General features: G+C 36.9%; 1 protein-coding gene across 1 annotated transcript; it reads right to left on the reverse strand.

Annotated features, from left to right (window-relative positions):
• Positions 1-15,763: 15,763 nt before the first annotated feature.
• On the reverse strand, positions 15,764-56,594 carry LOC131030159 (uncharacterized). The gene is made up of 2 exons (XM_057960864.2): positions 56,450-56,594; positions 15,764-16,274 (listed from the first exon to the last, which is right to left on the reverse strand). The coding sequence occupies exon 2, from the start codon at positions 16,235-16,237 to the stop codon at positions 15,944-15,946; it is 294 nt and encodes a 97-aa protein (XP_057816847.1). The 5' UTR covers positions 16,238-16,274; positions 56,450-56,594; the 3' UTR covers positions 15,764-15,943.
• Between the last annotated feature and the right edge of the window lie 87,585 nt (positions 56,595-144,179).

Genomic DNA, 144,179 nt, shown 5'->3' on the forward strand with positions numbered 1-144,179 from the left:
ACAATCAAAAGTTAAAATTGGACAAACTTTGAGGGGTAATGAAGCATCGAATATGAAACAAGACAACCTATTAGATAAAATCTATTTTATAAACACATAAAAGTGTTTTTCAAACCATTAAGGTGAGAACATGAAATCCACACACAAAAACAATGAAAGAGAGATCTAAAACATATCATCATCACAAATCAAATCAAAAAGAGATTTTGTTCTAAACAAATTAATCTAAAGATCAATATTTCTTATTACTTGAATTTAAAATTGACGTGTAACTAAAATTAATCTTTCTAATATAAATAAATTTTCTCACCAACTCAAGGGAAGGATTGACAATATCTATCACCAAATTAACAAGAATTGTTGAGAAAGCAAATAATGAGTAAAAGATAGGAAAGGTATATAATTTCATAGATCAAAATTTTAAATAAGTTTCTTAGGGATCAATGTAATAGACTAAGGAACCTCAAATTCATTTTACAATTAAATATAAAATCATCTATATGCTAAACAAAACCAAATCAAGAAATGTTTCTCAATTTCTTTATAAATTTTTTATTTTTCACGCATCTTAAATTTATATTTTTTTTTCTTTTATTAATTATAGTGAATTTTAAATTTTTATTTGAAGAAAAAAATGGAAGTAAAATATGTTAGGGGCTATAATTTATAGATTAGTTATAAAGAAATGCATAACATTGAATTTTTAATCTTTTTATCAAGACAACCTAATGTATGTTTTGAAGTTTGTTAAATTGTATGTCACTTACTTTTACCTATAATATAAGGTTGGTAATCACATGTTACACCTATCATTTCACATGGAATACTTGCAAGATAGATGGAATTAAATGGGGAATATGAAGACACAGAGAAGTTCATAGGAATTAACTTCTCACTAGGTTAGTTTGTGAATGTTTGAAGACTTTTTAGTGAATATTTAATCAAAGTTGATCAAATATTCTTATGTATTAGAGGAAGGAGTCAAAACATAAACTAGGAAACAAGTTTAGATTTTCATTTTTCTTTGACATAGTTGACTGTTATCTTTAAATTCAAGTCTTTTAAACTTTCAAGTTGAATTTTAGTGGCATGGGAATATTATGGAGTCTTCTATTATGCCCAAGCAACTTGAAAGATGGGAGACACGAGGCTTTCATATCGTGGAAGGTATATTTTCAAATCAATTTTGATTTATTTCATTAATATTTATTTTTTTTAACTTTTGGGTGGGGTTTGATTCACAAGTGAGATAAATTTTGTTAAGAAAAAATACTGAAAATCTCACAAAGTCCTTGAATTTAAGATACATGACAAATTATGTTTAATTTGATTGAATATTGTTGGCAATATATTGGAAATCTTTGGTAGGATTCTACAAGATGAGGCATTAATATTAAACTAAGTGTTAGGGACACTATATAATATTTAGCAAGATTTTACAACAATGAAATCTTTAAAAAGAGTCACTCAAGTTACATTGAATGCTTTAATCTCATTAATTCTACTTATATACTATTGGTGGCTCATGATGCAAGAAACTATTAGGCTTCATAAATGATCAAACTTAGTAGATTCATCTAAATGTGTGCATCTATGACAATACCAATTGCAACCACAACACCGCCCTTTTGTTTTCCTAACCTTGAGCTAGATCACCAAGAACACTTCCATTTGTCCAAGACCATATGATGACTGAAAACCTAAATTTATGGCAAATATTTATAGTCAAGTGATACTTGACACAAATAGAAAGCAACAAAAATCTCAAAAAAGAAAAATAATGAACTGAAAAATACAATTCCCTTAGGTGCAATACCTAAGAAAAAACTAAAACTCAACATCTACAATAATGTGGTGCAAAGAAAGAGCAAAAAGGATCCATAAACTCTAAATAAATGAAATTAAAACAATGAATATAATGCTTAAACCTAAATCTATGTTAAACATTTGCATATAAGTGATGTGGAGTAAGAACCAAAAGCGAGGGAAAAACTCTAAACAAGAAAAAACTTAAAGAAAATTATGTAAAACGTTAGACCAAATGCCTGAAACCTAAAGTGCACCTATCCCCCTCTTGATAGATACTTAAGAATATGCCAAATGTCTATTCAAGATGAATTAGAAAGGGATTTGTGCCAAAGAAGAAAAAAAACTCTACCAAAAATAAATGGAACTAAGGTGTATTTGAATAGATCTTGGATAGTAGGAGTTTAGCAATGGGATGTTGTATTCAAGAGTTGTGTACAAGAATTTATAAATAAAATAATATTTACACCATAATCCTTTTAGAAATATGTTTTTTACACATTTGATATTATTATTTCTAGAAAAAAATAATTATTAGTTTAGATTTTTATGTTCAATTGTGATAGCAAATTTGTTTCCTTCAGCAAATCACTTTGAATATGAAATTCAGCCATAACCTCACCTAATAATAGAATTTAGGCATGCAATGTTCTTGTTATCATTATACCTACGTTTAGTAAAGAAAATTTTTGTTTAGCACATTTAAACATGGAAAATTCTTGGCCTCATTACATGTAAGGTGCATATTTATTCAAATATTTTGAAGTGAGCTATAAAGAGCTTGGGGTGCTTGTAAACCTTTCCATAAAAATAAATAATTGATTGAAAAAAATTAAAATTCAAACTTTTGGTTAGACAATAGCAACTTTATGGCATTGTGCAACTTTTCAACATTAGACAATTTCTTGAATGAAAGCTATAAAAAATATAGCCTATCAACAAACTAGCTTTCATAGTGTTGGCATGAATAGGGTAATTTCCCTAATTAATTATATTGTTGGATCATTTTCACACCTAATCAATTAAGTTCACTTAGGACACTTTTAAGGCATTTTCACTTTGTGTCTTATATCATAAGATTAAGACACTTGCCATAATCTTGTTTTTTCTCTATCTCACCCTAGCCTATATAACCAAGGGTTTCTCATTCATGTATACAAATATTATTTATATTCTATTTGCATTCTTTGATAGGAATACATTTTATTCTTGTCATACTGATCTTCTAAGTTCTTTGTGCTTTCTATTGACTTCTAGATATTGGGATGATATCTCAATAAATAAATCTCACATGGTATAAAACCATGTTTTTGATTAAAAAAGAAGCGTTAACAAGGGCACTGACCCAATACAAAGCCAATGGCCATCAAAATTAAAAGACCAAGCAGGGGTGCAAACCCCAAAAGGACAAAGTCGGACAGGCCAAACCAACCTGTCAAACCATCAACAACCCAACCCAAATCAAGAGGGGGGAGAAAACCCCGAATCTTGACAAGGGGGGGCTTGGGAAAGGTGGTTAGATTTTCCTTTCCACCTACAACAAACAACCATCCAAGCCACACTATCATTAGGAACTTTCAAAGAAGAAACAAGCGGGGAAGACCCTACAAGGTCATTGCCAAACTATTGTAGCAGAGCAGCAACAGGCTGTTGCAGCGGAACAACAACAAGAGAAGAATCGCCAGGAGCAGAGTGAAGGTGAGAAGCAGGAGCAACAAGAGACGGAACCAAGGGGGTGGAAGGGGCCGCAACAACAGTAACACCAACCAAGGCTTCATCAGCAGTAAGGGGCACCTCATCTTGAGATGAATCAACTGAAACAGAATCTGAAGCATTAATCGTCAAGTGGTCTTCTGTAGCATCCTTCCACCAAGTAGCTGCACCTTTGCGGTGATACATTCAGAAGCAAGGTGGCCCATTGAGAAACACCTTCGACAACGAAACAGGAGGCCCTCATAATTCAGCGGTTGAATCCAAAGCCTGTCCCTAACCATAAGAACCACATCCCTAGGGAGGGCCAGTGATATGTCAACATCAATTAATAGGCGAGCAAAGGTAGAACGTGGCATCATCAACCTTCAAGAAGTTGCCAATGGAGTTACTGATGGCCTCAAAACAAGAAGGTTCCCAGAAATGGAGGGGGAGATTGGGGAGGCGGACCCAAACCAGACGAACATAGAGATATTCTGTAAGGGGGTTGAAGGAAGGAGTCTAGGGCATAAGGGAGAGAGAGTGATCCTCCCAAGACCATAGCTTACCCAAAATCAAATCCCGATCATGAATAGAGGAAAAGGAAGCAACAAAAAACCCCTTAGCACAAGGGAAAAGCTAATGCCAAAAGAAATATGAGGCTTCCAAAAATCACTCACCCAGCGATGGAGGTTCGGGAGGGAAGGCCAAAACCCAGTAAATTTGCAAACCAGAGCATTGCATTGATAGAAGTCAACATTCTCCATAACCTCATGGCCACAGACCACAACAGGGGAGGTATAAAACCATGTTGAGTACCTTTGGTTAGTCTTTTGGAAGATATTAGAGTGAATATCTTACAGTTTTTTCTCGAAGCATTGATTATGTTATTCTCTTGCATCCTCAAATGATCTAAAAAATCAAAACGGTGGCATTCAAATACCAAACTAGGGGGATTTATTAGAGCTTTATATTACAAGTGCATTTCGAAGATTGGTAGAGAAAACCTAATTTCACTATTGTGTTTAGAGTATTCGACAGAGTTATATTTTCTTTTTGTTACATCTCACTTGGATATTGGAAGCTAAATCTATAAGGGTTTGAAGTTGGGAGGTAATTGCTAGATCTAGATAGATGGTAGCATAATTTAAGAACATTTTGGGTCAAATATAAGCTTGCCATCACATCTAGTAGGTCCAAGAACCTAAAAATCAATTATTAATTCATTGATTTTGGAACACTTTTTTTTTTTTGGCAAAAGTGGCAAGCCACCATAATATATTATTATTAATTATAAAATATTTACAAAACTGGTTTAGAAGAGCATACCGGTAGGAAAGAACTAGCAAGAAAGCCTCTGATTATAGCTCAGAGAATATACAAATAATTAACCCGATCATATCATTGATGGTTATAAGGATCCATCATGAGTTACATATGCTTGATTTTTCAGTTACAAGATAAACATTTGAGTATTGAAACTTCTTCGTGACAAAATCCAAAAAATTGGACATATCTTCACTGCAAAATTTGGTTTCAACATATTACTCTGCTTCTATTCACTTTCCTCATCTGTCAAACCATTTGTGCTTTCCTCCGATAATGCTAACTCGAAAGGTAAAGGAAAGGATAAGGGCTATACATGCAAGTCAATTTCAACATGCTCAAGGAGTTCTGAAATGGCATCAAATTTTGCTAGGGATAGTGAATATAAAGATTCACCAATGAGTTGCCTATTGGACTAGATCCATGATCTAAATGGTGAAGAAGATTGAAACCTTATGCCATTAATGAGAGAATTCCAAAGTGATATTTGAATTGAATCCTCAAAAAGAAAATTTATGTCAAACAATCCTCCAATCCACTATGTTCCCACAAAATATTGTATGTTTCAGATAACAGAATGTTCCATGTGTACAATAGTGGATGGACAAAAGAACCAACTAGAAGTTTGGTTATTTCAGTTGACCAAGATAAATATGTTATAACAGAAGCAAACCAAGATGCTAATTCACTTGGTAAAGAAAAACAGTTTGCTTGGATCCATTCTTCACCAAGTATAGTTAAGAATGTATTATGAACCTTGTAACACAAAATGGCAAAACCCAAATTCAAGGATGTCTATTGATCAGAAGGAGAGACTTCGAAGAATTGTCCAAATAATGATATCCTATAAGCCATATTCAGAAAAAAAATCAAGTGTCAATGAAAAAGAGTAAAGGCTTGTTGAAACCTCCAATGATGGAACGAAACGGTTGCTAACAATAGTAAAAGATGCCCCCAAGAAACTCTTGGCACTGTGAGGTGAAGATAAAAAACCCACTTCCAAACCGAATGAACCTTGAGACTGCCTGTGAAAAAACTCCAATTTCTGGGAAGAAAACACGATTGTGATCAAGAAAACAAACTTGGTACCCATAGAATGTAAGATCACACATGCAAGAGATTCCAATCCCACAGTTCCTAGGGAAAAAGCAAGAGATTAGAATTAGCACATACGAAAATGCAAAACAGAGGACCCTTGCAGAGAGAAGTACCACTAAGAAAGAGCAAAATTTGAACACTTGTATATTCTCACATATGATATTGCAGAAAAAACTTAAATGGCAAACCAGAGGACCCTGACAAAGACTAGTACCACTTAGAATAATCAAAATTCGGACACCTGTATAGTCGCACATATGTATTTGCAGAAAATCTGAAGGAGTTGTCGCCAATGTTTAGTTATCGAGGTACTCAATTCATGCCATAACATTGTGTGAGTGTGTTACTTAGCTGGAAAAGTTTGCACATGTCAGTGAATGAGCACACAGGGTACAAAGTAAGTGTATTGATTGTGGAAAGTCGTTAGCATCACACAAATGACTTATCACATCAGTTTCAAACATGCTAAATGTCCATGTGCAAAAAAATCATATCATTATTATCATTAACACGTTTGTTTTCTTTCAACTTTCCATATGCGGAGTGGGAAGATCATTTTGGAACTTAGACATAAGTAAAGGATCGTCATGAACATCCTCTTTAAAAATAAATGTTTCCCCATGAGACAGATTACAGCCTTGATTGGCTAAATAATCTATTACAACATTAGCTTCCCTATAACAATGAGTTATAGAATATTGTTCCAATTTTGAAATGATAGTTTTAATCTCCTACATGATGTATTAAATCCTCCAATTTGACACTTTTGAATTCCTGCAAGCTAAGACCATGTCATGGAATCCCCTTCTATTTCAACTTTCTTCAAATGTAAAGAAATTGCCACTCGAAGACCTAATAAGAGAGCTTTCCCTTCAACAATGTTGTTTGTTCCATTAGGGATTCTTGCAAAGCCCCCTTTAATGAAATTCCCCATGTGATCTCTGATTACAAAACCAATTCCAAATACCCCTGGATTCCCCTTTGCTACTCCATCAAAGTTTAACTTGAGAAAACCTTGTGATGGCACCTTCCATCTAATTTATTTCCTATGAATAGGATTAATCATGTTCAAAATTAAACTCCCCTTAAACGGAAGAGATAAGTTATTCCATTGTGCTAGAGCTAAATTATCCCATGATGTATAGGGGGAACTCAAATTTTTATATTTTGTGACATGAGCCTTTACCCCTTCTACTATTGATAGCTACATCTGTTTTTTTGTATTGATAATAGAGAGTAAATTGTGATACAATAGAGATATTAGAGTTCTACCGGTAGGTCATGGTATCCCTCAGTTAAGTAGATACATCAAAGCGAATGTACATAATAAGTCAAAATACCTCCCTATACTTGCTAAAACAAAATGCATCCTTACACAATATATAGGTCTATATAGCGATTGAGTCATGTACAAAAACTGTCTATCTACATAACTAATGAGGTAACTACAAGAACTGTCCATCTATGGAGGTAAATACAAAAATTGTACATCTAACTGCAATCACCATGATATAGGTCTGGGCTAAATCCAGACGATCCATCCTAAATGACCTTCCATCCAAATCAACCTTCGATCATCCAACATTATGGCAAACTAGACCATTTGTTGTTGAACCAAGTGGCCATTACCTCTGATTTATTCCATAAGAGCATCTAAGGCGTTGACAAATGGTGTTCGTTCAACATTCGTCCTTCCCCAGGTGTAGCCATGAGATAGTTCAAAGATGAAAATTCTTGTGTGGCCGTCTGAAAGAAATCTATGGAATTTCTCCTTATTCAACCTGATAACCATGGTAACCTACGAGCAAACAGAGTGAAGAGTGAGACTTCAAAAAGACTCAGTAAGGGCCCTTTCTTGCCCTTGAAACTTTTCTAAGTTCCTAATTTTCCATAAATACCGAAGGATTTCACCAGATAGCAGATTCCATAACAGGTTAATGTCTTTCTTAATGCCTTTAATACACCCAGTAACAACATCAAGTATGTATCTATGTAATGGAAGAGTGAAACCAAACATAAGCCATATTTCCTTAGCAATAATACAATCAAAAATGATGTGTCTACTGGATTCCTTGACTTTACATATAGTACACAGTTCCTCTTTAGTATAATCAAATCTAACAAAAAGCTTATCAAGGAGTAGTAACCATCTAAAAGTTTTTTTTTAGGAGCCAGCAGAGAACTCTAGAGCGCCTTAAGAATATTACTCAATTGAGCATGTGAGAGGTCAGAATACCAAATAGTATTGATGTGATTAAGAATATTGTCATTAGAAGAGAGAGTTTTATAGATAGAGATAGATTTCAAATTACCAAGCGAGCTGCCATCACTCCATGAAAAGGAAAGAAATCGGTTTTCATTCACATTACAAGTTTTAGGAAGCTGTAAGAGATTATAGGCATTGCACATAATGTTATAAGTCCTTTTATTAGATATAGGAAGCTGATATTTAATGGAGAGACCGTCCCACAAGATGAGAGTACCATTAGCTATAATGTCTTTGAGACAACAAATACCTTTGCTCGCCCATTTTTTGGCCTTTCATCCTTGAGTGAGGGCGAGAGGCTTACCATTGTGGGTTAAATTCCACCAGATTGACCTTTCCCCAAAGACTTGGTTATCTCGGCTGATCCAACTATTGCCAATACTAAATCTAATGGCTTCTCATTCTTTCCAAATAGTTTTAAAGACAACAAAGCTTGCGGTAGAGACTGAGAAAGATCCAGCTAATAGATCACTAATAGGGAGGAATTTCCAAGATTTAGCCTTTTTGGGGACACCCAATCTGATATTATTGCAAATGAGAACTTTCCAAGGTTCATTACCTTATAGTGCATGAAAAATCCATTTGGTAGCTAGTGCAATCCCTTGCACTTTCAGATCCTTAAGACCCAGACCTCCAATAGATTTATCCATACAACACCACTCCCATTTGACAGAGTGAGTTTTCCTGTGGCCTCTACCATCCGACCACAAAAAATCCCTAATGGTTTTTTGCAGCTCATTGATTTGGTAGTTATTTAACATCCATACAGATGCATAGTAGCAACTGTAGGAGAACAAAACCTTATGGCACACTTGCATTCTTCCTACTAGTGAGAGATAGTGCTTGTTCCATTTGGTAAGTTTGGAGTCTATCTTCCCCTTGATCCATGCCCACATATCCTTAAGGCAAGCAGAGATTGCAAAGGGAATCCCCAAATATCTGACAATTGTGTTTGGTCCTCCCCATTGATACCCATAGGTGGAGAGCCAATCTGGAGGTCGCTCAGTCCATCCAAGCATAGTAGACTTGGATTGTGAGATCTTAGCCCCTGAGGCGTCACAGAATAGAGTGAGCTTGGAGGACAAAGCATTCAAATTCTCCTTGGATAACTCAAAAAATAGAGCAGTGTCATCTGCAAATTGAATGTTAAGAAGCTCAAATTCATCTGGAAGGGAGATTCCTCTAACCTTAGGGGAGAGAGAGTTGTCCCTAAGCAGGTAAAATAGAGCGTCAGAGGCTATCACAAAGAGGGCAGGGGCTAGAGGGCACCCCTGCCGAATAGATCTACTAAGCTCGAAGGGTTGCGAGACTATCCCATTCACTTCCACCTGGGCATGAGCATCCCAAAGAAGAACCTGAACATAATGACAAAAGATCTCAGGGAACCCAAAGGCTTTGAGCATAGTGGAGATAAAGTCCCATTCAATCCTATCTTCAGTTGAGAAGGGTTTACTAAGAGTCATGTCTTCTTCAGGAGATAAAATTTTGGGTATAAGTGTCCGACATTTGTCCCTAGCAATCCTAGATGTAGGAGAGTCCTCTGAGGAGAACAACAACTTGTAGAAGTTGAGGAATTCACTCATGATTTCCTCATCAATAGAGATTTCCCTATCATCCACCCAAAGTTTGTCAATTCTTTCCTCACACTATTTTTGTTTCAGAAGGTTAAAGAAGAACATAGAACCTTTATCCCCTTGAGATAACCATAGCATCCTAGCTCTAGTTCAGGATCCCAATGCTCTATCATGTTGACGTTTTAAGAGTTTAACTCTAGCCACCGCCACCAAGTGGGTAAGTTGAGAGTTGCTAGGATCATTGTGAATGTCTTGCTCCACTTTATGCAGGGTAGAGGATAAGATAAGTTCTACCTGCCTGGCATCCTTGGCCTTCTTCTTGCCAATGGTACTAAGAATCTTCTACCAGCTATTAACCGAGGTATTCCACTTATGAATATAAGAAACACCTTGGGAGTTCCACTTATTAAACAACCTCACTATATGGATAGCAGCTAAAACAATCATGGTCTTTAAGAAGATTGTTGTTAAGAATGAATTTGCCACAACTCTTATTAAAGGGTTTGCTCGAGTTTCTAATGACAATCTCTGCAAAAATGGGGTGATAGTCAAAAAGGGAGGAGAGTCTAACAACCACCGGACAATCTTGGTGATCCAGGATAAAGGAAAAGACATCTTTGTTGGTGTAGAATCTATCTAGACTGGAAAAGATCATGCTGCCAGCTTTCTGATAGTTGCACCAAGTAAACCAAATGCCCTTATATACTTGTTTTAAGCCTTCCAATGGATCAAAAAGTCACTTAATGTTTTTCAGTCTATCCCAATGAAGCTTTTCCCCTCATTTCCATTCAATAGCGGCAATAGTTCCACTAAATGTTCCATACTAACACAACAAGGGCAATAGTTCATATGCATGCAAAGAATGAATCACATAATAGAGTGGGCCACGAATCGAACACTTTACTCCAAGTCCTTGTTAGGATTAAGGTGTCATCTACCTTGTAAATACCATGTAAAGGTTCCAACATCCTTGGAAAGTGTCCGAAGGCACTTAGGATGTATTGGGAAAATAATTTGAAGAGGCAATAGGTGTCTCTTGTTTTCTAGTCATTTATTGCATTTAATGTAATGTTTATCTTGCAAGTATAGGTGTACAAGCTAAACCGATGTCTTTTTGAGTTTCGTGGAGGCATTCCAAGGGTTGTGTTTGTGAGTAATGAAGAGGCTTCTTTGGGAACCTTTATTGGTGGTTATGGAGCTCTTGCCATTCTATAAATACAACCTTCTCGGTGTAGAATTAAACAAAACAATTGGGAATACTTGAATGTAGTTTTCTCTTCAGGAATGATGGATGGGTGGGAGGCATGAGGAGGTTGTTGACATGTCTATGATACCTATTGTATAATGTGGAATGTGGCCTACCACAAATCAGAATAAATTTTTTAATTTAAAAAACTTTCAAAAAACTTATGGACTCGCTAAATTTTGGTGGCACCTTTGGCGATTTTGCCAAATTTATAACCCCCATTAGATTTAGCAAGTTCACTAAATATAATGGTGGTTCAATTTTTAGCAAAGTTCTACATTTAACTGGCAAATCTCTTCAATTAACAGTCCCACCAAAATTAGCAAAGATTTCATGTTGATGACGACATGGGCTTTTCAAATTTATACCTCTTTCACCATTGCAATTTTTAATTTTGCAATTCAACTTTGAAGACTAATATCTTGGGCTCACAACCTCCCATTTTTTAATAATTTTACTTGATTTTCCATGTTTACATAGTGGTGTAAATAGTTTCAAACTTTGATTGTGAATTTTTGAGAATTTACAATTTGTTGCAAGTGTTCTTCAATAGTTCTCATTTTTAGTAATTTAGGGGCTCCATTTAGACTCCATATGGGCTCTTTTTTGGTATGTTTTTTTAAAAGTTCATATTTTTTTGTACACTTTACAATGGTGCTATCAATCTATATTCAATATGATAAAAGACTATAGTTTCAATATAATAGTCTTATTTTGGCAATCATAAAGCATTGAAATCAATGAGCACTTTGCAATTTTTAACAAGTGACAATGGTAATTGCATTGAGTTTAAAATGTCAAATCATATTTGCTTATGGTGTTCTATGATTGAGCGATTTTGGAGGGTGTTCCTCTAAGTTTTGTATTGTTTTGTTAGATTAGGTTGCTTTGAGAATAATAGCATGGGCATACCATATCATCCTTGAATTATTCAAGTAAAAAGAGAAAACTATAAAGATTGGAGAGACTATATAATGAAGCATATTCAATGGCCTAACCTCTTTCCTTGTCTCTATGAGCTAGTTGCTCAACCAAAATGAGATTTGTGGAAATAAGTGTGGTTCCTCTAGACGTGGCTTGTGGTTGGAACTAGTCACCACAAAATGTGCAGCCTAACAAAAGAATCTCATTGAGATGATTTTAGTCTTCATATATGTTAAGAGCCACTTAAAAATTACAAGAAATACATTTGCCATTTTTTAAAGCTTCAATTGTATAGTTAAACAAGTTTAAAAGAGAATAAGGTAAATTCAAATTGGAAACATTGTCAATGGGTCCCTGGTCTGTTGTGATGTTGAATGGTTCTTTATGAGCCCGCTAGGGATCAAGTCTTGCCGAGTGCAAGATTCCGTCATTGTAAGGGATGAGGCCAAGATTGTTCCCCGAGTGAATTTGGCAAAGTGGATACCCCTCAGTCTGTGGCTTTTAGCCAAAGAGATTTCAGCCTAAATACTTGTGCTCTCATATTGAATAGCTACACAACTTTATTCCCAAAGTTCACGGTTGCTCATAAAACTGAAAGGACAAGCCAATGATTGGCTTTATTTTTGTTCCTCTTATAAAACCCATAAGAAAACATTAAACCAATGTAACAATTACTACCTCATGATGGTGGACGTTGTTAAGGAATAGCGGGTAACTCTGCGTTAGCTTTTACTTCTGTTAAACAACGGAAGCGTGTCCTCAAGAACTATATTTCTTCTGAACTGTCCAACAACGTAGTCTCGTGAGTGTGTTTTGTTTGCAGCACTTCCAATATGTATGCGCATTGCTATCAAGGGATTACTATAAATTTGTATTGCCTTCATTCAACGATAATTCAGTAACATCGGTGAGATATTATCCCCGTACGTAAGGCATTGGAATACAATAAACCCTAATCCATCACTTCCATTTATTGTGATGTAAATCAAACGATGGCTATCCAGGTTATTCCTTGAATAATATATCTTTAAATTTCACAGACCACCTTTGTCCTCAACAACGAAATTTAATTTGTAAGAAATTAAAAATTGCACAGCAATCAAGCAAACAACTTTTACAAACACGCCCTTGTAAATATTAACCTCGGTTAAAGAGCTATCTTGAATCAAAACAACATGAATAACCAATGTGGCGAGGAGGAAGAGTAGTAATTAATTCGTAAAAACGGTGATTGCTGCGCACATTGGAAAACATAGTGATCACTTTGTCTATTAGGTGGTGAAAGTGGGATTTTGAAAGGGTTCAAACCCTTGCACAAAGATTACTACCGACCAAACATGGACCGACAAAAGAGACTACCAGCACCAAGGCTGTAAAAAAGCAATAAACCCTAAACTAACAGCAAACCAACATCAAGAGAATATCAATAAAACACAATGCTTGAGACTGATTTCTGTATTAATGGAACATACAGACCACTTATAATTCCACATGAAACCTTCAGTTACATTATTTGAGAAGCAGTTTGAAGCAAAAATCCTGCACAGAATGTTGACTTCCATCAGCAAAACCATTCGGTGTCTTCCTGAAACGGATCTCCTTCCTATTTGTTCTTACTCTTTTGACTCCTGCCCTTATATCAGCCGATTTCTTGAGTTTTTAGTAGACCTCATATACAGTTGATCTCTAGTTTGTTTCTTATCTGAGAGGGGGAACATCTTACACTCCTCAACTTAGATCAAAGAGCAAGGGATAAATTCATCTTCTTCCAGATCTTTGTACTTAATAGCTTTCCCTTCTTTGCTTACCTAATCTAAAGCCTGATTCTTCTATTTTTCTTTTTCTTTGCCTTTTGATGAAGATTTGAATGAAGGCAAAACCTTCCTAATAGGGTTGATACCACCTACATCCAGGTAAGGTTCCTCCAAATCACCTCCAGCATCTTCTCTCCCCTTCCTACTAACATCTCCCAAATCTGGAGACTACCTACCTCCTTGGGATTCTGTATCATGGATGGAATTGCTGCCTTTCTTTGGTTCTCTAGACTTGGCCATTTCTTCTTCTTTTGAAGGGTAATCCTTACCTTGATGAGGACTAGCAAGTCTTTAATTCCAATCTCCCTTTGAATATTACAATCCACTTCTTTATTTTTAAATTTCTAGATTATTACTTTAAGAACTTCAACTGGTCTAAGGTAATATGTATCCGACACTGTAGCCGTGTGTCTTTCTGTGCTGACATTAAAGGTTTTACTCGATGTGCACATTAATGATGTTCCTCAATGTGCATACCGTCTAACTTGCTATTATTGAGGTGGTTACTAGTTTCCTCTTTCCATAAATTTATGCAGCAATGTGTATTTTGGATGGGGAAGCACTCTGGTCTCCAGGGCATTTGTGGTAACGATGGTGTTATATGCAGCACGTATATATGCGCTAGTGGTACCAAGGTGTTTATGGTTAATGGTAATCATTTGCGTGGTGATATTTGGCATCATCCTCAGCCAGTTCTTATTGTTATTAAAGTTTTTGATGAAGCTATTCAAATTCATGTTAACTTGTATTTGCTAGTATAATATTTTATTTGATATATATAGTTGGTTTAGTTTTAAACCATTTGAATTTATATTATAAACCCTTGGTGCTCCCTTAAAATGAAAACTGTATTTTAATATTAAAACTACATATTTATATTTGGAATTTACAATGCATCGTTGGTTCAATTAATTCATTTGTTTAGTCATTTGCAGTTTAACTTTATATAAAAGTTTAACAGCAATTTCTTATACATTTTTTTATACCTATTTTTTCAAGTACTGGATTATATTGTGCCACTGTCCCCCTGCCAGCCCCAAAGTTTGGTCCATCGTCCCTGTCCCAAAAACCTCTTCCTGCACTCCTCCATTCCAAAACTTTTATATAACATATTCGTATGGTGTATATATAAAATCTATGATTTAAAAGAGGAGAATCAGCATAGAATACCAAATGACCACGAAACTCCAAACAACAAAATCAACTGACTTGACATATAATGATTTTAATCAGTAATTCAAAGTTCACATATCAAAAAGTGATCGACTTATGGAGAGTCAGATGAAATCATTCTGAAAGATTTTGTATTGCACAAGACAGATTGCGGCTGAATTTTTATTTGTCTTTGCCCCACATAAATCAAGCAATTCATTTACAAATGAAATTATATGGAAATTAGAACAATGAAAAACGCATTTAAACAATTGAGTATAACTTAGAATTCAATAAAACCAAACAAAAGAATTAAAAATTCTAGTGAACCCTCAGCATTCAGCATGCATAACTGGTCAGTGGTCAGCCTAATATATTTAGATACCTGGAAAATCCTTTGATTCTATAGTAACATAAATAGTGAACTATTTATGTCCAAGTAGCACATTGTCCATTAACAGTTCGATTTGCATACAGCTAGAAACCCTGGTTTCAGAACAAACCATCCACTTCTATTTTAACCACAAACATTTCCAAGCATCCAACGAGTTTGAAGAACAATGATGGCAAATATATTATAATGCACTTAAACTCAAAATCATTGGAATCTGTTAAGTTCAAAGCATTAAAGATTAGGAAGGTTCCAATTCTGAAAATAACTAATGCTAAATTTTATGGGAATCAATGCAAAGCTCCAATTCCAAAAGAATTAAAGCTCAATTCTGTATTAATATCAATGTTCCACGGGCGTTGGGGACGGGGGACAAAGGGCTTAAGTTTCAGGGATTGGTTTTGGGGATGGGGAAAATGGGCCTGGGGGAGGGGGAGACACATCCCCGTGGAACACTGATTAATATAGAACAATAAATTCACTTAAATAAATATCATCTTCCAAATTTTCTATTTATAATTTATATGAATTATATTTTCTGTTAAAGGACTGCGAACAACAAACATCAAACCCTAAAAAAAGCATTTACATCACGGTTTCAAAATTGCATTTCTGTCATCTTAGAATCTCAACTCTTGCATTTACACAAGATTTACACTACCCAGATTTATTAGGTTCAATCTCCATTATGCTCTTGACATTGGGAGCGTAAATAGAGTACACCATAGCCTGCCTTGATGCCACTTCCAGTTGTGATTTACCTTCCCTGAAAGCATAACCAATAGCATCTGGTTCAGAAAGATCCCGATTTTGTTTACACCCTTCAATAGTCCGCCTCTTGATGTATTCTCGAATATTGTAGTCTGGAAACCTGCGAGCAGTTCGCAGCAAAGAGCGAATCAAAGATCGAACCTCTGATGTTGATGGCAGATGCCCTAACATACTTGTCATTGATAGACCTTGTGTTTATGCAAGATTTCACTATGCCCTGGAAGTTCAAAACAAGTCCAAAAAATATTAACTTTGTAGCTTAGACCTAAGACTAAGGATTTTATTAAAAGGTAAATAAGGTATTTATGGAGGGAATATTATAATTAATCACAAGTTGAAATTGGCAAAACTGGACCTCTCCAACTTCTTCACTAACTATATTGGGAAAATTTAATATGTCTGTATGAAGTTAAAGGAATAAGAAGATGAAAACGATAACATAAATGATTCCCCTAAAACACTTCTTGTTAGTTATTTTCCATGTCAGATTGACAAAATATTCTCATCAGATACTTTTGGATAGGAACAAGCTCGACTTATAGCTTAGCAGCCTAGAATTTATGTTATACATGAAGCTTCCACTTCCACTGCAAGATATGGATTGCTACCATTAATAATGATCATTTCATTACACTTTTCCCAAAATCAACTTTGTTCAATTCATAATCAATTGTCAAAAGGTATGTCATACCAAAGGTTGGGACTTTGTTTTCTATATTATTTTGACTATCAATTGCACCCTACAATAGACTTCAAATCATAGCTAAACCGAAAAATCAAAGTTAAAATAGTATAAATAAGTTACAACCATTTTTATTTTTATTTTTTTGTATTGAGGAAGATTTGAACTTGGTACCATCTAGGTGCTTGCTACATGGACTTTGCCATTAAACCAAATGCCTTTTTGGCAATAACCATTTATTCTTAAGAGAAAGAAAACTTGCATAAGAATGGTACTACAAGAATTATCAATCAATCTTTCTATGATAAGTTCTATTGTGTCCAAAAAATGATGGATAATAATGTAAAAGGCATCTTTCATTTTAACATATTATTTAGGTTATCTCTTTTAACATGATTTTCTCTTAAACCCGCAAATATGAACCATGTAAGCCCTACAACAGGAATGCTTGGGCCATGAATAAAACATTATAGTATTAGAATAAAACACCATGGCATCAGAATGGAATGAGCTCAAAATCTTCTTGAATATTTCAACAAGCCCATCTTGTGTGTACCTAGCTATGATGGACCATTGTAGTCAATGATACCAGTTTAAGTTGAACTTTGAAGCAAAGACAAACATCAAAGGAACTGGCAAAGCAGGTAATGCTCTTCATACTGTCATCACTGTGTGTGCTTTGTACCCTTGGTAACAAACAAAATGCTCAATAATGTTGCAATCAGGAGACTGTCACCTAAGACGGATGTATACAAAAATAAGATACAGAGTTTCTCTACTAAAGGTCAAACGTCGGTTTTTAAAGCAGATCATCGTCCTGATATTATTATTTGTCAAAATGTCTATAACTAGGATGAAGGATGTGTGTGCCTGAAGCACAAGCACTTGCTAGTATACTGCTTGATCCAAGTTGTGCTGCCAGGGGTGCTTATAAAGGCACATTGCAGATATCACAATGTAGATGCCTTTAAGGCTTTTAATCAGTTTGCTTCCAAGGAACATGTTCCTGGTGCAGAGACATGCATGGTCCCAGTTGATGCTCTGAATGATGCATATAGAATAGAAGAGTTCCCGGTTATGTCATGGCAAAGTTCTGATTACAACTAAATTGAGAATCGGAATTTCATTACAAATAGAGGTTAAGTAAGAAGGTTACGTCTCCAAGTAAATTTAATTCAAAAAACGCTTTTATGTTAATGTTCAAATTATTGGGCCATTTTAGCAAATAGCACAAAATGTCTTTTAACACTTTTCAAAAGGGTTTCAATTCTCAAGTATACATCAATAGGGCTCCAAAACCAAATTCCTAAAGTATGTACTATGAACAAATGATAAGTGTTTTATACTTTAAAAACAAGTCTTAGGCGCCAAAAGGACAAAGACATCTCTAGAGAATTTCGAGGGTTTTGTTGAGCATTGGAAGAGGTTGGATTTCACCACATTGCAGGAGAAAACAGGATTTTTTTGGCATGTTGCAGGTTTTGAGGGGTCACCCACAGTTCTTGGCATGAGAAATGCACCTGGCTGTTTGGTTTATGATACATTCCAGAGATTCAGAGTGTTGTGGTTGCAAGGAGGTTAGAAGGTTTTTAGGATTTCATTCAAGTCAGCTGGTTGCAGGCCTTATATATCCTTGTCTTCACATTATATCACGCACACAAAAAAACCCTCAGAAGCACTATATTTCAGTATGTATCTTTGTTCAATCACATGCACTGTTTAGAGATGGAGGTTCACTGTCAAAGCAAAGAGGAAAAGGGGTTTTGAGTCTCAGAGTTATAGAGTGTGTAGATCAAACCAACAATAGATCTCCTTTGTCCATTTTATTAAACTCAAGCCATTGTTGAAAACTTGAGCCATGCAAGGACATTATTTGATGTAGTGTCTAGGAAAACTGGGCCTTAAAAAAGAAAAACTGAACCTTAGTGGAAAGGATGAAAAAGTTGTGAAAGCATGATAGGAGTGGACAGGATTGTAGATCAAAGGTCCATAATAGTTTGTGACAATGAAAGGTATCAAAATATTGCAACTGCAAGTTGAAGGCGTCTTAGTGAGCAAAGACAAATCACTAAGAGGCCATGAAAATGGATAGGGAACTGAGCTCAATTTATAAAAGAACTAGGTTAGAGATATTCTCTGTGATCATCAGAAAGTTGAGACGGGTCTAATAATGAATGTGTAGCAAAACAAGTCCCAATGAACAAAGAGGCATAGTGAACAAATCCAGACAGTATATTAAAGTAAATGGCATGATAGATGACTTCATTGCAGTAGCATAGCAAGGGCATAGAAGGTTGAAGATAACACAATAACAATGAGCTGTTTGTTTCAAGCATCAGCAAAGGACAAAAAATACAAAGATGGCATCATGCAAAGGCATATTGTTTACACTGTAGACCATTATTATGATATGTGACAAGATTACAGATTGATATTTCTTGTATAGGTGACCTGAAATATAAGAGATGTCAAGGTTTTTGTATAGAAATAATGAACATGCAATGTTCCTTATTTCATTGGAAAAGGTACAGTCCCTTTCTTAAATGTAATAGGAAACATAAGAGCAGCAAATGCAATAGACGCCACTATTGAGCTTTTGATCAAGCAGGTTCTTTGAGAAGATCCCCTTTGTTGGGAAAATGATTCATAAATGATTTGACTCCATCTTCAGAATCTATTGGCACCTTGTCTTGTAAGTACATGTAAATTTGCAGCATGATCTGAAGACATGAAAGGATGATTTTAGCACAGTTTAAATCCTTGCAATGATTGTGTTCAGAAGAATGACCTTGTGAAGCATTCCCAAAGAGTGATGACTCATCTTACTTTTGCTTTGTGATGTGGAAATCAAAAATTTTAAGAGCATTGATACCTTTATGTGGACAGTCATATCTAAGCGAGCAGCAGGGAGGGTAAGGACAGTGTCAAAAAAGGAGACTGTCTTAACACACTGAGATAAAGCATCTACAAATGGTAATTATATGCCTAGATGCTGCTAAGAAAGAAAAGAAGATCAAAGATGCTTACGACAGTCCTAGGGCAGTTTATAGGACTAAAATCATTCACCCAAATGCATGAAGACTGTGTTAACAGCTGGACAAGGGACAGTATGTTGACGACTGTTAGAAGAAGAGGTCGTTTTAACAAGAAGTTGCAGGCCAACAAGGCAAAAAGGCTATTCAAAGCAATAAAAGATGGAGACTAAGTGATATTGTAGATTTGCTAGGTTAAAATGGTAGGGGCAGTCCACACCATGAAAGCATAAGGATATCAAGATGTGACTGAATTAAAACTAAGGACAGTCATGAAGTAGCTGCAATTGTGGAGCTTCAGGTTATGTGTGTGACAGTGAACAGCGGTATCCTAGATTGGCGAGGATATGGACATGTCATGAGAAGGGACAAAGGTGAATAAAGCTTCCTAAAGCAGTATACCACGAACAGCTATTAAGGTACATGTGTAGGATGATGAGAAAAGCAAGAGATTGGCATTGATCTCCAAATTTAATTTAATCATGACAGTCTCGGATCATTTAAAAGACAGCCAACATGAGTTTTAAGATCGCTAAAAGAAAATAACAGTCTTCATGATACAAATGACAGTACCCTCCATAATTCTCTGCCCTACATTGACCTAAAGGTTAGAAGTATAAAGAAGAATTTGAGGCTCATAGTATTGTCCATGAAGGTAAGAAAGGGTAAGTTGAAGAACAATCACCTTATGACACTGATGTATGTGAAAGATAAGCCCTCGGACAGACATGAAATTGCTTCTAACGATATCACTGTATGTAGATCACAAAAGGGCAGTGCATAGTGGAGGGTTTATGAGTGCCTTGTCAAGGGGTAATGCATAGCTTGAGCATATACTCAATGCTGAAGGTGTAACAAGTCTCAGAGAGCTACAAGACTACAGTAATAAAAGAAAAAGAACAGTCAATGAAAGGGCGGTCCTCTTTGATAAAAGCTTGTTTAAATTCCAATGGAATTCATAACTTCATTGTTGGGTGTTTAGAAAAGACAATGGGCAAATAAATGGTAAAAGGACAGTGATAAGAAAGGGGTAGTAAACTGCCTAATTTGAAAGACAATTATAACTTTTAGGGGACACTGTTAAAACAATCGTCTCTTACACTGTCATAAAGGTAAAAGAGACCCTTTAATGTGACAATAGGTCCGAAAGGAGATAGGTACGGTCAATAAGGAGTACGGAGTATGGAGATTTGTATTCATGTCAAAGAGTTACGCTTGGTGATGAGGTATAGTAAATAAATAAAGGACAACAGTTAAGGAAAAAGCATAAATGAAAGAAGTCTCATGACAGTCTTCAAGATGTAGATTACAGAAATAAGATGGAAAAAATACAATGAAGAATAATAAGTGACAGTTGGCACAAAAGAAGAGCATAGTCACTTGGTAAGTGTGGTAATCATAAAAAAGGAGCAAGGCAGGCCTTGTGACAGTGAGGACAGCTGCGATGCAGTGGAAAGACAGTGGTAAAATGATCAAGAAAGAATTAACAAGGGATCATACAGCAGGAGACGAGAGTGAAGACCAGTTGCAAGCCTTAAAGATGTTGAATAGAAACCTTGTGACAAAACACCGAACTCACAGTCAAAAGCAAATTATGACAGCCTACAGGACAGTCATGTTCAAGCATGAAAGAGCAGTAATATGGAGTGACAGTCCCTTACACACTGATAGTATGATAGTCCACAAACAAGGGAAGATAGTCAAAAGATTTTTCCACAATGATAATGACAATGTCAAACAATGCAAGGGACTGTCATAGAATCCTAAAAGGTTGTTTAATCATAAAGATCTAAAACATACTAGGCATGACAAATATAATGACCTATGAAAGAAAGTTAAATTAAGGCTCTTAGGAAGAATGAACTGAGTAAAAGGCGGCATAGTCACAACAAGGACTCAATGGAGAGCAGCATCAAATGATGACAGGCTTTTTGAAAAGAGATCAAGGATGAAGCCTTTACGCTATTTCAAAAAAAAATGATAATGCAGAGTCCTCATGAAAGAAAATAGGTTATTAAGCTTATATGGCAAGTGAATGGCAAAGAATCGATGAAGTGGGCAGATGAAGTGACAGAGAATGTCAAGTAGTTGACAGGCTTTCCAAGAAAAGGACAGTTAATAATGGCAGGGAAGACAGTATTTGGGCCAACATCAATGATTGGTAGTGAAAATGAGTTAGCTGCTCTTTTCATCAAGCTAGAACACAGGTTTGGAACATTTCAAATGCATCTATGATCCACATTTTAAGATAGCCAATGAGGATTTGAGCATTAAAAGGTACCAAAGAAGATAGTCCAGAGAACTTGTGAGGACTGTCATGAACAGTTAGAAGGATAAAGGAAGACCTGAAATACAGTCTTGGACAGTCAAAGAAGAGAGAGTGGTATTGAAGTTGACAAAAATTAAATGCACAAATGACAAGGATGTGAAGATCTGAGAGCACTAGATGAATGGCACAAGTCAAATACCCAGCCTTGAAGATTTCATACACCCTCCTATGTCTTTTGCTCATTTCAAACTTTCTAGCACATGCCCTAAAAGTATGGAATTAGAAGTTGCAGCAGTCAAGGAGAAGTAAACGGCAGTTGTTGAACATTAAAGAGCATCTAGGAGGAGGTTGGTGAATTATTCAAGTGGTTGAGTAGAAGTAGGGGACAATCTGACCCAATTTGAGCTTGTTGAGGGCATCTAGGAGCTGATTCAATAGATGGGTCAAAGTAGGAGATTTTTCTTCATCTTTCCACCATTTTGAACACTTTTAAGGCCTTAAAAGTAGGGACACATCAGCTGGACGCCCAAGGACGTTTTGACAAAGAAAGTAATGCAGCACATGTCATTTCTTCTCTCAACATATGTTCCTTTCTTGTAGCAAGCTGTTACACACTATAAAGCACAGCTTTAGGGTTCTTTTTCAAATTAGTTCTTGCATTTTGGTGAAGGATTCTAACCTGAAACAAGATTCTTTCACATAGCATGGTAACTCATTGTAACTCAGTTTCAGACTTAGAAGAAACTTTTCATATTTGTACAAAGCTATTGTAACACATTTTATTAATAAAAATTAAGCTTTTTTACATTCTCAAAGCTCTTTCATTGTGCAAGTTTGTTCAAGATGATTGATGTAATCTTGTGGTGATGTTTTCTCCTCAATTTCTATCTCATCTTCATTGCCTCTATGCAGAAAGATGTTTATTTTGCAAGTTATGACTTGTGTTACCCAACTAAAGCTAGAGATTAAATTGTAACAACTTTTTCAGCTCCTTTTTAATGCTGTCCTTAGTACTTTCAACCTAGTTATGAAACACTTCTACAAAGTACATCTGAAATTCTAAGTTGTGTATGTTTTGGTTTGAGAAGTTGGTCATATTGTGAGTCAAAACCAGCAATATAGATTATGAAACTCATTTGGTGCATCACCCCAGTAGAAGTAGGTTCATTCCAAGCCATCATTTTTCCCTTTTCTCTGTCAAGTTAGCAGTTTAGTTTAGTTTTAGGTGATCTTCAAGCCCTCTCTGGAGTTTGGTCTCAACTATCAAAGTCCACACTCTGTGAGACCATCCCATGTTCCAACAAGTAGTTGAGTTGGTAAGTCAACAAGGGTGCATACTTTGTTGACAATAGTTAACTCAATGCAAAAATTATGATAAAACTGAGTATGTTTGCTGCTACAATATTACCAAAGTAGTACTAATTTACCATCTTTTGTTCATGTTAGCTTCTTACAAAAGAGAGTGCACAAGATTTTCCTGCAAGCGAAGAACATATAGATTGGCAGACATAATTTTAGGGTTGCAACTTAGAATCAGAAGGAATGATATTTTAATCAGATTTCTACAAATGCAACTGTGCATCCGGCAATAATGCTAGTATTCTGATTTTTCAAGCAGTCCAGATATTAACAGAGGGCATCTAAGTGCACCCATACTATCCCTACTTTGGGTAATGGTAAACATAATGATTGAAGTCACTTGAATGTTGGACAGCCAAAATCCACAAGGGATGTCCCATTAAACATCACATACAATACAATACTTGCCATGGAGGATGCCTCCATTCTTCATGATGATATTACACAGTGTCTTGCTTTTGAATAGATTTCCTCAGATTGATTGGGAGGTTTAAGAAACTCTTCATCCATAATTCTCTATGCTTAAGTCTCTTTTGTAAGATATATGTACTACTTAACTATCGATATCCAAAGCAAAGAAGGCAGGGACATAAGTTTTGTTGCAAGTCCTTTTATGGATAAACAGGAAAAGTTGCAAAGAAAAAGCTCATAAGATACAACTATCAACACTCATGAGACAGATGTCATGCACAAACTCTGAACAGCACCATAATAACATTTTCTGGCCTGGTAGGAAAGCTTCATAATGGATCCTTGGAACTTTGAAGCAATGGGTCATGATGTACTTCCCATAGTTAGGATACACAAATACAGTTAATGACTTTGCACTCAAGCGGAGCAGGAAAGAATTGAGAAAGAAGGTTGGAGAGCTGAGTAGCCAGCATGGAGTAAATGCTTGCAAGGCATGTTTTCGACCTCCACAAGATCAACAAACATTTCAAGACCATCCTGATGTCTGCCCCAATATGTACAGAATCTTTAGAAGACAATGAAAGATGGATGAGCCAGAGAAGCATCACAAGGAGAAGCTTGATAATTTGAGTTTCTTTGGTCAAAGCATAATGATGAGTTTGAATTGAAATAAACGAACGTAGAATGCTGAACTTGAGATAGACACAACATATCCCCATTGATATAGCTTCTGTGGTTATCCCATGTTAGAAGGTTCATGCATCTTTGGGGAGTTTTTGGGATAAAGGAGAAAAACATTAAAAAAGATAAGAAATTTACTATTGTCCAAGCCCTGGTCTGAATTGGACACAAGTTTTGCAATTCTGCTGTTGAAATATGTCAACATTGATATACCCAACAACCTCGAAAGACCAAAGAAAACAACAGCGACTAGACAATGCTCAACCTACAACTTAGAAGCAAACGACCACGATAACCTTCCCAAGATACCCTACTACTGACTTCATCCTGAAAATTGTTCGTACAACAGAAATTACATACATTTCTTCTAGACTGCATAGAACTGTAGAAAGAGCAAATGTGTACCACATACAGCTGTAAAAAGAGAGAGTACGGCCATTAAATGAAAGCATATGGTTAGAGAAAGAAATCTCAAGAGGGATAGGGTTCTTCCTGCAAAAGTTAACCATTTGTTCATCCAGTGTGCAAGTTCATTCTTCATTTTTTAAGTTTTCTTTTGATGATTTTCCATAGAGCTGTGGATTTTTAATGAATTGGAATACATAATTCACAGGTAAATGACCTTTAAATTAGAAAATCCAAAGCACTTCCAGTTTGCATGTCATGCTAATGTTGGAAAAAACAACCATGGATTTGATTTCATTTATTTGCTGTCTCAAGTTCAGTTGACATATCTGTAGGATGAGCTCTAGCTGTTTTATTTCATTTATCATTAAGGCTGAAAAAATTCTTTCGGAGTACATAGATGTCAAGTTAAAAACTTAAAATCTCTGCATAGAACAAATTTTCTGACAAAAGCATTAAATTTCTCATGTTGCTGCTGCTGGAAACAAACTCACAGATATGGAAGATATTGCTAGGCAGATATGAAGAAAACCAAATCCTTTAACTCATTACATAATGCTTTATAATCTCATCATGCCCATGCCTTCTCAGACAACGGGTCACATCCAACCACAGGGAGATCAAATCATAGAATATAGTTCCATTCACAGAGATGGAATATATTGCAAGCCCGACATTTATGGAACTGAATCTTCCTCCAACACCTTAAAAAATAAGGCTGTATAATCTAATGTGTCCATGTTCTCTCAGAGCCAATACAGTTTTGAGTATAAAAATGATTAATGTCTAGCTATATAAATTTATATTTATAATGATGGTGCTATAGGAAACTTTTTGAAATGTCAACCATTGGTTACTTTCAATCCCAATCCAATTATTTTTGCAGCTATGAAAATTTATCTACATACACCAAATTCTTGGGCTTTGGTTAACATCAAGACTAAGAAAAGATGGAACTAACTGCCATGGACAACATCCAGCACAATAGAATTTCATTCAGAATGCTCACCTAATGACAAGTAAAAGCTTCTGAACTATTTATTCTCCTTGTCCTCAACCTTGTCTGGAACTTTTGTGTTTCTTATTGGACTCTGCAGCAGCAATTACTTTATACGTTGATCAGTATACATAATCTTAATCACAAGTTAGGGAATTGATTTTGTTGACAATTGCCCTGGAATAGTTTCATCAAGATAGAAAGTGGACCATTCTGAATATTTTGGAGTTTGTCATCATACATAGGAAGCTTGTACTAAATTTGGAGTTTTCAAAGTTCAAACAGAATCTGCAGCCCAACTAACCCAGAATACAGTATGAAGTTTATATGGAGAAAGCCAGTCATTCAAGGAATATGATTGAGATAATCAACAGGAGGATCCAGGGTACTAGCAAGCAGTTGGACTTGAAAACTTACTTTCTTGTTTATCTTGTCAGCTGAACATCCTTCAAGATTGTGGGATTAAAACAGAGGGGAGTGTAATCAGAATTTTATTTTCAAAAGACTTTTATCTCTGCAATTTGTGAACAAACAGTTTGGGATGTCGGAAGTGGAATGATTAATGCCCCCTCATTAATTTAATATCAGGAATGGCCTATTTGCTTCCTGCAAATTGCTCTCTACAGTCTGTTGTGACGTATTCACACATCGCCCCATTGCAAATGAGGACCCCACTTTTTCGTTTTCTAGGTTAGTTGTCTTAGCGTAGCTGTTGGTAGTAGTAAGGTCTTTTACTATTAGCCTTTCATTTGAAGAAGTGCACTTCCTCAAGTGGCTAGGCAATGGTAGAGTCATTTCTCCCTCCTTAGGTTGGAAAGAGGTTGAGTGATGTCAATTTGAGCATAGTAGGTAAGGAAGGTCAGTTGCAGGTTGAAAGGGCAAAATTTGGCTAAGTACATGAAGATTTCCTTTGCTCCCTCTCAGGAGCAAATACGTCTTCCTTTGCTCATTCATAGGAGCGAATACGTCTTCCTTTGCTCATTCACTATTGGTCATCACAAATTGCAATGTGGAGCTTTGATCGAACAATGAGTTTGATCTTTTAGCCTAGCCTAATGCAAAATTTGGCTAAGTACATGAAAATTTCCTTTGCTCCCTCTCAGGAGTGAATACATCTTCCTTTGCTCATTCACAGGAGCGAATATGTCTTCCTTTGCTCCCTCTTAGGGGCGAAATGTGCTTCCATTGCTCCCTTCTAGGAGCGAATACGTCTTCCTTTGCTCCCTCTTAGGAGCGAAATCCTCTTCCATTGCCCTCATCTCGAAGCGATTTGAACTTCTTGAACATATTTGAGGATAAGAAGCAAGTTTAAGTACCTTCAACATCATTTTGATCATGGAAAGAAGCAAATGCATCATAATTTTGACTAAGGAATGGAAAGAAGATGGCAAATTTGAGACTACTTCCATTGCTCCCTTCTAGGAGCGAATATGTCTTCCTTTGCTCCCTGATTGGAGCGAATTATACTTCCATTGCTCCCTTCTAGGAGCAAATACGCCTCCCTTTGCTCTCTCATGAGAGGGAGCTTGATTCTAAAGCTTTCCTTGAGGTTAATTTGACACATTCGCATGCATGGATGGCAAGAATACCCAAACATGAGTTGATGGAACATAGCTAAGTGGCAGAATTAAGACTATTTCCATTGCCCTCACCTTGGAGCGAATTCCTCTCCCTGAGAAGCATTCATTGAGGGCTAGTTGATGATCTTTTGTGCATAGAGACTAAAACCTAAGACATGAGTTGGTGAAACCAAGCTAGAGGGCGAATTTGAGGTTACTTCCATTGCCTGAGTCTCGAAGCGAAAAACACTTCCTTTGCTCCCTCCCAGGAGCGAAATACGTCTTCCTTTGCTCTTTCATGAGAGCGAATTTGCTCCTAACACCTCACATGAAGGTAATTTGATGCATTTGAGTGGATGGAATGGAGAGAAAACAGAGGAAATCAAGCTAAGTGTCTAAATTGTAATGACTTCCATTGCTCATCATTTGAAGCAAATGTCACTTCCTTTGCATTCATGTTGGAGCAATTTCCATTGCCATCACATTGGAGCGAGTTTCTCTTCCATTGCTCCCTTCTAGGAGCGAAAGTTACTTCCATTGCTCCCCTGTAGGAGTGAACTTCCTCCATTTGCACTCAAAAAAGTCCGAAATTCTTCTTTTAGTGTGATTCAAAATGTCTTATTTTCCAGGTCTGATTGAGGAATCAAAGCAACACATTCAAGACTACACCAAGATGGAACACAACACAAGGCAAGCATGACATTCAAAAGAAGAAGGATGTCACCAGCAAGCACAATGATACCAAGAAAGGTGACTGTGCAAGGACTTCAAGATATTCAAAAGATTTCATAAAGAAGAGAGGTACAATCACCTCAAGGTGAGATGGGCAAGTGAGGGAAGAAGGTCAAACTTGATCATCATTACATCAAGCTTTGAGCAAGTGAATAATGTTGAGTATCAAGAGATATTGCTCAATTCTCATTCATGATGATGAATGAGGTTTACAGGTGCAAATTGAGGTGGCATCTCAGTCACTACTCCACTAATCAGAGGAAGTCCTACACCAGCATGTCTTGATTCAATGAACCAAGCTCACCCATGGGGGCACAAACTCCAATGTACCTACCCCCACTATCTATTGGTCAAACACTCCAAAGATGACATGTATCAAAATGTTGTAATTATTTCATTGGTTAGAATAAAGTTGGTTGTAACAAACCCTAATTAGGGTTTCATTGTACAATCTTGACCATCAATGGTGTTCAATCTTGGCCACTCATTGTAATGAGCTCTCTATATAAAGGCTCAAGCTCTTCATTTGTAAAAGTTAATAGTTAGTAGCAAAGAATTAGTGAATAGGAGAAAGATAGAAAATAGAAGATTAATAGAAGTTAGAAGTTAAATTAGAATAGGAGAAATTGTTGTTAAGACTTGTAAATGGAGATACTCTTTTCATTTTAGTCATGGTGAAATGTGTTATTTCAACAAATCATATGGTTTCTACTTCTCATTTGCTTTCATATTGTTAGATTGAAGGGAGAAATTTGTTGAATGCATTTTGTGGAATCCATTTAGTCCATAAAACTAGCCTCTTGTTGATTGTAAGTGTGCCTTGCGTGGTCAACTGGAATTATATGAGCTTAACTTCAATTGTTATATGTCTATTGTTTATACATTAACTTGAATGGTAACAATGTTTGATGATAATGATTTGAACATCTTTGAATTGCACCTTAGAAGATTGCACTGAGCTTGAGTCAAGCTGTTCGGTTTGATGGTAAGACCTTGCCCAGTAGGATTCCATCGAATCCATTCACTCTTCTTTTACATTCCTAGGAGTAGCATAGTCTTCCTAAGGCCTTCTCTTTTGCTCTTTTTTCTCCACGAGAGTAGATAGAATCAAAGTTCCAGCAATTCAAGCATTCATGTATAATGTAAGGCGGCCCCTCGAAGAAACAACAATCACAATGACCAACTGTGCTTATCCACACGTCGTGACCCAACATTGAAGAACCTTGGAGTTATCTCAAGTGATCCTTGTGCAAATCTTCAGCATTTGAGAGACTTTGTTCAAGAGAGGATAAGATATTTTTGGGTATTTTATTTTGTGTTCGCATGTGCCTAAAGCACACATCAACACAGATCACCACTTTGTCTATTACGGGAAAACAGGAGCCAATCAACATTCACTACATTTCATAAAAGAAAACAATTTCCTAGCAGGTTTGTGTGATTATTCAAAGAGCAACACCTGTTTAATAAATACTTAATATTAATTACATTTAGTTGCTAATAAAAGGCATGAGAGGAGTTGTGTCCCTTGGAGGTGAAGGGTATAAACTATAAAGAGTGTTCATGCAAGGAGAATTAAAGAAGAATATCGAATACAATTTTATATATCTGTTCTTATATCTGGTAGAGCATACGCTGTGTCTTAACAGGCTGAGGACAAAACCACTCTAGGCCTGAAAATTAAAGGACAAAAACCCTTTTTTTCCTTGCTAAGTTGGTGAATGAAAACCCCTGACTCGGGCAGATTTGAAGTCCTTTACCAAAGGCATCCAATTGCATTAAATTGCCACAGACTTCAAGAAAATCAACAATTCTACAAGAACGAATATCTGATATCCATCTGAGCAGATTTCTGGATTTTATTATATAAGGAAAATTAGGAAAAATCTAAAAGGTACATGACGTGATGAGTTGACTAGCACAACCCAAAAAAAGACTTCTCTGCTTGGAGTTTTGCTAATAAAGCATATATCTCACAGTTGGCTTATGAAGACACAAATGGAATTGGTAGCTCTACCTTACTCTCTGTGCCCATTTTAAAGTGAAGGTACAGATGTCATAGTCTGTGTGGATTCTATGATGTTGTTGTAAACGTTCTATGCAGTGGTATGTAGCTTCAAATCAGTTTTGCAAGGATTTGAAATAATCTGTGATTTGCAAGATGGTGGCTATGATCTGGTATAAGAATGCCACAGGGCAAAGCATCTTTGAGTCACCATACAAGCCACTAGAAGTTTAGATCAATTAATGTGTAATAATGACCTTCAGCCATTATACATTTGGAGAACATAGGTCTCCAAGAGATTTGATGTCAATGAGACGAAACTCCACATCTTCTAAAGTCTCGCCCCTGCCAAACTGATGTTGAGTAAAGTTGAAAAATCATCAAGATCATGGTTCCCATTTTCAATCTTCCAATTAGCATCATACATTAACTTCATGAAATTCATAATTTTCAGTGGATTTTGTGATGTAAAGGAATCTGATACAAGTCAAGAAAGCATCTGAAATGGAATGGGGCTTCTTCAGGAGCTCCAGAGACAAAATTGCAGACCTTAAATCCAACCAAAAAATTACTTTTGGTGAGTGTTGATGTGTTCACTAGGCACATGCAAACTCAGAATAAAATACCAAAGTATCTTACCCTCTCTTGAACAAAATCTTTTGGATGCTGAAGATTTGTTTAAGGATCACCCAAAAAGACTCCAAGGTTCCGAATGTAGGATCTCTACGTGTGGATAAGCCTAGTTGATCGTTGTAATTTCTGTTTCATCAAAGGGCATTTATGGTTCGAAAAGACTCAACAATTGATTAGCAGACGGTATGCGATGAGGCTTCTTTCTAAAACTACTAAATGATTCTCAATAAAAAGAAAAAAAGGTGAGGGTTCAAAGGGAATTCTAAGCTACTCTAGCATGAATGGATGAAGAATGAATACAAATGAAGCTCAACTAGTTATAGCATTGCCATACATGAACAACTTTGCTAGAACTAATGCAATCTTCTAAGGATGTTTTAAGGTTTTCAAATCATTGTTAACCATAAACACCATCAATTGAATGCATATCAAAGGTTGAACAATAATCAAACTTGAACACTTTTAAACGCTCCAATTGACCACGCAAGGCTCACTTACAATCAGCAAGGAAGCTAGTGGAATGGATAACAAGCTTCACTATATATCAAATACGACATTCCATCATGTAATCTAATGCTAAAACTATCATCAAAAGATTAGCTTAAGATAGAAGAACCATGCAATGAACTTCAAGGATTGAGTAAAAACATCATGACTTCAATGTTTCATTAATCCAATGGCCAAATAACAACAATTCTTCAAGTCTTACTCTTGCTACTATTGCTCTCTCACTATTCACTATTGTCTCTTGCTATTGATTATTAACCATTAACTATTAACCTTACAAATGAAAATGAGTGAAGCTTATATTGAGCTTCCAAATACAATGAAGGGCTGAGATCAAATGGAGATCAAGGGCCAAGATTTTGCCACCTAAACCCTAATTAGGGTTTGACACAAATGAAGTAATAAGAAGGCAACATATGTCGGCACGGAAATCAAGGAAGCATCCTCCAATAGGAACGTGAAATGCCACATGGGATCATAACAAACTGTCTTCTAGAATACGGTTCCCTTTCTCACGTTCATTTCTAGCATATTCAATGAATCTAGTCACCATTTCTTCTATCTCCTTCATCGGGAACTCTAGTAGAGACTTAAGTTGCTCTTCCATGTGCATCACTTCGTTGAAAGCTTTGACAATAGCATCCTCCCATTTGAGTTCGAATTCTTGAACCTTGCTTGTCAAAATCACAAATTCGAGCATATCATTCATTAACTCTTTGGTTACCATTCCATCTTCGTCGTAGAAGATAATCTTTATTCTTTCTTGTAATTCTTTGGATTCAATGACTGTTCCTCGATCAATCTTTCTCCTCAAGACATCCTACGCTAGTCCCACTATCTTATCATGAATTCCATGCATTTCATCTTGAACTTGGCCACATCCATTTCCAATTTCTTCAAAGATAATCTTCTTTGTGCGAAGCAAGCTACTCCATTGTAGAAGATTTGGCGTTGTTCCTTCTTTCCTTACAAATTCCCCAGATAAAATCTCTCTTGGTGTCTTCCTTATTACTTGAAGCACCAGGATGATAACATCTCTAGCATGAGTGAATGTTTCAATAGCCTCTATAAGCACATGAGTTCTTCCAAGGACTCTTATAACTATATGAAGTGTTTGCATGATATGTTTCATGAACTCACTCATTCTAGTATATGAATCTTCTATCCATGCATCCATCAATTGTGCTGAATTCCTCATTTTCTCCGTATGATCTACTGATTCTGCGAGAAGCAAAAGAGGTGGTGTAGCTGTTGGACTTTGTTGTGTCAAAGGCTGCTGAAATTGTTGAATGTAGTTCCTCCATGCATTTATCTCCTTTTCCAATTTTCTATTCTTTTCTATTTCAGCTCTCAAAATATCATTGACGGCCTTCACTAAATCAGTCGCATCGCCAATAGTTTGCTCAGACGTGAGTGGACCCAAGTCAATGGTCTCTATATCATACTCATCAGTCGTAATCTCTTCTTGATACTTTTCAAATCTTTGAGTAGCTATTTGTAATTTTCTTGATCCTGATTCATCTCTAATTACCTTCAACATCTTCGTAGCTTTCTTCTTCTCGGTGACTTCTCAAGTTTGACTTAGAAGGCTTGTTATGTCATATATTTGTTCTTCTTCTACCACTATCACTTCTTGAGCTAGCCTCTCTTTTAGCCATTCTGGAACAGAAGATCTTCCTTCTTCAATTTGTGCTCCTTCGATCATTTGTTCATCTCTAGGTGGTGAAGTAGCTTCATCATCTTCACCGCCATCTTCAATTTCTTGAATAAGACGAGTGAAGCCCTCTTGCTCTTGAGACGCATTCTCTTTGCCTTTTGTATTGTGAACTGTAGATTCAGCTGATTCATTGGCTCCTTGACTCAATTCTTTTTCCATCTTAGCTCTTCTGGTCGAGAAAGCGGATGGCCTACACTTGATTTGTGTTTCTTATTTACGGGTTCCTTTTCACCATGATCTTCCTTCCTCTTGGATCCTTTTGAATGAGATGGTTGAGGTGCGCTACCACTTGTACTAGCTTCATCTTCTTCCGTTCTTTCTCCTAAGTGGAATGTTGGTGTTATGTTTTGCTCCTTCAACTTTTGATGTTGCACATTGGTGCAGTGGCACTAGGACATGTGTCTACATCATTTTGATTCATGGTTATGTTAGGAATAGAATGTGCAATGTGTGTCTTTGAAGGCCTATTGATTAGGCCTAGGCAGTGTAATAAGCCTTAAGGCCCCAAGGTGTGTCAACTTGGTCAAAGGCCTTGTATGAGCATTTTATATGTATTTTTTGGTGTTTAGGGGTCTGCAACATGTGGTAGGCTCATTCTTGACCTTTGGTGTGAAGGCAAGACCGAATTGTAGGAAGCTGCAAAGTTGCATTATTGTCTTAAGCAACTTTTCTTGCAAGATTTTGAAATATGGTTATCCCAACGGTTAGTTGGTTGATTGTATGCATTGGAGGTAGTTGGAGGAGTTCCTTGGCGTGATATAAGCCTTGAGGAACGATGCCTACTGGTTAGAGATGATATTGAATGAATTTCTTGTCTTCAAAGCAAACGGTTATTGTGATTTCCTACATTCTTCTTGAGTTTTTTGTTCTTGCATAATTCCTTGTGAATGGTGGGCATGAATTAAACATTTGGCAAGTTGTAGCAAAAGTTCACCGTCCATTTGGAGTTGATTTGAGGTCTTGAAGCCTTCGGGTTTGGAAGATACTGAATTTTCTATCCCACTGGCCTGATAAAACCCTCAAAACCAGGGTTTGGATGCAAACAATGACACAAATCAACATCTCTCTATGGGATCAATCTGAAACCTGGGAGGATGTTGATTTGACATGTATACTAGATGTTCCTGGTGGTTTTGGAGACAGGAAGTGTCATTTGTCTTTCCTAAGATGATGCCCTAGGCTTGACATCGCTCATGTGGCAAGCCTGTGCAGTAGGAAAAGAGGGTGGAAACCTTGAACAGCAGATTGAAGGATGGTCAAACTTGGCATGAGAAGGACCCTTGAACAAGTGCAAACCCTTGGCAAGTGTTATCCCTTCATTCCTTTGTGACTGGTGAAGCTTTTGAGAGCTTGAACTCCAACGTCGGCTAGAAGAGACTAAATAGGGTCAGTAGGGTTTGACCATCCGTACTCAAAACCCAAATGCAAAAATTTGCAATCTTGTAGAATGTCAAAAAGGGTATTCAAATATCAAATTTATTCAGGGGGTTGTTCAGGTAGGTTGCGAGATAAAACAAGAAAAGTCCAAATGGAGGGCTAATTGCTTGTAGCCCTATTCCCTAGGTCCAAAAGGGGAAAAGATACAAAAGGCTAGTAAACACCCATCTAAGGGATCAAGATCAGTGCAAATACCATATAACACGTGTACACACTCACATAGGTTAGATTCTGCCTTTTGAGTAAAGATCCTGTTGCTTGGGGTTTGGGGTTGTTAGGTGTCCTTGGTTGAAGGGTTGGAACCTTAGGGGTACGTGACTCCTTATCAGTTGTGAGTTGTCTTGACAAGAGAGATCCTTGGGAAGGATCTAGGGCAAGCTCTAGAAACCTTGAGAAAGTTAAAGACATTGGTCCATTGGATGGTAGCAACTGAAGACCCTTTTTGAGTAAAAAACAAGAAAGTGATAAAACATCCCAAGCCCTCTACATCATATTGGTATTAGAGCTATACCAAGGGTGGAATAGTGTATGTCAGACTAAGAATTTGGAGAAGAGGCTGCTACAATGCCTCCTAAGGAAATGAACCAAGAGGCCATCAAGAAGATGGTAGAGGAGTTGCTTGAAGAGAAACTCAAAGAGACCGGACAGTCCAAGGGAAAGGACAAAACTTGTGATGATGAATCAGAAGAGGAGAGTGAGGACCAGGAAGCCATCCCTCAGAATATGGCACCTGATCAAAAGATGTTCTTGGATGCCTTGAAATCAATAAACAGGGATAATGTGGAAAGTCTACCTATTTATAGCGGAAGCCTGAGTGGAGAAGAGGTGCTTGAATGGATAGAAGCACTCAATAACCACTTTGAGTACAAAGAGGCCCCAGAGGAGAAAAGAGTGAGTTTGGCAAAGTCTAGACTCAAGGGGTCTGCCTTGTTGTGGTGGACAGTGTTGCAAGAAGAAAGGGTGAACATAGGGAAGAAGAAGATATCCTCTTGGGAGAGGATGAAGATCAAAAACAAAGACCAATTCCTACCAATAGATTATGAGGTTCAGATATATAAGAAGTTGCAAAATCTTCAATGCATATACCGAAGAATTTCACAAGCTAAGTCTTAGGTCCAAGAAGCATGACGAAGAGGCGGAGAAGGTGGCTAGATACCTAAATGGGTTAAGGCAAAATATCCAAGATGAGATCAGCATCATGGCTCCAGACATGCACAAATGCTTCCAATTGGCATTGAGGGTGGAAGATAAGATAAAGACGAGAGGAGAACAAAATAATAGAGGAAGAGGTGGCAGAAATTTCAGAGGTAGAGGAGGCTTTGGAGGAAGGAATACTCCTTTTAAAAATGGTGATTCTAACTAGCAAGAGTCCAATGGAGAGTTCAATAATAAGAATGGAGGCTTTAGAGGAGGAAGAAGACCTGTTAGTAGGGGTACGCAAGGAAACCAACGCAGAGGACCTGGTGTTTTCACTAGAAAATGTTACAATTGCAACCAAGTGGGTCACATTATGAGTAGATGCCCAGAGAAAGCTTCTAGCTCACATGGACTGGAAAGGACTCAACTTGTGCAAGAAGATGATGGACAAAGTGTCAATTCACCCATGGGGAATGCAGGTCCCACCTTGGATGGAGAAAGCCTTATGCTAAGGAGGGCGTTGTTGAAGGTACCTGTTGATGTGTTTTTATGCACATACGAACACAGAATAAAATACCTAAAGGTACCTTATCCTCTCTTGAATAAAGCTCCCAAATGCTGAAGATATCGCAGAAGGATCAATTAGAGAAACTTCAAGGTTCTGTTATGTGATTGGCTACGTAGTATATCTAAACTTCATAAGCATCATGGATAGAGCCTTGCTGCCAGCCAGACATCCATAGTCCCGACGAGGTCATCGCCGCAATCTCACGAACATTGCTCCATTGCCAGCCGGGCGTCCATAGCCCCGATGGAGTTACTCGTATGTTCCCATTAGCCAATTTTGATATTTCATTTCATTTCATTTTTTTCTTGATTTTCTCTTTCATTTTTATCATTTTTTTCTTTTGATATTGCTTTTTTATTCCGTCAATTCCTTTGGCTCGTAAGCAGTGAAGCTTACTAGGGTTTGAGGATTGCAGTGGAGCTGAAGTCAGATTTTAGATTTTTCACCAATCACAGCTTTGCCTGAAAACCATAATGACTTGGAGTCTATTAATGTGTGAAGATATAGTGGTCAACTGATGTCGGCATCAAGATACAGAAAATGATTCCCTTCCAAGTCAAATACAGGTCCTAATCAGATGACAAAGCTGGAGAGGAACAACTTCGGATTCTGAGCGCTTCATGAATAGATATCTAAGAAATGAGTCTAACATAAGACCCAGGATATTGCTAGCGTGTGAGCAACAACACAGACGCCCTTTTCACAAATGGAGGCTCCTACTCAAGACACCTAAACTAAACAGATGACCGACAGACCGAACCCAAAAGCAAACAAAGCTAAGACAAATCAAAAGCTAACTAAAGAAAGCAAACAACTAAACTACCTGAGCCACTCAAGATCATGAGTCAAATGACTCAAGGCAAATTAAGAACAAGGCTCAAAAACTTCTGAGCTAAGATACACGAAAGGAAAACCTACTCTAAAAGCTATATACAAGACTCCTAGACTCGACACGACTCAAGGAAGCGAAATATGTACATGACTTTACATGGTTTCTCAAGTTGTGCAACAAGAGCATGGCAAATGTGATGGTTTTCAACCTAGCAAATTCATCCTTAAATCCAGAAAAGCAAACTCTCACCATGCATCTCTCATACTCGGGCAAATTTTCAATCAAAATGATCAACTGGGGTAATTCGTTAGGACCATGATCAATCCAGATGTAAGTTGTTTTCCCAAAATCCCCATAATCAGAATTATAATAACTCTCAAGGTTGGGATTAAGGAAAGAGACAACCTGGCATATTTCAGGTTCAGATGGAACGGCATTGTTGAAAGCGAGGTCACCAACTGCTTCAGGAGGTCACCATTGATGATGAACTATTCCACGAGCATTCACAGTGTGTTGATCTTGATTAGGAAGTTCCTCTTGAAACAAGCTCAGCGCCCCTTCAAATAGCTCAACATTCTTTGTTTTCATTGAGGCATCTTCATGGAATTTTGTGAGCATATCGTCAAAAACCAAGCACTCCCTGATAATCTCAGGTGATGTCTCATTCTCGAGCGATGTCTCGGGAGGTCGCAATTTATGATGGATCATATCACTCACCACAGCTTGTTTATCTTGAAAAAAATTTGGTAGTGATTCCACTTGTGCTTCCTCAATATGGTCCTTCAGTGCTTCCTCAAATAGTATGATGGTGATGAAATCTTTAAGCGCCCCTTTGAATTGTTCTTCATATCTGGGCTCACTTATGATGATTTGTATTTCTTTGTTCAACATCTCAACTTGATTGTCTTCTTCAAGGATGCTATCTGAAACCTCCTGCAATTCAATCTCAAGGATCTCCTTTTGTAGCATAAACGAGAATTCTTCAAGGAATGAGTCATCTTCTCCTTTAGTTGCCTGTTCAACTCCTAGATCTTCCTTTATCACTATTTGAGTATTCTCAACTGATTCTTCAACTTTTGTTTTATGGTATTCCTTTTCAGGTGCAAGGCATGGCAAGCAATCCATACATTGATCATCAGGTGTATTTGTATCGTCAACCTGCAACTAGTCCTTCTCACAATCAGATGCTGGAGCAATGTCCTTTTCATAGGTTCTCCTGAATTCAACTGCAAGATGTGCCCCAAGATCTGTTCATAATACATTCTTCCTCGAACAAAGTTGGCATTCCAAACTGGTTTCTGACTTGATCGATAGCCATTTCACATACTGAGCAAGTAAATTCAGAGTGAGGTGAGTTGTGAATTCTACACCACAATGGTAGTAATGTGTTCTCTAAACGCATTTCACCATTCAAAATGAGTTGATTCTCGATCATCCACAAGAAGCTTAAAAGAGGATCTTTGGTTTCTAGGACACTGAAATTGCTTTCTTCTGCCTCTGGTCTGGGTACATCCCAAAAGATCTTTCCCTGCGCTGCCGATTCTATCCTTGATAAGTACTTCAAGCAATGCATTTCATCATGTTCCTCTGTCTCATGGACTCGACACTGCCCTGGTCTTGCAAACTCGGACAATCTGTGTGGATAAAGTTGTGTATCTAATCTCCACCAAAGTTGAGGAAAATCAACTTGTTGCTCCTCGTGAAACTGTTGCCGCTCCATTGAGAAATCTTTTCTTTTTCATTTTTTAATTTTTTTTTATTTTATATTTTTCACTTTTTTTTTGGATTTTTTGTTTGGTTTTTTACTTTTTTTGGATTTTCCGGAATAAGAGAGATCTTGAATATCTCAGATTCAACTCGAAAGCTCAATTGGTTCCAGCTTGCTTCCTTCTTTTGTAAGTCCAACTGACGACCCAGCGATCACCTCCTTTCTATGTACCACCTCCGTTGAGTGTTGAAGATGACTTTCCACTGATCTTCCTTGGATTCAAGAGTTCGCATTCACTGTCAAGCACTGCTAATTTTGTTGAGTCAAGATCCGACGTTCAAATGCTCAGCCCTCCTTCTAGCGCCAATTCTGTTGGGCGCAGAGGAGGGTAAAAAACTCTGGATATCTTCTCTAAATATGACTTGATAAGTTCAACTGATTGCGGCTTGACAATGATCACCCTCCTTCTAGCGCCAATTATGTTGATGTGTTTTTATGCACATACGAACACAGAATAAAATACCTAAAGGTACCTTATCCTCTCTTGAATAAAGCTCCCGAATGCTGAAGATATCGCATAAGGATCAATCGGAGAAACTTCAAGGTTCTTTTATGTAGGATCTCTACTCGTGGATAAGCTCTTCATGGTATGATGTGATTTTGCTGGAATCACAAGGGGACTTACACTTGATGACCTGAACATTTGATTTGCCAAAATCACAAGTCCTATTTACTAACTGGAAGATAAACAAATGGCAAAAGATACAGGATTTAGGAAGTCTACTCTACTACCTAGAATGCGAGAAGATGGATGAATGACTAGGTGGAGTCCTACTGGGCTGGGTCTCACCATCAGGTAGAACAATTCAACACCAACTCAGTGCAATCTTCTAAGGGATGTTTCAAATATGTCCAAATCGTACACCATCAGATACTAATCACCATTCAAGATAATGCGTGAACAACAAAGGTGTTATGACTCGGGATTAAGCTCGTTCTATGCCAGTTGACCACGCAAGGCGCTCTTACAGTCAGCAAAAGGCTAGTGGTTTGGGCTAGGTAGATTCCACGCGAGTACATTCAATAAATTCTTTCATTCAATCTAATCATTTATCATCTACAATGAAGATTCAACAAGAGACCATGCATATTGCAAAGAAACGACACATTTCACCATATCTTCAATGAAAAGGGGGTTCATTTACAATCAAGGCAACAATTTCTTGCCTTCTCTTCCTACTTTACTCTAATTTCTATTCTATTCACTATCGATCATTAGCTATTCTAACCTCTATCAACCAACTATTAACCTTTACAAAATGAAGAGCTTGAGCCTTTTATAATACTCTCAATACAATTCAATGGCTCAGATCAATTTAAGATCAATGGCCGAGATTTTACAATGAAAACCCTAATTAGGGTTTGTTACAACAAACTCAATTCTGGCCAATGAAATAATTGCATTATTTGGACACATGTCTTCTTTGGAATATTCGACCAATGGATAAACGGGGTAGGTACATCGAAGTTAGTGTCATCTTTGATGAGTCAGGTACATTAAATCTGGACACGCAGAGGTGGACCAATCCGACTGGAGTGATGACTGAGATGCCACCTTGTCTGACACTTGTAACTTGGTAGATGTTCAATTTAATGATGCTGAGAAGCCAACTTTAATTAACTCTTCTAAAACTATCTGCTTCTTCAACGGACCCTTGCACTAACCTTATTTGATTCTCCTCTGTCTTTGACGTGATGGATGGGTGGTGTACCTTTCCTTGAAAGGTTGGCAACACCCTTCATTGTCATCTTGTGGTTCCTTAGTGTGGCAAAGTGAAGGTTCTGGAGGTAGCTGGCGAATTGGTCGTCCTTGATGATGCTGGACTAGAAAAGCTCGCCCTTGTTCTGGCTTGGTCTTCTTTCATCTGCAAAACAAACAAAAAGATGATTAAGGACACATAATAAATTCATTTCAACATAGCATTTTTCACCTTAAATCATCAACAAGAAGATATTAAAAAGAAGCTTGCTCAAGATTCTACCCAAGGACAGGCCCTATAAGAATTTCACCCTGGACCCTTTGGAAGGGTCAGGAGCGAATTTTGCATTCCTGGCTCAAATTCTTCTCACTTTGTGACCGTACTTGTTTAGATCCATGCCCAAGGATGCCCTCATTCTCAACCAACACCAAGCCTGATGTAAATTTGGGGCAAAAGAGAGGTTTTAAGAATTTCGCTCTGGACCCTTTGGAAGGTTCAGGAGCAAAATTTACATTTTAGGACAAAATCTATCATGCCTCTACTCCAAAATGCCTTCCATGGCAAGCATACACTAGTTTTCTCTCCACCAAGGTCTGGGAATCCATCTCCTGATCTTCATCATGAGCAATTTAGGTGAAATTGGGAGTTTCGCTCTGGACCCTTTGGAAGGGTCAGGAGCGAAATTCACTCTTTAGCTCAAAATCCTTACCTCTTGGACTCAAAACCTACTCAAACGCATGATTGTGGCAATCTCCAAGTCCAATCCTCCTTGACCACTATCCTGGCTTAGCTCAAACTTGAAGGAAAAAAGGACATTTTGTGAATTTCGCCCTAGACCCTTTGGAAGGGTCATGAGCGAAATTCAAGTTTTAGGTGTCAATTCTCCATTTCCCTCACTTCAATTCATCTTGCAGAGCAAAGTAACATCATTTCAACCTCAACCACACCTTAGGACTCAAAGTCCTGACTTGACACAAGGAGGAAACAGGGGATTTGAAGAATTTCGCTTTGGACCCTTTGGGAGGGTCAGGAGCGAAAATCATGCTTTAGGCTTGATTCTTCATTTCTCCAACTCCAAACCACCTCAAGAGGCAAAGACATGCTATCTCACTTCCACCCATGCCATAAAAAACCAAGGACTTGACCTCCTCCAAGGAAAAATAGGTGTTTCTAGGAATTTCGCTCTAGACCCTTTGGAAGGGTCAGGAGCAAAATTCATGTTTTTGTTCAATTCCTTCAAGTTCAATGATTTCTTAGCAACTTGAAGTCATTCCTAGGGACCTCTCCCATCTCAATTCACCTTAGTTTGCACTTGCCTTGGCATAAAATTGGAAAAAAGGTGGTTTTAGTGAAATTTCGCCCTAGACCCTTTGGAAGGGTCAGGAGCGAATTTCCATTTCTAGGACAAAATCTCCACCTTTCATTGGTTTCAAACATTCCTAAAGGGAAAAAAACATGTCCATCTTCCTTCTAGAATGCTTTGGATACTAAAAGTTTGATCAAACAAGGAAAGAAATGAGGTCAAGGTAGATTTTCGCTATAGACTCCAGAGCAAAAATCTTGTTTTAGGCTTGATTGCTCATCTTTTCAACTCCAATTTCTTCTAGGAGGCAAACATAGGTCATTCTTCTTGCATCTCCATCTTGGTACTGACTTTGGCAAAGGGGAAAAGGAGTGTTTTCAAGAATTTCGCTATGGACCCTTTGGAAGGGTCAGGAGCGAAATTCACCCTTAAGTCTAGAATCCTTCATCGCATCCACCTTTACTCATCTCCTAAGGCTAGAACATTCAAAAACACTTCCACTCATGCCTTAGGAACTAGGAAATTGGCCTAGACAAGGAAGAAATTGAAGTCTTCAAGGATTTTCGCTCTGGACCCTTTGGAAGGGTCAGGAGCGAAAATCTCACTCTTGGCTAGTTTCTCACTTTCTTTCATCTCATTCTCCTCCAAACTTGATCAAATCAACTTCCTCCTTTCACAATCAAGACAATCCACCACCCAACTAGCACCAGGCGAGGTTAAACTAGGTTTTTAAGGCCAAAGGAAGGCAAAATGGAGGATTTCGTTTTGGACCCTTTGGAAGGGTCAGGAGCGAAATTCTCTTGAGGCTAGCTTTTATCATCCCAAGGTCTAAAATCTCCTCTCAAAGGCAAAGTTGCATCAAACCTTCTCAATTATGCCTCAAAAGTCTACAATTTTGGTCATGTCCTGGAGCAAAGTGGAGGAAAATTGGATTTCGCTTTGGACCCTTTGGAAGGGTCAAGAGCGAAATCCATGCCTTAGGTCATAATCTTCATCCATAAATGCTTTCAAACACTTCTTAGGCAAGAACATATCAAAACCTTCACCACATGTCTAAGGAACAAGACTCTTAGTGCAAACAAGGTGAAGAATGGGTGTGTCCTTGGAATTTCACTCTGAACCCTTTGGAAGGGTCAGGAGCGAAATTCACCTTTTGAGCTAATTTCTCACTTATTTTCTCCTCTTCATACCTTGGACAAACTTCATTAGGCCCCCTTCCTTCATGATCACATGAATTTTCTCTTCAAGCTGACATGTAGCCCAAGAATTTGGTAAAAAATAAGGTTTTACATGAATTTCGCTTTGGACCCTTTGGAAGGGTTAGGAGCGAAGATCATGTTTGGGCTCAAATCCTGACTCTATTTTCACATTTCCTCATTGAAACAAGTGCTTTTTCCTTCATTCAAACCTAGGAAAGGGTTAGCTCAAAGCCCGGGTTGAGGTGGAGTGTCTTGTGGAGAAATTCGCCCTGGACCCTTTGGAAGGGTCAAGAGCGAAATCCTCATTTTGGGCTTAATTCACCTCTTTCTCCACTTGACTTTGCCTTAGTCGTGATCTTTGATTCATTCCTTCCATGTCTTAGCCAAATTTGCTCAACCACTCACTGACTTCCTTGAACTCAAATGGGACACAACCAGCAAAACTAAGCCTAAGGAAGACCTTGAAAGAAACCCTGACTTGGAGCATCTACTGACTCAACCTAGCTCAAGCAAAGCCTGCTATCCAGCGATCCCCCTGACAGCACTCATCATGCAATGGCTAACAGACAAAACCCTAAAAGACCAAGAAAGCAAACCCTAGAAAGCAAAAAGTAGGGGTCCCCATTTATAATGGGGTGATGTGTGAATACGTCACAACAGTACCCCAATGCAAAGAGCCCCCACAAAGAAAGTCACTCTTCAAAACTACTTGTAAGTCTCATGGTAAGGTTTGCAAAGTGATTGTTGATTCTCGATCCACAGAGAATATTGTTGCTTTAGAAATGGTAGAGAAGTTAAAATTGAAAAGGTTACCACATGTGAGTCCTTATAGAGTATCATGGCTTAACAAGGGGCAGCATGTAGTAGTAGATGAACAAACTTGGGTAGATTTTGAAATGGGGGACTATAAGGATAGGATCTTGTGTGATATCCTTCCTATGGATGCTTGTCACCTATTGTTAGGTCGCCCTTGGCAGTATGATGTCAAAGCACAACATGATGGTGAGAAAAATGTGTATGTCATTACCAAGAATGGTAGACAGTTTAGGATGGATCCTTTACCTGATCTAGGGGAAGAGAAGATTGTTAGTTAACATGTCATGTTGCTTAGTGGAAAGGAGTTTTTGGAAGTCCTCAAACAAGAAGAGACCCAAGGCTATGCTTTAGTTTCACACCCAAAAGATGAGTCCAAGCAAGGAAATGGTGAGAAAGGAGAGATTCCTAGGGAAGTGCAAACCATGTTGGATAGATATAAGGGAGTTGTGGCCAAAGACATGCCTGATAACTTACCTCCCATCAGAGAAATCAGTCATCAAATTGATTTGATTCCCGGTGTGACCTTGTCTAATAAAGCTGCCTACAAGATGACTCCTAGTCAGAGTGAGGAGATAGCAAGACAAGTGCAAGACCTTTTGGATAAGGGGTTGATTAGGAAGAGTTTGAGCCCATGTGTTGTACCCACTATGTTGGCACCAAAAAAAGATGGAACATGGAGGATGTGCACTGATTCTAGAGCCATCAACAAGATCACAATTAGATACCGGTTTCCTATGCCTAGGATTGAAGACCTAATGGACTATCTTGGAGGGTCATGCTACTTTTCAAAGATTGATTTGAAATCAGGTTACCATCAAACCAGAATCAGACCTAGTGACAAGTGGAAGACAACCTTTAAAACCAATGAGGGCTTATATGAGTGGATGGTGGTGCCATTTGGCCTCACAAATGCACCTAGTACCTTTATGCGCCTCATGAATGAGGTATTGGCAGAATTTATTGGAAAATTTGTTATTGTTTATCTTGATGACATCTTGGTGTTTAGCAGGTCCAAGGAGGAGCATTTGAAGCATTTAGATCAGGTTTTGAGGAAGCTTCATGAGGAGAAATTGGTAATCAATCTAGAGTAGTGTGAGTTCATGAAAACTGAGTTGGTGTATCTAGACTTTGTAGTTTCTAATTGATGTTTGAAAATAGATCTTTCTAAGGTTGATGCTATTATAAATTGGCCTACACCTAGGACAGTAGGTGATGTAAGGAGCTTTCATGGATTGGCTACTTTTTATAGAAAGTTCATCAAGGGCTTTAGTCATATTTGTGCTACCATCCTTAACACTATAAAAGGAGGAATCAAATGCAGGTTTGAATGGACAGAGTAAGCAGCCCAAAGCTTTGAAATTTTGAAGAGGAAGGTTGCAGAACTTTCCACCTTGAGGCTCCCTAGTTTTGATCAACTTTTTACAGTTGAATGTCATGCAAGCAAGCAGGCAATAGGTGCAGTCCTTAGTCAAGAAGGACATCCAGTCGCATTCTTTTCAGAGAAGTTGAATGAGGCTAAACAGAGATATTCAACCTATCATTTGGAGCTTTATGCCATGGTACAAGCACTCAAAAAGTGGAGCCATTACCTTCTTCCAAAAGAGTTTATTGTTTATACTGGTAACCATGCATTGAGTTTTCTTAATGGGCAAGAGAAGTTGAACCAAAGGCACATCAAGTGGGTTGAACAACTCCAACCTTACACCTTTATCATCAAGCACAAGAAGGGTGTGACTAATAAGGTTGCAGATGTTTTGAGCAGGAGAACCCTCACTGTCCAAGAAATTCAGTTGCAAAGTGTTGGTGTTGATTCTCTTAAGGCCATGTACAAGGAGGAGCATGATTTCAAGGATGCATATGATGTATGTACTAAGTTTGCTGACTCTTTTCATGTTGAGTTTTCTGATTTTATGTTGCAAGATGGATTGCTCTTCAAGGGGCATCAATTATGCATTTCTCAATGTTCTATGAGGGAGAATATCATTAGAGAGAAACACAATGGCAATCTTGGAGGTCATTTTGGTTTGGACAAAACCTTAGAGCGGGTATCAAGGTTTTATTTTTGGCCCAAGATACAAGCAGAGGTAAGAAGATTTGTGGAGCATTGTCCTATTTGTCAAAGGGCAAAAGGTGTTTCAACCAATGCTGGTTGTATCAGCCTTTACCGATTCCTACTAGGCCTTGGGAAAGCCTTAGTATGGATTTTGTACTTGGATTGCCCAAAACTCCTAGGGGGTTGGATAGTGTCTTTGTAATTGTTGGTAGGTTCAGCAAGATGGCGCATTTTGTGCCATGTAAATGCACAAATGATGCATCTCATATTGCAGGTCTGTTTTTCAAAGAAGTTGTAAGGATACATGGATTACCTCTCAATATTGTCACTAATAGAGACTCCAAGTTTGTTGGTCATTTTTGGAGGACTCTCTGGAAGAAATTAGGTACCAATATGTCATTTTCATCAACATACCACCCTCAGACTGATGGACAAACTGAGGTGGTTAATAGATACCTTGGCAATCTCCTTAGATGCCTTATCAAGCAGCATGGACAAAGTTGGGATTTAGTGATTGGACAAGCTGAATATGCATACAATGATTCAGTTAATAGGAGCACAAGGAGAAGTCCATTTGAGGTTGTGTATGGCCTACATCCCAGAGGGATACTTGAACTCAGAGATCTTGGAGGCATGGACAAAGGGAGTGCCCAAGGAGAAGATTTTGCTGTCACCATGAAGGAGATTCATGAACAAGTTAAGGCTTCACTTCAACAAAGTGCTGATAAATATAAACTCAAAGCAGATGTTAAGAGGAGAGATGTTTAGTTCAAAGTAGGGGATTTGGTGATGGCTTACCTAAGGAAAGAAAGGTTACCTAAAGGCCAACCTTCTAAACTGCTCATGAAGAAGATAGGTCCCCTCTAGGTGGTTCATAAGTTTGGCAACAATGCATATGAAGTTGAACTTCCAGCAGACTTAGGAATATCTCCCATCTTCAATGTATGTGATTTGACAGCCTTCAAAGGATCCTTGAGAGATGCAGCACCTAATTCATCTCTTGAGGAAGAGGATGTAGAATGGATGAAGGATCTACCGCCTAGCAAGCCATTGGAATTGGAGTGCATTCTTGACTCCAAGGTGATCAAACAAACAAGGAAAGGTGTGTACAAAGACTATCTGGTCAAATGGAAGGGGCTTCCTAAGTCTAAAGCTACTTGGATGAGTGAAAGTGATATCCTCAAGCATGGAACTACAATCAACCGGTTGGCAACTCAAGGGACTTGAGTTTTCTTGTCCAAGGGAGTATGGTGCAAGGGCACTAGGACATGTGTCTACTTCATTTTGACATGTGTCTACATCATTTTGATTCATGGTTATGTTAGGAATAGAATGTGCAATGTGTGTCTTTGAAGGCCTATTGATTAGGCCTAGGCAGTGTAATAAGCCTTAAGGCCCCAAGGTGTGTCAACTTGGTCAAAGGCCTTGTATGGGCATTTTATATGTATTTTTTGGTGTTTAGGGGTCTGCAACATGTGGTATGTTCATTCTTGACCTTTGGTGTGAAGGCAAGACCGAATTGTAGGAAGTTGACAAAAGTTGCAAAGTTGCATTATTGTCTTAAGCAACTTTTCTTGCAAGATTTTGAAATATGGTTATCCCAACAGTTAGTTGGTTGATTGTATGTGTTGGAGGTAGTTGGAGGAGTTCCTTGGCGTGATATAAGCCTTGAGGAACGATGCCTACTGGTTAGAGATGCTATTAAATGAATTTCTTGTCTTCAAAGCAAACGGTTATTGTGATTTCCTACATTCTTCTTGAGTTTTTTTGTTCTTGCATAATTCCTTGTGAATGGTGGGCATGAATTAAACATTTGGCAAGTTGTAGCAAAGGTTCACCGTCCATTTGGAGTTGATCTGAGGTCTTGAAGCCTTCGGGTTTGGAAGAAACTGAATTTTCTATCCCACTGGCCTAATAAAACCCTCAAAACCAGGGTTTGGATGCAAACAGTGACACAAATCAACATCTCTCTATGGGATCGATCTGAAACCTGGGAGGATGTTGATTTGACATATATACTAGATGTTCCTGGTGGTTTTGGAGACAGGAAGTGTCATTTGTCTTTCCTAAGATGAAGCCCTAGGCTTGACATCGCTCATGTGGCAAGCCTGTGCAGTAGGAAAAGAGGGTGGAAACCTTGAACAACAGATTGAAGGATGGTCAAACTTGGCATGAGAAGGACCCTTGAACAAGTGCAAACCCTTGGTAAGTGTTATCCCTTCATTCCTTTGTGACTGGTGAAGCTTTTGAGAGCTTGAACCCCAACGTCGGCTAGAAGAGACTAAATAGGGTCAGTAGGGTTTGACCATCCGTACTCAAAACCCAAATGCAAAAATTTGCAATCTTGTAGAATGTCAAAAAGGGTATTCAAATATCAAATTTATTCAGGGGGTTGTTCAGGTAGGTTGCGAGATAAAACAAGAAAAGTCCAAATGGAGGGCTAATTGCTTGTAGCCCTATTCCCTAGGTCCAAAAGGGGAAAAGATACAAAAGGCTAGTAAACACCCATCTAAGGGATCAAGATCAGTGCAAATACCATATAACACGTGTAAACACTCACATAGGTTAGATTCTGCCTTTTGAGTAAAGATCCTGTTGCTTGGGGTTTGGGGTTGTTAGGTGTCCTTGGTTGAAGGGTTGGAACCTTAGGGGTAGGTGACTCCTTATCAGTTGTGAGTTGTCTTGACAAGAGAGATCCTTGGGAAGGATCTAGGGCAAGCTCTAGAAACCTTGAGAAAGTTAAAGACATTGGTCCATTGGATGGTAGCAACTGGAGACCCTTTTTGAGTAAAAAACAAGAAAGTGATAAAACATCCCAAGCCCTCTGCAACACACATCTACCCATATGCGAGTATACTCCAAGGTTGGTTTCATTAATTCCTTCAAATCTTCAATCTCCAAATCTGCCCATTTGAATTTGATCTCCTTATCTTCTTTGGCATAAGCTCCTTGGAGATATTCACCATTGTCTTGAACTTGATCTGCCACAAAGAATAATCTGCCTTCCCTGATGAAACTGAGGGGAAGTCTAGAAAACATCTTCTTCTTCACCTCTATATCATTTGGGATATTTGCCCAAAGGTCTTCTAGATGCCATCAATGTCTATTATTTCTCCCCAAAAGTTCTTTTACTTTGCCATACGGATCAAATTGTTCTCTCTCATTGTGAATAGCTTGAGTGAATGATGTGCTAATTCCTGCTCGGCATCTTCAGCTGCATAAATAGTTGGGCATGACTCAATGGAATCTCCGAGTGTGATGGGAAAAGGAAAACCTGCTCCATGCTTATGTCTATATGTTGTGACATATGCCAATAACTATCTTACCACCTCGAGTAGTACCACTCTATTTGTTGGGTAACGTGCTAGCATGTAGGGAGGAACGAGAGATCCCTAGATTTTGATGTAAGTGAATTTCAGGAACTGAATGAACCAGGCACCATATTGCTCTACCAAAGCTTGTGCCTCTGGAGAAAGTCTTTGTTATGATCCACCTCAAAACTGCCTCGTGACATGCATAGTGAATGCATCATTCACCCTCCTATAGTGTTGTTTTGATGGATGTCTAAGTTGTGGATAGCAATCATACACCTTGATTTCTCCAGGTCTTCTTCCTACTACTCCTGTATACATGAGTCCTCAATATTGAAAATTTCTTGCAATAGAATATATGACATAAGAACTCATATAGAATGTTCCGGTGTGTATTAATCTCCTTTATTGCTTATCAATATTGTTGCTGATAACTCTTTCCCAATTGATCATCTTCTTGTCTCGGGTGATAGTCTTAATGTAGTAGAACATCCATTCTTTAGAGTAGAAAGCCTTAGGTGCTCCAATTAATCGATGGAGTAAGGTGATGAAGTCCCTGTATTCATCATGGAAGTCTACCCTGTGCAGTCTATCCGGCCATCTACTTCTGCCTCCTCTACTTTTCTTCAACCAAAATTTATCAATGATCTTCGCACAAGCCTCAAGGTCATCTTCGTAGGCCGATTTAGCTCCTTTTAAAGTTATGTAAGTCATCTCCTTGGAATCAAGTAGATGAAATGTCTCGCTGATAGCTGTCTCCGAGAGATATGCAAGCACCTTCCCGTCCTTTCTGACAATTCTCCTTGACTCTGAATTATAGTGTTGAGCACATTCAACGACAAGTTTGTAGCATTGCACCACGGGAGGAAAGCCAGCTGCGTTGATAAGTCCACTTTCAATCATCTTCTTGGCTATTGTCGTAGGTTCGTTGATGAATGATGGATGGCAAAACTTCTTGGTATCGAACTTGCCAAGACGAGTGTCTCCAATTTTGCTCCAATTTGACGTGATCCTACTCTCAATGCACTCCTCTTCATATCTTCCTTGATGAGAGCTTGACGGGAGGGAGTCTTGTTTTGCTTGGGAGCTTCCATCTTCTACCTATAAGAGACGTGTAAGTTAGACTAATAGTGAAAGGTAGGTAAAATTCAAATTCAAATCAATCTTCTTGATAAATATAATTTTATTGACTGAAAAAGATTGACTTTATGATTAATATAGATCTGATTCAATGAAATTCAACCAAATTTTAACTATAATCAGATCTGAAATGGCTCCTCTGTCAAACAAAATCTTATATTTCACCTCAGATTTTACTGATTTCACCCTTTCAAGAGACTAATTGTTGATAAAAATCTGCAAGAGCTATGAAAAGATGAACAAATTCGCTCTTCAAAGAACACACTTGCTATTGAATTTGCCTTGATGGAGACGTTGCTACTAATAAATTCGCCTTGTTGCTGATGAAGTTCGCTGATTATAAATGAATTTCGCTATCTGCTGATGAAATCTGCTAGCTGCTGATGAAATCTGCTCAAGAAAGAAGAGATAATTTGCTTGATTTGATATTGAAATGATTGTTTCAACTCTTCTTTTATAGGTGATCTAGATGAATAGATGTGTCTCTTACCCTAAGGCCGACTTTGTTATGCAATAAAATTTAAATGAAAACTTACCCTTAGGCAACTTATCTCAAAATCAAATTCAAATTTGCCTTAGGCGCTTAAATCGTGCCTTAATTGATTTTAAAAAACATGAACTTCGCTTCATAATATCAACTCCTGAAGTTTGTCTTGTTCGCTCTAAATCACTCAACTCATGAAGTATAATTTTGCTCTCCTTGCTCAATACATGAAGTTGTAAGATCGCTCAAAATCAGTAATTTGCGAAATAAAAAAAACTTCGCTCAAAATCGTGTATGAAATAACAACTTCGCTCTTATCATCCAATACATGAAGTATGAACTTTGCTCCTTATCTCAAACACATGAAGTAACAATTTCGCTCCAAATTGGTGAAACATGAAGTTGCCTTAATTGATTTTTCTTATTTATATCCAACTTCATTCACACATCGCTCTACTTAACAAGATCACGAACTTCGCTTTTCTTCCCAAACACATGAAGTAGCAATTTTGCTCCAAACTCTCAACTCATGAAGTTACTATTTCGCTCTTAGTTGCTTGAACCCAAAGTTCGCTCCTATCTCCTTGAAGTTGAAGTTGTAAGATCGCTCTACTTCGCTCCTCTAAATGAGATCATGAAGTTCATTTGATATTGTATCTTCTTTAGGCGATTATCCTTTGCTTATTCAATTTCGCTCATGTTTATGAAATTCGCTCTCCTTAGTGAAAACATGAAGTTCACTCATCTTTCTCAACTACCGAAGTTAAAACCTTGCTCACTCCCTTCAATTCATGAAGTAAGCACTTCGCTCTTCTCCTTCAATGCACGAAGTTGATATATTTCAATCTCAAGATCACTTCATTTTGCTAGGTCATGAATTTCGCTCCGAAGTGCTTGAACATGAAGTTGTCAATTTTGTTTTAAAATGTAAACTTGTGAAGAAAGCAACTTCGCTCCATATTGGTTAAACTGACATGAAGTTCGTTCATCTCATCTCCAACATGAAGTTCGCTCAATTCATCTCCACCATGAAGTTCGCTCAATTCTCCTTCAACATGAAGTTCGCTCACCTCTCCTTCAACATGAAGTTCGCTCATCTCATCTCCAACATGAAGTTCGCTCACCTCTCCTCCAACATGAAGTTCGCTCACCTCTCCTCCAACATTAAGCTCGCTCACCTCTCCAACATGAAGTTTGCTCACCTCTTCTCCAACATGAAGTTCGCTTCAAAACGTGAAGTCATGAGGTTGTGAAGTTTGAAAACTAAGGCAGACTTATAGGTGGGGCGAATTATAAAGGAGCTAAAGATCACTTCATTGCACATTCAAATGCTCAAATTCATACTTACTTTCACCAATTCTCAAACAAACAAAAAACAAAGCAAATCCACTCAACCAAAAAAGGAGCGACTTTAATGAACTTCTAAGTTGGACTCTTGATTTCCTGACCCGAAATACAAACCCTATAAACTCACTCAACTCATCTGAAAGCAGAGAGAGACAAGGCAAGACAGAAGAAACTCAAAAAAAAGAGGGGTCCCTATTTTGATGGGGCGATGTGTGATGTGGTCACAACAGTGAGTTTACTAGTTGCAAAGGTCGCAAACATGTGTTCTCTTCTCTGTCAGGAAAGAAGAACGCGTCACCATGCAAGCACTAAGTGGAATATTCAGGGTTTAACTCCTATGTTACTGGGTTCTCTTATTGGAGGTCCTATGTTCGCTCCAAAATGGCTTGGGAGCAGGAGTGGCAATGGGAGCACCTTGAGGCGGATGGGGCACTCCCACGGGCACCAAAGCGTTGCAGGCACAATTTTTTGTGCAAAAAAAACACATTCTTTAATGCCAAACAAAAACCAAAAACCTTAAAAAGCATCATTTAACTAAAATTTGCCCTCCTCAAATTGTGAATGCAACTTCATTTCTCTCAAACACACCCTTGCTAGGCCATTAATGCATTTTGAAAGGTAGCTAGGTTTTTTGAAGGAGATCAATCACAAAGGCCAAAGGGGTGAAGATAACTTGCACAAAGCAGATCTAATCATTTAAGATAAGCATTTTAACTGATTCTTTTAGTTTTTTAACATTTTTTTCATGTTTTTGATGAAATTTTTCAGTTTTTAAAAAAAAAATTAAAAAAAATAGAATTAAAAAACAAGTCTCAAGATTTTTTATAGTATTTTTTGGTGTTTGTTTTGAGCTTTCATTAGTTTATACGTGTTGTAAGGTTGCATTTATTTATTTTATTTTTAATTTAAAATTTTATAATTTCTTATAACAGCAAAATCAAATTGCAATCTGTTTGGAATGGCGACTAGTTCAAGTCCAGTGTGTATTGATACAAACAAACAATTTAAATATGATCAAGCATCTCCTTTATGGAAATATATTATGATGCTTCATCAACTTCCAAGAGGTGGGGTTTTCATTTTGAATTGTAACAAGTGTGGAGTCCAATTTAAGAGCTCATATAGTCAAGTGAAAACTCACTTATGTGCTATAAGTGGGTGTGGGATTAGAATATGAGAAGGGCGAAATAAGAAGGGGCTGCCAAAAGAAGAGATTATGGTATTCATTAAAGAACAAGAAGTTGATGTTGTGAGTGAAAGAGCAAAATTAAAATCTCATCCTTTAGCAAGGAAAACATCAATGAAAATACTACAGTTTAGTAATGGCCTCCCAACATCCTTTCTTGGAACACCCTCTATCCAAGCAGAAGACCCCTCTCTTTCTTCCTGCAAAGAAGACCCATTGGTTAAGGCATTTCAAAGTGACACAAGAGACATTGCAAAGGAAAAAGTTGCACGTTGCATTTATGCCAATGGTCTTCCTTTCAACTTGGTGAGAACACCATATTGGCAGGAAATGATGGCAGCAATCAATAGTGCACCTTCTAGTTTCACAAGTCCTAGGTATGAAAAGGTGTGCACCACCTTATTGGTACAAGAAAAAAAATTGTAGAGATAAAAATCAAACCAACTAGGGATTCTTGGATTGAAACAAGAGTGTCTAGTACTTCTGATGGATGAAATGACTACAAAAATCAACCCTTAATAAATATTATTGCAATGTCTCACAAAGGGGGAATGTTTTTGAAGACAGTTGATTGTGAGGGGAAATCAAGGATGTCGAATTCATTTCTAAAATCCTAGACGACAATTGGTGGACTCGTGTGGACTATGTCTTGAGTTTCACCAAGCCTATCATGAGTATGATAAGGGTTGATAATAAAGATCAGCCATGTTTGGGGGGAATTTATGATGGCATTTACTCCATGATAAAAAAAAATAGAGATCATAATAGCACAAAAATAAAATGTCCCTGAAAAAAAAAATTCCCGAGTGTGGAAAAAAATCATTCATTACCTTTGGAACAAGATGAACACACCATTGCATCTCCTTGAACATGCATTATCCCCAAAATACTATAGAACAAAGATGCTTTCTTTCCTAGGGAGCACTGCACCATATAGAGATGGTGAAGTTGCTATTGGATACAAGTTGGCATTTTGAAGACTCTTCTCAAATCCAAAAGTGGTGGATAGTGTTAGGAAATAGTTTGGCAAGTTCAACTCAAAACAAGATCATAGTATTTGTGCTCTTCAAGAGCAATACAAAGAAGATGCCCGTGCATGGTGGTACCTCCATGGGCAAGATTATTTCTTCTTCCAGGCAGTTGCAATCAAGATTCTATCACAAGTATTTTTTATTTTATTTTTTTAACATTTCTATTATAGACTTTAGTACTTACCATTCTTTAACCTCTTGCATTTTTTATTTTTAAGTTGTGCTGGTTTTCACTCCAATTTCAACAAGTTGCAAGTTCTTCTTCAGCTGAATGGAATTGGATAACAAACTCCTTTATCCACTCAATCCAGTTGGCTGCAAAAAGGGTAGAATACTTAGTTTTTCCATACTGGTGTACAAAAACCCTGTACCCGTACCCGATCTCATACCAGAACCAGCAACCTTAAGTGTTTAAAAATCTCTTTTGACAATTGATCTTCGATTCTTGCATATTTGGGAGGTAATTGGAGTGCCATTGGCTTCATAGTTAGTTGATGCTTGTAAGAGCATGGAGGAGTTGGGAAAAACTCAATTGAAAACCTTCTTAGTTAATGTTTTCTAAATTGCATTGTACAAGGCCAGGGTTTAGGAGTTGTTGAGGCTGATTCCAAGTGTTAGGAGATGTTGTATACTAGACTATTGTTCAGCTTTGTATATTCCTTCTGTGGCATTGTAACACTTGTAAGTGTAAACATTGTAGTATGAGGAATTTTACTCACTCTACCTGAAGTTTTCTACATGATGTAGGATTTCTCCAGCTGTAATTTGTTGTTTCAGTTGTGTGACACTCCTTTACATATTCTCTTAGCTCTCATTTGCTCTTTAATGTGTATTAAGTTTTTGAATGGACTAGAAACAACGCAATATTGCCCATTTCTGGTGGAAATGTCTATGTTTGAAGGTTGTTTGCAGGGTTTCCACAAGAGTACTCGTTGCTAGTGAACTAATGTGAGGAATATCATCCCAGTTTACAGATCAGGATAGAACCCCTATATATTAATCTACCATGCTGCAGCTGTGTGTGAAGATCATGTCATATTTCCCAAAAGAAAACATTCGAGATGAAATCCTGGGGTCCATTCTCAATAGACTGGACCCAAATACATAATTTTACCAGGTCAAAGTTGTGTGTGTAGAATAATCATATTGCCTTAAGGAACAACTAGAAGAAATCTCAAGACCCACTCTCAATAGAATAACAAAGGTTTACTATTGGACAGCTGGTTATGGCTGAACCAAAACCAGTGTAAGCAAAGGATTGAGACAATTCCAAACAAGCACGACCTAGAACGAAAGCATGTCATACTTGATAGGCTGCTAGGGAGCACACAGGTGAAGAAATAATTAACAATGAAATAGACTGCAATCTTTCTCCTGTTGCTAAGCCAACTCATTTTGAAGCAGTCGATCATGTTAAGATTGAAAAAACAAAAACAACGCAATATTTGATTCATGGAGATGGATGGTTTGCGGGACAGGATATAATTTACAACTCGTTAGATTCGAGTGCTCTTCCTAATTACAGAATTGAAGTGACCATTTACCATAAACAACCAAGTTGAATTTACATTTAATGCCAAACTTAAGAAAATTTACACCTATTAGTACAACTACTAGTTGACTTAGTGATGTGTCTTTCATGGTTCCATGATGGTCACTTTAAGCACTTGGAACCAAAGTAGCGGCCACTAACCATTCAATTTTCACCCATTAACAATAAAAAATGTGCCGCCCAAACATTTTCCAATAATTTCATTGCAATTGAGAAATATATTTGCAAACTCTTTAATTTCAAAAAAAAAAAAAACTCGAACAAATCCTTTCAAAAAACCCCTAAAATGAAACTTAAAACCCTAAATCCGAAGATAAAATCCTAAAATTAATAACAAAACTAGTTCTCTTCTTAGCCAATGATTAGATATATCCGTGAGCGTCTGTGGTTTGCAGGTATGGAGCATGTAAATCGAATTAACCAAAAAAAGAAAGATCTTGTTTTACAAATGAAAAAGAAACAACTGCGATACAGAAATATTTAAAGATATCTAATATTGCAAATTTCGAGTTAAAGAACAAGAGAAAGTAAAATCGAACCTAGTCGCTGCTGCAAGAGTTCTAGCTTTGTTCAATATCCGATCTGTGCAGGTGCGCCTGTGGCTGTGAAATTGGGATTCACTTCAAGTGTGGGATTTTTATATTCTAAATTTGTAAATTGGCCGTAAATTTGGAATTAACTTCATATGTATTTATATTTTAAATTTATGATAAATTTGTAAGCCAAGTGTCACATCCCAACTGGTTGGTCAAACAGGTGTTGCATAAGTTGAAATTGGTGTACCTAAAATATTGTGTTTGAGTTTCTTTTTGGGACGGCTTTGACTAGGCTTGGGTAAAAGAAATTGTATAATATATATTTCATTTAAAATTATTTTTATATAATGTTTACAATATTTTTAAATGTTTTTTTAAAAAAAAAAAATTGGGTATAGATTGTAAAGGAAGGTTTTATTTAAGTATAATCAATTAAGATTTATTGAGTTAATATTTATACTAGCATTTGGACTAAAAGGAGGTGCAATGGTTACGTCAATAGTATTATATATTTTGAATAATATTTTGTAGGGTATAGAATCACAAATGTATACATTGTTTTTATTAATATAGCAAATCTCCTATATCTAATGCCCATGCGCAAAATATATTACTACTCTTCTGACAAAGACCATAGTGGGTGTTGGATATCTTAATGAACACGAGCTATGATAGTTTCAACATTCATGAGATTTTCTATTGCCAGAGATGGTCATTGGTTAGGATAGTATTCCCAACAACAACAAAAAGACATGAAAAAATGTTGTTTTCATTATAATTCTAAGGGCTATACCAAAGATATCTATACATGAGTATCTATTTATCTTGCAAATACAGAATCTAGATTTATTCTTGAGACACAAAGAGATTGCAAGCAATTTTAACTTATCAGTGATAGAACTTGAAATTAGAGTGGAACCAAATCGCTTATACTAGTGAATGCAATCCTCTTCATTCCACATTAGATTTAACAAAGAATTAGAATTTACATCAAGCTCAATTTGTAAATTCCTATGCTTAATTAATTACACAAGACTATAATGTAAGGCTCTCCAGACCATCATAATCATCAACAACATCCATAAGGGAAGAATGCTTTCTATAAAGCTTAACAATAGACCCAAATATAATTAAATTATACTTAAGATTTAAACTTTGCATTCAAAGGAAAAATAAATCAAAATGGTTATATCTTACCCAGAGTTGTAAATTTTGCCAAGGGAGTCCAGATTCAAATACAATACAATTACTAAGAAACATTAAAATTTGTGTAACCAAAGCCAATGTTACCCAAATTATTGCAATCAACATCATTTGTTGCAAGAACCTCTGATACATGACTCATGTTATCCTACTATTGGATAGCTTTCGTGTATTCTTTAAGGTTGATCTTCCAGTCCCCAAGTTGAGTATTATGTTCAAGGGCTTTATGTCAATGTTGTATGGGAACAATAGTGACATTCTGTCATTGTTTCAAATCTTCTTCATAGCTTTGTTTATTTAAATTCAAAACTCTTAGCCTAGAATCATAATTGGTCAAGAAAGTTGCTTTATCATTTCTATACATGAGTATCTCTATATCTTGCAAATACATTAATCGCTAGATTTGTTCTTGGGACACAAAGAGGTTGCAATCAATTTTAACTTCTCAGTGATAGAACTTGAACTTAGATGGGAACCAAATCACTTATACTAGCATATGCAATCCCCTTCATTCCACATTAGAAAACAAATCAGAAATTACATCAAGCTTAGTTTGTAAATTTTTATGCTTAATTAGACAAGATTGTAATGCAGGGCTCTCCAAACCATGATAATCATCAGCATCCATAAGGGAAGAATGTTTTTTGTAAAGCGTAACAACAAACCCAAATATTCATACATGTTGGCTCAATGATGACTCCATTGGCAACTCACCATATGTAGGCATGGAATCAACAATAATAGCTCGAGAAACTAAAACCAAAACATGTTCTTGGAAAATCTATGGAGCTTTAATTAAGGCCAATGAATCAAGAAAAAGAACAACTGCATAAAGACTAATCTTGATACTCCTTGCCTTCCCTAAATTCAAATAAGAGATTTTATTAACAGAGGTGTCCAATAGTCTACCTTTACACATTGAAAGAAGACGATGAACAAACTTTGCCTCTAACAAATGTTCACATAAACAAAGTTTAAAATATTGAAGACAAGCTAGTGGATTCCATGTCCAAATTCAAGGAAGCTTTACCCAAATTTGGATGGAGAATAAGCTCATCCACAAACCCTGATACAAATCACATAATTAAATGTGGAACGTCAGTAGATAGCATGCAAATGGAATATCTAGTTTCACAAATCAATTCATCCTTGCATTTTATTGAGCTAAAAAGTACATCTATTTGTTGCATGAATCCTTCACTATCATTTTTAAGTGATTATTTAGTATTGGAAAAGATGTCACCATTTAATCTATAAAATGTAGAATTTAATGTTATTTAATCATATGGGTAGAAGGAATCCATCAGCTATTTCATGGACAATTATCATTCAAAAATGATGCAGAAGAGAATGGTTGCACATTCATTTAATTTGGCACAACTAAAAATGGAGCAAAATAATACTATGGTATGATTTTCACAATACTACAACCATAATGAATAATATCCAAAAATAGATACTATGACTATAAGCTTGAAGAAAGTGTAATGGAAAGAAAAACTGACATAAACACTGTAATTGTCATAAGATTAAGAAAAGAAAATGCAATTGGCAAGTGTAAATCCAAATTCTACAATCGTTGCCAACATCCTCCATGTGTGTGTCAAAATGGAAGATTTAAAAATAAGGTATGGACATCCATCAAAGTGTAGACAAAACATGGTAGTATTCCTTAAAAAAATGTGGTCTCGATCACTATCTTCAGCTTAGATTATTCATTCCACCGTGGTAGTTTAAGCATTCATTGAATAAATTTGTTTATCATGCTTGCAATGTGCTATCCATATCTAATTTACAACAAATTTGAAATAATAAATGTGTTAAACAATTGAGAATCAAGATTCAACCAAAATACATTTTGAACAACATTTTTTTAGAGGAGATTAGTATAGATGGTTCAATTGATCATAAGGGTTGAATGAAATTTTTGGTATTGATTCATAGGATGAACAAATTGAGTTAAAGGATCACAAGAATGAATGCCAATCATTTTTGGACTAGATGTATAAAATAACTTATTTGTTTCAATTTAATGAATATTTTATCAATTTTTAAATTGATATAATTTTTTTGTTAGGTATGTATTTGTATAAATAAATAAATAAAATAGAAAAATCAAATATTGTGATTTGAATTTAGTTTATTCTCCTCTAATAAGTATAGATTAATATAATGTTTTGGTATTAAATTAATAGGAAGGGATATTTTTTCTAAATGTTTATTTTGTAAGAAAATTTTGAGTAATAATAATGGATTTTTTAGTTTTGTGCAAATACTTTTAAGAATTTCCATGAGGTTTTTTTATGTTTCATATCATGTGTTTTCGAAGTTTTAATAGATGTTGAGCTTGTTAATAACTAACATTCATGTAAGTGAATATTAAGAGTGTGTTCCATGTTATTTGTGTGTAGATAAATAATATTTGAAGAGAATAATATAAGCAATTAATAATCTCATTAGATTAAATGCAATAACCATCATTTTGTTTATCCATTATTCTTGCCATTTTGGCAATAGGAGTGCATCATTTACCATGTGTAGAAGATCTATGACATTCATCATCCATTTACACTTATCTTCTCTTTCCATTGTTTTCATTCTATTGGTGTTCTTGCTCCATTTTTCATGGTTTTCTCATTCCCAAAACTAAAAAAATAATAAACTTAATTACTAAATTGAGCTTGTTAAGAATTAAAAAATTCATATAAATGAATATTAACAATGTACTCCATGTTTTCTTTTGCTCGTTAAAAGGCCTAGGTCGATGTACTCCATGTTATTATTTATGTAGATAAATAATGTTTGGAGAGAATAATATAAGCAATTAATAATCATAATAGATTAAATACAATAACAATAATTGCATTGATCCACTATTATATGTTCTATAAATACCTCCTCAATCACCTTAAATAAAAGATGTATTGAAATTCAAATTAGTTTTTTGGTACCCTACCATCTCTCAAACTAAGCAACATTTATATCCAACCAACACATAATCAAGATTAAAGATATTATTAAAACCTACTTGGACAGATGACTTTATGCCTACCAACAAACCTTCCATGTACCCAATCTGATACTTTGTCAAGTTTATACAATATGCATAGAGTTTTTTACTCAAAAAGTTGAAGTGAAGTACAAACTGATTATAAATCATAATGAACATTGAAAAATAAAAGAAAATGTAAGAAGTACACAATATGAAATTTGCTATGTCTAGCATTCCATTCTTTGTCCAAATCAAAGTTTTGGTTTGCATTCATATTATCATAATGGATTTCATTATCCGAGAAGCTTTTTTTTTAATTAAATATCAAAAATAAACTTGGAACAATAGCATAAATATGTCATTGTTACCCCAACTGGGGCTGATTGAAAGTATAGACCAAAGTTACAATAATACAAAAAATTGAACAATTTGTATGATGAAGAGATAACCTATTGCTATTGTTACCCTCCCCATTTTTGTGGGCATTTTGTTCTCACATCATCAAAATAAGGAGTGTTCATTTAGTTTGGGCTTGTGTCAATCTTGATTTTTGTCTTGTTGAAGTTTTTCCTAAACTGGAACCTATCGGTTGAACCTCTTCAAGGTTCAAGTTCAAGCGGAGCATGTTGTATCGCGGCTTGGTTTTTAAAGAGTTAAAGGTCTTTGTAACAATTGTCTTTGAACTTGAACTATTGAACCTTTTCAAAAAGTTCAAGGTTCACAGTTCAAAGTTTCGAAAGTCGAGTCTTGTTTGAGTCTTGTTCTTGTAACATGTGAGTCGTGGCATTTTGGTGTCTTTGTCTTGGTTTGTCCTTTTTTGTTCTTTTGAACTTGGACTTTTGAACCACTTCTCGGAGGGTTCAAAGTTCAAGATTCAAGGATCGATGGCTTTGGAGATAAAGATGTTAGGATAACTGGTGAACAACTGAGAGGGTGGGGGGGTGAATCAGTTGTTAACAGATTATAACATTTAATCCACAATACAACCTAAAACAAATCAAGTACCGGTAAAGCACATATAGATGCCGATAGGAACAGATACCGGTAAACAATACAACTTAACACTTAACCAGATAATCAATGCAAAGCAACCATACCACATAACACCATGATTTATACGTGGAAAACCCGAAAAGGGAAAAACCACGGTGAGAAGCCTACCCGCAGTCAGATGATACTTATGTAGAAAGTATGTGTTACAATGAGGGGCTTGCACTTGTAGGAAGGCACGCTACCTAGAGTGTACTACTCATTACAAAAGAGTCTCACTGACTATAAAGGTTAAAACCACCTCAAGAAGAATGGACAACAATCCAATAAAGTGAACTGCAAGAGATAGCATTTACCATGCCTAATTACAGTCTCGGTTAAGCTCAATGTCAGAGGACTAAATCCTCTTTTAAATCCAATTTGATCACCAATGATCGACCAACTCCTTTGCTTGAATGATATTACAATATTCGCACATTATAATCCTTGACCATGACCTTTTCCACAACCATGATACTCTACAAAGAGTTTCTACCTTTTATTTATACAAACCCTAAGGCCAAAACCAATTAGGTCAGCCACCTAAAAGATATTACAATATAAATCCACATTATAATGATATGCCATGTCGGCTTAAGACCAAAACAATAATAACAAATCCATAGAACATCCCAAAACATCTCGGTAACGTGTAGATTACACAATAGCATGATACCAGTTTATAACCTAGATAGGTACCAGACCTATTCTGAGTCCACCACGCCAAAGGAATGTCTTCAAGCAATTGAAACATGATCTTTAGCATCATGAAAGCCATCTAAAAGCCACACCAACACCACTTATGCATACTGTCAAGATTCCTCAATGAAAGCTCTGTCGATAAAGCCTTGAACCAATGTCGGTAAGGGTTTACCAGAGTATGTGACAACATCTGATTACCAAGTCTATACCAACTAACTAAGACATGCTCCAGGAGCATGTACCACATGAAATTAAACATATCCTATAGATCAAAACATGCCAAAAGTGTCCAACAGATAGTCTCATCCACTGGTAACACTAGATCTCTTATCGGTAACCAAAACCTATCTGTCAGTAACCAAACATAGCAACTAGTGTTGACATCAATGACAAAACATCAATGCAACACATAATCAATTCATCCATAATTCCAACAATCTCCCCCTTTGGCATTGATGACAACACTAGATGTGAAATCAATGCCATAAATCTGACACGCATATCAAAGCAATGATATAAACCTCTGAATCTCAAAGTTGACTACTCCTCCTCAGTAGTAGCACCACTCATCAGTACTGGAATGCATAATGTCTCTAATAATGCATGTCGGACTGATGACAAACTGCATCAATCATGTCTCTGTCAAAGGCGCAGAAACCCCTAACCTATCTCTTAAGTATTCAAATGATTCTTGAGACATCATTTTAGTGAATATGTCTACAATCTGTTCTTTAGTGTTCACATAAACCAATTTGACTTCCTTTCCTTCTACCTTGTCCTTCAAAAAGTTATACTTTATTGATATATGCTTAGTCTTAGAGTGAAATACCAGATTCTTAGACATGTCAATAGTTGTAGAATTATCACGGTAGATAACTACCGGTTCACTACAATTTACCCTGATATCCTTCAACATTTGCTTCATCCACAAGACCTGAGTGCAATTAGTTGCTATTGCAACATACTCAACTTCTGCAATAGATAAAGAAATGCATGACTATTTTTTGTTGATCCATGAAACCAATTTCTTTTCAAGAAAGAAATCTCTACCAGAAGTGCTCTTCCTATCATCACTATCTCCTACCCAATCAAAGTTTGTATATGCACATAGAGTGAAGTCATCATTCCTAGAACACCATAAACCATATTATGTTGTACCTTGCAAATACCAGAATATCCTCTTTACTGCACATTCATGATTTTCTTTAGGATTACTTTGATATCTTGAAACAATACTTACTACATTCATAATATCCGGTCTAGTCTGTGTCAAATATAATAGACCACCAATCATAGATTTATACCTTGTCGAATTTACCGGTGAAGAAGTATCCTTGATAGATAATTTCTCACTTGTCACCATAGGAGTACTTATCAGTTTGGAATTATCCATACCAAACTTCTTCAACAATTCCCTTAGATACTTAGTTTGACAAATAAAAACACCTTTATTAGTTTGAGTAACCTGCAAACCTAAGAAAAATCTCATTTCACCAATCATGGACATTTCAAATTCATTCTTCATATTGTTAGCAAATTCCATGCACAATTTATCTTCTCCTCCAAAAATGATATCATCAACAAAAACTTCAATAATCAGAATATCATTGTCAGTGATCTTATAATATAGATTAATATCAGTGCTACCCTTAGTAAAACCAAGCTTCAAAAGATATCCATCCAACCTTGCATACCAAGCTCTAGGAGCCAGTTTCAGTCCATATAAAGCTTTCTTCAATCTGCAAACCATATCTTTATCATTTGTTAGTGAAAATCCACCAGGTTTCTCAATGTAAACTTCTTCTTCAAGTTCACCCTTCAAAAATACACATTTGACATCCATTTGATAAGCCTTATAGTTCTTATAAGCTACATAGGCAATAAATAGTCTAATAACTTCAATTCTAGCTATAGGTGCAAAAGTTTCACCATAATCAATTCCTTCCATTTGAGAATATCCTTTACAAGCTAATCTAGCCTTTTTTCTTACAACTTTACCATCCTCATTCAATTTATTTCTAAAAACCCATTTAGTTCCAATAACATTCTTATTTTTAGGCCGGGAACTAAAGTCCAAGTTTCATTCTTCTCTGTCTGATCTAATTCATCTTCCATAGCCTTTAACCAATGTTTATCTTTACAAGCTTCAATAACAATTGCTGGTTCAACTTGATAAATAAGACATACCTCACCATTTTCCAATGTCATTCTTGTCATAACTCCCTTGTTCCTATCTCCAATAATTTGATCTTCAGAATTATTTAATCTTACATACCTTGGTGTCTTCTAAATTTCAAGTTCACTGCTCTGATCATCAGTCACAGTTAAATTTTCTAATATTGTCAGTGTAACTGTCTCAGATTCCTGTACCAGTTGAGTCATTGATGATTCTGTTATGATCATTTCCACTATCGGTTCCCTGTCATATGATATTGATTGATTTATGTATTGTTCATCTACTTTCACATTAGCACTCTCCACAATTTTTTGCAATATTTTATTATAACATCTATATGTTTTGCTTTGAATTGAATAACCAAGAAATATCCCTTCATCACATCTAGGATCAAACTTTCCAATAGAATCATCTCTTTTGATATTACATTTACTTCCAAAAATTCTAAAATATTTAACAGTAGGTGTATGTCCAAACCATAATTCATAAGGGGTCTTATCGGTTTCACCTTTGATATGAACTCTATTGAATGTGTAGACTACTATACTCACTACTTCTCTCCAGTAGATATGAAGCAATTTAGCTTCCATTATCATAGATCTTGCTACATCCAAAATAGTTATGTTCTTTCTTTCCACTACTCCATTCTGCTGAGGAGTCCGGGGTGCAGATAATTGTCTCCTTATGCCATTTGTCTCACAATAATTGTTAAACTCGTGAGAAGTGAATTCACCGCCATGATCTGAGCTGAGACATTTGATTTTCAATCCAGTTTCCGTTTCAACCTTCACCTTAAAGATCTTGAATTTCTCAAAGGCTCCAGACTTCTCCCTAAGAAAAGTCACCCACATCATTCTAGAATAGTCATCAATAATCAACATGAAATACATATCACCTTGAAAAGTTCCAGTCCTTGCTGGACTACATAAGTTAGTGTGAATGAAATCAAGTACATCATTAGATTTATCATCTATGCTCTTAAAAGAACTTCTAACTTACTTTCCCAATTGACATTCCTTACATACCAAATTATGAGGCTTCACAATCCTAAGTATATAACTTCCTTAGTTGAACTGATCTTAACAATACAATCAAAATTAACATGGCACAACCTCTTATGCCATAGACAACTCTCATCAATATGAGCAATCAAACATGTTTTGTTACCAGTGTTCAAATGAAAGATATTACCTCCAGTCTGAATATCGATTGCAATCTCCAAACCAGTCTTGTTGATGATTTTGCATTTTCTATCTTTAAATTGAAGTTGGAAACCCTTATCAACCAGTTGACCAACACTCAAAAGATTATATTTTAGACCTTCTACATAATAGACATTATCAGTGTTATGCTTGTCATCCAAAGAAATAATACCTCTACCTCTGATCATACATGCTTTGTCATCTCCAAATCTGACTTGACCTCCATTGTATTCTTGCAGTGACAGAAATTTACTTTTATTTCCAGCCATATGGTGTGAGCATCCACTGTCAATTACCCATTCATCCTTATCTTCAACTTTTGCTGCCAGGCCTTTCTCCTCATTTTTGAAAGCTGGTGTCGGTTCATCTTCCTTTAAAGCATAGAACACCCATTCCTTTCCATCGTCGGATGCACTAGCAGAATCTTCTATCGGTTCATCTCCAGATTCATCACGTACTCCTTCCTCATCTACTATGTAGCATTGTTTATACTTCTTGAATCTATATTTGTTTTGGTTAGGCTTAAATGATTTCTTAACTCTTTCCTTAAATATTGCATTCCTTTCAGGACATCTAGATGCAAAATGACCAATCTTATTACATGAAAAACATTTAAAAGGTGTGTTGCCTTCATACTTACTTCCTATTGGACCTTTAGGTACTCTTCTAGCAAATAAGGCTTCAAGTTGCTCAAATTATTCATCTTCTTTCCTCATGTCTTCCATCTCTTTTGCATATAGGACTTTCCAATCGCTTTTGTCGGTAGATGATGATGATGATGCATGAAAAGAAGGTTCAGACTTTACAATTCCAGAAGATCCAAATTCTTCAATTTCAAAAGAAGATAATATCCCAATCAAAATGTCTTTGTTAACTGAAGAGTTTGCCATTGTTCACAACTCATTAATTGTAGTTGCCTTCATCTTGTAAGCTGATGGAAGGGCTCTCAAGACTTTGAAAACTATTTCATCTTCACTCAAAGATCCTCTACAACATTTAATTCTCATAACAATCTCATTTACTCTTTCCATAAACATGGCAATTCTTTCATTATCTTCCATCTTCAAGTTTTCATACCTTACCCGGTAACCATCAAGTTTAGCAATTTTCACAGTAGGGTCACCTTCATTCAGAGTCTACAATTTATCCCACATAAAATTTTCTGATGATTTGTCGGTCAATCTCATAATCTGTTGATCAGTAAGTGCACACAAAAGGGCTTCTCTAGCTCTGCAATCATTGTCAATGTTCTTATCCAAGTCTGCAGGAGCAGGATTGCCAGATGCCAGATCATAAGGTGTATATCCTTTCTTAGTGATCTCCCAAAATCCTTGCCAAGACATCTAAGATGAGTCTCCATCCCGATCTTCCATATTCCATAGTTTGTTCCATCAAGCTTAGGAATTTCTTTTCTAAAAATAGTTGTCGGTGGATTAGAAGTGTTAGCAGCCATAGTATCCGCCTCAAGCGGTTAAGCTTCTGCAAAAGAGGACCAAAGCTTTGATACCAATTGTTAGGATAATTGGTGAACAACTGAGAGGGGGGGGGTTGAATTAGTTGTTAACAGATTATAACATTTAATCCACAATACAACCTAAAACAAATCAAGTATCGGCAAAGCACATATAGATGTTGGTAGGAACAGATACTGGTAAACAATACAACTTAACACTTAACCAGATAATCAATGCAAAGAAACCATACCACATAACACCATGATTTGTACGTGGAAAACCCAAAAAGGGAAAAACCACGGTGAGAAGCCTACCCACAGTCAGATGATACTTTTGTAGAAAGTATGTGTTACAATGAGGGGCCTGCACTTGCAGGAAGGCATACTACCTAGAGCATATTGCTCATTACAAAAGAGTCTCACTAACTATAGAGGTTAAAACCACCTCAAGAAGAATGGACAACAATCCAATAAAGTGAATTGCAAGAGATAGCATCTACCATGCCTGATTACGGTTCCAGTTAAGCTCAATGTAGGAGGACTAAATCCTCTTCTGAATCCAATTCGATCACCAATGATCGACCAACTCCTCTGCCTAAATGATATTACAATATTTGCACATTATAATCCTTGACCATGATCTTTTCCACAACCATGATACTCTACAAAGAGTTTCTACCTTTTATTTACACAAACCCTAAGGCCAAAACCAATTAGGCTGGCCACCTAAAAGATATTACAATATAAATCCACATTACAATGATATGCCCTGTCGACCTAAGACCAAAACAATAATAACAAGTCCATAGAACATCCCAAAATATCCCAGTAACGTGTAGAGTACATGTTAACATGATACCGATCCATAACCTAGATAGGTACAAGACCTATTCTGAGTCTACCACGCCACAATAATGTCTTCAAGCAGTTGAAGCACGATCTTCAACATCCTGAAAGTCATCTAAAAGCCGCGCCAACACCACTTATGCATGCTGTCAAGATTCCTTAATGAAAGCTCTGTCGGTAAAGCCTTGAACCAATGGCAGTAAGGGTTTACCAAAGTGTGTGATAGAATTTGATTACCAAGTCCATGCCAACTGACCAAGACATGCTCCAGGAGCACGTACCACATGAAATCAAACATATCCCATAGATAAAAACATGCCAGAAGTGTCTAACAAATAGTCTCATCTGTCGGTAACACTAGATCTCTTACCGGTAACCAAAACTTGTATGCCCGTAACCAAACATAGCAGTTAGTGTTGAGATCAATGACAAAACATCAATGCAACACCTAATCAATTCATCCATAATGCCAATAAAAGAAGCACCGCATCAACAACAATCATATAAGGAATATTTTAGATTTAAAAGGTGAACCTTGAGGGGATGAATTGCGATGAAAGACTGTACTTGATAATAATCATTAATTTGAGCAGATTTTAGGATGGGACACTAATGGTGATGAAGGAGTTGGAAGCCGAAATCATGAATTGGAAAAATGAAGAAGCTAAATGGGCAATGAAAGTAGCACAGATGTGAGAAGTGCAAATCTATGGAGTAATACAGTTTCTGTCTAAGAAACCTGTAGCTGGCTTAGATGATATCATTTTGTATGTTTGCCAAAGAAATATTGAATGGAGGAATTCCTTAATAAAGCAAGCTTATGAAGAATCTACAAAACTAGTGGACCGGCTCGCATAATTAGTTGTATCCATGCAAAATGAACTTGTGTGCATCAGAATCAAGTGTCTGAAAGATGATGGGAAGACCCTCAAAGTTGCGGAGGTTATAACAGAATCATTTGAAGGAAAAATTAATTATGTCAAAGAGGCTAAGGACCTAGTTCTGGATGATCTATCCACCATTGTGAAGATTAAATCTCTTCTATTTTTATGCATTGGACACATGGACAGTCATTCCGATAAAGTTACATAGGTTCATAGGGAAAAAGAGGTTTGGAAGTAGACGATGATACATGTGGGACTCCCTCGTGGTGCTTTAATTCGAGACTTCTATGTTGCTTATGCTGAATAGAGGAATGCAGCAACTGTCAAAACTGTTGAGCCCAATCAAAATGCCCCATAAATGCTTTCTTATCATGTGTCATTTTAAGGTTCCTTGTTAGTACCTTATCCTTGGTTTGGCAGATTTAGTTTTTAAGTTTCAAGTGAACTTCTCTTAAACTTCGGGGCTGAAATCTTGAATTTTTGTGTTTCCCTCTTTAAACTGTTAGCTAGGTTGTGTCTATAAAAACTATTTTCTAATACTTTGAAAGGGTCCAAGAAATTTTATTATTGTGCTAAAGTAAACACTAGATACTTTATCTATTTTTGAAGATATGAGGAAAGTTATTCATCTGTGATTGAGTATATGAAATTGATTTTAATAGTTTGAATTTGTGTGTTTAAATCCGAGGAATTTATTTTTGTGTGAATGAATTCTTGTTCAAATTGATCTCATTCCTCATATTGAAAATATTTACAAAGTTAAGAGTTGAAAATTATTCTTTCATTTATGTGCATTAAGTTGGATCGGTTAAGATAGTCAGTGAGCTATTTTCTTAAATTGATATATGAGTATTTTGCATCTTCATAACATGTTGATGTATGGAGATGAATGCCTTTAATGCTTTCGGGTTAAAAGTGTACATAAACTCATAGATTAAGTTAATTCATTGAAGATATTTGAAGGGAATTGTACCTTAATTAAGAGGAGAATGAATTATTTTCATTTATCCAACTGTGCAATTGCAAATTAGTCTTTAAAGGGTAACAGAGGTTAAGCAAAGAATAGATATTATAAAGAAGACAAACTTGTTAACCAACATATTTTTGGCGACTTTGTTGGGGAGTCAAATAATAAGATTGGATGTGTAATCATAAGATAAATAGGGGTGTCTTATGAATGGCTTAATTTATTTTCTGTTTGATGTGAGTAATGCATCCTAAATAGGCTAGAGTCAAGAAGATATACTAGGTCCCAGAGGCATGAAGGGGTGATTGATTCTGTTTTTCAGGAACTCCAAGACTTAAACTTTTCAGCTTCCTTTACACCTAGAAGAAGAGCCAAAAGTAGATCTCCTACTACCTCTTCTGTAGCCCCTGTATCCCATGTATTATTTATATGTGAAGCCCTAACATTACATGGTGTTGCTTTCCCTAGTGTAATCAACCCTACACCTTTAAATAACATTCTGCCCATGGTTGTTAACAATCCCTGGGGCACTGCTTTAGGACCACTTGCTCTTGGTGTAAATCTTAACCCTTTACCCAAAGGAGTAAGGGATCATTTGCCTAAATTTAGTGGCGATGGAAAAGTATCAACAAACGAGCTTTTGAATTCATTTAATGTTGCTTGTGGCATTTTGGTTGTTCAACATGACGATGTGTCTGTGAGATTGTTTGTACAAACATTGATCGAGCTAGCAGCAGATTGGTTTTATCATCTACCAATTAGTGCGATTACTAATTGGCAAGATCTTAAAACTAGGTTCGAGGCTAGGTTCAAATTAGTTGAAGATGAACATTCTCTTCTAGCCCAATTAGCTTAGTTAAAGAAAGAAATCCTTGAATCCATGAGAGATTTTGTGGCTAAGTTTGACAAAATTGTCCATAAGATTCCAGCGAACCAAAAGCCTTCTGATGATAATTTGAAATCCTTTTTCATTAATTCTATGCCCTCTAAGATTGGTTTCCTGATCCGCATGCAAAGAGTAGCAGCCCTAGTTGATGTGAAAACATTGGCCATAGAATTAGAAGATGATTTAATCATTGTAGGAAAGTTGAAGAGAGAAGTTCAAACTTCCACGACACAAGCATCAACCTCATGTGATCCCGTGATTTAGAGACTAATGAATGATATAATAACTCTGAAGAGGTAATTACCCAAAATGAACACTTCTTATCCACAGACTTACCAAGATATCCCAAGGAAAGTCCCTAATCATTCAACAGGAGCCAGAAGTGGAACTTTACAATTACCTCCCACACAACAAAGGCTAGCAATTAAGGCACCCCCACCTAAGGCCAACATGTGTATCTTTCATCTTACTGATGACCATGAAGGAAATTCTTGCCCGAAGATGGTACGTTACGCTCAAATGGTTGGTTCAAAGGAGGTGCTGCTGGAATCAAGTGAAGAAGAATCCCCCAGGCAGCCTAGCAGCTCTGGAATCCACTTCCTGGAGTACGAGCCTAATTTAGAAAGAGGAGGTGATATTTTGGTTACCTTGGAGGATCCTTCCTGTGTTGTGTTGACTAGAAACTAGCAGAATGTTAAACCTCAAAGTGCTTCTTCATCCTCTGTTGTGAACCCCAAAGGTAAGAAAATCATTTCTCGATTTCATAATAATGATTTGAGAGCTCAAGAACCTCATATGTTGAAGTCTGTAGATACTAAGAGTTCGTTTGATATTGTTGAATTTTGTTAATCCTCTTAGATTCAAATTACACTAGCTGAATATTTAAAATTAAACCCTAAGGAACTTGATAGATTGGTTAAGTTCGTGAAAGGAAATAATGCATATGTACAAGTTGATATGATACAACCATCAGCAAATGCCACCTTCAAAGAAGATGTATCAACCTATCTTGCTACTCATAAAGCTTCTCCTAAAAAAGTTGTGTATCAAGTTGATGACACAATGTCTATCCTTAAATCGAAACCTGAGCCTTTTTATATATCCCTATTCATAAATGGACATAAACTGAATAATTGCATTATAGACTCTGGTGCCTCAGATAACATCATTCCATCTACTATAGCCAAGGCTCTAGGATTATCCTTGACTAAAACCTTTGGTAGATGTTACTCTATGGACTCCAAGGAAATACCCTTGTTAGGATAGATTAAAGATGCCCAAGTAGCCCTTGCCGCTCATCCTGATAAAAGAGTTAAGTTGACTATTCTAGTAGCTGACATTCCTCTGAGTTATGACATGTTGCTTAGTCATACATTTTGCAGAGACCTGGGAGGAGAAATTAAAATGGATTGGTCTCAGGCCACTATCCCCATAGGGAAACAACATGTCATATTACAACCAGAAGCTAAGTCCGAGTTCACTATTTTTCCTTCTAATGATCCGAAGGCACAAATATTGTACGATGAATGTGAATCTAGGAATTATATGATCTTATCTGATAATGAAGTTGCAGGAAATTTGTCTTAGCCTAAGGCACTTGAGGAGCTATGGATGATGAAGTTTTATGGAAGTTGCTCAGCATCTAGCTCTGGAGCCGGGGTAGTTCTTATTCCTCCCTCTGGCAAACATGTTCCTTTCTCTTTCAAGTTGGAGTTTCATAACACAACCAATACTGCTGAATATGAGGCCCTATTGTTGGGAATAGCTGAAGCAAAGAAATTGGGGGTGAAACTGTTACAGGTAAAAGGAGATGCAAAGTTGATTGTAAAAAATTAAGAGGCTGAAAGGTTAAAGCACTACCGGAACAGGATATGGGATGAAATTGAAATCTTTGATGCTTTTTCTATTGAAGTCATCCCATAGAAATTGATTTCTAAAGATGATTCTTTGGTAGTGTCGACTTCCCTCTTAATTCCTCATCCTGAGTTCATAGGGGATACCTACCGGGTGGAGTTAATATATAGGCCGAGTGTTCTTGATAACTCATAATTATGGCAAGTCTTTAAAAATTATAAGCAAATAATTTATTTTTTACAGTGTGCTGAAATGTTCATGACTGCATTCTTTAAGGGATCTGAAACTGAATGTAAAGAATTCTCCCCAGATCCAGGAGAGGAACTGTGAGATGAAATTATTTAGTTGAAAGGAAATAAGATTCCTAAAGGGTTAGTGTCTTTAGAGCACCTCTTTGATCGTCAGGATGCTTTCATCAAGAGGAAGGACGAACAGTTACCAACAACTCATGATCTCTGTGATTATGAGAGGATTAATATTGGGGATGAAGAGAATCCTCAGTTCATCAATTCGGGAAAGTGTTGTACACTCGAAGAAAAAAGAAGATTCGTTAGTTTGTTAATGGAATACAAAGATGTGTTTGCCGTGCTATGATGATTTAAAAAACTTTAGAGAAGGGTAATTTCAGCACCATATTCCTATGAAACCAAGAACAAGTCCGTTCAGGCAGAAATTGAGAAATTTTAATCCCAAGGTTGCAGAAGCCATCTTCAAGGAGGTGGATAAAATGTTGAAGGCAAAAATTATATACCCTATTCATCATTCCACCTGGATAGCTAATATAGTTCCAGTTCGTAAAAAGAGTGGAGAGATAAGGATTTGTGTGGACTTTAAAAATCTGAATCAAGCTAGTTTGAAGGATAATTACCCACTGCCTGCTATGGATCATATCTTGAAAACAGTCTCAGATTCTAAAATGATGTCAATGTTAGATGGGTTTTTAGGCTACAACCAGATTAGTGTCTCAGAAAAGGATTCACACAAAACAACTTTCATCACTCCCTGGGGTACCTTTGCATACAACAGGATGTCGTTTGGTCTGATAAATGCTGGAGCAACCTTCCAGAGGGCTATGGACTTGTCTTTTGGTCACCTGAAAGATAAAATAATTGTTGTATACCTTGATGATTTAACTATCTTCTTGAAAAGGAGAAAGCATCACTTAAGAGACTTAAGGAAAGTTTTGCAAAGGTGCAGGGAGCATGGAGTGTCTTTAAATCCAAAGAAGTCAGTGTTTGGTGTTACTGAAGGTAATCTTCTTGGTCACATAGTTTCCAAAGAAGGCGTCAAGGTAGATCCAAAGAGGGTGAAGGCAATCTAGCAGCTAAGTTTACCATCTAATATAAATGGAGTTAGATCCTTCTTTGGTCAAGTGAATTTTTTGAGAAGGTTTGTCCTTGATTTTGTAGAAATTACCCGATACATAGTTAATTTGATAAGTGAAAAATAGGTGTTCAGATGGAGTGACGAGGGAAAGTAAGCATTTGAGGTAGTAAAAGAAGCTATAGCACAGGCTCCTGCGCTCATTAATCCATATTTTAAGAAGGATTTTATCATCTACTACTATGCCTTTGAGCATACCATGTCAGGAATTTTATTGCAAAAAAATGAAGAAAACGAGGAAGTTCCAATTGCCTTCATGAGTGTAACACCCAAGAAGCATGAACTAAAATATTCATTGATGGTGAAGAAAGCATTTGCGGTTGTAAAAGTTGTTAAATATTTGAGGTATTACATTATTCATTCTCATGCAATATTGTATGTGCCACATTTGGCTGTTAAAAGTATTTTGACACAACAAGATATAGGAATGAATAGCAGAGCCACATGGGTCTCAAAAATACAGGAGTTCAATCTAGATAATAAACCAACTAAATTGGTGAGGGGAAAAGGCTTATGTAAATTGATTACAGAGAGTAAGAATGAAGTGCATGAGGAGTTACCCCTAGTCCTGTTTGTGGGTCTCCAAGATATTTGGTTTGCAGATGTGGCATTTTATCTAACCTATGGAGAATGTTCTGGACATTTGTCACCTAAGAAGAAATGCAATTTGAGATTGAAAGCTACCAAGTATGTCATATTTGGGGATGTTTTGTATAAGAAGGGATTGGACGACACTTTCTTACATTGTGTGGACAAGGAACATCAGGAAGCTCTTTTGAAAAACATTTCATAATGAAACCTGCAACGGACATTTTTCTTCAACTATGACTGCTTATAAAATCTTGAGCAACTGTTACTATTGGCCAGGAATGTTCAAAGATTCTTACACTTGGGTAGAAAATTGTGAAAAATGTAAGATGTTCATAGGAAAGCAACAACATGCAGGATTACCCCTTAGACATGTTATTGATGAACCATTCAAGTAGTGGGGGCTAGATTTCACAGGCCCATTGTCACCTGTCTCAAGTGCTGGACACACACATATACTTATTGCAACTGATTATTTTACCAAATGGGTGGAAGTTGTTCCTGTACGAAAGACTACATCTGAAGTGGTTTGCGATTTCTTAAAAAAGAAAACTTTTTGGTTCGCTTTGGAGTTCCTCAGAAGATAGTGACTGATAATGCTATGAATTTCTATGAATTTTTCCTCCATAGAAATCTCTATATTTTATTGTGATCATGGAATTTCTCTTTCCCACTCTTCAGATTACTATCCACAAGGCAATGGTCAGGCGGAATCCAACAACAAGAACTTGATAAACATTATGAAAAAGTGGGTGAGTGAGAATTCTAAAGACTGGAACAAGAAACTATATGAGGCTCTCTGGGCGGATAGGACGTCTCCTAAAAGGGCAATAGGGATGTCTCCTTTTGAATTAGTGTATGGCGTGGGAGTACAACTATCTCTTCCTTTGGAATTGACGACCTCAAAATTACATACAGTTGTTGAGGATGCATATTTTTTAGGATTCCTTAAAGAAAATAATCATGCATTTGACAAAAATAGAAGAAGAAAGGGATAAACTTGTTGATCGGATCGTAGAACATCAGCTGCATGTCAAGAATTTTTTTGACAAAAGAGCTAGACCCAGAAAATTTATGCAAGGAGATCAGGTCTTACTTTGGGACAAAAGAAGGGAACCTAAAGGAGCATATGGTAAATTTGAATCATTGTGGAAAGGTCTATTTTTTTATTCATGAAGTCAAAGGGCCTAATTCTTTCAAGCTTTCCTATGTTGATGGTACTGTTCTTCCCCTATCTTATAATGGACAGGGTCTTAAGCTCTATAAGTTGTAAAGTAGGTGTCCCCTCCGTCTTTTGTAGGTTAGTTTTGTTTTTCTCGGTTTTGTTGGTTTTGGTGTGTTAGATTTGTTGGTCTTGGTCCTTATTTTTTGTCTTTTGTGAGAAACTGGAGATTCTAAATTCCTCCCTAGTCCTTTACAGTCCTGGTCCCTAGTCAGAGCCGATGTTACCCTCTCCATTTTCATGGGCATTTTGATCTCACATCATCAAAATAAGGAGTGTTCATTCAGTCTGGGCTTGTGTAAGTCTCAGTTTTTGTCTTGTTGAAGTTTTTCTTGAACTGGAACCTGTCGGTTGAACCTATTCTAAGTTAAAGGTTCAAATTCAAGTGGAGTATGTTGTATCGTGGCTTGGTTTTTAAAGAGTTAAAGGTCTTTGTAACAATTGTCATTACTCTTGAACTATTGAACCTTTTCAAAAATTTCAAGGTTCGTGGTTCAAATTTTTGACAGTCGAGTCCTATCTGAGTCCTGTTCTTTTAATATGTGAGTCGTGGCATTTTGGTGTCTTTGTCTTGGTTTGTCCTTTTCTGTTCTTTTGAACTTTGACTTTTGAACCACTTCTCAGAGGGTTAAAAGTTCAAATTTTAAGGTTCAAGGATCGATGGCTTTGGAGATAAATAAGTGTTGCATCAGCAGTAATCATATAAGGAATATTCCAGATTTAAAAGGTGAACCTCGAGGGAATGAGTTGCGATGAAAGACCGTACTTGATAATAATCATTAAAAGGAAAGATATGAAGGAAAAAGACTTGTAATTAATGAATTGTCAGAATTAAGTCATTTTAGAGTAATTTGGCATAGATAAGCATGCGGTTACAAATCATAGCGAATCATGGGACTAATTTTTAAGCCTGCCCTCAAGATTTATTTTAAAAAATAATTACTTTGCCTTCTTCATTTGCCCAATTTGGTAAGTAGAGGATTTGCGTAGACGATATTTTCTGTTCTCGACCCTTTGAATCTAGAGCTCTGCATGAAAGGTGAGTTAAAAAAAAATTCATCTCACTCCTATGATTTCATAAATTGGAAGCTTTATTTGGTAGTTCATTTGGTTCAGTCAATTTCCCCTACTGTGCTTTTTCTATTTGTTAATCCAAAATGAGACCCACATTGCCTAAGATAGAGCAAAAATCATAGTTAGTTTGTTCTCTACCTAAATTAGGGGATACTTTTTTGTCGTCAGTAGATTTAGATGAATTTCATGAAAGAGCACAAAATTATACTAGTTCTCCCTTAATGCAAAAAATTCTAGATAGTGGGTTAGTAGAAGCGGCGACTTTCCCTCCAGCGGTGTCATGTCCTGAGCTGGTTTTGGAGTGCATGAATAGATATGACCCTACTTAGAGATGTATAAAAGGTGTGGATGGTGAGGTTCTACTCAGGATTAGTCAGGTGGTCATTGCTACCTTAATGAAAATTCATGAGAAAGAGTACTATGAGGATTGGATAGTGGGTAAGTCTCAGTGGCTTTTCTTTGAGAAGAAATCATTCTATAGAAGTGTCATTGCTAGAAACTGGTTGCTAAAATTTCAAAGGGGAGGTTCTCAACTGCTAAGTCCATTAACCCAGGAACACATAATCAGAGAAGTAAAGGATATAGCCACCATGTTACACAGAGTAAGGGGGAACCAAATTGCCTTCTATTGGGAGGATTGGATATACTTTTTCATTCAGGTCATCCTTGGTGATAAAAGATACATTGATTGGGCAGAATTGACCGCAGACAAGCTACATGAGGGTTTGAATTGCTTCGGTAATAAGAACTTCTATATGTCTTCATATCTCTTGTATTCCTTGGCATGTGTTAGGCCATGGTCTGGTTTGTATCATGAAGCATGGATTGATGGTACGAAAATATATGAATATTGTAGACACCTAAAAAATGTCTCATTGATCATGTACTAATTATTCCTCTAATTGATTAAATAATCTTAATTATTTAATTAACTCAATTAACTTATTCTTCTAAATTCTTCTAATTTCATATTTCTTCATTATCTTACTAATTATTCTATTTCCTATTTTAACATCATTTAATCATTTTAATCATTTTCTAATGTTAATTAAATATTTATTATTTAATTAATTATGGTTAATCCCCCAATTTAAATAATCTTTATTATTTAAATAGATTACTAATTATTCAATTTCTATCTCTAATAAACTAATCATTCAACCCTCTTCTAAATATTAATTAAATATTTATTATTTAGTTAATTGTGATTTAATCCTTTAATTTAAATAATCTTTATTATTTAATTAAATTCCATTTCTACATAATTAAATAGTTTCTTTAAATTATTTAATTAGCTAATTATTTCTTCTAGTTCCCCAAATTCTAATTTCATTTAATTTCTCATTTCTTCTAATTTCTTCCAAATTCAAATACATGTGCATGATTTCAAAAACCAAATTGAAAGTCAAAGTTAAGTTCTAAATATATTCAAAAACTAAATTCAATTATTTGAATAATATCTCATGCAAAGATTAAATTAATAATCTAAATCTAAATGCGAGCACATGCTAAATTAATTAATTAAATCATTTATTTCTTCAATCTCTATTTCCCTCTTTCAGTTAGCTTTTTCTAAATTAAGCTCTCTGTGTCATCTTCTTTATTTCCACCAATCATTCTTTTTCTTCCTTTAGTCAGCTTTTTCTCAATCAGTTGACTCAATTAATCTATTCAATCTATTGAGTTTCACTCCTACAATCAACAGTTCAACTATCAACTTGAATTTGAGCTCACCTGAGTTCCACCTCTGGATCAATCTGTTCCATCTTTCAATCAATCTTCTCCAATTTTCTATAAATTGAGCATCCAATCTCCATTTTCAACAATCATGAACTTTGAATCTTTGTGTCACTTGCAGGTTACTAGCGCAATATCTGAGAGCCATCATACCATGAAGAGGAGAAGAGCAATGGAAGCAATATGCGAATCTTGGAATAGGGAGTTTTATTTGAATTGATTTATAATTCCTATTTATTTGTTCTTGCATTATTTCATTGTTAGCTTATTAAATTCTTTGATTAGAAGGGAATCGTGATTTCCCTGGTTTCTAATTGACTTTACTTTGTTAATAGAAGAATGAATTTTGCATTCCACATTTTGGTGAACCCAACGTGAATGAACAACAATTTAACCTTTTCTATGTTCTATGTGATTTTTGCAGATTGTGCAGATTTTTCATTTTTTTTGCAGGTTGCATGAATTTTGAGAAAAGATTTTTTCGTCACGCAATCACATAGACAGATCTACACATTCATGTAGGCACCAATAGACATTCATAGTTTTTCATTTTTTGGTTTGAGTCACACATTCGCCAATATCTTCACGCATTCGCTAATATCTTCATGCATTCACCAATATCTTCACACATTCGCTAATATCTTCATGCATTCGCTAATATCTTCACGCATTCACCAATATCTTCACACATTCACCATAAGTGTCACACATTCGCCATAAGTGTCATGCATTCACCATAAGTGTCACACATTCACCAAAAGTGTCACGCATTCGCCAAAAGTGTCACGCATTCGCCATAGGTGTCATGGATTGGTCCTGATAGTATTGCACAATTGTCCTGTCACTGTCACACATTTATCTTGAGAGATCACACAATCACCCTGTCAGAATCATGCATTCGGTCTGTCAGAATTACGCATTTACTTTGTCAGATTTACGCATTCGGTTTGTAAGTATCACACAATCGCTCAAGTAGTATTACGCAATCACCTCTGTCAAGTTTTGAGTTTCTGTTTTCTGTTGGTTTAATTTTACTACTAATCTTCTGTTTACAATGTGTGGCGGATTCGCAAAGAGGATTAGATTAGTAATTTTGCATGCACATCTCACACTTCAATTTTTAGTGCTTAAAATCAACAACAGTTAAAATGGACATGCATGGAAAATCTCACACTTCAATTTTTAGTGCTTAAAATCAACGACAGTTAAAAAGGACATGCATGGATAATCTCACACTTCATTGTTGGTGTTTAAAATGAACATGGGCTAAAATTGACATGCGTGTATCTCACACTTGGTTTTTTGGTGCTTAAAAATCAACAAATGGTTAAAATTGACATGTATGCCTTCATTCTTGGATTTGGTGTTTAAAATTGGCATGCACATGCGGATCTAACACCTAAATTTGGGCTATAAAATGAACGTGAATCAAGCTACATTAGATTAAATCATTTTCTATTTTTTTTTAAGGTAAAGAACTTTTCATTGTGTCTGGGGTGGACCTACAGTTGCACTAACTGACTTTCTACCCGCCATCAGGCTTTTGGGAGAAAGAAGGAAGGTGACAATGACATCCAAATTTTCTTTTATTCTACTTAGTGAGGGGTATCTTTGACTGGGGATTTCATCACCCCGCAGAGGTACTTCAAATTGGGATGCGTTGGGGATATCATCTCTCCTAGCGTACTCTCGAGCGGGTTTTTCAAGCTGCTATATAAATATACTGGTCAGGTGGCTAGAGTGTTGAGTGAATTTGATGTATGTGGGGGCCTTCCCTGCACCGATAAGCTCAACTAAAGCCTTAAGTGGCTTGCTCTGAGAATCCATTGTTGGATCGAGACCCCTCGAAACCTAATACTAAGAACCAATTTAGTTGCCAAAAATCCTCCATTCAGTGGTTTCGGGAGTGCAGATCGTCCCCATAGATACCCCTCATGTACCTTACATTATGAGATAGAAATCCCTCAATTATAAGATCTTCAGATCTTCGTGGTAAGAGAGACTGGCATGCCCGAGAAGTGTGTACCGTGGAGTGGAGCTAGTGTGCCAGACTCTCTATCTGTCCATCTTGTTTTAGTATTTTGTTGTGGGGGCCTCACTGAATGGTGTCCACTATCCAGCCTAAGATTGTATTCCATGCTTTTTTATGTATCGTTGTGCTAGACCAGTATTGAGTCAGTCCCTTGGGCTATTTCAGGCCCTATCCCATGTATCTCCAAATTTTCCAAGATTGTTTGAAAATTGAGTCAGTCAGCTATACATACCTACCGGCAATTGTTCTCAGATTTGGAAAACTACAAAACATTGTCCTACACACGAATTTATAGAAAACAAAATCCATTTTGAAACCGATTCTCAAAAGTCCTTACATACTTGTGACCCTAGGGAGTCTTTTACACAATCTTTTACATAGTCTTTTGCATAGTCCTAATTACATCCTCATTATCATCCTACGTCTTTTGCATAGTCCCACTTATGTCCTCATTATCATCCTAAGTCCTTGCATAGTCCTCAATTATGTCACTTTATCATCCTAAGTCCTTACATAGTCCTTGCATAGTCTTCAATTGCATCCTCATTATCACCCTCATATAGGTCTATCTTAGTTCATCATCAGTTGCATAATCATCCTAGAAAGTCATACCCCAAACATCCAAATCATAATCAGAGGATCAGTCAAACTCAACCTCAACTCAAACAAGTTGGTCAAGTTTAATCAAACATTGTCACGTTTAGAGAAATGGAGAAAATATCTTACATTTTGTGATCCTAGGTCCAAACCAAACAAGAAAACATCATGGATTGGAATTATACATTTCGTAGGGAAGGTGGAGGATTCATCCCTTTCATTCCTATTCCATCACCATCAATAGAAATATTAGCTCAACAAATCAAAATTTTGTAACAACAAGTGACAGACATGGCTAGTCCTGACAACCATAGGGGCTGGTTAGAAAACATGATGAGAGAAGTGATAGCCATGAGGGGATCAGTATCAAACCAACCTTCTTATTCTTGTGAGACCATTCAAACATGCCAACCTTCAGTCTTCAACAAAATCGTTCCTACTTCAGTTCAATCAACATTAGAGTCATGTAAACCTTCTTTTTCTTTCAATCCACTACATCAATCATACCAATCACATCAACCCAACATTCAAACCTCTTTCAACCAAAATCAAACCCCCTTCAACCAAAGTCCAAATCAAAATTCATTTAACCAAAATCAAACAACTTTCACCCAAAATCAAACATCTTTCACCCAAAATCAAATCCCTTTCAACCAAAGTCCAAATCAAAATTCACGCCAACCCAACATTCAAACCTCTTTCAAGAAAAATCAAACCCCTTTCAACCAAAGTCCAAATCAAAATTCATTTAACCAAAATCAAACAACTTTCACCCAAAATCAAACATCTTTCAACCAAAATCAAATCCCTTTCAACCAAATCTTAAATCAATCACATCTATCCACCATTTCATCACCCCCTAAAGTCACACAAGACCAATCCATTCCATCTCTATCTAATAACACAACCTCCCAAGAGCTATCCATCGTACAAAACCAATCTAATCCAAGACATGATTCAAAGAATCTCATTCAAAATCGTTTCTCATCAAGTCAAAAGGTTGAAACATTCCAAGAATCTCCCATGAATATCCAAACTCCTTCCCTGTGTCAAGATGATGATCCAAAATCAAAAGAAATGAGTCCTGAAACAAATAAAGATCAAGAACAACCACTTCCATCCTACCCAATTTTTGGTCAAGATCCCACCGACCAAGAATCTTATGATGATCCCCTCGCTCTTTTCTATTCCATTCATAATCAAACCCTTCCATCTCAAGAACAAAGTGTCATTTCAAGTCCCATCAAACATCCACCTCCTAAACAAGATCAGGACATCTCTTCCATCCTTCATAATAATCCTTTTCCAAGGCAAGATCAAAGCATACCTTTACCTTCATGTCCTAAACAAGATCCCATTATTTCTCCAAATCCTGATCAAAATCTCTCCATCCCTTCATCTCCATGTCATAATCCTCCATGTTCTTCACAAGATTTCCTCTCAAATAAACTTGTCATTTCTCCTCATGATCCCAATCCCTATACACAAGTTGTTCATGAACCCCTTATAAAACAAATCACCAATCCAAATCATACTTCACAGAGCAACTTGTCGACAATTGTATGTGTGCCATCATCAAATTCCAAAGTGGTGACAAAAACAAGCATGGCACCAGCTAATGAAATAAACACTCAAATTGTTTCATCATTTTCTTCATGCATAAGCATAACACCATCTAATGAGATCGACAACTGGTTGACTTCATCATCCTCTTCAAGTGCATCAATAAAAACAGACATAACACCCGCTCATGTCATAACTTCGAAAACAATTTATCTCATACACCTGCACTTGAAAGACCGGGGGCAAGAGAATCTACCACAGTTGGATTTCTTTGAAAATGATAATGCTATAGCTGAATTCATGGGTTCTAGAGCTAGATTTCCTTATGATGATCCATAAAATCCAAAAACTAAGGAAATCAACATTGGATATTTTGAACACGTACACCCAGCCGAGTCCTTATATCTTATTGGAAAACGCATCTTTATCCGACTCTTTAAACAAAGACCAATGAACTACCTACACAAATATTATACCTAAGGGCTGGGTTAGTTTAGGTTTTACTTTCTGCATTGAATATCATATCATTTAAAACACAACATTATATGTAGTTTCTTTTTTAGATTCATCACATCCTTAAACTTTCCACATTTTCATATAGAAGCATCAATAAAATAAGGCAACTATTCAAGTTTATCATCTGTTTGCATTCAAGAGAAGCAAGGGTCATCTCCTTTCTTAGATATTCAGACATGAAGTCTTTGAGGTCCTAAGGTCATTCATTTTCAATATTACCCTATGACGATGCTTTACTTATGGTTGGGTAGTGATTTAACTATTTGAGACTTGTTAACCCAAAATCTATCAATTGCTATATCTCCAACATATTAACAAAATCTCTAATTCACTTGAGACACCTAGTTGATCATATGACTAGTGAAAAATCTAAAATTCTACTTCAGTGTTGTTGTAATTGTCACACCCAAGTAGGTTTCATTACTTACAAGTCAAGGCAAGAAAAGAAAAAGAAAAAGAGCTATGCCAAATATCCATCTAAAGGCAAAAGAGCAATGATATATAATTGAAATATCATGCATACAAATGCAATAAAAAGCTTGACTATGGGAACATGCGAGTAACTCCATCAGGGCTATGAAAACCTACTGGCAATGGAGCAATATTTGAGAAATTACAGTCTATAACCTCGTTGGAGCTCTCAAGGCTTACTGGCAGCGAGGCTATATTCGGGATGCTTTTGAAGTTAGGATAAACCATTTAGCTAGTCATATAGGATGCTAGGGATCTTTAATGAACACAAGGGAAGGAATTAAATCATTTTCACACACATGGGCAAAAGATCAAAGTTTCAAGAACCAAGGGGGAAGTTTTCCACATCTCCATTTGTAAATCCTAGTCACTAAGTGTGTTGAGATGAATTTTCCAAAGGGCCTTAGAGATCGATTGACCGCTTATCTATGAAATGATTTGCACCTCCATTTAAATTGGTGTATTACAAATGCAAAAACAAACACAGTTAACCTTGTTTAAATAGGAAATGCATCTTCATCATGCATGTTGCATTCACGTAGGTCATGTCAAAAATTCATTTGTCTCCACATACATTCTACAGATCATTATGTCATATAGGTCTCCACACTATGGGCATAACTGCAAAAAATCCAAAAAATTATATAAAGTCCTGAAAAAATCCAAAAAATCATATAAAGTCTTGAAAAAATCATAAAAATCATATAACATCATTCAACAAAATCAAAAAACATTGGAAAACTCAAAATTTAAAGACAATGAAAAACTCAAAATTCAAAAACAATGGCAAACTCAAAATTCAAAAACATTAAAAACCATAAAATCCCAAAAACATTCAAATACAATCCTGAAAAAATCAACCAAAAACATTCAAATATCGATCTACATAATCCAAAAACATCAAAAAAAGCTCTTGGAAAAGAACTAAAAATCGAAAATCAATTTATCAAAACACTTGCAATAAAATGTCTTGTGAGAAACAAATACCTTAGCAGATATCTAGCAAACACTTCGCACAAAGTTAACAAAGGATACGACTATCTAGTCAAACATCTGCAATCAATTGATCAAACTGTCTTATCAATCATATCATATCCATATCAACGTGATCATTATCTTGTCTTAAACAGAAGAGGATACACTCGAAATCAGACAGGTCAGTCTTAAACGGGGTCCACAACTTTCTAAGATCAGACATTATCAACCATCACATCAAACAACTGAGAATGAAGGCACAAGGTTAGTATAGCTGCTGAATTTTGTTTGGGTCAGTCTTTATCTTTTATAAGTTGGTGACAGATATTGTTCCTATGCTACTCAGGGATGTCCACAAGTGACTAGAGGAGCCATGATGGGAATTATCTTTTTCTTTGTTTGCTCCTTGTCTGCTACGTGTTTGTTTCTACAATGAGATATCTTTATGTCTTGGTTCCTTATACCCTGATGTGCTAAGCTTCATTGTTCAATAATAAGGCTCGGTGATGAATATATATTGATGCAATAAAATATATGACACAGGTTCGTGATTCGTTCAATTTCATTCTCATCTCATATGTTTCTTGATAGTCTGTTGAATTCCCATCTTCTTTCTAAAATCATATTCTTTCTAACATTATTCTATTTCATTCTATTTTATTCTCTCATTTTCTATTCCATTATCATCTTCACATCACCTATCTTTATCTCTAATCGGCTAACCATTCTTCTATCTTTCATCTCACATTCTTCTTTTTCGAGCGATCATTCATGTCTTTAATGCACAAACAATCTCTCGAGGGGGCATTACACCATAAGTATCACCGGGGCATATTGGGGCAAAAAAATTTGTTTTCTTTGAAACAATGTCGTTCTGACTTTGTCTCAAAGAGGGGCAAATGTAGACACCTAAAAATGTCTCATTGATCATGTACTAATTATTCCTCTAATTGATTAAATAATCTTAATTATTTAATTAACTCAATTAACTTATTCTTCTAAATTCTTCTAATTTCATATTTCTTCATTATCTTACTAATTATTCTATTTCCTATTCTATCATCATTTAATCATTTTAATCATTTTCTAATGTTAATTAAATATTTATTATTTAATTAATTATGGTTAATTTCCCAATTTAAATAATCTTTATTATTTAAATAGATTACTAATTATTCAATTTCTATCTCTAATCAACTAATCATTCAACCCTCTTCTAAATATTAATTAAATATTTATTATTTAGTTAATTGTGATTTAATCCGTTAATTTAAATAATCTTTATTATTTAATTAAATTCCATTTCTACATAATTAAATAGTTTCTTTAAATTATTTAATTAGCTAATTAATTCTTCTAGTTCCTCAAATTCTAATTTCATTTAATTTCTTATTTCTTTTAATTTCTTCCAAATTCAAATACATGTGCATGATTTCAAAAACCAAATTGAAAATCAAAGTTAAGTTCTAAATATATTCAAAAACTAAATTCAATTATTTGAATAATATCTCATGCAAAGATTAAATTAATAATCTAAATCTAAATGCAAGCACATGCTAAATTAATTAATTAAATCATTTATTTCTTCAATCTCTATTTCCCTCTTTCAGTTAGCTTTTTCTAAATTAAGCTCTGTGTCATCTTCTTTATTTCCACCAATCATTCTTTTTCTTCCTTTAGTCAGCTTTTTCTCGATCAGTTGACTCAATTAATCTATTCAATCTATTGAGTTTCACTCCTACAATCAACAATTCAACTATCAACTTGCATTTGAGCTCACCTGAGTTCCACCTTTTGATCAATTTGTTCCACCTTTCAATCAATCTTCTCTAATTTTCTATAAATTGAGCATCCAATCTCCATTTTCAATAATCACAAACTTTAATCTTTGTGTCTCTTGCAGGTTACCAGCGCAATATCTGAGAGCCATCATACCATGAAGAGGAGAAGAGCAATGGAAGCAATATGTAAATCTTGGAATAGGGAGTTTTATTTGAATTGATTTATAATTCCTATTTTATTTGATCTTGCATTATTTCATTGTTAGTTTATTAAATTCTTTGATTAGAAGGGATTCGTGATTTCCCTAGATTGATGGTACGAAAATATATGAATATCACCCACATCTACAACAACATGGGTCTTGTGAAAACTATCTCAAGTTGCATGATATGTTTCTAGACAAAATGGTGTATGAACTAAGGGGGAATATTAATAAAAGGTTGTCAGATGAAGCTATGCAGTTGATGAGTACTTATGGCAACTTCTTAATACAATTTCCTAGGTTCACTTACCTAAGGGTAGGAGGTTTTGAAGAAGAACCTTATAAGCTGCCTAGGTATGCATTCGACAGGCAGATTCTGATGGAGATATGCAGACAACTAGCCTACATTGATACAAAGTACAGAGCCAAACATCGGTCAAGTGTCTCATTCCCTATTGAATTGACATATTTCATTTGTAATAATGTCTTTGATGCTCTAAATTTGGAATTAGAGTTTAAGAAATTGAATCTCGAATTGTATGGACCTCAAGATAATTTTGATGCCAAGGGATTTGTTGCTGCCCATCTAACATTGAGAAAGGATTTCACTCATGTGCCAAATATGGAGGACTTTTGGTTTGACTGTTGTGATGAATTTGAAGTCAAGAAGAGGGCACATCAAAGGTTCACCTTACAGCAGGTCAAGGCTTATGATTTGAAAATGAATGTTGCTAATGTTGAAGATGATGATAGTGAATTGATTGATCCTCAGTTTGTGGATAGTAGACAAAAAGGAGTGACTCTAGAAGTGGATTGGGATAAAGATGAGGAGGATCAGATTCAAACAAGAACATTTCCAGTCATCAAAAGGGTAGAGAAATGGTTAAGAGAACAAAGAATGGGAATAATTTCAAGAAAAAGCTAAACTTCATCCACTGAATTCCCAGTAGCTAACTCTCTTGTCACACCTTGTGTTGTAGGTTGCTCCAAAACACAGGTTAAGACTGAACAGGCAGCAAGGCCAGTGAGAGTAAAAAAGGAATCAACTCCTACCAGGATCACTTGGTCTAAAACTAGAAACAAAGTAAAGCAATCATCTGTGAATATAGTGGTAGTTGATTTGGACGCTTCTCCTAACATGAACAACACTTCAACCCATCCAGACGTAGAGGTGCAGATGGTTGATAATGCAAGCGATAATCAACAGATGGGTGATGTGACAAATACTGCTACCACATTGGTGGTAAGGAAGGAAAAAGATGTCGAATCTAGCCCTGATAAAACTCCCGTGCACACTAGACCCCTGTGGTTAGAGAATACTCCAAGTAGTAAGAAAAGGAACGTAGTCCCTGTTTTAGTTTCATTGGAAGATATGGTAAGTAAATGCCTAGGAAAGACTCCCAAGGCAAAGAAACTAAAGACAATCTCTAAAATTGATTTTGATGACAACACAGGTAATTAGACAATACAAGTTTCTCTCCCAAATATGGATGAAGTCGTAGCTAGCCCTACTACAAAGGATTTTACAGTTGAAAAACTAAATCTTGGTGTCGGAACCCGAGTAGCTGATGTTTTCCATCTTGAAACATCGACCAAGAAAATACTCAATAGAACATGGAAGGATGAGAGAGATAAGAATGAGATGAAGAAAATTATAAGGATAATGGCAGAGTATATTGAAGCAATTAATAATCCAAACCCTCAACCTCTGTCGCAGATTCCAATGTCCTTTGACCCTAAATCACTTGTTAATCAAAAGACCTTGGAGCAAATACAAAAATGCAGGTTGGTTATAGAAACTGTGATAGAGTGGTTAGAAGGAATTTGAAAATCAGGTTTGGAGTATTTTATTAATTTGAGCAGAGTTTACGATGGGTCGTTAATGACGATGAAGCAATTGGAAGCCGAAATCATGAATTAGAAAAATGAAGAAGCTAAATAAGCAACGAAAGCAACACAAACGTGAGAAGTGCAAATCTATGGGGTAATGAAGTTTCTCTTTAAGAAACCTGTAGCTGGCTTAGATTATAGCATTCTGTATGTTTGCCAGAGAAATATTGAATGGAGGAATTCCTTAATAAAGAAAGCTTATGAAGAATCTGCAAAACTAGTGGACCAAATCACAAAATTAATTGCATCCATGCGAAATGAACTTGTGTGCATCGAAATCAAGTGTCTGAAAGATGACGGGAAGACCCTCAAAGCTGCGGAGGTTATAACAGAATCATTTGAAGGCAAAATTAATTATGTCAAAGAGGCTAAGGACCTAGTTCCGAATGATCTATCCATCATTGCAAAGATTGAATCTCTTCTATTTTTATGCATTGGACACTTGGACAGTCATTTTGATAAAGTTGCACAGGTTCGTAGGGAAAAAGAGGTCTGGAAGTAGATGATGATACACGTGGGACTCCCTCATGGTGCTTTAATTTGAGACTTCTTTGTAGCTTACGCTAAATGGAGGAATGCAACAACTATCAAAACTACTGAGCCCAATGAAAATGCTCCATAACTCCTTTCTTATCATGTGTCATGTTAAGGTTCCTTGTTAGTACCTTATCATTGGTTTTGGCAGATTTAGTTTTTAAGTTTTAAGTTAACTTCTCTTAAACTTCAGGGTGGAAATCTTGAATTTATGTGTTTCCCTCTTTAAACTGTTAGCTAGGTTGTGGCTATAAAAACTATTTTCTAATACTCTGAAAGGGTTCGAGAAATTTTTTTAGTGTGCTGAAGTAAACTCTAGACACTTTATCTATTTTTGAAGATATGAGAAAAGTTATTTATTTGTGATTGAATATATGAAATCGATTTTGATAGTTTGAATTTGTGTGTTTAAATCTAGGGAATTTATTTATGTGTGAATGAATTCTTGTTCAAATTGATCTCATTCCTCATATTGAAAATATTTACAAAGTTAAGAGTTGAAAATTCTTCTTTCATTTATGTGCATTAAGTTGGATCAGTTAAGATAGTTAGTGAGCTATTTTCTTAAATTGATATATGAGTAATTTGCATCTTCATAACATGTTGATGTATGCAGATGAATGTCTTTAAAGCTTTCGAGTTAAAAGTGTACATAAACTCATAGATTAAGTTAATTCATTGAAGATATTTGAAGGGAGTTGCACCTTAATTCAGAGGAGAATGAATTATTTTCGCTTATCCAACTGTGTGGTTGCAAATTTGTCTTTAAAGGGTAATAGAGGTTAAGTAAAGAATAGAGATTATAAAGAAGACAAATTTGTTAACCACGAACTATAAATCATAGTGTGAACTACAAAAGTTTTCAAAATTATTAAATAACATCATCAGAAAAGTTTTCATCTTTAACCAAAACTACAAAATAATTTACTTATTTAAGTTTAAATAAACATCCATCTAAACTTCAACATTATTAAAAAAAGACATTTATTAACATACTTACCTATTAAAACTAACCACAATTATATAAAAAATGCTAATTGTTAGTATCTTTGTTTTATTTTTTAGATTACAATTTAACAATATTATTATTGTGAAGGATGAAAGTAAAAAGAAGGAAGATTCTCAAGTTTGATATTTTAAGGGTCCGTGGTAGGGTTTCTTGGAAAAAAATTATTTGTTATTTTTCGAAAGTTCAATTTTAAAGGAAAAATGCTTTAGATGACCCAAGAGTGTGCTTTCACTAAAATTCTCTAGTATCTTTAATAGATTTCTTGAAGGATATTTTAGAAGTGAAAGAGAAATTAGATACATATATTTTATTTCTCCCCATCTCTTCATAATGCTAGCAAGAGTACATGGTTAAATTTTATTTTATTTTCTTATTTGTTGTGCATGGTGTCAAATTGACCATTACCAGTAATCCTTCATCACATCAAAAATTTATGGAGGATAGCATATTGATTGGTAAATCATTTTTGGTTGAAGCATGAATTTGAAAGGATGTGTTGAATAAGTATGCTTCAATCTTGGGTCAACATATTAATTATGAAAAAAAAAATACTTTACTTATTTAATATAGGATCTCATTTATATAAAAAAAAATTGATGTTTTGGGATGTGTTGGAGAAAACTTAATAGTTACTTATTTGGCTTGCCACTTTCAATTAAGAATTTTGCATTGATTTATTGGAATGTTATTGTGGAACACATACAAAGAAACTTCTAGGGTGGAAGGGTAAATTATCAAGTTAGTTGGGTAAATAATAGCTTTTGAAGGCCTCGCTATAGAGCATAATATGTATTTCTTATCATTATTTTAAATCTCAAAGTTTATGACAAAGAAAATGAAGAAAATTAAATAACTTTTTTTTGGGCTTGATGGAAAAAAATAATAAATTATCTTTGATAATTTAAGATAATGTTTGTAAGCCAAAAGGTGTGACAAATTGAGATTGAGAAAAATTCAAATGATTAACAAGACACTAATGGCCAAGGTGAGTTGGGGACTGGTTAAAGAAAACAAAGAATGGACAACTATAATGAGAGATAAATATATTCAAGATAGATACATTACCCATTTTTTAAATTCTTCCAATCTTTCTAATGAATCTACCATTTTAGAAAAATATACCCAAGACAAAGGGGGTTATTATTGAACCCAAGGTAGGATTGAGAAGGGGGGGGGGGGGGGTGGGTGGGGGATGGGGGTGCATCAGTCCAGAACTTCAAAACAAATTAATTATAAAAAACATTCAACCATACAAGGTGGAGGTGTTGGAGTCAAGTGATGAGGAGGAGGTTGAGGATTTAGAGTCTTCTTACAATTTGGAACTCGAATGGTCCTTGAAGCCTTCCGGTGAGGTTTCCCCTCTTCTCCCTAATTAGGAAATACTCGACCATGTAAAGAGCCCCCTTAATTTGGAATCTTTTGTCTTAAAGCTAGAGGAGAATGTGGAATGCCAGGATTTGGTTATCAAATGACTTCTTTCACAGTTTTATGTGGATATCAAGAAAATTAACAAACTTGAGGCAGTGGCAAAGGTAGGGGAAAGAGTAGACAAATGGGTCATGGACTTAAAGGATGAACATTTTTTAAAGTGGCAAGCAATAGGGCCAAGTAGATAGAAAATTGGGAGAAGGCGGAAGGGAAGATTAAGGAGCTCCTAGATTAGGTGTTGTGGAAGAGCAAAGATAGGATGGTTTTGGATTTAAAAGGAAAATTAGGAGATCCTTAATGAAAAAATTGAGGAGATGTATAATCAAAGCTAGGAGGTGGTCCTCAAAAATTCAACTTCCCTAAAATCTATATGGGGGGAGATTGACCACAAGATAGCCAAACAGAAGCGACACACTCTCTCCCCTTGTGTGTCTATGGAGCCCCCTATGTCCATGGTCAAAGATACTTCAAATTTGGGTACCTCAATCCTTGCTAATGATTCCAACAAAAAAGTATCTTTTTTTGATAAAGTTCTTAGTTTATGTAAGGATTGGAAAGAAGGCAATGCCTTCAACCAATAGGTCATCTCTTTGTGTCTATGGCAGTCGGTTGGTTCTGGTATAGTTTTGGGTAGTTTTTATTGCTGGTTTTGTCTCTAGCCCTTTTTTGTGCTTAGTGGTTTTTTGTTGGTTTTTGTCTTAGCTAGGTGTCCACTTCTCATGCGCCCTAGGAACCTAGCACTTTTTTAGCGGTTATGTAATTGTACGGGCCTAACCCACTTTTTATTAATCAAAACATTCAACCATATAAAACACTACTGAAAAAGTCAGTAACCATCAACACATAAACACCAAACTTTACATGGAAAACCCAAACTAGGAAAATCCATGGTGAGAATCAAAGTTTTAGGCTCACTTCCAAGGAGAAACACCTAATGGACTTGCAGAGCTAAGGTGCACAACCCTAGGCAAGATACAAAATAAGGACTCTCTTAGTTGAGGCTTATTGCTTCAACGCAAGATACAAAAATGTTGCTAAAAGAAAGTGCTACCATACATCAATTGAAGAAATAGTAGAATTGATATGAGAAGGATATCCTAAACATGAAATTATCCTTGAATAACTCAATAAATTGACCAATATCATGGCAAACATCTATGAACATAATCTTTGTCTCTGCATTCTGTCTTCTTGAATATATCATCTTCAAAGGTCTTCACACTCAAAATTTCGCACCTTCACAAGCTCAAATATACTTGCATATCATTTGCATACACTTTTCATCAATTCACACACATTTCACGCTCCATCTATACTCCATAAATATGATAGAATATAAAAAATCTAATTGAGGGTCAGCCAAAATAAAATGAATATTATTGCACAAAATAATCAAGGCAATCTAGTTGTTTCTCCAACCTGATTTAGGTTTCACCAGTGAAAGGATAGTAATGAAGACGGGAAAAATTCAAGGAAACTGTAATGGTTAAAGAGATAAAAAACACAAAGCATAAACACTAAAAAGCACAATTAACCATTATACCTTCCTCAAAGTTCACCTTCTCCCTCATATTGAGCTCTTGATGAGGTTGAAGTAGCAACCCTTCTCCAACCTGATTTGATTAGCTCAATGGATAGATGTGGATGGCTCTCCAATTTTCATAAGAAATTGACCAAGGATTGGACTAGTGGATGTATGATGGATCCTCAAATGGGATGAAATTGGCTAAGTGTGGATATGTAGGAAATTTGGTTGTAGTATGGTCTATTGAATGGATTCTTGGACTCAAGGTGGAAGCGTGAACTTATTAAAATTGGAGATGTCAAATGAGGGGATGGAAACCCTAATTTATAGAATTAGATGGAGAAAAATGGATGGTCAAGATTAAACGACAATGGAGGGCTAGGATTGAGAGGAAGAGATCACATGTGACATAGGGGGGAGAGCTAGCTCTATGTGACATTGTATATTATTTTGACCCTTTGAGGCAGTCATTGTACCATGATTGTCATATTCATTTTTGAGATATATATATGATTTTTGGTGGTGTATATGTATGTATGTACTTTATTTCGAACATTATTATGGACATTATTTATTGTTTTATGATGTGATGTATTGATGATGATTATACATATGTTGTGATGGCCCATTTATGATGCAAGATGGATGCTTATATATGCATGTGCTTATGATATGTTACTGACACCTTGATGGATGTAGGATGATTATCTAGGCTTATATGAGCTATATAGATATACATTTTGGATTTTATGATGCATGTTATAAAATGTTTGATGCATGATGTATTATTTTTGGTAATTTCTTTGATGATTTTGAAGAAAAGAAGGATTTATAATATATGATGCATAGTTTATTTTTTTCTTGTAATGGACTAAAATTTGAAAATGCATAATTTTATTAATCTATAATGAATATTTACACTAAGATGGATAATGCAACAAAATTTGTAATGCAAGCTAAATGATGTACACACCGTACAAAATAAAAATGAATAATGTAACAAAATTTGTAATGCAAACTAAGTGATGTACACACCGTACAAAATAAAAATGAATAATGCACCAGACAAACTAAAATAAATAATGCATGAGACACACTAAAATGAATAATGCACTAGACACACTAAAATGAATAATGCACCTATATGGATAATGCACATTTTTTGAGAATATGCCAATCATAATACAATGACCTGAGGTGGGATAAAAGAAAATGGGGGGAATAAATTGAGGTCTCCAAAATGTGAAAGGGAGAAATGATCAGAGAAATGCAATGATGGGAAATGGATAGGGAGATTTATTATGCACAAAATATGGAGAGCCAACCTAGTTTGATATTGCCAAAGGTAGTCTACACCACTGATTATAGGAACTAGGATGTCATGAAAAACCCAAGGTGTGGACTGACTCTCAGACAAATAGGTATGCCTTGCACACAACCATGAAAGTGTTGATAAACACTAATGCAGGGTTGTCAATTCGTACAAGAAAAACCTTCAAACATGCCATACCACAAAAACATGCCCCTGTATACACCAACTCACAACATATCAAGATATAGAAGATCCTAACAACTGTAAGTAGGTGTAGTCTTGGGATAGGAAAATGCAAGTCTAAGTAAAGGATCAAACCATGCAAACAAAATGCACATGGCCAACTGCCATCTCTTGCCAAGAGTAGGACTTGGGATTGTGGATAAACTGCCATACTAGGGAAGGATGCATCCCGATGGGCAGGAGTGATTGATGGATCTAGACAGGCAATAGAGAAGATGACATGGACACCTGAGTGTAGATACGACACTTGAATGTTGGGGTTTGATGGAGTATATGTGGATGAGTGTTTGGATAACATGCAAGTCAAGAAGAATTTTAAGCTCAGGACATGGAATTAAGATTAACTAACTAGGATGGAAGCTCAGTTGGATGGGATGAAAGCTCAGTTTGATGGGATGATCCTTATTCATGATTCATGCAAAGACTCATCATCATATGGATAATTGGTCTGTTGAGGATAGTTTAATGGATGAGTGAATGATTTTCTTATTAGAATGAAGGATACAACTGACAACAAACAAGATGATGGATGTCCTGGTAGAAGGTTTATGTAGTGGCGTGGATTAAACAATATGGATATCGGGCAGGTGGGTGAGAATGATAGAGTCTTGACCTGATAGACGATGGATCTAGGCTATTTACCTTGATGCCTGTAAATAGGTTTTCACCAAGGCACTTGCCCATAGCCCCACAAAGTGGTTTTCGCTGATGGACGAATTGATTTTTTCTTTACTTTTTGCTTTTAAAATTATTTTTTTTGCATTTTTCTTGATTTTTTGATTTTTTTTGTATTTTGTATTTTTGTATTTTTTTGTATTTTTGTATTTTTTGACAATTGGCAACCTTCTAAGGACTAGGCATAAAATCTCTTTAGGTGCATGATGTTCATAGGCTCTTCCAAGGGATCTCCTTTGGGAGTAGCCAACTGATATGCCCCCTGATCCATATTTTGTTGTGATCACATAAGGTCCAAGCTAATTAGGCCCAAACTTGCCTTTCTTTTCTCTTTCTTGAAGACTTCTAATTTTCCATAAGGAAAAGATCACCAACTTCAAATTCTCAGGTTTTGACTTTCTTGTTGTAGCTCAAGCATAGGCAATTTTGATATACCTAAAGATGATTTAAGGCCTTGAGGCACCTTTAGTCCAACAATTCTAGCTCTTGTAGCTTGGCAACTCTATATTCCTCATCAGGGAGGATATTCTGCAGGGATACCCTTAGGGAGGGGATCTCGATCTCAAGAGGGAGAACAAGTTCAGAGCCAAAGATAAGGGAATATGGAGAGGCACCTGTGGGCATGCAGATGGAAGTGTAGTAAGCCCACAAAGAAGGATGGAGTTGGAGGTGCCAATCACAACCAGCTTCATTGACTGTCTTTTTATGGATTTTGATTAAGGTCTTATTAGAAGCCTTGACTTGACCATTGCCTTATGAGTAATAGAGGGTGGAGAAGCGATGTTGGATATCAAACTTTTGACAGAGCTCTTTAACATCCTGATTCTTGAAAGGTCTGCCATTATCCGTGATGATAACTTTGGGGATTCCATATCAACATATTAATTAGTTCAGAATGAATTTAAAGATCTACTTCCTAGTGGTGAAGGTAAGAGGGATGGCCTCCACCCACTTGGTAAAGTATTCAGTGGCAGTGATGATGAATTTGTGATCGTTAGAGGATGCGGGGTGAATTTTCCCAATGAGATCGAGCCCCCACTGTGAGAAGGGCCAAAGTGTGATAAAAGGTTGCAGATCCTATGATGGAGCGTGAATCTTGTCACCATGCTTCTGACAAGGGATGCATTTCTTCACATAATTATATGCATCTTCTTCCATTATAGGCCAGTAGTATCCCATTTGCAAGAGATTTTTAGCTAAAGTGAGACCACTTGAGTGTGCCCCACAGATACCTTTGTGTACTTCATGTAGTGCCCATTCAACCTCTTGTTTGTCTAGACACTTTAGGAGGGAACCATCAAAATGCCTTTTGAATAGGGTGTCTCCAAGGATGGTGTAACGGGTGCAACGACAGATAAAGGTTTGTTGTTGGGTTTTGGTGAGGTTTGGAGGAATGGTGTTATCTCTTAGGTAGGTGAATTTCTCTTGATACCAAGGGGATTCAGGACCAATGAGTACACACACCATTTCAGACTCAGGTAGATCATATGCTGATATGAGGAGTTGCTTGACCAAAAACTCACATTTCTGACCATGTGCTGACCTCTGAAGGAGTGAACCAATAGTGGCCATTACATCTGCAACTCTATTGTTTGTATGTGGAATCTGATCAAACTTGATTGATGTAAAGTGCCACTTGAGGTCCTCAACCATACTACGATAAGGAAGAAGCTTGTTATCTTTTGTTTGGATCATTGACTTGTTTAATGACAAGTTGGGAATCACCATAGACGTGCAATTCTAATATCTTCCATTGGATAGCTAGACAGAGTCCAGTGATTAGTGCTTCATATTCTGCAATGTTGTTGGTGCATGGAAAGGCTATCTTGTATGATCTAGGGATGCAATATCCTTGAGGTGTGACCAACAATATTCCTGCCCCCAATCTGTTTTGCATGCAAGAACCATCAAAATACAACTTCCATGTGGAAGACATAGTGACAGTATTTATGGATTCATCTAAAAATTCTATGAGAATGGGGCGATCACCTTGAAGTGGAGCATCTGCTAGTTGATCTTCTATCACTTGTCCCTTGATTGCTTTTCTATCTACATATTCAATGTCAAACTCACTTAATAACATGATCCATTTATCAGTTCTCTTAGTGAGAGCAACCTTTGATAGAATGTACTTGAGAGGGTCAATCTTAGCAATCAATTTTGTTTTGTTGTTAAGCATGTAGTGCCAGAGTTTATGTGTGTTGAATACAAATTCTAAGCATGCTCTTTCAATAGGGGTATAATTGAGCTCATACCCTACTAATGTGTGACTGATATAGTATATAGCATGCTCTTTTCCCTTATAATTTGTTTGTGCCAATAATGCCCCCAGTGCCACAGTGGTTGCTGATATGCAGAAAATGAGCAGTTGTCTTGGAATAGGATGCATAAGAACCGAAGGTGATGCTAGGTATTCTTTGTGTTTCTCGAAAGCCTTCTAACACAAGTAGTCCCATTTGAATTTGGTATCCTTGCGTAATAAGTGCCCAAGTGGGTGACATTTATTTGCGAGTTGTAAAATGAAGTGTCTGATAGGTTGGAGCTTTCCTTGGAGGCTACGTAGTTTTCTAAGAGTCTTCAAGGGAGGAATTTACATGATAGCTTTCACCTTTGTAGGATCAACCTCTATGCCTCTGCGAGAAACAATGAAACCTAACAGTTTCCCAGATGTAACACCAAAGACACATTTCTTGGGATTTAGGCGTAGCTTATACTTTTCTAATCTCTCAAAGATCTACCTTAGGATAGGGATGTGTTCATGTCTTGTCTTGGACTTTCCTAGGAGTTCATCCACATAATCCTCCATTATTTTATGCAAAAGGTCATAGAAGATTGTTTTCATTGCTCGCTTATATGTTGCTCCAATGTTCTTGAGACCGAAAGACACGACTTGTTAAAAGAAGGTGCCCCATGGTGTTGTGAATGTTGTTTTGTGTTGGTCCTCTTCTATGATCTTGATCTGATTGTACCCAAAAAATCCATCCATAAGTGATAACATTTCATGTCCCACTGTGAGATCTATGATCATGTCTATGTTGGGGAGTAGGAAGTCATCTTGAGGGCAGGCTTTATTCAAATCTCAAAAATCTATGCAAATGTGAATTCCCCCAGTAGCTTTGCCGACATGGACAATGTTGGATACCCCCTCAGGATAATCTAGTGGTTTTGTGAATCCAACATCCAACATCTTTTGAAGTTCTTCTTTGACGAGGAGCGCAATATGTGTGTGCATCTTGTGTAATTTCTGCTTTATAGATTTAGCATCTGGATGGACAACAAGATTATGAACTACTAAGTTGGGATCAAGTCTTGGTATGTCAGCATATGACCAAGCAAAGTTGATTTTTGTTTCTGTGAGAAAATTGATGAAGTTCTATTTTTTCTGATCTGAGAGGGACTTAGCAATGAGCACATTCTTTGGGGTGTCTTCAGTGCCCACATTGATAGTACTCATTTCCTCTCAGTAAAGTTGACCTATCTTGTTGTGAGGGAACAATGGTAGGGAGGTCAAGTCCCTCATCCTTAAGTGCCTGATCCAGGTTTTCACTTGTGGATATGCCCTTTATTTTTACATTTTCCTCAACCAATGGTGCCTTAGGGAGGTTTTCACATAAGGAATCATGATTTTTCTTTTTATTGTCCTTTTTGTGACTAAGGGCATTGATCTAACTTCCAAAGTATCCATTCTCATGTAGTTGGATCTCATGAACCCTATTGTAGTCTTCTAAATTGCATATAGTTAGGAGAGCCATGAGAGCATTATCATCGACACATATGTCCAAAGAAGGTTTGTCTCGTTGGTCCCAATCTATAAGCTCGGGGTGGACAACTTATGTGGAGTGGAAGGGATTATGGGGGTGATGGTGTTGATATGGGTGTCAAAGAAGATGTCATCTTCGTATTCGAAAGGCTTTTCATGAAATTCCTCCTCATCAGAGTCTTCAACATCCAAGGAGGGACTTAAAGGGGTATCGACGATAGTGATCTTAGGTTCTGGAGTGTAACTCAAGACCCTGTTATACTTGTATGAGATGCAATTTGTTGGTGCTTTGATTCCATTTTCTTCTGGCCCCAAGCCATGTCCTTTATAACCCATCTTATCCACTATGGCTGATGCTTTTGGATACATCTTATTGGGAATCTTTGCTAGTTCTTCATCCTCTTCACGGTACAACCAAGAGGAAACATTTGTCTCGAGACTCTCTTCATCAAGTGGGCCCCATTGCTTAGAGGTGGTGTCTTTGCATTGTATAGTGGGCTTCTGATCTTTTATTATTTTTTTAGGCTTGACAAATGACTTAGGAGAGAAGGGGAGATTTCCTATTAATAAGACATCTTTAAGTTTATATTCTCCACAACCAACATCTACAATCTTGACCTTAGGTTCTGTTTGGGATGAACTTGAAGCAGTCATCGGTGAGGAGGAACCTCAAAGAGATAAATCTGAACTAGTCAGCAAGACTAAACACAATGGAAAGATAAAGATATGATGGAGGCAATGCAAAATAGATTGTTTTATTGCATGAAATTTGATTACATCCAACCGATAACAACCGGGTTACAACATACTGACTCACAGGCCTGGTAGAATAGGTCACAACTGGGACCTTGAATCTTATGATCTATCTTCTATGCACAGTCTACCTATCTGATTCTCTAATTGATTCTCCTTTATTACATACTAATGCGTAATTACAAATATATATATCGATCCAAAGGATCCAGTCGGCCCAAAAGGGATCAAAACCCGAAGAACAAGACCTAACGTGCAAAATAAATAAGGTCGGCCTCGACCGATAGATTCCTCTGAAAAATCCAAAGGATGAAACGTAGATCGCGGGAAAAGGTTGACCACACGCCAAGGAACATTGAAATGTATGCCCAAGGCTCCACAAGATTTGGAATGGGTTCTGGTAGATCACCAGAATAGGTCTCACGCAATCGATAACAAAGGAATAACCAATAACAAGAAACTGTCAAGGAAACTGGTAGCGATATCTTGTCAGAAAATGATCCAAATGTGATGTGGTCTAGAAGAAAGAAATATAATCAAGTGTTCAAGTAGAATCCAACTCCACAAGATCTGGTGAGCCAAAACCGGGACACATAGAAAGGAAAACTGAAACTGCAAATAGAAAACAAAATAGAAAGGAAAATGTTTTTGGTTGATGCAAGATTGCTATGAACCGGGGATGCTCCTACATCAGACATCTAGGGTTATTGAAAAAGTGAGTCTCTCACTTTGCTGGGGTCAGAGGGAAACCAAGGCAGTCTACCTCTACCTGAGAAATCCAAGATGAATCTTCAACTAGTCTGTCCTTCCACTTCACAAGATATTCCTTATACTTACTGCTCTGGGTACTACGCCCAATCCTACTATCCAAAATCTCTTCAATCTGGTCTAGTTCCTTCCAGGGTAACTGTTTCTCCAAGTCTACAACACTATCCTCACTGAATTTTGGTTCATGATACTCATGAAGATCTGCAATGTTAAATATAGGTGAAATACTTAGACTATCTGGTAACTCCACTTCATATGCATTTCCAAAACTGAACTTCCTCAAAATCCTGCAAGGTCCAAACTTCTTCATCTGCAACATGTTATAAGTTCCAACTGGGAATCTCTCTTTTCTCAGATATACCATCAATTCATCACCAACTTCTAATTCCTTAAGTCTCTCCTTTTCATCTACCTTCTCCTTATACTTGTTGTTCATGTCTTCCAAATGCTGCTTAACCTGAATATGCAATGTTGCTAATCTGCAAAGTCTTCTACTTCTGAACTCCTTCGATCTTCACTACTAATGTCTCTCAATTTTGATATCTCTCTAGGATGCTCTTTGGTAACAGTCTCAAAAGGTGTTCTTTCGGTACTTCTATTCACTGAATTGTTGTAGGCAAACTCTGCTTGTGCAAGGATTAAATCCCAACTTCCAATTTTATCTCCCACTAAACATGTCAACAAATTTCCCAAACTCCGGTTAACAACTTCTATCTGTCCATCAGTCTATGGATGAAAAGTAGAACTGAACTTCAAATCTGTCTTCATCTTCTTCCAAAGTGTTCTCCAAAAATAGCTAACAAACTTAGTATCTCTGTCAAAAACTACGCTCTTAGGTAATCCATGCAATATCACCATTTCTTTGAAAAATAGGTCTACTACATGCAATGCATCTAATGTCTGCTTACAAGGTATGAAATGAGCCATCTTCGAGAATCTACCCACTACCACAAATATAAAATCACTCCCTCTCGGTGTCTTAGGCAATCCAAGTACAAAATCCATGCTTATATCCTCCCAAGGTCTTACTGCTACTGTCAAAGGTTTATACAATCCCACATTTTGACTACTACCTTTTGCAACTTGACAAACTCTATAAATTTGTACATATCTCTTAACATCCTTATGAATATGGGGCCAAAAGTACTGCTCACTCACCAATACTACTATTTTGTTAATGCCAAAATATCCAGCTAAACCTCCACTGTGTTTCTCCTTTATCAGATTCTTTCTCATAGAACTCTTAGGTATGCACAACTGAACTCCTTTGAATAACATCCCATCCTGAATGAAATAATCCAACCATTTTCTTCTATCAACTATAACCAGTTCTCTACATGCTTTCCAAGGTTCTGCAAAATCTGGGTCTTCATCATACAAGGTCTTCAAATCTTCTGATCCTAATACTATCACTCTCATCTCTGTCAACAAATTACTTCTCCTACTCAATGCATCAACAACTTTGTTAGATTTCCCACTTCTATGCTTCAACACAAAGGTGTAACTCTGTGAGAATTCTACCCATCTTATATGTCTCTGATTCAACATACTCTTACTGTTCAAATACTGTAAAGCTTGATGATCTATATACAACACAAACTCCTTAGGCAACAAGTAATATCTCCACTTCTTCAATGCTTGAACTATGGCATAAAAATCCTTATCATACACTGAATATCTCCTCTGGGCATCATTTAATTTCTCACTAAAATAGGCTACTTCTCTTCATTCTTGACTCAAGACTACTCCTATTGTTGTTCCACTTGCATCACAATCCACTTGAAATACTTTATTGAAATCTAGTAAAGCTAACATGGGCTACTCAGTCACTTTCTGCTTCAATAGTTCAAAACTTTTGTTTGCTCTGGTGGTCCACTTGAATTCCTTCTGATCTACTCTCATGGTCTCAGTCATAGGTTACAAACTGAACTAAATTTTTTGATAAACTTATGGTAAAAACTAGCCAATCCATGAAATGATCTTACCTCTCCAATGCTTTCTGGTGTAGGCCACTGAACAATTGCTTTCACTTTCTCAGGGTCCATATTCAAACCATCCTCAGATATCACAAATCCCAAATAGATGAACTCATCTTTCATGAAAGTACACTTCTTGATATTGATCAACAACTTCTCTTCTCTCAATCTCTGCAAAGCTTATCGTAACTGCAACAAATGCTCCTCTTTTGTCTTACCAAAAAATCAGAATGTCATCCAAATACACAATAACAAACTTACCCAAGAATTTCTTCAATACCTCATTCATCAGCCTCATGAAAGCACTCGGTGCATTAGGCAATCCAAAAGGCATCACCAACCATTCATACAGTCCTTCATTTGTCTTAAATGTTGTCTTCCACTCATCACCTTCTCTGACCCTCATCTAATGATATCCACTCTTCAAATCTATCTTCGTAAAGTATTTTACTCCACTCAAACAATCCATTATATCATCCATCGTAGGCAAAGGAAATTGATATTTCATAGTGATCTTGTTTATTGCTCTTTAATTAGTACACATCCTCCAATCACCATTCTTCTTAGGTGTTAATACTGTTGGTATTGCACAAGGGCTCAGACTCTCCTGGATCAAATATTTCTTCAATAGCTCCTGCACTTGTCTATTCAATTTTTTATTCTTTGTTAATGTCAACCGGTGCACAACTTTGTTAGGGAAACTAGCTCTGGGAACTAAGTCCATGCAATGACTAATAATTCTCATGGGTGTCAATCCATCAGTTACATTATCTGAAATGATGTCCTCATATTCTGTCAGCAAATCTCTTATCTCTTCCAAGTATTCTCCTTTCGGTTCCAGTCTCTTAGTCTTCTTAGGAATTAAGGAAAAACACACATTCTCATGTCTCAGTCCATCCAGGAATTTCCTTCCATATACCAAATAAATTATAGCATTAATACACACTTTATTCTTCAAAGGTTCCTCCAAAGGCAACAAGGTTTACTTCATCCCATTGGCCACAATAGTGTATGTATTCCCATCATGTACTGCATGTCTATCAAACTACCAAGGTCTACCCAACAAAAGATGACAAATACCCATTGGCATAATATCACACAAGACTTCATTATGATTTCCCAATTTTTAATTTCACCAAACATTGTTCACTTACTAACAACTTATGTTCATCCTAAATCCATGCTATCTGATAAGGCTTAGGGTGTTTCAATCTCTCCAATTGCAACTTATTCACCATCTCTCCTAAAACAAGATTATTTGAACTACCACTATCTATAATAACTTTACGACACTTACCAAATACCTTACATCTGGTTTTGAACATATTCTTCCTTTGCAAAGGCTCTTCATCTCCTCTGGTATGACATAAAGCTCTCCTCATCATCAACAGTTCTCCATCTTTTGAATTATTATCTGATCTAGTGGGGTTTTCTTCCACCACTGCTGCTCTTCTAGTAGTTTTTGTCTTCTTGCACTCAAATTCACAATGGCCTTCTCCTCGACATTTAAAGAAGGTTCCTTTGAATGTCCTCTTATCTTGTCTTCCAAAGTTCTTATTTTGGTAGCCATCTGGTTCTCTCCTCCAGTAGAAATTTATGTCATCCTTCTAGTATGAATTACCTTCTTTACTCACTTCCTTGTCCTTGTCCTGATCTTTACTGGTTCCTCTTCCTCCAGTAATCTTTCTTCCTCCTTGAAATCTTCCTTCGGTAAACCTTCTACCTCTATCTCTTTGTCTCTGCTCATGTCTTTTGTTTAAATTCTCTTCTGCCTTTAGGGCATATTGGTAAGCCTTTTCAACTCTCCAATTTGATCATACTCAATTCATCTTGTATAGACATCCGCAATCCATTCAAATATCTTTCAACTTGTTCAACTTCATCATCAACATGTCCATATCTCATGTTCAACTTGTAAAATTCTTCGATGTACTCCTTCACACTGGATTCCTTCTGTCTCAAATTTTGCAACTTTCAGAACAAATCCACTTGATAATTCACTGACATAAACTTTGATTTCAACTTAGCAATCATCCGATCCCATGTCTTAATCTTCTCTTTACCTCTTCTTTGTCTATCAACTTGTAAATTCTCCCGCCAAAGAGATGTATGACCTTTTAACTGGGTACATGCATATTTCACCTTCCTCTCTTTAGCAGTGTTTTCAAAATCGAAATACTTCTCCATCTTTGAGATCCAATTCATCAATTCATCTAAATCTAACTTCCCATCATATTCTAGTAGGGTAAAATGAGGTTTAGTATTTGCCCTACTCAAAACCCTTAAAAATTTTCCTCATCTGGATCAACTGCCAATAGGTTTTCTTGTTCTACTAGGGCTTCTTCTCCTTCATCTTCACTTACATCTTCAATATGTCGACCTCTTCTTTGGGCTGTCTCCATGACTTCTAACCGAGCTTCTATTCCTCACAACATCTCCATCACAGTAGGGTCTGCATTCCCACACACTCCACCATTCCTAGCTCCTCTTCGCGCCATCGTTCATGCTAGTCCTATGCAGCTGCAAGTCGGATCTGCAATCTGCCACCCTATAATAAAATTTCAGGACACGTAACCTTTGGAATGAAACTTTTCTCTGATACCAGTTGAAGTAGTTACCGGTGAGGAGGAACCTCAAAGAGATCAATCCAGACCAGTCAATAAGAGTAAACACAATGGAAACACAAAGATATGATGGAGGCAATGCAGAAGAGATTATTTTATTGCATGTAATTTGATTACATCGAACCGGTAACAACCGTGTTACAACATACCGACTCACAAGCTTGGTAGAATAAGTCACAACCGAGACCTTGAATCTTATGATCTATCTTCTACACATAGTCTAGCTATATAATTATTTGACTGATTCTCCTTTATTACATATTAATGCATACTTACAAATATATATATTGATCCAAAGGATCCAGTCAGCCCAAAAGGGATCAAAACCCAAAGAACAAGACCTAACATGCAAAATAAACAAGGTCGGCCCCTGCCAAGAGATTCCTTTGGAAAATCCAAAGGATGAAATGTAGATCGTGGGAAAAAGGTCAGTCACATGCCAAGGAACATCGAAATAACACCCAAGGGTCTGCAAGCTTCAGAATGGGTTCTGGTAGATCATCGGAATAGGTCTCAGTCAATTGGTAACAAAGGAACAACCGATAACAAGAAACTGTTAAGGAAACTGGTAGTGATATCTTGCCAGAAAATGATCCAAATGCGATGCGGTCTGGAAGAAAGAAAGATGATCAAGTTTTCAAGTAGAATCCAACTCCACAAGATCCGATGAGCCAAAAATAGGACACATAAAAAGGAAAACTGAAATTGCAAATAGAAAACATAACATAAAGGAAAATGTTTTTGGTTGATGCAAGATTGCTATGAACCAAGGATGCTCTTGCTTTAGAAGTGGAGGCGACTTTAGATGTGTCAGATGGAGGAAGTGGAGTAGGTCTGTTTAACAGGTAGTGGTATGGATGTTTCCTCTCTAAGAGCTTGCAATATTGAAAGGGTTGTGGATCACCTCTGATAGTGATCTCTCTACCAATGAAGGGAAATTTAAGGCATTGGCGGTAAGTGGAGGGAATGACTTGAAGGGAATGAATCCATGAGCGACCAAGGAAAATGTTATAAGGGAGATCAAGATCCAAAACTTGGCAAGGGGTATCAACTGTAACAGGGCCCACTTGAAGAGGAAAGTGATCATGCCTTTGGAAACCCTTTCTGCATCATCATAGGCTTTGATTGTGATTCATCTTGACGTATCAACCAAGTCCCCAAAAAGTCCCAATTGCTTTATTAACTTGTATGTATAGAGATTTAGTCTAGATCCACCGTCTATCAAGATGCATTTAACCTTGTGTTTTTGGATAAGAGCTTCAATATGCAATGGTTTATTATGATCGTCATTAGAGGGAACATCATTGGAGGTGAAAACAAGGTGGTGTTGGGTAGTGAGATTTATAATGAGGGCTTGGAATTGGGCAACATTGATATTGTCAGGGATACGTGATTTGAGGAGGGCTTGTTCCAAAATATCCTTGTGGACATGGGAGGTCTTGAGGAGCTCTAAGATGGAAATTTGTGTAGGTTTCTTTCCAAGATTATCAAGGAGATCATTTCAGTGAGTGGATGACATGGGGGGAGGATTCGGTGGGGGAGGAGCTCCTTGGACAATTACTCTTTCACGACGGGTGGTTACATTGTAGTCATTTTGAGAATGGGAAGTGGAAGGTGCAATGCCTTGAATGACTATTTTAGCAGGGTTGGGTCTGCTTGCTGTTTGTGGAGGGGCAAGACCACCTTGAACAGTGACCGTAGGTCTATTTTGAGAAGAGGGAGGGTTAGCTCCCTAAATAGTGATGATGTTGACAGGGTTATCTGTAGGCTCTATACGACCCACCAAGGAGTCAAAGTCAGCTATATAATTGGTGTTATCATAGTTCATAGCATTAGATGATGAGGTCTTTCCTTTGTCATGCTTTGGGAAGGGTTCCTAGTACATCTTGATTTTATCATTATTGTTACTAGATTTTGCTATTGCTACCTCAATATCACCCTTATCAATGAGATCTTGAATATAATTCTTCAGTTTCATACACTTTCGCATATCATGCCCATTGATACAATGATAATTAGAGTACTTGTTCTCATTGTACCACCTAGGTTTAGGTTGATTAGGATCAAACAAGAGAGTTATCGGAAAGACAACCGCACTAGCCTAGACAAGCTTTTGAAACACAACCTCAATGGGCTCAGCAAGAGGGGTATACTACCTTGGAGCCTGATTATTAGATCAGGGTGGTCACCCCTAGATTGAGACATTATTGGGGGGTCTTTGAGATTGATTTTGATTGTTTTGGCGATTATTGGATTAATTGTTGGGGGTGGGTTTTGGAGGAGCGGCCATAGTTTGGACCCGCTTTGTATCAGTGACAACATCGTTGACTACATTCTTGTTCTCAGACCAAAATTTTAGTTTATCTTTTTAATAAGAGGAAGTATTTTGATTTGATTTCTGATAATGCTTTAGAGTGCCATCCTCTAACAAGACACGTTCAAGGGTTAAGCCTTTATTAGTCAACTTTTGGAAGGATTTTATACACTGAGCTATCAAAGGTTTTGATAGTTTGGGTACCAATTTTTTTTGAAATAATTCAATTTAGTGTTCCTTTGGCATATCCCACTAGAATTTCTTGGTAAGGTATCGCCACCTTTGCAAGAAGTTGGCAAAATTTTCTCCAGGCCTTTGTTTTGTGTTACAAAGGTCCATCATGGAAACACCATTGACAATGTTGTAAGCGTAGTGGGCCATGAACTTTTCTACTAAGTTTGGTAAGGAGGTGATAGAACCTCTGGGCAAGGATGAGAACCATGCAAGAGTGTCTCCTGTGAGCTCTTAGGGAAGAGTCTACGAAGATATAAATCACTATAGGAGACTTCTTGGCATAAGATATGAAACTCACAGACATGGTCTCGGGGGTCCTCTTGACCCTCATACTTTGTGAACTTAGGCATCTCAAATCTTGGTGGGTAAGGTGCAACCGATATTGAAGGATCATAAGGAGAAGGATAGAATTCATCAAATGAATAAGGTTTTCTTTTGTTAGTCCCATCCTTCATGTTTTTGATTATGTTTTTCATGTCCTGAATTTCTTTGATTATATCATGTTGTGGGTCTTCGACATGGTGGACCATGTTTGCTGTGGGTATTTGGTGAGTCATGGAAAGTATACCACCACCACTAATATATTGGTAGGATGAATAAGTGAGAATGTGAGACGTGTTGACCAATGTGACGAGGACTTGAGAGGTGACGATTGGTCGTGACCTGCAGATTGTGGTAGAGTGAGGAAGAGAAGTATTGATGAAATTAGTGGTATTGTTGAGAGGGATGGAAGATTGGGGAATATAGACATGTGGGTGGGTAAAAGAGGATGGCATAGAAGCATGTTTGAGAATAGACATGATTGGGTTGGATAATGGTATAGATGCCAAAAAGGAGGAAGGTTGGATGGAAACCACGAGGATGGATACCGTGGGTGCTATAGATTGAGGATGAATAATAGGCACAATAATGTGAGGAGGAGCAAATTCTCCCTATGGTTGTTGATCAAGAATAGATCTATCAAAATAAGGGGGAAGACAAGCTCCATTTTCAATGAGGGTCTTTAAGAGACCACCAAGATTGCGGCAGATGAATTTATTCATCATTTCTTGATTGTATGAATCCTCTAGGAGTCTTCGCACTTCCGGAGAGAGGTCGTCTCGATCAACCATGTTAAGGTCCACTTGTGGTTGTGGATCTTGAATGTCAGGTTGTACATTTTGCACTTGTGTGGGGTCTTGTGTAGTATCTTATATGACACTAATGTCTGACATGCCATATTGTTGTTCGACCATCTTCTTTTTTTGAGATCAAGTTGTGACCATACAAGAATAATCTTAGATTAGTTAAAAGAAAAGGCTTGATGAAAGGACTTAGCAAAAATTTTGGGGTTTTGATTTGATGAGGATAGAATGATTGATGGGGTCCCTAGATTAGGACAAAATTTTATTAAGATTTCACCTTAGTCCTTGGATGAGGATTTTAGGTGGGGGATGTTGATGAAAACCACAAACAAGGTGATAACCAAGTTGGGTAAAATTTAGACCTTAGGATAATGATCAAAGTCTGCTTTTGCTAAGGATTGACTAATGATCCCAAGAAAAATAAAGACGTAAGATTGGGGTCTTGATCAACCCAAAAGATGAGGCAAAGGTACTTGGGGGAGATTCTTTCCCAAGCACAAAAGCCAAATGATTAATTGAAGATGAGGCCTAATTAAAACTTCACAAGGTATAAAACCTTAGAGTGAGATTAATTTGATTTGGATGATTGATTGAAGGATGATTGATTAAGGATCGATTTGATTGATTGAGGATTGATAAGGTTTGATTATGCTAAGTCCTTGGCAAGTGATGATGATGAAAGATCCAAGAGGGATGATAGTGATGACTAGAAGAAATTGATGACTAGATTATCCTTGGGATGAAAATGAATCAATAAGTGATAGGTTTGGATGACAAATTGTATGAAGGGATATGACCACCCTGATTTTGACGATAGTTGGTATTGAAAGACAAACCTGATCCTTGATGTAGGGCAAGGACTCTTAGTTAATCACTAGCATCAAACTCATTGCTATGACCATGAATATAATCATGATATCTATGCAAGAAGGTCCTATGCTTAAGCAAGAGTTTGCAGTTGGTGTACCAAAACTTATGACATCTAATAAGTTGGGCTTGAGTGAGCTTCTTCTTCTTAATTGGATGGTGGATAGTCTTCTTGGGATGTTTGTACAACTTAGGCTTATGGAACATGAGGTGGACTAGCTTTGGACTTCTACTATGCAAGGTGTGAAAATATGGATTTGACAATATTTGTCAAATGTGGAAATTGGGGAGGTTGTTTGTCAATCTACTCTTGGCAAGAAAACATCAAGCATAGAAAACACATTGCCCAAGTGTAACTCTCAATGTTGAGTGTGCAAGTGATGTGGGGCCTAGGTTAGACCAAATTGATTTTATGGGTATAGCACAAATGAAAACACTTGAAGACAACACAAATTAGGCTCGAAAGTGGAAACCACTTGATAGGCCCCTTGCATAAGCAATACCTCACTCAGGCAGACAAATAGAAATTTCGGTAGCATTGGATCCCCTCCACAACACTCACATCTTGGGAATACTAGATTCTCTTACTCCAAATCCAAGGATCTATTAGATGGGGAATTTATGTCTCATCTTGAGTGGATACATGAGGATTAACTTCGGGGTACGATCCACATCTCTTGCACTATCAAGTGTAGGATTTTGGATACTAAAACTGGTGTCTAGTGTAATTTCTGAGGGATCACCAATCCGATGATAGATTCTCAAAGTAAGCCACTTAAGGCTCTAACTGAGCTTATCAGTGCAGGGAGGCCCCCCACATACGTCGAATTCACTCAGCACTCCAACCGCCTGACTAGCTTATTTATATAGCGTCTTAGAAAACCCGCTCGAGATCATGCCGAGAGAGTCGATATCCTCGACGTGCCCCAATTTGAGATACCCTTGTCGGGTGATGAAATCCCTAATCAAGAATACCCCTCAACTACCAAAATGAAAAAGAGGGTGTTGTTGATCACTCATTCTCTTACACCCAAGATCCATGAAGGTGAGGGGAGAGGATACTAGAGTGCAACGATGGGTCCACCCAACACTAAATGTGCAAGTGCACCATACACAAAAGATAATGGTTCATTTTAATTCCACATGTTCATAGTTTTCTAACTATAAATGCAAAAAACAAACTACTTTAGTGGGAAAATGTATGACTTGGACCAAAGTGCTGCAACAAAAATAGTTAGTAGTCTGAGTTTCTGGTCTTGGACAAATGGTGCAAACCTACAAAACTCAGAATTTAATCAGTAAACAAAAATCCCTAAGGGATACAACGCAAGCATTGTTCCATAGGCAGATGCGCTACGGGGCCTACGCAGGTGCTGATCCGCCTGCACACGTGCTGAATTAAGTCTATCGCCTACAAAAACTAGAAAGTGGGAAAAAGACATAATTTAAAATTCAAAAATTTCAACCATAGTTATACCTGACCGAACATGCCATTGCAGAAGCCTATGCACTGATGTGCATGCGTACACATTAAAAAAATAAAACACAAAAATAGTTAGTGAGAAAAAAAATAAATTAAATTTTAGATATGTGAGGGAGAAGGCTAATAGGGTTCAACGGACACGTTAGAACTAGGGCGCAGGCACTGATCTGCCTGCACACGCACTAATGCGCAATTAACCCGAAAAGTCAAATTTTAAGCTAAATAATTTTTTATTATTTTAACTAATTTTTGATTCATTTTTTGTGTTTTTTTAACTAATTAAGAACATAAATTAAAAAGAAATCTAATCTATCAAACAAGGTGAATTCAAGATCACAGATGCATTGAAGTCGTGACGCTCGTGCTGATTGACAGTGCTATAAAAAGGGCGGGTTAGTGAAATTTGAAATTCAAACCATCATGCTAATGTATAGGTGCACGTGCTAAAACCACAACGCATGCACTATTTTGCAGACACCCACGCTGATTTGCAACCTACAACTAAAAATCATGAAGAACTTGCAAAAAAGATTAGATTTTTGGGATGTGGGTCCCACCGGGTGTGCCAAAATGAAGACGGTAGAAATTCAAGGAAAGCGTAATGGTTAGAGAGATAAAAAACACAAAGCATAAACACTAAAAAGTGTAATTAACCATTATACCTTCCTCAAATTTCACCTCCTCCCTTGGATTGAGCTCTTGATGAGGTTGAAGTAGTGCCCCTTCTCCAACCTGATTTGATGAGCTCAATGGATTGATGTGGATGGCTCTCTAATGTGCACAACAAATGGACCAAAGATTGGACTAGTGGATGTATGATGAATGCTCAAATGAGATGAAAGTGGCTAAGTGTGGATATGTAGGAAATTTGGCTATAGTGTGGGCTTTTGAATGGATTCTTGGACTCAAGGTGGTAGCATTAACTTACTAAAATTGGAGATGTCAAATGAGGGGATGAAGACCCCAATTTATAGAATTGGATGGAGAAAAATGGGTGGTCAAAATTACAATGGAGGGCTAGGATTGAGAGGAAGAGATCACATGGATCAAGGGACATTGACATGACAAGGGGGGGTGGAGATCAAGAGATTTGTCATAAAGACATTTCTTGTCTCCACCCTCCTCAAGGTACATAGGGAAGAGTTCCCAATGCACCTAGGAAAGATAAAATAAATTAAAAATTCCTTGGGGGATACACATGGAATTAAAAAACCCCAAGACATTGTGTCCATGGGGATTGGAAAAGGGAAAAGGAATTTAAAAATTCCTTGGGAAGATGGGAAACATGGGGGAATGTGAGATTTTGAAAATCTCACATTAACCCAAAAAGGGAGCATTTAAGGTGGAAGGTAAGAAGGGGGACAAGAGGATTTAGCCATAAATGGCTATGGTTGACTTTCGTGTGTCATCATAGAGATTAGCCACTAACAAAGGATTAAGAGGACTATTTAGAAGAATTAGGTGGGGATTAGGAGCAAGTGGGATTTGTAGGAGGATTTGACTAGGAGAGAGAATGAGTGAGGGTAATTAAAAATTGAAGAATAATGCTAAGTAGGATTATGAGGGTTTCTAAAATAATTAATTAGACTAATGATGGATTAGAAAAAGGTGATTTGTAGGAATCACATGGATTAATTAATTAATTAAAGGGGGATTAAGAAGAATTAATTTTTGAGGACTTTAGAAGAAAAAGGGAAAATTGATTTATTAAATAAATAAACTATATGGACTAGATAGTGACCATATTAAATAAATTAAATTCAATTAATATTGAGAAGAAGAATAAAGACTAACATAATTAAATAAATTAATTATGTAGGAGGGTTAAATTAATTAAAAATAATCAATTAAGTGTTTATAAGTAATTTGTCTGATTACTTGCTTCTGCAATAATCAGGATGATCTCAAGATCAGTTTCCTGAATAGGTTCAAGGGTAGTCTGATCCCATACTTCACATACTTTTACATTTTTAGTCTCCATTATTTTATTCAGTGGCTTGCTGTAACACTGGTAGGATTTATTGTTTGTATCATATCCTAGAAATATCCCTTCATCTACTTTGGTATTAAGATTTCCAAGATCTTCTTCATCTCTTTTGATATATATCACTTTCTTTCAAAGATTATGAAATAATTCCCAATAGGAGGTCTTCCATTCCACATCACATCTTAGTATGAATCACTCTTATTAGTACCTTGTTAAGGATATACATAGTAGTATGGACAACTACCTTCCAATACACATTAGCCAAGATAGAAACTTTCATCATAGTTTGAGCCATCTCAATAATAGTCCTATTCTTTCTTTCTACTACTCCATTCTATTGAGGGGTTATAGGGGCAAACAAGTGCTTTATAATTCTATGGCTTTAACAAAAATCATCAAACTCATTTGAAGTAACCTTTCCTCCTCTATCAGATCTCAAACACTTGATTTTTTCATCTTCTAGATTTTAAACCATTGAATTAAACACTTTAAATCTTTCAAAATCTTTAGACTTCTCTTTAAAAAAAGTAACTCATGTCACCCTAGAATAATCAATAAGAAAAATAAAGCACCTTTCTCCATCAAGCTCTCTTGTTCTTATCAGTTTGCAAAGGTCTATATGAATCAACTCTAGGAGTTTGGAAGTAGAATACTCCTTGTTCTTGAAATTCCTTGGAAAATCTCTTATAGCTTTAGTATTGCAAATCTTCATCATTTTTATCAAAATTGGCATGTCCCATCCTTCTATGTCATAGCCAGCATTCATTGTTTTGAGTTAGAAAAAATATGTTTCAACTTCCATCTTTCATATGATAAACATTTCCGCTTGTCCTAATGCCTTCTAGTAGCAGTTTTCCAGTTTGTCTTTTTCTGATTATATATTCGTTATTGTTGTACGTAACTTTATAACCTTTATTGCACATATAACTAACACTCAATAAGTTATGTCTTAAACCTTCAACACAATAAACATAATCAGTTTTATGCTTACCATCAATCGAGATACTTCCTATTCCACAAATAGGTGCAACTTCCTATTTTGCAAATTTCACTAATCTACCACCATACTTCTCAAGATTAATGAGCTTGCCTTTGTCATGCCTGTCATGTGATTTAAACATCTGAAGTCGATGATCTAAGCCTTTGGTTCCACCTTAGCATGAAGTGTAGTCTTTTCATCATTACTCTTTCTATAGAGGTGGGGATTTGTCACCTCTAAGATGATGAATCTTAGAGGACAAATTGATCCGCTACTACCTGTAGTGTCGTAAATTGTACGCACTTGCTAGGGTGGTACAATTTCACACCTAGTTTAGCACCCGCCTTGGCGCATTTTGCATTTTGCATTGCATTTTCCCTTTAGCACTTAATTAGGTCTAAGGTTCTATTTTATCATCTCCCATATCATAAAATTGGGCCCTTTTCATTTTATTCCTCCAATACATCATTTAATCAAAAACCCTAATTAGGTCCTATTTTGAACTTGGGGGCTTGATTTCAGGGGTCAAAACATCTCGAAATCACCTGTAACTTCAGGATTCTCTCTAAAATCATCATATCCGACGGCCCTGAAAATTTGGTGAAAAGTTGTCGGGACCATGGCGCCCGGAGAGGACCATGGCCCCCAGAGTGCACATGGTCCCGGACTTTTTTCCTAAAATTTTAGGAGCACGATCCAATCATAAAATAAAGCTTAACCCCAAGAAATTGGTGGGAGATTCAATCTCTAGGTCGACCAAAAGTTGAAATTAAGACCTAGGGTTTCATATATAAGAGCTCTCTTTCTTCATTTGAAAGGATCCGAATTTTGGCTTTCAAGGACCTTCTATGCAACGAAAGAGCAGATCTTTGAAGACTTCAACAACATTCAACATCCATCCATCAAGCATTCATCAATTTCATTCATCCATTTAGGGCTTTAAAGGCATTGAAGAGAAATAAGGGATCACCGACTGAAGATTGGCTTGTACCCCTCCCTTGGGGTTGGGTATGATTTCATGTTGTTTTCATGTCTTTGCATAAGCTTCAATATATCATTTTTATTCATGCTTTAGATCACTTTGCATCTTGATTTGGAGCATTTATATTATCATTTACAAGCAATTAGGGTTTACTTTCTAGGTTGCTCTAGTTTGCTTACTTGCATTTTAGGATCTTGCACACACACAAGGTCTGCACACACATTACTTTTACAATACAACTTGGCTATTCATGGAGGTGGAAATCACCGAAGCGGGGGTTTGACTAAGGCAAAACCCTATATAGCCGCCCACCATACCCTTTTCAGATATAAGTGCAGGTTTCGGGATTCGGACGATGCCGCAAGTTGCAGATCCGGGAAAAGCAGGCCGAGACAGCACTCCACACCAAATTTCAGAGTAAAAGACTAGGACGGGGGCGTGGGGTGCCCTGGTCTTGCCAGGATAGGGGCGCTGGGTGCCCTGGTCCCTCTGTCAAACAATAGTTTCAGCATTTCTGACAGCTTTTCAGGTTGCAAAACAGCAGTTTCCGGAGCAGTTTCAGGGGTAGAATCAGGACAGTGGCGCCCGCGCCCTCGTCCCGAACATTTTCACTCAGATTTTAACTCCGGGTACGCATTTGCATTCTTGTCTTGTCCTTGTGTTTACAGCTTTCCATTGTTTAAGTTCAATTCTGCAATCTTGTCATTAGTTCATACTTGCATTTTGGGGTTAGGAATTGAACTTGCATCATTTTATCCTTCTATTACAACAAAGGAATAGAAATCCTAATAGGTAGCCCGTGGCTCTCTCTTTCACAAAAAGAAGTAGCCAATTGTGTGATACCTCTAGGCTCTTTCGTATTCCACAAGTGTGTGGTTGAAAGTGAGATTAGGGCATGTTTTCTTAGTGTCACTTTTTCTCCTACACACTACCTCACTCGAACAGGCGCTAAGGTGAGCTAGGGGATAAAAATAACATAGTTAAGTAGTTAACTACAATTTGAGGCTCTCGGTCAACTATGTCAAGCCTCTGTCCAAAGGATGAGCACGTATGTCTGGGACACCAGCGCAATGTGTTATAGTCCTGTACGGATGATGTATAGAGTTCGTACAAAAAGTTTAAAGTGCAATTATAATGCAATAAAACATGGAAAATAATGAAGCTAAACTAGTAAATGTGACATACAAAATAACCAAGATAAAATGGAAGGAGAAAAGGGAAGAGAATAGAAAAACAATAGGTCCATGCTATGAAGCCTCTAGCAGAATAAATCTTCTCTAATGCAACCTGCACACAAGCTAGAAAGGAAAAATGTTTGGGGCTACTTGGGGACTTGCCAAGCAGTCAAATCCCCATTTTGGTGTTTTCACCTCCATAGATAGCTGGATAGATTGATAGAATAAAAGATAAATGTAAAATAAGATAAATGATAAATGATAATGATAGAAGAGGGATGTGATAAATACCAAGATACTCACAGATATGATAAACAAATAGATATTACCAAAGAGGCTTGAGAAATCCAAGAGAGTTGCAAAATAAAACCGTGAGAGCTTGACAGTGTTGTAGCAAGACCAAGAGAGAGCCAGAGAAAGCTGTGAGAGCCCAAAGAATAAGAGAGATTGAAATGGAGATAAAAGATAGATTTAAAAGAGAGAAGAGGAGGGAAAGAGAGGGCTGACGAGCCATTTGAAAGGTTCGGATCTGTTTCTATTGACATGCATAAGTGACAAGTGGAAAGGCGCACTCATAACCATCATTTGAACATTGAGATTTCACAGGACGAATGTGTGGCGCACGGACATTTGCGCGACGCACTAGTGTCCAAATGAATCATACTTGAAAATGGTAGGAGACAAGGGAGACACATGACTAACATGAAACAAAACCTGATAGATAGCTGCTGAAAGGTGTCTGAGCATCCTGAGAGGGAAAAGGCTGATGCAAGGGCTGAAATGAGCCTACTCAGGTGTTAGGGGAATGGATGCCAAAGTGGCTACAAAAGATGTAGGTCAAATTACAAAGAGGTATGCAATTTTTGACACTACGCTTTCCTTTCGATCTTCCAAATATATCCTTATTCTTCTCATCTATAGCTAGAAGCAAGGATTCTTCATTTGATTCTTCACCTTCTTCATCCTCTAATGAATGTGTCTCCATAGAACATAGTCCTTCCTTTCCTCTATCATTTGTCTTCTTCTTAAAGTCATATTTTCTAAATCTACTCTTCTTCTCATCATCATCAAATTTCTTGTAATCCTCTTTATATATATATATTAAGAAGCATAATGACCAACTCTATCATAATTAAAGTATTTCAAGCGTAACTTACCTTTGTACTTTCCAGTACCTCTCTTCAATCTTCTTACGAAGTTATCTTCAATCTATTCCAGATTCTCACTTTCTTCTAATTCATCTTCTACTAGCTTTGAAACATTAAATGCAGCTTCTCTTTTCTCTCTATTTGCTTCTTCCATCTATGAAATCTCAAAGGCAGATAGTTTTCCAATAAGTTGATCAATTGAATACTAATCTAGATCATGAACATCTTCTATAAGACTTCTTAGGTTTGTAGGATCTAGGAAAAGTGAACAAAATATTCCTTATAACATCACCTTCTTCAATATCCACTAACAACTCTAATAGCATCTACAAGATTGTTTACTCAGTGTATGTAGTTCTCAACACCTTCATCTTCAACCATTCTTAGATGTTCATACTTCTATTTTAGATTCATCAACCTTGCTTGCTTTGTCTTCGGATCTCCTTCATAGGCTTGACACAGTCTATTCCAAATCTCTTTAGTTTCTTTTAATCCCTTAACTTTCTAAAATATTAGATCACTCAAGTAACTGAATAGTATTATTCTAGCTTTTTCTTTTGTCTCATGATTCCTAACTTCATCTTGGGTTTGGGGTTTATTCTATGCAAGTTTATAACCAGACTTTACAATATTCCAAATTCCATTTTGCAAAGTCTCCAAATAAGATTCCATATTATCCATCTAGTAGGGAAAATTTGTACCATCGAACAAAAGAGCCTTGATATGTAGTTCTTGCACCATTCTAGATCTACCTCAGGCAGTTAAGCTTTCTAAAGAGGAACCTTTCTTTGATACTAATTGTTGAACCCAAGGTAGGATTGAGAGGGTGGGTGAATCAGTTTGTAACTTCAAAATAGATTAATTATAAACATCATTCAAACATACATATTATTAAAAATCTCACTAACCATCAACACAAGAACATCAGATTTCACATAGAAAACCCAAACTAGGAAAAACCACTGTGAGAATCTCACTCACAATATGAATAATAATGATTACAAAGTTTTAGGCTCATTGCCAAGGAGCAACAAGACTTGATAGAATTGCAAAGCTAAGGTGCACAACCTTAGGTAAGATACAAAATAAGGACTTGCTCAGCTAAGGCTCACTACTTTAGGACAAGATAGAAAAATGAAATTATAGACTCATTGCCATACAACAATTGAAGAAATAGTAGAACTAATATGATAAGGATCTCTTGAATATGAAATTGTCCTTGAATAACAAAATCAAAACTAATATCATGGCAAACATGTCTAAACAATCTCTATCTTTGCACATTGTCTTCCTGAATATATCACCTTCAAAGATATTCACACTCTTAATTTCGCACCTTCATAAGCTTAAATCTGCTTGCATATAATTCACATACACTTCTCATCAATTCACACAAATTCCACACATTTCACACTCCTTAAATATGAAATAGAACATCAAAAACCTAATTGAGGGTTGGCCAAAATAAAATGAACATTATTGCACAAAATAAACCACCTGGACCAAAAATACTCAAGGCGGTCCACTCCAGAAGAAAGAGGGGACCCAAATACATCATAAAACATCCCTCCAAGATATATCCAATGATTTTCACATGTGAAGCAATCACCGGTGAGGAGGGACCTCAAAGAGATCAATTTGGACCGACCAACAAGAGTAAACACAACATAAACACAAAGATATGATGGAGGCAATGCAGAACAAATTGTTTTATTGCATGAAATCTGATTACATCCAACCGGTAACAATCGGGTTACAACATACCAATTCACAGGCCTGGTAGGATAGGTCACAACTGGGACCTTGAATCTTATGATCTATCTTCTACGCACAGTCTAGCTATCTGATTCTTTGATTGATTACATTCTAATGCGTAATTACAAATATATATATATATATATATATATATATATATATATATATATATATATATATATATATATATATATATATATATATATATCGATCCAAAGGATCCAGTCGGCCCAAAAGGGATCAAAACCTGAAGAACAAGACGTAACATGTAAAATAACAAGGTCAGCCTCTGCCAAGAGATTCCTTTGGAAATTCCAAAGGATGAAACTTAGATCACGGGAAAAGGTCAGTCACACGCCAAGGAACATCAAAATCAATGCCCAAGGCTCTGCAAGCTTCGAAAGGGGTTCTGGTAGATCACCAGAATAGGTCCAGGCAACCGGTAACAAAGGACTGTCAACTGGTAACAGGAAACCATCATGGAAATTGGTAGTGATATCTTACCGAAAAAATGATCCAAATGCGATGCAGTCTAGAAGCAAGAAAGATGATCAAGTCTTCAAGTAGAATCCAACTCCACATGATCCAGTGAACCAAAAATGAGACACAAAAAGGAAAACTGAAACTGCAAACAGAAAGGAAAATGTTTTTGGTTGATGCAAGATTGCAATGAACCGGGGATGCTCTTGCATCAGACATACGAGGTTATTGAAAAAGTGAGCCTCTCACTTTGTCGGGGTTAGAGGAAAACTAAGGAGGTCTAAGACTGCCTAAGAAATTGAACATGAATCTTGAACTGGTCTGTCCTTCCACTTCACAAGATATTCCTTATAATTACTACTTCGGGTACTACACCCAATCCTACTGTCCAAAATCTCTTCAATTTGATCCGGTTCCTTCTGGGGCAACTGTTTCTCAAGGTCTGCAACACTGTCCTCACTAAATTTTGGTTCATGATACTCATGAAGATCTACAATATTGAATATAGGTGAAATACTTTGACTATTCGGTAACTCCACTTCATATGCATTTCCAGAACTGAACTTCCTCAAAATTCTGCAAGGTCCAAACTTCTTCATCTGCAACTTATTATAAGTTCCATCCGGGAATCTCTCTTTTCTCAGATATACCATCACTTCATCACCAACTTCAAATTCCTTATGTCTCCTCTTCTCATATGCCTTCTCCTTATACTTTTCATTCATGTCTTCCAAATGTTGTTTAACCTGAATATTCAATGCTGCCATGTGATCTGCAAAGTCTTCTACTTGTTCTACAAAATTTGGGTCATCATCATACAATGTCTTCAAATCGTCAAATCCTAATACTATCACTCTCATCTCTATGAGCAAATTCCTTCTACTACTCAATGCATCAACAACTTTGTTAGATTTCCCACTTCTATTGTTTAACACAAAGGTATAACTCTACAAGAATTCCACCCATCTCATATGTCTCTGATTCAACTTAATCTGGCTGTTCAAATACTGCAAAGCTTCATGATCTATATACAACACAAACTACTCAGGAAACAATTAATGTCTCCACTTCTTCAAGGCTTGAACTATGGCATAAAAATCCTGATCATACACTGAATATATCCTCCGGGCATCATTCAATTTCTTACTAAAATAGGATATTTCTCTTCCTTCTTGACTCAAGACTGCTCCTATTGTTGTTTCACTTGCATCACAATCCACTTGAAATACTTTATTGAAATCCGGTAAAGCTAACACATACTACTCAGTCACTTTCTGCTTCAACAATTCAAAAAATTATTTACTTCGGTGGTCCACTTGAATTCCTTTTGATCTCCTCTCATGGTCTCAATCATAGGTTACAAACTAAACTAATTTTTTTGATAAATTTCTGGTAAAAACTAGCCAATCCATGAAATGATCTTACCTCTCCAATTCTTTCTGGTGTAGGCCACTCAACAATTGATTTCACTTTCTCAGGGTCCATCTTCAAACCATCCTCAGATATCACAAATTCCAAATAGAGTAACTCCTCCTTTATGAAAGCACACTTCTTGATATTGATCAACAACTTCTCTTCTCTCAACCTCTGCAAAACTTGTCTCAAATACAACAAATGCTCCTCTTTTGTCTTACTGAAAAAATGTCATCCAAATACACAATAACAAACTTACCCAAGAATTTCTTCAATACCTCATTCATCAGCCTCATGAAAGTACTTGGTGCATTATTCAATCCAAAAGGCATCGCCAACCATTCATATAGTCCTTCATTTTGTCTTAAATGTTGTCTTCCATTCATCACCTTCTTTGATCCTGATCTGATGATATCCATTCTTTAAATTTATCTTTGTAAAGTATCTGGCTCCACTCAAACAGTCCATTATGTCATCCATCCTAGGCAAAGGAAACTGGTATTTCACTATGATCTATTTTATTGCTCTGGAATCGGTACATATTCTCCACTCTCCATTCTTCTTAGTTGCTAATACTGCTGAAACTACACAAGGGCTCAAACTTTCCCTGATCAAACCTTTCTTCAACAACTCCTGCACTTGTCTATTTAGTTCTTCATTCTCTGCTGGTGTCAACCAGTGTGCAACTTTGTTAGGAAAACTAGCTCCAGGAACCAAGTCAATGAAATGACTAATACTTCTCACGGGTGGCAATCCATCAGGTACGCTATCTAAAATGATGTCCTCATATTTTGTCAGCAAATCTTTTATCTCTTTTGGGTATTCTCCTTCCGGTTCTAATTTCCCAGTCTTCTTAGGAATTAAGGCAAAACACACATTTCATGCAATCCATCCAGGAATTTCCTTCCATCTACCAAATAGATTCTAACATTCGTACAAACTTCATTCTTCAAAGGTTCCTCCAAAGGAAACAAGGTCTACTTCATCCCATTGGCCACAATACTGTATGTATTCTTCCTCCCATCATGCACTGCCTGTCTATCAAATTGCCAAGGTCTACCCAATAAAAGACGACAAATATTCATAGGCATAATATCACTCAAGACTTCATCATGATAATTCCCTATTTTCAATTTCACCAAACATTGCTCACTTAGTAACAACTTATGTTCATCCTGAATCCATGCTATCTAGTAAGGCTTAGGATGTTTCAATCTCTCCAATTTAAACTTATATACCGTCTCTTCTAAAACAAGATTATCTAAACTACCACTATCAATAACAACTTTACAACACTTACCAGATACCTTACATCTGGTCTTGAACAGATTCTTCCTATGCAAACTAGCTCCGAGAACCAAGTCCATGCAAGGACTAATACTTCTCACAGGTGCAAATCCATTAGGTACATTATCTGAAATGATGTCCTCATATTCTTACAACAAATATTTTATCTCTTCTAGGTGTTCTCCTTCTGGTTATGGTTTCTTAGTCTTCTTAGGAATTAAGGCAAAACACACATTCTCATGTCTCAATCCATCTAGGAATTTCCTTCCATCTACCAAACAGATTCTAGAATTCGTACATACTTCATTCTTTAAAGGTTCCTCCAAAGGCAACAAGGTTTTCTTCATCCCATTGGCCACAATAGTGTATGCATTCTTCCTCCCATCACATACTGCCTATCTATCAAACTGCCAAGGTCTACCCAACAAAAGATGACAAATATCCATAGGAATAATATCACACAAGACTTCATCATGATAATTCTCAATTTTTAATTTCACCAAACATTGCTCACTTACTAACAACTTATGTTCATACTGAATCCATGCTATCTGATAAGGCTTAGGGTGTTTCAATCTCTCCAATTTCAACTTACTCACCATCTCTTTTGAAACAAGATTATCTGAACTAACACTATCAATAACAACTTTACAACACTTACCAGATACTTTACATCTGGTCTTAAATAGATTATTCCTTTGTAAGGGCTCTTCATCTCCTTCGGTATGACACAAAGCTCTCCTCATCATCAACAGTTCCCCATCTTCTAGTTTATTGTTTGATCCAGTGGGGTTTTCTTCCACCACTACTTCTCTTCTGGTAGTTTCTATCTTCTTATACTTGAATGCATGATTTCCTTCTCCTCCACACTTATAGAAAGTTCCTCTAGATGTCCTCTTGTCCTGTCTTCCAAATTTCTCATTCCGATAACCATCCAGTTCTCTCCTTTGATAGAATTTTCTATCATCCTTCTGGTATGAATTACCTTCTTTTCTCACTTCCTTGTCCTTGTTTTGATCTGTACTAGTTCCTCTTCCTTCGGTATATCCTCTTCCTCCTTGAAATCTTCCTCTGGTAAACCTTCCACCTATACCTCTTTGTCTTTGTTCATGTCTTTTGTTTAACTTCTCATCTGCCTTTAGGGCATACTGGTAAGCCTCTTCAACACTCTCCAATTTGATCAAACTCAATTCATCTTGTATAGACATCTGTAATCCATTCAAATATTTTGCAACTTGTTCAACTTCATCATCAACATATCTGGATCTGATATTCAACTTGTAAAATTCTTCGGTGTACTCCATCACACTAGATTCCTTTTGTCTTAAATTCTGCAACTTCCAGAACAGATCCACTTGATAATTTGCCGGAACAAACTTTGATTTCAACTTAGCAATCATTTGATCCCATGTCTTAATCTTCTCTTTACCTCTTCTTTTTCTATCAAGTTGCAATTTACAACTTGTTCAACTTCATCATCAACATATCCGGATCTGATATTCAACTTGTAAAATTCTTCTTTGTACTCCATCACACTAGATTCCTTCTGTCTTAAATTCTGCAACTTCCAGAACAGATCCACTTGATAATTTGCCGAAACAAACTTTGATTTCAACTTAGCAATCATTCAATCCCATGTCTTAATCTTCTCTTTACCTCTTCTTTGTCTATCAATTTGCAAATGCTCCCACCAAAGAGATGCATGACCTTTCAACCGGGTACAGGCATATTTCACCTTCCTCTCTTTAATAGTGTTTTCAAAATCAAAATACTTCTCCATCTCCGAGATCCAATCGATCAATTTATCCAAATCTAACTTCTCATCATATTCTGATGGGGTAAAATGAGGTTTAGTATTCGCCCTACTTAAAACCCTAAAAAAGATTTCCTCATCCGGATCAACCACTAGTAGGTTTGCTTGTTTTGCCAAGGCTTCTTCTCCTTCATCTTCACTTACATCTTCAATATGTTGGCCTCTTCCTTGGGCTGTCTCCATGACTTCTAACCGGGCTGCTATTCCTCGTAACATCTCCATCACAACAGGGTCTGCATTCCCATGTGCTCCATCATTCCTAGCTCCCCTTCACGCCATCGTTCATGCTAGTCTTCTACAATTGTAGGTTGGATCCGCAAGCCATCACCCTACAAATTTTTTTATGACACGCAACCTCTAGAATGAAACTTTGCTCAGATACCACTTGAAGTAGTCATCGGTGAGGAGGGACCTCAAAGAGATCAATCCGAACCAGCTGACAAGAGTAAACACAACAAAAACACAAAGATATGATGGAAGCAATGCAGAAGAGATTGTTTTATTGCATAAAATTTGGTTACATCCAACGGGTAACAACTGAGTTACAACATATCGGCTCACAGGCTTGGTAGAATAGGTCACAACCAGGACGTTGAATCTTATGATCTATCTTCTACACATAGTCTAGATACCTGATTCTCTGATTGATTAAATTATAATGCATAATTACAAATATATATATCGATCCATAGGATCCAGTCGGCCCAAAAGGGATCAAAACCCAAAGAACAAGACCTAACATGTAAAATAACAAGGTCGACCTCTGCCAAGAGATTCCTTTGAAAAATCCAAAGGATTAAACGTAGATCATGGGAAAAGGTCGACCACATGCCAAGGAACATTGTAATCAACACCCAAGGCTCTGCAAGCTTCAGAAGGGGTTCCGATAGATCACCATAATAGGTCCAGACAACCGATAACAAAGGACTATCAACTGGTAACAAGAAACCATCATGGAAACTGGTAGTGATATCTTGCTAGAAAAATGATCCAAATGTGATGTAGTCTAGAAGCAAGAAAGATGATCAATTCTTCCAGTAGAATCCAGTTCCATAGGATCCGGTAAGCCAAAACCAGGATACATAGAAAGGAAAACTGAAACTGCAAACAAAAAGCAAAACAAAAAGGAAAATATTTTTGGTTGATGCAAGATTGCAATGAACTGGGGATGCTCCTGCATCAACATGCTAGCACATCCTCCAAGGTTGGAACTAAAAATAACATGTAGATAGGCATTAAAACTTGTCAAATATTCAGCTAACAAGATATCTTCCAATGCAAAATATTCCATGCAGATCTCCACATACCAAGGTGAGACCCAAAATAATATCCCAACATGTCATCAAAATAATATCCAGACCAAAACATGATCTAAATAAGATGAACCTATCAGAAACACTGAAGCACAACATAACTAAATATATCACACTCAAATCAACATAACTCATTTACGAAGCACCAACACCACAAGAGAATCATATAATCATGTCCTCTGAACTACAACAAAAACTTCAACATATCTGGAGTCCATCAAAGACTTTTTGGACTAGTTTGATAGATACTTTTCTTGTCAGAAAATAGTAACAATTGACTTCTACAAACCACAAACTATAAAACCAAACCATATTGTCAATGAGACATAAAAAAATCTTTCCCGCATATAGTTGTGCAACCAATACCAAAATATTTCCAACAACTACAACACCAACACGAGATACATCCGGACCAAAATCCATCTGGACAACCAAGTTTGACATTAATGACAACAACATAAACTCATATTTCCAATAGTTATAACATAAATCCATTCATTTTAAAGACAAGATTAAATTTTGGGATGATGTGTGGATGGATCACAACCTTCTCTATTATAGTAAAAAGAACTGATTTTTTTTTTTTTGTATTGAACAAGAAAAATTTACAAAGAATACAAATACCAATAGGTAGAAAAAATGAGAAAATAAAAACTCACAAAAGTCTCATAACTAAGACATATTACAAATTCTTACAATAGAGCTGCGACTCTTTACATAAACCAATAGAGCCATCAAATGGCATAGGGATTACTTAGCTGAAGCACTTTACAAAGGTTCATATTATAGTTGTTTTGAAGTTTATTAAATTTATCTTGAATTTGTATCATTTCCAAAACATTTGTCTTGGCTAAGTCTCAAAGCTGTGAAAATAGAAAAGCAACTTGAAAGACTATGTTAGAGTAAAACATTTGAATACTGGTTTCTTGAACATAATTACTTGAGAACATAGCAACACATTTGGTCTTCCAAATATGTCTTAAGATAACTTATCTAAGTGAATCAACAATGATATCACCATGCAAACCAAGGCTAAGAAGAGCTTCTTTCCAATTCATCTTATGAAGAAAAATAGCAGAAAAGTTTTTAAAGATCGCATTCCATTACTTTTTAATAGAGGACAATCTCAAAATATTTGTTTCATATTTTCAATGCATGAAAAAAAGGGCAATTAGCTAATTAAACTTTAATGCATTTTATTCTATCTCAAATGGGTAACTTATTCAATGAAAAAATTTCTAGGCCAACCATTGGGTCTCCAAATTAGTTTTGGATTTCCATATTTGTGCACTAATTTTGGTCCACCTTTAGGACTAAATATAATTTTGTATTAATATTTGAGGAGAAGGATCTTCCAAGGAGGTAGAGAATAAAGATTTATTTTCTTAAGTGGAAAATAATGGAAATGAGAAGAAGTCAGCCATTTCCAATCTTTAGAAAACTGCAATCTCTAGGAGAACATTTTTTCACATGTCTAACTTTGGTGAAACTAATGATTACACAAATATAACAAAATATCTATACTTGACATTTAACCTATATTGTTCTTTTATTTTCATCCACAAAGTCCATTCATATGTATTAAAATCCCAAATATCTTTAAACTATCAAACACTTTTCCTAAACAAATATTAAGCATGTTTTAAAAAACAAATAGCTAGTGGTTGATTATGATAATCTACAAATTTATTCCACCAAATTGATGATGACAAAAATTTGAAACCATGTTGAAACGAAGAACCATTCTATTGAATAAAATGAAAAGTTTGTTGCCAAGCTTTCCAAATGGATTGCAAAGGAAAAAAATATTTCATTTTGAAAAAGAGGGACATAATATAAGGGTATATGCACCAAGTTGTGGTACCAAAAGGGGGTTTAAGATGCCACTTTTTTTTGAAATCAGCAAAGTCTGAACTTCAACGATAAATTGAACATAATTACACTCCAAATTTGAAGATGCAACAAGAACAAGAGTCCGAGTGCTTCGAGTCCACTTTCTAAACTACTAATTTATTTTGAAAATGGTGGAGATTAAGGGCTTCAAAAAGGGGGGCCACAAAAAGTGGTCCTATTTTTATGCAAAAAACATAACATAGCGTCTGTTGTGGTCCCCCTAAAATGTTAACTTTTTTTTTTGAATTTTAAAAATTGCTTCAGTGAGAAATTAGCTAACACCTTGTAGTTTATGCCAGATTTTTTAGCTAATTTTTTAATGACTAAGATTTTTTACTAATTTTCGAAGTGGACACGTCTTGAAAAACAAAAATTGAGCATGCTCCCCCTAAAATCATTGAAAACTAATAAAAAATCAAAACTTTTTTTTAAATTGTGTAGAATGGAGTCTAGTTTCTAAAAATGTAAGTTTTTTCAAAATCTAATGAATGCGTAAAAATCTATACCCAAAATAGTGCATGTTGGTTTTTGACAAAAAATGGACACACTGACAAAAGAAATTATAGATGAAAGACTTAACGAAATCAAAATTTGAAATAAATTACATTGTTGGATAGCTAAGAGGGAGCTCAAGTTTACCACGGTATTTTTTTTAACTTCATTGAAACACATACAAACATAATGAAAGCACGACAAAAAATATGTCAAAATTTTCAATGTTTTGATAAAAACACGTCTCTACCCTGAAATGGTCGTCCAAACCTTTGGGTTGGATGCCCAAGGCAAATCCAACCCATAGGTTTGGTGTTTTCTAAAGTGGGATATTTGGCGCATGCCAAATATGGCTCTCTCCCTATTTGGCATGCACCAAATGTGACCAATGGGTTTTCCCATTTGGTGCGTGCCAAATGTGGTCCATATTCCACATTTGGTGTGCGCCAAATAGGGAGAGCACCAAATGTGTACATAGAAACAATGTTTAGCTGAAACAATGTGTACATAAAAACAATGTCCCATTAGCTATCTCTCTCCTTTTATATCTATCTGTACCTATTGTGTCTCTTATCAATCCCTCCTTAGGCTCTAAGTAAATCACCTCTATTTCCCTTCTGTATATTTCTCTCTCTCTCTCTCTCTCTCTCTCTCTCTCTCTCTCTCTCTCTCTCTCTCTCCAATTCTCACCCTACAGGTACTTGCCCCTCTTTCTTGCTTTGTGAACTCTCCCCCTCACCTATATCTACCTTAACCATCTCTAAGTATTGTTGGTTGAAAATTTTGTACACTTGGGAAAATATACAAAACTATGGCTTCAACCATAGTGTGTGAGTAAAACTCTCCTAATTAAGGGAAGGCTCCCCCTATCTACAAACTAAACTAATCTAATATGGGTGGGACAATAGTCTTTCTTCTTCTTTCAAGAAAAACTATACTCTTTCTCTTCTCAGAAAAGTAATAGCAATTGGAAATAAATAACAACAAATACAGAAACGAGACTTCTTTGTAGGATTTTTGGAACATAAAGGGAAGCAAAGTTTCCATGAAGGCATAAAGACCTCCGTCACTTCCTCGGGACGTGAAAACAGAAAGAAAGCTCAAAGTCTTCAACTATCTATTCTCCTATCAACCTTTTTAGATGATTTTCTGCTAACTAAGCACAATATATAGCAGCTCAAAGTCTAACTACATGATGCACTTCAACTCACATGCACAAGTCTTAAAAATAGAAGCAGCACAAAGTCTACAAGCTATCTTCCCACTTTAGCTTTCCACACTAGTTTCAAATATGATAAGCAACTCAAAGTCTACAAGATCAAATCTGAAAACCAAACATATAACTCTAAATACAATTAGCAGCTTAAAGTCTGCAAGATTGAATTTAAATCCCTCTTTTACAATAGAACAATATTCATAATCAACTCTAGAAAATGTCATCACATAACAACTTGAATTGGCACAAAGTCTCAACACAACTTGCCTCTTTTATTGAAAACAACCTGATTTACATCTAAACTCAAAGTCTTAGAGTGTACATACAATCTGGCAAAATTTTGTTGCATTGCCAAAAAGATCCTTTTTTACAAATGAGGGTCCTCCTTATATAGGAAAATGTTGGAGAAAAATGTGGGCACAGTTGACTAATTCAACTGCACAGTCCCACTTGACTACAACTTCAGCAGAAAGAAAATATGCAGCTGCAAGAAAACTTGTAGCATCTAACAATGCAACTACATGAAAAGAAAGTGTCAAAAAGAGGACACTTTATTCATCTTTCTCCTCCTCATTAGATTTATGAAATTCTTCAAACCGAGCTAAAGCAACTTGCATCTTAGCTTTGTCTAGCACCATATCAACAATGTCATCAGGGCATCTTCTTTTCTCTATCAATTTGCCAGGAGAGGGCTTGGACATTTCAACATGGATCATTAGTGTTTTGAAAATGATCACCATCGGACGACCAAATTTCGTCAATCAGAACAAGAAAAATGAGTCAAAAATGACTTAGGAGACAAAAAGGGAAAAACTTGCAAGTCGAACTTTAAAGTCCGAACTGCATGTTCAAACAACATCATATGCAGGTCGGACTTTAAAGTCTGATTTGCAAGGAAAAAACTTGACAAGCAACTGCATGTCGAACTTTAAAGTCCGATTTGCAACCTAGGAAGGAAACTCAAAATTCGCACATCGAACTTTAAAGTCCGATGTGCAAGGAAAATCAATCAAAGATTGCATATCGGACTTTAAAGTCTGATATGCGAGAAGGGCAAAACTTAACTTGTAGGTCGGGGAAAATTCCCCGATTTGCACATAGGAAAACTTGTAGGTCGGTAAAAATTCCTCGACCTGCACTTAGACCTGCAGGTCAGGAAAAATTCCTCGACCTGCACATGGACCTTGGCAAATTGAAACAAAAATAATCATGTAGGAAAAGACTCCTTGCAAGTCAAAATTTAAAGTCCGACACACAACTTCCTTCTTGCTAAACTGCACATCATACTTTAAAGTCCGATGTGCAAGGGAAAAGTCCGTGCAGGTTAGACTTTAAAGTCCCCTCTGTAGGGAAAGAAACACTTGCAGGTCGAACTTTAAAGTCTGCTCTGCAGGGAAATAAACACTTGTAGGTCATACTTTAAAGTCCACTCTGCAAGGAAAGAAACACCTGCAGGTCAGACTTTAAAGTTCGCTCTGCAGGGAAATGCAGGTCGGACTATAAAGTCCGCTCTGCAAGGAAAGAATCACCTGCAGGTTGGACTTTAAAGTCCGATCTGCAGGGAAAGAACCACCTATAGGTCAGACTTTAAAGTACACTCTGTAGGGAAAGAATCACCTACAGGTCGGACTTTAAAGTCCGATTTGCAGGGAAAGAACCAAAACATTCCACATCGGACTTTAAAGTTTGATGTGCAATTCTAACAAAGAAACCTGGAGGTAAAACTGCAAAAATCAAAAAACTTAAAAACAAGAAAAACAAAAGGCGAAAAACAAAAGAGGCTAATCGACGGAGTCAATTAACCTTCTCAGAGGACATGAGGTATGAAACGGACTAGTTTCATAGGGTTGACTCACGATTTTAGCCATGCTAAAATTGAGGACAACAAGTATCTCAAAAAATCACCATCTACCCCTCCTTCTCTCTTTCACTTTGTTCCTTTGTCTCTCATTTTATATCTCACTCCCCTCTCTCAATTATGGCCTCTCTCTCCTCTCTCTTTGCTTATCGAGGTATCCACCTCTACCCATCTCACATTAAGATCTTGAGGTATCCATATTCACCCATGTCCCATTACCCTCCTCTATGAAATAGATATCCCATTACCCACCTTTATCTCCCTTCACTCGTAGTTCCATATCTCTCTGTGAACTAGATCTCTCAATCTCTCTCCCCTTACCTCTTATCTTCCTTCATTCTTATATCCATACTCTTCTTTGTCCCTCCCATCTCTAGCTCTCACAATTCCCTTATTCCCCTTATCCCTTTGTATCTCCCTCTCCATCCTTACACCCATCTAATTCCCTCTCTCACCTCTTTCCCTCAGTCTCTCCCCCACTTGCTTCATATTTACCTCTCTATCCCCCCCACCCTCCTTAAACCCCAATCTCACCTCTCTCCCCTTTGAGCTTCTCACCTCCCTTCCCCTCTATGTCTTTTATCCCTAAGTATCTCATTCCATTCATGTTTACCTCTCTATCACTGCCACCCTCCTTAAACCCCCATCTCTCCTCTCCCTCCCCTTTAGGCCTCCCACCCCCCTTCCCCTTTATGTCCTTTATCCCCAAGTCTCCCACCTCTCTCTCCCCTCTAGCCTCTCACCTCCCTTCCCCTCTATGTACTTTATCCCCAAGTATCTTATTCCCTTCATGTTTACCTCTATATCCCCCTCATCCTCCTTAATCTCTCATCTATTCCTCTCACCTCTCTTCTTGTCTATATTCTTCATCCACAAATATGTCTTTTCGTTCATGTTTACATCTCTATCCCCCCAGCCTCCTCAAATCCCCATCTCACCTCTCTCTCCCCTCTAGGCCTTTGACCTCCCTTCCCCTCTATGTCCTTTATCCCCAAGTCTCTTGTTCCCTTCATGTTTACCTCTCTATACCCTCCACCCTCCTTAAACCTCAATACCTATCTCTCCCCTCTAGACCTCTCAACTACCTTCCCATCAATTCCCTTTATCACCAAGTCTCTTCATCCCTTTGAATGTTTACCTCTATATCCCCCCCACCGTCCTTAAACCCCCATATCACCCCTCTCTCCCCTCTAGGTTTCTCATCTGTCAAAATCTATCTCAGTAGTTAAATCTCCCTAGATTGGCCCATCTTTATCTCCCTTCCCTCGTAGTTCCATCTCTCTCTATGAACTAGATCTCATATTCTCTCTCTCCCCTTACCTCTTCTCTCTCTTCATTCTTATAGATCCATACTCTTCTTTGTCCCTCCCCTCTCTAGCTCTCACAATTCCCTTATTCCTCTATCCCTCAAGCTATCTCCCTCTCCATCCTTACACCCATCTAATTCCATCTCTCACCTCTTTCCCTTAGTTTATTCCTCACTCCCTCCTCTCTCTAGGTCTCTCCCACACTTTCTTCATGCTTACCTCTCTATCACGCACAACCTTCCTTAAACTCCCATCTCATATCTCTCTCCCGTTTGTGCCTCTCACCTCCCTTCCCCTCTACATTTCCTTTACCCACCTCTCTCTCTCTCTATCTCCTCTAAGCCTCTTAGGTCTCCCTTCCCCTCTATGTCCTTTATGCCCAAGTATCTCATTCCCTTCATGTTTACCTTTGTATCCCCCTCATCCTCCTTATGGCCTTTTACCTCCCTTTTCCTCTATGTACTTTATACCCAAGTCTCTCGTTCCCTTCATGTTTACCTCTCTATCCCCTCCATCCTCCTTAAACCTCAGTACCTATCTCTTCCCTCTATACCTCTCAACTCCCTTAGACCTTCTATTCCCTTTATAACCAAGTCTCTTAGTCCCTTTGAATGTTTACCTATATATCCCCCCACCGTCCTTAAACCCTCATATCACCCTTCTCTCCCCTCTAGGTTTCTCACCTCTCAAAATCTATCTCACTATTTAAATCTCCCTAGATTGGCCCATCTTTATCTCCCTTCCCTCGTAGTTCCATCTCTCTCTATGAACTAGATCTCATATTCTCTCTCTCCCCTTACCTCTTCTCTCTCTTCATTCTTATAGATCCGTACTTTTCTTTGTCCCTCCCCTCTCTAGCTCTCACAATTCCCTTATTTCCCTTTCTCTCTCTATCTCCCTCTCCATCCTTACACCCATCTAATTCCCTCTCTCACCTCTTTCCCTTAGTTTCTTCCTCACTCTCTCCTCTCTCTAGGTCTCTCCCACACTTTCTTCATGGTTACCTCTCTATCACCCCCAACCTTCATTAAACCCCCATCTCACATCTCTCTCCCCTTTGTGCCTCTCACCTCCCTTCCCCTCTATATTTCCTTTATACCATCTCTCTCTCTCTCTCTCTCTCTCTCTCTCTCTCTCTCTCTCTCTCTCTCTCTCTCTCTCTCTCTCTCTCTCTCTCTCTCTCTCTCTCTCCCTCTAAGCCTCTTAGGTCTCCCTTCCACTCTACGTCCGTTATGCCCAAGTATCTCGTTCCCTTCATGTTTACCTTTGTATCCCCCTCATCCTCTTTATGGCCTTTTACCTCCCTTCCCCTCTATTTCCTTTATACCCAAGTCTCTCATTCCCTTCATGTTTACCTCTCTATCCCCTCTACCCTCCTTAAACCTTAGTACCTGTCTCTCCCTTCTATACCTCTCAACTCTCTTCCCTTCTATGCCCTTTATCACCAAGTCTCTTAGTCCCTTTGAATGTTTACCTCTATATCCCCCCCCACCATACTTAAACCCCCATATCAACCCTCTCTCCCCTCTAGGTTTCTCACCTCTCAAAATATCTCACTAGTTAAATCTCCCTAGATTGGCCCATCTTTATCTCCCTTCCCTCATAATTCCATCTCTCTCTATGAACTAGATCTCATATTCTCTCTCTCCCCTTACCTCTTCTCTCTCTTCATTCTTATAGATCTGTACTCTTCTTTGTCCCTGCCCTCTCTAGCTCTCACAATTCCCTTATTCCCCCTATCCCTCTCTATCTTCCTCTCCATCCTTACACCCATCTAATTCCCTCTCTCACCTCTTTCCCTTAGTTTCTTCCTCACTCCTTCCTCTCTCTAGGTCTCTCCCACACTTTCTTCATGCTTACCTCTCTACCCCCTTTAATCCCCCCCTCCCTCCATATCTCACCCTCCATCCTTACCTCATATGGTTTAGCATATCGGGTTATAGGGTCTATGGTTATCATATAGGGTCGAGGATTTAGCATATTGGGTCATACAATCTAGGGTAGTTGTGTTTAAGTGGTTTAATTGTTATGGTTGTGGCTATCAAACTATAGGGTATATAGTATAGATTATAGGGTTAAAGGTATTGATTACATGGTTTATAGTATTTGACGTATTTGTATAGAGTTTGGAGTTTTGATTGAGGCCAAAAGGCTTATGGGTGAGGGTCATGTGTCTGTGTGTGTCTCTCACTTTTCACCTCACTTCTCTCCTTTTGTTTTCCTCTTATCACTCCATTTTTTTTCTAAATTTATCAAAGGTTAAAAAACTTCAATGGAAGTCATTTGGCTAGCGCCAAATGAGTTGCACTAAAAAACGATTATATGGGACCCTTGACCCATGATCCAAGCCCACATTCTCTCATTTTGTCTACTTTCTATGCATGATCAGACAAAAAAAACACTTTTTGCATGGCGTTGACATTTTATGCAAGGTTATTTTATACATTCCATCAGCTCTCCACCACCTTTTTTTCCATTTGGCAATGTTGAAGAGGAAGAACATAGTTTTTTTTAATCAAATTTGAATAATTGAGGTAATATTTTCTTGGTTTTAGAATTCAAATACCTATTAAGTGTTATTTTGTTTAAATGTTAGAATAAAAGACTTTTTTCAAAATTGATTGTAATCCTATTAGATTTACATTACATTTAACAATGCATTTGAAGGAAGTTACATAAGAAAATTATTTGTTTAGTTGTTTAAAACAAAATTTGCAATTTCATACATCCTTTTTAAGATCTTATGAAATAATTTAAAAAAGGAATACATGAAATAATTTCAATTTCACATATCCATTTTAACATATGCATAATTATGACAATCATAGATGCATTAGGACTATACTAACATAATTAGGACAATCATAGATGCATTAGGACTGTCCCTTACGCCTCTTGAAATCTCTCTATGAATTAACTTTATTCTCTTTTATGTGCACGTACATGTAGAAATCATCATCCTATCGAGGATACAACCAAAAAATGTAACATCAGAAGAGCATGAAGCGAAGAATGCAGAAAAAAGAGAAGGAATGAAGCAACTTCGTGAAGAAAGGAAATTGAATACCATAGAAGAAGAGGTGCCAATTGAAGAGGAACATGAAATATCCATCCAATCTAAGAGAGAGACAAAATTGGCTACACAAAGGCAACGGATGCAAAACCTTCGTGCAATGAGACAATTGAATCCCGAGTGAGAGCATGTCATCTACCACAATTCAAGTTGAAGGCACCCCATCTCTTACATCTCAAGTTGAAGTGGTGTAGGAGCACCTAGTTGAGTCAAACTCTCCTTTTTGAGTATTTTATGATTCCATGTTTGTAATGTCTTGTTTCAAGTTGATAATGTTGTTTTAGGTTGTTATGTGTCTTGTTGTGTTGTTTTGATCTCATTTTGGGCTCAAGAGATCAAGTTTTGCCTTTCAGGCTTTGAGTTGACAATTTTTGGCAAAAATGTGCAAAATTGCCAAAAAAGTCTTCTAATGCTTTCCAAAGCATTGAAACATGTTTGATAAGTGTTTTTTGTTGGCATTTTTGATGATTATGTTGTGATTGTCATTGATGGACACACACTTTCTATGAGATCACTTTTTGTATGTATGAGTTATGCTCAACCGGTATTTGTTTCAAACCAGTATTATGTTATAGTCTTTAGACTATCAGTGTCTTGCAGAAAGTGGTTACCGATCTCAAGTAGCATGAGGACCTCAAGCGGTTTGAGGATCTCAAGCAGAACAAAGCAAAGGAACTAGAAGCGACAGTTATCATTTTCTCAGTCTTCATTTTTGTCAATCGGTAATCTGTTTAATAGTTAAACCGGTATTACTCTGAGTTACCAACCAGTAATCGATAAAGTTGTATAAACTGGTAATACTTTGTGATGAGTTACCAACGGGTATATCTTTGTGATGAGTTACCATTCACTGACACTTTGACGGTGATTTTGTGCCGTGTTACCAAATGTGTCTAGATACAATGAACCTAGGAACTTGCAATGTAATCCTATTGGACCGACATGAAATCAGATTCCTTTTAAGGAAATCATGTCTAGGGTTTTAGAATATGTGTGTAGCTATTAGGGTTTGTGGTGGTTGATGAGTTCTTGTATGTATGATCTTAACAGAAAAGATCAAGTCTGTGTGCTATAACATAGTATGGATTTACTGAAGATTGAAGTAATGCTGAAATGCATTAGCAATGAGCTATCATGGATCTAACCAAGTAGACTATGCTATTTGCTAGATCATTCACTTGTTGATTACTCACATCTTTGACAAGTTAGAAACCCTTAACCAGGTAGGCCTAGAAAAGCCTTTGTAAATCCTCTAACAAGGTGATTCACATCTGTGGATCTAAAATCCTCTCACAAGGTAGTCTTTAATTGGACTTATCTCCTAATAGAGATTGAGATTCCTAACAGGATCTATTCTGGTAAAGAACATTGTATGACCTTAACCAGTCTGGTTACTATTCTATAGATAGTTACTTGTGAGTTTCATCTCACCATGGTTTTTCCCATTTGGGTTTCCACGTCAAAATCTCTCATGTTATGGTGATTGTGCTTTTGTGGGTGAATGCCTTACTTGCTATTTGGTTTGCATTTGTGTTAACCGGTTTGTTAGTTAAACTGTTATACCAGTTTGCTGCTAGATTGATAAAGTGTTTGAGTTCAGTATTTTTTGGTATACTAATTCACCCCCTGTTAGTATTCATCAATTGGTATCAGAGCCAACTTTTCTATAAGTCTAACCACTTGAAAAGAGATATGGGGGAATACACTATGAGGGAACTTACTCATCGACTCACTCAGACTAAGAAAGCCTATGATGAACTTAAAGTCAAATATAAGGCCTCTCAGGCAAAAAGAAGAGAGCATGCTGAAAAACTGATGGAGCTAACTGAAAACAGTTCTTCTGATGAAGCGGACATGGAAGCCCTAGTTCAAGAAGTTGAAAAACTGAATGAGTCCAATGCCAACCTAAGAAGGGAACTTGAAGGACTAACTATCAGAATGTGTCAAGAGCTTGAGAACTGGAGGAAAGCTGAAGATCTGGTAAAAGACAAAGATCATGAGATCTCCAAGCTGAAGTAAGAGATCAGTGCACTTACCTCTCATCTTCATGAAAATAAAATGGAAAAGGAAGAAATGCAAGGTGAACTATACATGACTGTTTCTGAGAATGCAACCTTGAAGGAATCCAATGCTGTTATTACCAAAGAACTTACTGAGTCAAAGGAAATACTTTCCAAATTCAATAAGAGCACTATCAAGCTAGAGCAGAAGCTTGAATCAGCTAAATTGGTAAAGAATACCAATGGACTTGGTTTCTCTGAATATGAGGAGGGTGAAACCTCTGGAACAAAAGATGGAGCATCAAAGAAACAACCAACACCAAAGGATAAAGGTAAGAAAAAGTTCAAACCTGTTTGCTTTAATTGTCTCAAGGAAGAACACACTGCTAATGTATGTAGAAGTAAGGCTTACAATAACTTTCCTTATTTTCTAAATGATAAGCCTAGACCCAATAGATTCAATGGTAATTGTTATACATGCAACAAGTTTGGGCATAGAGCATTTGAATGCAGGTCTATCATGCACAACACCGGAAGGTATCCTCAAAGGAGCTTTTTTTGAACCCTTTGGGAACCAGAACCCAAACTAGTTTAATACGTATAATTATTAGTCAGGAAGTAGTGGCTATCAAGTAGAGAAACTTGTTTGATCTGTCATGGTAATGGTCACACTGCTGCAACATGCAAAAGGAAGAATGGAAACATGAATGATGGACCTTGGAGAGCACCTGGAATGATTTGCTATCATTGCAACAAATTGAGTCATACAACAAGATTCTACAGAATGAGAAAGAATATATCAGATGATATACTGGTAACTCTGGAAGGAAAGATAGATGTTGAAACCGTTCAAGCGGATATGAAGAAAACCTGGAAGAAGAAGCCAGAAGAAGTGATTCAAGAAGAACCAGTTTCTGCACCTAGTGTGGAAGTCACTGAACTAGCAAACTAAGCATCAGAAAAGCTTAGGGGGAGCAAATGGTGAAATATCTCAGACCCCCAGTTTACATCGGTAAAAGACCTTAACTGGTAAGTGATACTTGTCAATTGGGAAAAGACCGGAAATGGTAGAAGGCAAATTAGGGTTTACGCCCTAATAGTGGAGCATTTATTATGGTGGGTGGAGAACTTGTTTAAAAGGATTTTTCAAGTCATTTTTCACTTATCAGTTCTCGAGAGAAGAAGTTTTTAAGCACTGAGCGACAAAAAGTGATTTGGATTGCGATTTGAAGAATTTTCAAAACCTTGAAGAAGAATCATAAGCAAATATCAATCAGTCAAGTGTAGAACACAAAGTGATATTTCAACAACCAAAGGAGTGTGTGGCAAAGTGTAATTTGCAAGCCCTAAATTTCAAATTATGAAGGTATTTCTCAAATTTCTCTGTTTATCATGGCTTACACATCACACTCTAGCCCTAGTGCACCCATTGATCTAGTAGACTTCATTCAACGAAAGGCAAAATACAATGCCCTATCTCAAATACCCGCTGGTGTTATAGTGGAGGAAAGAATTTCTAATTACATTGACTATAAAATTGAAGACTTAGGATCTCTTATAATCCATTCCCAGTTGAGTTTGTTCTGCGGGAAGGACAAGAAGATTAAACTGGAATTTAGCATCCTAGAAAAGAAGAAGCTTCACAATGCAGTCTATTTCCTTGAAGAGTTTTCAGATGTTCACATCCGCATCATCTAAGTAGAGTGCACGGTGATAAAATGTACTTAGAGCAAACACATGACATCACATCGAAAGCAATTCATGTTGTCACCAGTTTCTGTAATGTCGGTGAAGTGCCAGCCCTAAGGAAGATCAGCAAGATGGAAATGACCAAGCTCACTGATTCTGTGAGTGACCAATGGGGAATGGCCATCAATCCCATCAAGGATGATCTGGTCAAATATGCCTGCATGGTAATAGGTTACCGAACATTTTATGCTAGCAAGATGAACTCTGTCTCTGCTGTAGCGGTAAATGCTGCCTACCGGATGATCATGGAAGATGCATCATTTGACTTATTTACCTGTATGCAAAGGCAACTTTTGGTGAACCTAAAGTCGATTAAATGGGACAATGCCTTGAGATTTAAGTTTGGACAACTATTGGTTGGGTTGTTCTTCTACTTCCAAGGTTACTTCCCAGGAGTCAGAGATATTCAGTGGTCTGCCGAGCAACCGGTTACAAAGCAAATCAAGGAAATCCTTCAAGCGGTTGGAACCAGTTATCCAGAAGTTCTAAACAAATACTTTGATGAGTTTAAATGCAAAATGAGCCAAAGAGTGAGAATATTAGGCGACATTGTCAAGAAATATGAAGATGACATCTGCTTCACCATCAAAGTTGATGAGTGCATAATGGAGGCAGTTGAGCCTGGACAGGAAGAAGTGGAACTGATGGGATATGAGGTAATGTATGACATGCTAGATGGGTATGTCTCTACCCTACTCACCTCGTCCCTTGATCCAAAGGCAAAGAGAACCGACACCTATTTGGAAAGGGTTACACCAGTTGAAGAACTGTTAGTAAAGAAGGGAAAGGTAGTGCCTTCAGTATCGACATCGGTTACCACAACAAGTCCCAAAATGACCAAGAGGTCACCAGCAAAGAAGAAACTGGAAGCTGCACCCGCCAAAGTCTTTGAGAGAAAGCGGAAGACAAAAGACACCACACCAGACTCAGAGGACATTATGTCTGAAGAACAACTTGAGAAGACTAGGCAAACGAGGAAAAAGACAAAGAGTGAACCAACAACATCTACATCGATAAATATTGATATTTCCTCCTACAAACCTTTGACACATTGTCAAAGAACTATTAAGAATATTAGAAGAAAAGTACTTGGTGATTTGAAAGAGTGCTTTGATGATTTTAATGATGATGAAAAGAAGGAAGTTGAACAAGAAGTCATCAATTATTTATGTATTAATGACCAGTGGCCATCATAAATTAAATCCAAGACACCTGATTCTTTGTATAATTCTTTAGATAACAAGTGGCGCATTGCCATAGAGAAGGAATGAGAAATAAGAGAGGAAGTATTTGCACAATACTTTCCTGATGTGCCTAAAACTGAACTTTATGAAGTAATGGAAAGATATAAGGGCCTCTTCTTCATGAGAAGAAGGAGACTCCTGTTGCTAAAAAAAAATGTCTCGAAAGTGGTAAAATATACACACTCCCTTGTTCAATCTGCTCTAAAGTTGCATTGAGTGGCAGAAGCCAACCGGAAAGCTGAGCAAGAACTGGAAATCAGTCAACTGGATGAAGTGTATGATAGTGAAGGAGTATCGGTCATTGATCAAATGGAACCTATTGATGTTGATGCCTTGAATGGTGAAGATGTTACTCCAGGGACACCAACTAAAGTGACAGGACAAGAAAACAGGCAGAGGAAGGGAAGAAGCAACAGGAAGAAGGAAAGAAGAAATAAGTAGATGAAGAGGAAAAGAGAAAAGAAGAAGAAAAGAGGAAATAGGAAGAGGACAGGAGGAAAGAAGAGGAAAATAAGAGACAAGAGAAGGAAGCAGAAAAGAAATGGAAGGAAGAATAAAAGAGACAAGAGGAAGAGAAGAAGAAGAAGGAAGCGGAGAAGGAAGAAGAAAAGAAATAGGAAGAGGAAAAGAGGAAGCAGGAAGAGGAGAAGAGAAAAGAAGAGGAGAAGAAGAAGAAGGATGAGGACAAAGAGAAGCGAAAAAAAGAAGAAGAGAAAAGAAAAACAGAGGAAGAGGAGAAAAAGAAGGTAGAAGAAGACAAGCTAAGAGCGAAAGAGAAGGAGGAAGTGGTGCAGAGCACTCAAGTGGAGACTCCAAAGGCAACCGATAGTCAAGCCAAACTGACTGACATTACTAGTCCCATTGACCTCCAATTTGCTAATGAATCAGAGCTACTACAAAGCATTAAGCTTGCTCAAGAATGCCTAGAGGTGATAAGGAGGAAGAAGGAGCAAGATGTGATCCAAGCTGAGGTGGACATTGTTACCGGTTTGATACCTGATACCAACCTCCCTAATACCGATTCCTCTCTGGCTCAACTGAAACTCTTATGCAAAGTTGTGGAGGACCAGGTACAAAGCCTAGAAGAGGTTACCGAAGTGCATGCCAAGAAGGAGCATCAAAAGGCTTTGAACACTGCCTTGGTGAAAAAGTTACATGAGCTCCGGTTTGATCTGTAGAAGGCACAGAAGGACATTAGAGATGCAATGGATGAGGGGAAATTATAGCTGAGTAAGATATGTCTACCCCATCTATTCTGTGATGATGTGCTTGCCCAGAAAGATAAATTGCAAACTGATTTGCAGACATTCATAAGCACCTTCAAGACTCCATATGATTCCTTTACCGCTTATGGGCAAACCGTTCACCGGTTTCAACTTCAAGCTGCAAGAATTGATTTGGAGATCAACAATTGGACCAAGGATTTGCAGGAACTACAACTGGTTCTACTACCAAGACTGCAAATACTTCAAAAGTGCTATCTCAATCTAGATGCCTTGATGGTTACTCAAGAGATGAGTACCTTGGATGCCATGGAGGAACAGGTGTCCTAGATGAAAATAGAGAGTGAGGTTGCTACCTCGTTACTTGAGTCATGGTCATTATCCATGAAGCAATTTATGCAGGACTTTAAATCTATTTTTGACAAATTTCACTCTTTATTGTCATAAACATTTATTTAGCTAATAGAAACAAGGGTTATTCAGCTGTATTTTGTCATTGTTGGCAAAGGGGGAGAAGTATTTTGGTATTTAAAATATGCATGCATGCTATGTATACTCATGTTTATCTCTGTAAGGAAGTAGTATACATTGTTTTTTTTTTCTGCAAAGGGATAGTGTATATGCTTAGGGGGAGTATTTTTGATTATGGCATATTTTTTTGTAAAAACACTTAGATGTCAAAATTTTTCCTAAGTGTTGCCATCAATGCCAAAGGGGGAGATTGTTGGCATTTTTGATGATTATTTTATGATTGTCATTGATGTACACACACTTGCTATGAGATCACTTTTTGTATGTATGAGTTATGCTCAATTGGTATTTGTTTCAAACCAGTATTGTGTTATAGTCTTTAGACTATCGGTGTCTTGCAGAAAGTGGTTACCGATCTCAAGCGGTATGAGGACCTCAAGTTGTTTGAGGATCTCAAGTGGAACAGAGCAAAGGAACTAGAAGCGACAATTATCATTTTCCTAGTCTTCATTTTTGTCAACCGGTAATCTATTTAATAGTTAAACCGGTATTACTCTGAGTTACCAACCAGTAATCAGTAAAGTTGTATAAACTAGTAATACTCTGTGATGAGTTACCAACCGATATATCTTTGTGATGAGTTACCATCCACCGACACTTTGACAGTGATTTTATGCCGTGTTACCAAATGTGTCTAGATACAATGAACCTAGGAACTTGCAATGTAATCCTATTGGACCGACATGAAATCAAATTCCTTTTAAGGACATCATGTCTAGGGTTTTAGAATATGTGTGTAGCTGTTAGGGTTTGTGGTGGTTGATGAGTTCTTGTATGTGTGATCTTAATAGAAAAGATCAAGTCTATGTGCTATAACAGAGTGTGGATTTACTGAAGACTGAAGTAATGCTGAAATGCATTAGCAATGAGCTGTCATGGATCTAACCAAGGAGACTGTGCTATTTGCTAGATCATTCACTTGTTGATTACTCACATCTTTGACAAGTTAGAAACCCTTAACTGGGTAGGCCCAGAAAAGCCTTTGTAAATCCTCTAACAAGGTGATTCACATCTGTGGATCTAAAATCCTCTCACAAGGTAGTCTTTAATCAGACTTATCTCCTAACAGAGATTGAGATTCCTAACAAGATCTGTTTTGGTAAAGAACATTGTATGACCTTAACCGGTCTGGTTACTATTCTATAGATAGTTACTTGTGAGTTTCATCTCACCGTGGTTTTTCCCATTTGGGTTTCCACATCAAAATTTCTTGTGTTATGGTGGTTGTGCTTCTGTGGGTGAATTCCTTACTTGCTATTTGGTTTGCATTTGTGTTAACCGATTTATTAGTTAAATTGTTATACCAGTTTGCTGCTAGACTGATAAAGTGTTTGAGCTCAGTATTTTTTGGTATACTAATTCACCCCCCTCTTAGTATTCATCAATGTTTTTAGGTATATCAAAGGTGTTTAGACAAGTTGACAAGGTTAGATTGTCAAAAATTCCTCATTGAGCAAGAAATGTTGTCATTTGGTTTGAAAAGTTGTCCAAGTTGTCATTTTTGGGTTTTTTTCTTGCAAAATGAAGTCATGGAAGCTTCATGTCCATACTAAGGCTTGATAACCAAATGGAGAATCTATAAAAGGCCTCCCTTTTCCATGGGAAGGGTTGGTGATTGTATGAGCAAGAGATTCCTAATAAAATCATGAAATTTTGGCTTATTTCACTATTGTTTACTCCTTTGGTGTAACAGTCCGTACTATAGCTTCATAGTCTGTATTGTACCTTTGGGAAAGTGTGCATATTAGTTGTAAAATTCTTTCTAATTGATTGTAGTACTAGTTCCCTTTGGCAATTAGTTTGTACAAATTTATTTTACTTCTGTGTGCTCACTGCCCTATCAAGGGTTTGAAGTTCCAAGATGCCACCACTTGACTAATCTAGGTATGGGATCCCACATAATGGATTTAGTCAAGTTGGAATTCATGTATATACTATACATATTCTCTATTTTGTGTCA

The sequence above is a fragment of the Cryptomeria japonica genome, chromosome 5 (assembly GCF_030272615.1).
Source record: "Cryptomeria japonica chromosome 5, Sugi_1.0, whole genome shotgun sequence".
NCBI classification, from domain to species: domain Eukaryota; kingdom Viridiplantae; phylum Streptophyta; class Pinopsida; order Cupressales; family Cupressaceae; genus Cryptomeria; species Cryptomeria japonica.

What these genes read in the sequence shown, in the direction of transcription:
- LOC131030159 (XM_057960864.2), bottom strand. Translation starts at nt 16,237, where the DNA reads ATGACAAGTATGTTAGGGCATCTGCCATCAACATCAGAGGTTCGATCT.